This window comes from Dendrobates tinctorius, unplaced genomic scaffold (genome assembly GCF_039654945.1).
Source record: "Dendrobates tinctorius isolate UK_male_01 unplaced genomic scaffold, ASM3965494v1 ptg000116l, whole genome shotgun sequence".
Taxonomy (NCBI): domain Eukaryota; kingdom Metazoa; phylum Chordata; class Amphibia; order Anura; family Dendrobatidae; genus Dendrobates; species Dendrobates tinctorius.
In genome coordinates, this window is record NW_027361784.1 from 4272186 (window position 1) to 4411207 (window position 139022).

General features: G+C 44.3%; 1 protein-coding gene across 3 annotated transcripts; it reads right to left on the bottom strand.

The window, feature by feature from the left end:
- Positions 1–1885: 1885 nt before the first annotated feature.
- DPYS (dihydropyrimidinase) lies at positions 1886–106607 on the bottom strand. Of its 3 annotated transcripts, none has more exons than XM_073590167.1 (10): positions 106251–106607; positions 88259–88417; positions 87377–87556; positions 86823–87012; positions 48941–49097; positions 42869–43010; positions 40421–40563; positions 11476–11683; positions 8890–8955; positions 1886–4454 (listed from the first exon to the last, which is right to left on the bottom strand). In XM_073590167.1, exons 1-9 carry the CDS (start codon positions 106503–106505, stop codon positions 8893–8895), a joined length of 1497 nt encoding a protein of 498 aa, XP_073446268.1. In that variant the 5' UTR covers positions 106506–106607; the 3' UTR covers positions 1886–4454; positions 8890–8892. The 3 variants fall into 3 exon arrangements, with proteins under 3 accessions (XP_073446268.1, XP_073446269.1, XP_073446267.1); XM_073590166.1 differs by lacking the exon at positions 106251–106607 and adding an exon at positions 92395–92721 and having other exon boundaries at positions 1888–4454; XM_073590168.1 differs by lacking the exons at positions 88259–88417; positions 106251–106607 and adding an exon at positions 92395–92721 and having other exon boundaries at positions 1887–4454.
- Positions 106608–139022: the final 32415 nt, after the last annotated feature.

The following is a 139022-nucleotide window of genomic DNA, read 5'->3' on the forward strand; positions in this document are numbered from 1 at the left end:
AAAAAAGCAACGTCCATAGTATGTAATCAGACAAGACAGTGAGAAATGATATTGCGTAGCAAATATATATTTGTAGTATTTAATATGTACTGTGGCGTTGTAACATCATAGCTCATGCATATAAAGAACTGTTGTGAAACCTGAAACATTTGTACAGTGGGGCAAAAAAGTATTTAGTCAGTCAGCAATAGTGCAAGTTCCACCACTTAAAAAGATGAGAGGTGTCTGTAATTTACATCATAGGTAGACCTCAACTATGGGAGACAAACTGAGAAAAAAAAATCCAGAAAATCACATTGTCTGTTTTTTTTTCATTTTATTTGCATATTATGGGGGAAAATAAGTATTTGGTCAGAAACAAGCAATCAAGATTTCTGGCTCTCACAGACCTGTAACTTCTTCTTTAAGAGTCTCCTCTTTCCTCCACTCATTACCTGTAGTAATGGCACCTGTTTAAACTTGTTATCAGTATAAAAAGACACCTGTGCACACCCTCAAACAGTCTGACTCCAAACTCCACTATGGTGAAGACCAAAGAGCTGTCAAAGGACACCAGAAACAAAATTGTAGCCCTGCACCAGGCTGGGAAGACTGAATCTGCAATAGCCAACCAGCTTGGAGTGAAGAAATCAACTGTGGGAGCAATAATTAGAAAATGGAAGACATACAAGACCACTGATAATCTCCCTCGATCTGGTGCTCCACGCAAAATCCCACCCCGTGGGGTCAGAATGATCACAAGAACGGTGAGCAAAAATCCCAGAACCACGCGGGGGGACCTAGTGAATGAACTGCAGAGAGCTGGGACCAATGTAACAAGGCCTACCATAAGTAACACACTACGCCACCATGGACTCAGATCCTGCAGTGCCAGACGTGTCCCACTGCTTAAGCCTGTACATGTCCGGGCCCGTCTGAAGTTTGCTAGAGAGCATTTGGATGATCCAGAGGAGTTTTGGGAGAATGTCCTATGGTCTGATGAAACCAAACTGGAACTGTTTGGTAGAAACACAACTTGTCGTGTTTGGAGGAAAAAGAATACTGAGTTGCATCCATCAAACACCATACCTACTGTAAAGCATGGTGGTGGAAACATCATGCTTTGGGGCTGTTTCTCTGCAAAGGGGCCAGGACAACTGATCCGGGTACATGAAAGAATGAATGGGGCCATGTATCGTGAGATTTTGAGTGCAAACCTCCTTCCATCAGCAAGGGCATTGAATATGAAACGTGGCTGGGTCTTTCAACATGACAATGATCCAAAGCACACCGCCAGGGCAACAAAGGAGTGGCTTCGTAAGAAGCATTTCAAGGTCCTGGAGTGGCCTAGCCAGTCTCCAGATCTCAACCCTATAGAAAACCTTTGGAGGGAGTTGAAAGTCCGTGTTGCCAAGCGAAAAGCCAAAAACATCACTGCTCTAGAGGAGATCTGCATGGAGGAATGGGCCAACATACCAACAACAGTGTGTGGCAACCTTGTGAAGACTTACAGAAAACGTTTGACCTCTGTCATTGCCAACAAAGGATATATCACAAAGTATTGAGATGAAATTTTGTTTCTGACCAAATACTTATTTTCCACCATAATATGCAAATAAAATGAAAAAAAAACAGACAATGTGATTTTCTGGATTTTTTTTTCTCAGTTTGTCTCCCATAGTTGAGGTCTACCTATGATGTAAATTACAGACGCCTCTCATCTTTTTAAGTGGTGGAACTTGCACTATTGCTGACTGACTAAATACTTTTTTGCCCCACTGTATATACAGGTGTTTCTCACAAAGTTAGAATATCATCAAAAAGTTAATTTATTTCAGTTCTTCAATACAAAAAGTGAAACTCATATATTATATAGAGTCATTACACACAGAGTGATCTATTTCACATGTTTATTTCTGTTAATGTTGATGATTATGACTTACAGCCAATGAAAACCCAAAAGTCATTATCTCAGTAAATTAGAATACTTTACAACACCAGCTTGAAAAATTATTTTAAAATCCGAAATGTTGGCCTACTGAAATGTATGTTCTTTAAATGCACTCAACACTTGGTCAGGGCTCCTTTGGCATCAATTACTGCATCAATGCGGCGTGGCATGGAGGCGATCAGCCTATGGCACTGCTGAGGGGTTATGGAAGCCCAGGTTGCTTTGATAGCAGCCTTCAGCTCATCTGCATTGCTGTGTCTGGTGTCTCTCCTCTTCCTCTTGACAATACCCCATACATTCTCTATGGGGTTAATGTCAGGCGACTTTGCTGGCCAATCAAGCACAGTGATACTGCTGTTTTTAAATCAGGTCTTGGTACTTTTGGCAGTGTGGACAGGTGCCAAGTCCTGCTGGAGAATGAAATTTCCATCTCCAAAAAGCTTGTCGGCAGAGGGAAGCATGAAGTGCTCTAAAATGTCCTGGTATACAGCTGCGCTGACTGTGGTCTTGATAAAACACAGTGGACATACACCAGCATATGACATGGCTCCCCATCACTGATTGTGGAGACTTCACACTAGACCTACATCAGCTTGGATTGTGGCCTCTTCACTCTTCCTCCAGACTCTGGGACCTAGATTTCCAAATGAAATGTAAAATTTACTTTTATCTGAAAACAACGCCTTGGACCACTGAGCAACAGTCCAGTTCTTTTTCTCCTTGGCCCAGGTAAGACGCTTCTGACGTTGTCTATTGGTCATTAGTGGCTTGACACAAGGAATGCAACACTTGTAGCACATGTCCTGGATACGTCTGTGTGTGATGGCTCTTGAAGCAATGACTCCAGCAGCAATCCACTCCTTGTGAAGCTCCCCTAAATTTTTGAATGGCCATTTCTTAATCCTTTCAAGGCTGCGGTTCTCCCGGTTGCTTGTGCACCTTTTTCTATCACACTTTTTCCTTCCACTCAAGTTTCCATTAATATGCTTGGATACAGCATTCTGTGAACAGCCAGCTTCTCTAGCAATGACCTTTTGTAGCTTACCCTCCTTGTGGAGTGTGTCAGTGACTGCCTTCTGGACATCTGTCAAGTCAGCAGTCTTCCCCATGATTGTGGAGCCTACTAAAACAGACTAAGGGACATTTTTAAATGCTTAAGAAGCCTTTACGGGTGTTTTTTGTTAATTATTCTAATTTACTGAGATAATGACTTCTGGGTCTTCATTGGCTGTAAGCCGTAATCCTCAACATTAACATAAATAAACACGTGAAATAGATCACTCTGTGTGTAATGACTAATGTATATATAATATATGAGTTTCACTTTTTATATTTAAGAACTGAAATAAATTCACTTTTTGATGATATTCTAACTTAGTGAGAAGCACTTGTAAGTCATACACATTATATTAATGCTCACTGCACCTGTTGATTTTGACAGGAACTGCAGACCATCTAAAGTGTAGGCCTCCTGAATCTGCTCCGACAAAAGATGGTGGTTTGGAGAAAGGAATCAGAGATGTTGCATTCTCTTTTCCCCCAATGTGGGCATACCCCTCTCCTCATTTGGAGAACATGCACATTTGGCCAAGTCATGTGTATGGAGGGTGAGGAGAGAGAGCTCTTGACAGAATAAGAGTTTGGCCGACAGTTGTGTAACAGGTATATTATTATTATTATTTAATGGCCTTCAGCTCAATCTTGAGCCATGACGACTTGATGGATGACTGCCCTGTAGGAAAATTGATCTTGTGCAAGTCAAGATAGGTCCACCAGAGTCTTATCTTGATTTGATAAAGCCATCAGGTTGCTGGTCTTCCTCTTCGCCTTGTTCCTTCTATTCTTCCAACCATGATGTCCTTCTCCAGTAATTGCTCCCTTCATATGATGCGTCCAAAGTAGACCAGTCTTAGCTTGGTGATCCTTTCTTCGAGTGGCATGTCTGGCTTGATTTGTTCCAAAATTGATTTGCTTGTTCTTCTTGCCATCCATGTTATTGATAGCATCCTTCTCCGGCACCACATTTCGAAGGCGTCAATTCTTCTGTCTTGTTTCTTTAACAGGTGCAACCGGTATAACCAGCTTTTTAAAAAGCCACAAATAATAAGTTGCTGCAAATGATAACATTTAAGCTTTTCTACCCAGCTCTATGGAAATTAGGAAATAAAGAAAAAAAAAACCTAGTTTATGTGGCTGATATATTCATACTTATGATATATTTCATACATATCTGGTTGGTTATTATAGCAGATAAAAGCTTCAAACTGCATACAATATGGTATAATGCTCAGTGTCTGGATGACAAATTGCTCATAGGTTTCAAACTAGCCGAATAGGGTTGCTCTAGTTAAAAGAGCAAGAACCACAACTGATGGGTAACGGGGAAATGTTTAAGTAGTTGCTCTGAGAAGAATAAGAAATGCAGAGTCAAGGAATGAATGACGGCCGGTGCTGTATAGTGCACCACTTTTGCTTAGTATTTTTTTTTCTTTCCAGCTTTGATTGTTGTCATGGAGGCATCGTCCTTAGGAAGAAAAAAAAAGAAGAGAAGTAGAAGCTTTAAATAGGCAAAACAAGATAAACTAAAGACAATAAGTAATGACATCTTCTTAACTCTGTGTGTTGTATCTGAGAGATGTTTTTAACCACTCTATTCAAAGGTATCCAGAAAGCAGAGAGTTGGGTCATAATGAGGTTATTGGGCCAAATAGTGGCGGTAAATGTCACAGAATCATAGAATGTCAGAGTTGGAAGGGACCTCCTGAGTCATCGTGTCCAACCCCCAGCTCAATACTGGAGTCACTAAACCATCTCAGACAGATGTCTGTCCAGCCTCTGTTTGAAGACTTCCATTGAAGGAGAACTCACCACCTGTCGTGGAAGCCTGTTCCACCCATTGATCACCCTCACAGTCATGTCTGCAGGGTATGGAATTATTCACTCAATCCTTAGGAGGAACAGTGATGATTGTATAAAATTAAAAGGTTAGTCATAGCTCAGTCTTTTACGGTTGAGATAGGAGTAACTCCAATTCAGGATTCGACCACTGAAGGTAGGGAGAGGCCAAGAGGGAGTGACCTACCGTAATCTGTTTCTGTAACTTTTACTCTCGCTGTGCTACGTACAGTAGCTTCTCTAACTCCAACCGCTCTGGGATGTTTCCATCTCCCCCACCTCCAGTGATCGGAATCTGAATGAATTTGTTCCTGTCTCTACCATGAAAGACTGAAATAAGAACACCCCTTTAAAGAGTAAATTCTCATTTACGTGTTTGATTCTCCACATACGACAAAAATGGAACAATTATTCTGATCAGTCATTGATCAGAGTTTGAGGACAGTGTGGTCTGGGCATCATCTGTTTTTGTTTTTTTTTGGTAAGTGGAGAAATAATAAAAAAAAAAATAAAATTCTCCACCTTCACCATTCTGATAATTCATGACAATCGGACAGCACTCAATGTCACCTGACTCTGGTCCAATTTTTTCACAGACTCATTGACTTGTGTTGCCAAATTTTATCCGACCCTCAGATCTATATTGAACACATCTCTGCAATTTTCCACCGACCCTCAATCCACAAAAAGTCATGGACATGTGACTGGCCCCACAGACAAGCACAGGTAGTGATGAAGTCGGACATGTGAATGAGCCCTAACTAAAACTTTATCATGAAAAGAAAAGGGGGAGACAGGGCGCTTCCAATGCGTAGGTCTGTATGGAAAGTAGATGAGTGCACAGCAAGTGTTAGGCTCACCTGATAGGGTTGTGAGAGTCACAACACCTATAATCGCATAAAACAGCTGCAGCAGTCTGCACGAGGTCCAAGGACTTGGTACAAAGAGAAGGCTGGTAGTGCAATAAGAGACTGCGCTGCTGTGGTAGAATTCAAGGTATCTTTATTGCCATTGCGTTTCTTGAGCCAGTCCCAGCTCACTTCATCAGGGCATGTTACAGAAGTTCATTGCAGGGGTATATATGCACAAAAAAAAAAAGGGAAGGCGCCAAGAATAGTGAGGTGACACGTCAGCATGGATACATATACATGAATCATACAAAACAATAAAACTTTATTACAACCATATTAAAAAGATGTTTAAAATGCCATAAAAAGAGTGTTGGTATAAAAAACGTGATTAAAAAATAAAAAGACACGGGGGGGATCACGAGGTAAAAGATTAAAAAATGGCTCTCAAGTCCTGGGGTGGATTAGAACTTGCCTCAGAGGATATAACTCATGGTATTAGTCCACTATGCTACATGTGAAACTGGAAAGTAAGGAGAAAATGGTTAAAATCATGTGTAAATAGCTAAAACTAGTCTCAAATATCTTTTTTCTGGGTGGAGAAAAGAGAAGAAGAACAAGAAGAAACTCTCTGGAATAGGTGATATAAAAATGGTTAAAAACTGAGTGTAAAGACATAATAAAAATAAAAAAAAAAAAAAAATTCCTGGGTGGAAAAAAAAAATGCATAAAATTTTTTTCTTTAAAAAACGAAGATGATGATATAAAGGAATTGAAAGGATAATATATTAAAACACAGGGTCAAAATAAAATCAATAAAAAACATCATTGATGATATTAAGACCATTGGGCTCAATAGATTTGAGTTTGTACATCCAAAAAACTTCCTTTCTGCATAGTGATTGAAACCTATTGGGGATGTGGTCTGGTATGTGATCAATGGGATAAATGGTGGCTTTACTGAAATCTCTGGAATGTGTGGTGTCAAAGTGTCGTGAAAGTCCATGTTTTTGGAAGCCTATTTTGATATTGTGACGGTGTGAATTCATGAATTCATGCGACAATGTAGTGCTTGTGTAGTGCGACCTACATACAATCTGGGACAAGGACAGGAAATGGCATATATAACATGAGAGGAATGACAAGTGAGGTGGAATTTGAGGGGAAATTTTTCAAGTGTAATGGGGTGGACAAACACAGACGTGCAGTGTGAAATGGTATGACAGCAAGCACAATTAGGACGGTGACACCTGGTGATGAAATGGTATGGGTAGTAGGCTTCTGGGGTAGAAGTCTACTTGGAGTCAGAATATTCTTTAATGACCTGGCCTTTCGGAAGGTGATAGCAGGTTTGTCTGGAAGGACCCCATTAAGTATCGGGTCCTTCTTTTAACACACAATCCGAGGTCCTGAGGGAAAGGTTCCTTGCTCAGAGGTATCCCAAAAAACTCATTAGTTCTACATGTGATAATGTTTTTAAAAATTTTAACCAGAATATTCTCCTCAGCAAATCTCTGGCTAAACAAAAGAAAGATGATGCTGAACTCTTTAGAACAAATTTTATTACTACATTCAGTTCACAACAGAACAGGATAAGAGATGTTTTAAATAATTTATGGCCCATCATTAAGAAGGACCCGATACTTAATGGGGTCCTTCCAGACAAACCTGCTGTCACCTTCCGAAAGGCCAGGTCATTAAAGAATATTCTGGCTCCAAGTAGACTTCTACCCCAGAAGCCTACTACCCATACCATTTCATCACCAGGGATTTATAAGTGTCACCGTCCTAATTGTGTTTGCTGTCATACCATTTCACACTGCACGTCTGTGTTTGTCCACCCCATTACACTTGAAAAATTTCCCCTCAAATTCCACCTCACTTGTCATTCCTCTCATGTTATATATGTCATTTCCTGTCCTTGTCCCAGATTGTATGTAGGTGGCACTACACAAGCACTACATTGTCGCATGAATTCACACCGTCACAATATCAAAATAGGCTTCCAAAAACATGGACTTTCACGACACTTTGACACCACACATACCAGAGATTTCAGTAAAGCCACCATTTATCCCATTGATCACATACCAGACCACATCCCCAATAGGTTTCAATCACTATGCAGAAAGGAGGTTTTTTGGATGTACAATCTCAAATCTATTGAGCCCAATGGTCTTAATATCATCAATGATGTTTCTTATTGATTTTATTTTGACCCTGTGTTTTAATATCTTATCCTTTCAATTCCTTTATATCATCATCTTCGTTTTTTAAAGAAAAAAATTTTATGCATTTTTTTTTTCTTTTCCACCAAGGAATTTTTTTATTTTTTTTTATTTTTATTATGTCTTTACACTCAGTTTTTAACCATTTTTATATCACCTATTCCAGAGAGTTTCTTCTTGTTCTTGTTCTCTTTTCTCCACCCAGAAAAAAGATATTTGAGACTAGTTTTAGCTATTTACACATGATTTTAACCATTTTCTCCTTACTTTCCAGTTTCACATGTAGCATAGTGGACTAATACCATGAGTTATATCCTCTGAGGCAAGTTCTAATCCACCCCAGGACTCGAGAGCCATTTTTTAATCTTTTACCTCGTGATCCCCCCCGTGTCTTTTTATTTTTTAATCACGTTTTTTATACCAACACTCTTTTTATGGCATTTTAAACATCTTTTTAATATGGTTGTAATAAAGTTTTATTGTTTTGTATGATTCATGTATATGTATCCATGCTGACGTGTCACCTCACTATTCTTGGCGCCTTCCCCCCCTTTTTTTTTTTTTGTGTATATATACCCCTGCAATGAACTTCTGTAACATGCCCTGATGAAGTGAGCTGGGACTGGCTCAGGAAACGCGTTGGCAATAAAGATACCTTGAATTCTACCACAGCAGCGCAGTCTCTTATTGCACTACCAGCCTTCTCTTTAAAACTTTATCATGACAGGTTTCTGGATGGCAAGTGGCAGGTCCTCATTGAATGGAGCTAAATTACAAAATCAGCTCTGCTGCGACTCTTGTTTGGAAAGGGGAAACCAAGAAACTCAAGTGTCATATCACGATCTTCTAATGTTAGGTATTTTTATGCTAGCTCAGTCAGAATTTATGAAGTTTGAGAAAACTTGTGTAATTTGGGGGTACATTTAGCTTTCCTGGTCATACTGGAAGTCATAGGTACATCATAGATTGTCATAATACAATGACGAACCATTTATTTGATCTGGATGACTTCTCCTGTATACGGCTCTCTCTGCACTGGTTCTGGTTGACACACCTGAAAAAGGAGACCTAGGTAAAATACATTGATAGACAAAGTGCTGGAGTACAAAGGAATGGTGATCAGGGCTCAGATTGGAGACGATTGTGAAGTACAGATGTTCATCATTATGCCAGAGCCGTTGCTGTATTAGCTTCACAATACAGCTGTTTTCTTGTAAACTGTATTTATAGGGCATCTGTCAGCAGGTTTTTCCTATTTAATATTAGAGCAGCATAATTTAGAGTAAGAGATCCTGACTCCAATGATGTGTCACTTATTAATCTGTTGAGTTGTAGTTTCAATACAATCAGTGTTTTATCAGCAGGAGTTTATCACTGCCTGACTAGGTCTCATATGCACGCCAGTCCAGCTAATCTGTGTAGCCCCGCCCCCACCACTGATTGGCAGTTTGCTGACAGTGTATACAGGAAGCAGCCAATCAGTGGTGTTATACACAGCTCAGCATTGTTACATTTAAAACAGAGAAAACAGGGATTCTATCAAAACTGCACCAGTAAGTCACACATCACTGGAACTAGGGTCTCAGCCCCTACATTATGCTCTCAGATTACATAGCAAAAACCTATGTCATAAACTTCTCCAAAATTGCCTCACAAAATTTTGTTTTTGTTGATATATTTTTTATATTATGATGAATAAAAAGGGGATAGTTGTTACTTTGTGACTTTTAAGGAAGCAGCTGTATTTCTACTGATGCTAGTATAATCATGATGAAACAAGCAGAGTTATTTTGGAGCCTTTTAGTAATATAAATACCGTATATCAAATACATTTTGCAATTGTTTGACTGCAAAAAAAAGTTGCATTTTTCATAAAATGACTCAAAATTTGCATCAAAATATCAGGCATACAGAACATCTGTTCACGAGGGACCTGGAATAGATTTGCGCCAATTTTTTAAAAACTTTTTTAAAAGTTGAAATTAATAAATCATCCGAAAACATCTAGCAACCACCAAACTCGGATCACAATTTCGAACACAAGAAAAAAAGAGGTGACCACATATAAAACAGATTTTGAAAAAGATGCAAATTAAAAGGAGAATTAAGTGCAACTTAAAAACAAGCGTAAGACACCAAAAAAAGACGCAAATGCAATAAGGAAGTGGTGTACATTCTGACTTTTTTTGTTTAGGATTTAACCGTGATTTTGGCCCAAAAAAACAGAAAGCAATAAATAATGTTCCAAACTGCACTGTGTGAATACGGCCTTCTCAGTTGATTAATAGAATGGGTAGATATGTAGTTCATTGGTGACATCAGTGATTGAAGAAGTAGCTGACATCTCCTTCTACTTGGATTTCAATATTAATGAATATATGGCCAAAAATGCATAAAAAAGGATAACAAAGAAACATAGGTCATACCCATACTTTCCAAAAGTCCTGAAAATTTTATAAACCGGACTGCAAAATGGGGCAGAGTTGCTCAAAAGTGGAGGTTTTGGGAGCATTTTCATGGAAGGGGCATTCAGGTCATAAGTCTCAGGGATGTGACAGAGGGTGCAGACTGTTGCACTGCATCTGTCTGTAGAAGGTCTCAGTAGTTTGCTTTGCAGACTAGTGGCCACCTCCCCCAGTGCTAATGGCCAAACCTGGATCTGGGTGTTTATAACTCCCAATTTCCTGTTGGGAGTTGCGGGTGATATTTTCTGTTTGCACTTTCCTATTGAGACTTGGAGCTGTAGCAGTTGGCTAGCATCCTCTTTGGAGTTTGGAGTGTGTCGGAATTTCTGTCTGAGTCTACTCAAGCTAAGTTTCCTCCTTGTTTCATTTATCCTTGCTGTCTTTAGTGTTAGTGGGATTGACTAGTGCTTATCCTGTCCTTCTCGATGCAAGGCTTATCGCCAGGGTCAGGCAGGGATTAGGTATCTTACTTGGTGATAGGTGCGGAACCTATATGGGGACAATAGGGCAGACAGGGTGACACTAGATCTCTCTAGGGTTCTCCACTCCTCCCTTCCCCAGTGTTTGGTTCCCTTTTCATTATCCCTTTGTGTTGCTCTTAGCCTTTCCTACACTGTGCGTAATAATAAATTAGGTGTAGTAAAAGTTGGTAAGTATGCCTTTAAGAAGCTAGGTACATAATGAGAGGGAGGCAAGGGGAGTTGCCCCATTTAGACCCTCGGAAGATCCTGTGGGGGCCCAGACTCTGGTATAAATGCAGACTTTAGAGTTTCGGCATAAGACGACTCCCTTTGGAACCATTCACGACAAGGAATATAATCCAATAAAAATGGTAGATGGAGAGCGCTCCCAGAATTACCTCCTTTGGGCCCCATGAACTTTCGACTGACACTGAAATAATCCCTAACCAGTGGCGGATCTCGCTCTAGTGGACTTGAGCCGTCCATGTGTTAACTGCTGAATAGCTGCTCGGCAATACTAGTTGTCGAAGCATCAGCTACTTGCCCTGCAGAAATAACTGTGTATCCAAAGTGTCTGTAATGAGATAAGCCCTTTAAGCCTCCCTCCTGACATTTATCCCCTCTCTTAATCACCCTCCATAGGCTTACCTCATCTCTTTTTAAAACCCTGCTGTAAACATAGTCAGCAAATGGTTTTCTTGGGATAAATTTGCCGTGGCCGGGTACAGTGTGCAGGGCTCCATTTTCATATACAACTCTTCCACCAGCAATGGTGACGAGAGGGACTCCGTGGCAAACCATCCCCTCAAATATATTGAAATTTACAGCTTGATGATGAGTTTTCACCGAAATAGTCCTGTATAAGAGAAGACCATATACATAAAACATTCTACATATCATGTTTCAATATTGCTAGGGATGAGCGGAACCGTGGAACTTTGGGCTCTAGTACCCTACCTGAACTTTGTTCCAAAGATCAGCTCTAGCACCAGAACTATGCCGAACTTGAGCCCAATGAAAACAATGGAGAACTTTGGGTGTGAGTAAGGAAATAAATCTCTCTTTCTCTCTGTCCCCAATGGACTTCACCCGAAGCTCTGAACATTGCAACAGATAGTTAAAAAAAGACCATTTAAGCAATGATTAATGCTCCTTTAGGAACGCCTTTTAACTGCTGCTCAACTAAAATCAGTACACTTTGTTCAAACAGTCTGTGTACAGGAATTTCTCTGTGTGAGTACAGAAGTGGGGAGCAGAATGGCTCAGACAGCAAATGTCCTGTACACAGATTGTTTGAATATAGTGTATGGATCTTTACTGAGCTGCAGTTAAAAGCAGTTTCTAAATTAGCATGAACTGGGCAGTAGAAAAAAGCTGAAGCACAGTGTTTGGGAGAGAAGGAAGCAAAATAAGGAAATTGTCACGCCTGACAGATGCCACAGATTCAAAAAAGCTACTTCAAACAGACTTAGAACAAGCCAATCCATCTGGCAGATTCCAGAATGAACCCTGACCTTCACCCTTTCATCCTTGTACAGGGATCTGTTGTTACAACGGGATTCACTGGATTGCTTCCATGGAAGGGCTGCCTGCTGGAGGAGTGAACCAGAGTCAAGAAGGGTTGCTACGCATGGCCAATAGAAAGTGGTCACATCAATTACTAAATCGAAAATCAAACAGATGATCAGTATGCAAGTCAAGGCCAGAAAACGGGAGAAATCAGGAAGAAAACACAGCAGCAAGGACAAGAGCTTCAAACCAGGTAAGCAGAACTCACTGACTGGCAGTAGAAGTCAGATACCTAGGGGTTTAAATAGCAGAATGGGGTAATCAAAACCAAACAATGAACTCCATAGCTGCCTGATCTAGTTTCACCAACATTCCCAGGAGTAAAACAGGAACGACACAGTCACATGTCACCCGAAGCAGAAACAGAAGGAACAGGCACACATTACAGCAATGAAGTATAGTGCAAAAATTCATAACTTAGAACAGATGTTCATGGAAGCATGTCTACACGTACAGAAGAAGCGAACGTCAGTGAACTCAAGTTTTCTTATTACCATTAATTTGATGTATTCTTTGAATTGTGGTTTCAAATAGAGAATCAGTAAAGTTTGTGCTCGGTGACTAATATTAACTATGCCCTATTGTTACTTATTCCCCATAGCCAACTTCTCTGACCAAACTACTTTCCAGACACTCTGATAAATGGCCAGAATACAGCCAGATGAGAATGAACACATTTTGTCCAGGCTTGATAAATCTAGGTCAGTGAGCTTTTTCTGCTTACCTGCTTCTTTGAAATGTTCTTATTTTGCCTTTAACCTTTTCAGATTGCACAAACAGTTTGATGGGGATTATTGTCACTTCAGACACATTTAATAATGTTAAACTATCTAATTTATAAGCCATGGTCACGAGCAGGATAAAGATGCCAGCGGGATGTTCCTGTGTGCACTTTGTCACTTCAGAAGAAAGCCTGCTGATGAAACGAGGCAGGAAACGCAGCGAGCGGCTTTATGAGGTTCAAGTCATGTTTTCCGTAACAGTCTACCGAGCAAACTCAACAGCGTCCAATTGTCTGCGCACCTCGAAACATTTCATGGGCAGTGATCGAATAGTTCTGACAAGTCCTGTTAGTCTGAATACACTTAGTACGGTTGAAAAAAGACAAAAGTTTGTCAAGTCCAAAATTCACCTCCATCCGAGGGCCACCACGTACCATCATTAAGCCCTCAGTCAGGTGTCTGTGATTTTCATCGTACGGATGTTCATCGGAGTTTTGGATCCAGTTTTTATCAGTGTTTGGTCAGTGTTTCAGTTTTTACCATCAGTGATTTCTCACAAAAGGAAAAAAAAACTCGCAAAACTTTTCCTATCCATGGCAATGATGGCACATCGATGTCATCCGTGTGCTGTCCGTCATTTTTATAGACCCTTTGAGTTGTATTGGGAATTTTGATCCAAGTCTCAGATCAAAACTGTACATGTCTCTGTGATGTTTTTTTTTTTTGCAAACACATAGTCCACAAAAAATACGGACGTGAATAGAGCCATGTAGGACGCTCTATCTGTGAAAATGACAGATGCAACATGTATGTGAAAAACAGATGTCTGAATGAGGCTTTAGTCTGCAGTACATTCAGTGTACAAATCAGTCTACACTAAAGGCTGTGTCTTATTTTCTGGGCAAAAGTGGGAAAAATTGGACAATCCAGAACAAGGGTCATTAATGGCAATGGTAGGCCTGGCACAGGGCCGGACTGGGACAAAAAGACAGCCCTGCCACACAAACCCCACCAGCCCACAAACTATAACACTCCTCACCCCGATCAGTGAATTTTTCCTATACTTTTTTGTCTCCTCATCACTCTCTTTAAGGAGTTATTTGAAGAGCCACATGTGAATGGCACCACAGTGCGTATGACTGACCACAGCTCCATTTACATGGTGCTCTTCAAAGCTACGTTTCCCAGGATCATGGGGGTCCCAGCGGTCAGATCCACAAACAAAGAGAATGTCATCCCCTATCCCCACATAATGCTCCATACAGTATAATGGGCCCCATATATTACTGCATACAGTATAATGGGCCCAATATATTACTTCACACAGCATAATAGGCACCATATATTACTTCACACAGTATAATGGACACCATATATTACCTCATACAGCATAATGGGCCCCATATATGACTTCATACAGTATAATGGGCCCCATATATTACTGCATACAGTATAATGGGCCCAATATATTACTTCATACAGTATAATGGGCCCCATATATTACTTCACACAGTGTAATGGACACCATATATTACTTCACACAGTATAATGGACACCATATATTACTTCACACAGTATAATGGACCCAATATATTACTTCACACAGTATAATGGACCCCATATATTACCTCATACAGCATAATGGGCCCCATATATTACTTCATACAGTATAATGGACCCCATATATTACCTCATACAGTATAATGGGCCCCATATATTACCTCATACAGTATAATGGGCCCCATATATTACTTCATACAGTATAATGGACACCATATATTACCTCATACAGTATTATGTGCCCCATATATTACTGCATACAGTATAATGGGCCCCATATATTACTTCATACAGTATAATGGGCACCATATATTACTTCACACAGTATAATGGACACCATATATTACCTCATACAGTATTGTGTGCCCCATATATTACTTCATACAGTATAATGGGCAGTGGCACCATATATTACTTCATACAGCATAATGGGCCCCATATGTTACTTCATACAGTATTATGTGCCCCATATATTACTGCATACAGCATAATGGGCCCCATATATTACTTCATACAGTATAATGGGCACCATATATTACTTCACACAGTATAATGGACACCATATATTACTTCATACAGTATAATGGGCACCATATATTACTTCATACAGTATAATGGGCACCATATATTACTTCATACAGCATAATGGGCACCATATATTACATCATACAGCACAATGGGCACCATATATTACTGCATACAGTATAATGTGCATCATATATTACTTCATACAGTATAATGGGCCCCATATATTACTTCATACAGCATAATGGGCACCATATATTACTGCATACAGTATAATGGGCCCCATATAATTCTCCCCATACCCCGCTGTTCTGGTCTCCTCAGTGTATTCTGTTCCTCTGCAGTGCTTGGCACAGGGACATCATTAACTTTACGTATATAATTGTCCACTTGGACTGATAGTAATAGTGATTTCTTTGTACCCTGTTGTCTGGGGCTGGCCCACTTTATGGGCATATGATTATACACCAGTAAAAAGTATGAGAGGCTCAATGTGACCAGTGCCACCTAGTTTCCTACCCCTCTTATTCGACTGGTACTGTGGGCACACTGGTACTGAGGAAAAGAAAGAAAGAACAGAGAGAAATAAGAAAACAGAGAGAGAAAGAAAGAAAAAAAAGATGGGAAAGAAAGAAAGAAGAGAGAAAGAAAGAGGGGAAAGAAAGAACAAAGAAAGAAAGAAGAAAGAAGGAAAGAAACAAAGAGAGAAAGAAAGAACAGAGAGAGAGAGAAAGAAAAAAGAAAGATTAGAGAGATAAAGAAACAGAGAGCGAAAGAAAGATTTTATAAAGATACTATAACAGCCCGGCTCCCACTGTAGTGCCCACCTGAGCCTCCCGATGCAGGACATATCATGATCCGCTCACATGGCCGGCATCCCCGAGTCCAAGGCGATCCTGCTGTCCGCGCTGTTGGAGGAGGACATGGTGATGGATCTGAAGCATTCCCTGAAGTGCCTCCATGGTTCCGTCACAATCTCCTCCCGAAATTACCTAATTTCTGGTCAGCTTCTAGCACGTCACTTCCGGTGGAATGTCACGTGGGAATTTTAAAGTGCTCCTCGGGGCTCCGCCGTGTACTCCTGTGTCCGCGGGAAAAGTAAGCTCCCAGCCGGCGCATTGGGGCAGAATCTCTCTCAAAATCGGGACTGTTCCGCTGGGAGGTATGAATGCTCCCCACCATACACCTTGTATATGTGGTGCCCCTGAGGCTTCAGTCGCCACAGAGGTACTGCACCTTCTCCTAAGGTGTAGTGCCCCACCATCCAGGTAAGGTGGGAACTCCTGACCACGCTCCACACCTGCATTCCACACACAGGATAGTTCAGTGGGGGCCCCCTAACAGCTTCAGGCGGGGGGTTAGCAGAGCACCCCTCGTGGAACCCTGCTTCGTAACACGAGATGTGCTGGGAGGCGGGTGGAGTGAGATGATACAAAAGAGTGGGAAGAGTGAGAGTTAGTTGGTTAGTTGGAGAGAGAGAGAGAAGAGTGAAGATGGGTGTCTGAAGGACGTGCTGCAGCAGGTCCCAGTGATCTGGGCTGCTGGCACGAGAAAGACCAGAGAAAGAGACAGATAAGATTGATAACCTAACCTTCCATAAGAGAGATAGAACAGATCGGAACGAAGGAGAATAGAAGGACGGTGGGAAGCTGGTTGAAGAAAGGTATAGAACCCTTCCAGTCCCGAGCGCAAAGACCGGGGCCCGGTCCCCGAGGTTGATTGGATCTTTATGTCCGGCAACAGACACCGGAGGAGTAGTGAGCCACTAACGCCTTGCTCCCATCATAGACTTGGGGCACAACAGCAACTGAATAGAGATCCGGGACGCAGTGAGGAGTCCCCAAAGCAGGCTGCAGCTGTCTGTCATACAAGTAGAGACTAGGAACACCTAGAGAGAGGCATTCCAGGGTAACTAAGTACTGGAGTGCTTCGCACCTAAAGGCGCATTGGAGGAGTCGTTCAGTGAAGGTACATATTGGCTGAGTGTGGAAGGGAGAACCCTATCTGGCCTGGAGGTTGGCTGGAGCCCTGACCTGGAGAACACAGTACGGAGGCAGGCGTGTGTGTGAACTGCAAACAATGAGTAAAGCCTTGGAACCGCACACCCTGGGGTCCTCCAGTTATTCCAGCACCGCTACACCTGGGTAACAACATCTATACCATTCTGCGCCTCTCCTCATCCATTGCACCTACACTGCCCTGGGACTACAGCTCCACCTGTGGGGAGCTACACCATCTTTGCTGCACCACACCATCAGTCCCAGTGGATCTGTATGCAGCATTGGCTTACCATCTTACTTGCCAAACACCACGGGTGGCGTCACAAACTATTCTAATAAACTTTAACACCATTAACATCACCGCCATTGATATTGGGCACCCAGGACCACGGACCGGGTCACTGCTGCTGTGACATATTCCCACCTTGACACCGGCCCGGTACCGAGTACCCCGCTGCCCTGGGTGTGAGAGGGCGACCCATATAAGTATGGCTCCGCACACATCATACACACATAGTTCCGCTTTTTATGCCTCACACACACACGGCTCCACTCAGTACACACATGGCTCTGCTCTGTGCACCTCGTACACATGCGGCTCCGCTCCGTGCACCTCGTACACGTGCGGCTCCGCTCCGTGCACCTCGTACACACACGCGGCTCCGCTCTGTACACCTCGTACACACACGCGGCTCCGCTCCGTACACCTCGTACACACGCGGCTCCACTCCTTACACCTCTCGCACACACAGCTCCGCTCCGTACACCTCGCACACTTATGGCTCCGCTCCGTACACCTCGTACACACACACGGCTCCGCTCCGTACACCCTGTATACCCCCCCTGACCCCACACATAAACTTCCCTCATCCAGCACGATGACAACCAGCACAGACAGCAGAGTCCTGCATAAACCAAGGGCTGATGCGCACAGGACCTGTGAGGAGATCACAGGAGGGGAGGAGTCAGGGGTCACATGATCAGGGGGCCCTAACTCCTTCCCTCCTGTGACCTCATCAATTACAAGTCTCTTACACGACCGCATCACCACCGTGCAGAGGCTAAATTGTAGGTGCTGCGGGTAGAGGAGCGCATAATGCCTCCCCCTGCTGCCTGCCGCTTGAGCAGCTGGCTCAACTCACCTCATTATAGCTGCGCCCCTGGTGCCATAGTGAATCTGAAGAACTCTACTACATTTCAATTTGGAGGTATTTGCTAATATTGTTATTATTACACCTACTGCATATTGGGATAGGATTTGGAGATTGGAATTCCCCTTTAAGGACATTGAATGTCATGTGAATGGTGCTGTCAATCAGCGATCGTTAATTGGCTGCACCCTTACAGCATCTCATCAGAGCGGATGTCTGTTTTGATGCAATAGTAAAGGCTGCAATCGATCGGTGGCCACCTATTGGCTGCAGTGGTCAAGTAAGATAATAATGTCACAAGTCCGCTGGAAGACACAGCTAAATCACTGGAACAGCGCTGGTCCGGGAGATGAGTAGGTCTTCTCTTTAATAATAATTTTTAATAATAATTTTTATTTATATAGCGCCAACATATTCCGCAGCACTTTACAATTAAAATTCTCTTTAATGCTATTGAGGGCATTTTAGCAGTTAAAAATGGGTTATCCAGTAGCGGATTACTATTTTAAAATTGGAAAAAACAATCCCCCAATTTTTTTTTTGAGAACCAAGTAAAATCTTTGAAAACCTTGAAAAAATTATTATTTTTTACACCCAGTTACTGTAAATAGCATTTTATACATTGTATTATTATTATAATTATTATTTTATGGAGTAATAAAGAAAAGGGAATCAAGAAGCAGCAATAATGAAAACAAGGGATGAAGCACAAAGTTGTGGTGGGAGGTGTCAGAGAGGAGAGGATAGAGAATGTTAAAATACAGTTTTTGTAAGGAGGTGGAATGATACTATTGCCTTGCTCTTCCTCCTTTATGATTCTTAATGTTTTTATAATAATCCGGTGGTACTGCTGCATGTCGTCATGTATTACCACACAGAATCAATGGTATTGCCACATTGTTATATGTGTTACCATTGCTGTAAATATGTTGTGTTTCATTGTATAATGCTATGTTTTAAATAGGGAAAGTGTAGTGCACCCTTTGGACACTAGAGGGAGACACTTTAGTATATAGAGCTCTTAGTAGGATAGGGTTAAATGTAGGAGGGGCTGCTGGGAGTTAAGGCTAGGATAGAAGGTAGTTAGTTCAGACGGGGCCAGGGTGCCCAAAGTGTCCACATGGGCTATAGGCCCAGGACGGCTCAGCAGCCACGCAACAGTAAGCAGCGACATTCTAAGTTATCCACGGCTATTGGACATCAGTACAGTGAGACAGAACAGTAGAGAAGATGTGGCAACTCATAGCCTGGGTGGATGCACTTAGGGCAGGAGTCAAACGGAGTGAGGAACAGAAGGATGCTGTAGCTTCGCAGGGCTCGGTACAGAGGGGTCGGATGCTTTTCCAGAGGCAACTAAACCAGGTGGTGGATGATTTCAAGTCTGGGGCGAAACAGGCAGAAGGAATTGTCATCATGGCAAGGTTAGGCCAGGAAGAAGCTGGGAAGCAGTCTAAGACGGTCCGGTCAGGGTACGTGCCGTACAGAAGTGTCAACAAAATAGGAAAAGCTGAGGAAACAAGTAAAGACGAATGTGTAATCTATGATGTGCCAACTGTGGATATATTGTGTGAAGTTATCAGTAAAGAAACCGTTCAAGTTACCATGGACTGTTTCTCAGTTACTGGAAGTCGCCACAGAGAGGGGTCATCGCTGCTTGGGAAGTGCCCAGGGGGACCCGAACCTGGACATGCAGGTATGCTGAACAGTGAATCACAATTTTCTGTGAGAGAAGGCCGGGACACTGATGCTTTAGTGTCTCTGGCCACGACTATAGTTACATTTTTACCAAAGCGTTTTGCCAAAATCATTTTTTTTCTTTTTGTTTGCCCTGGTGGTCCTTTAGCCTCCTTTGCTCAGGTTTTCGCATTTTCCCCTCTCATCATTGATCCTCTGAAGCAGGGTGGACGCGTTGCGGCTTCAGAGAGGTGCACTGCGCACGTTCGGAATTCTCTGTACTTTCTCTTTGAAGCAGTAATGTGTCCACCCAGCTTGACAAGATCAATGATGAGAGAGGAAGAAGACGTGTGCATAAATTGATACCTTTGTTGAAGGAGAATCCGATCAGTGGCCCTCTTTTAATCATGGTTTTCAATTTTCTTCTAATGACATCTTCTGTGCATCGGGGCGGGCCTTGGATGTGGTGGTTGGGTCTTCTTTTGCTCAAGCCTCTCCACCTGCCTCCTGTGTTTCTACAGGTCGCTGATCATTCAGAGACCTGCCTCCGTTTTGAAATTCTGAAGTGTGAGATTCCACGTCTGGTATTCGGGTCTTCAGTAAAATGGCAGCCAGAATCAGCACATGTAAGATTGAGATCGGATTCCTTCAAGAAAGGAAACTGCTGACAGGTTCCCTTTAAGCATGCATACAATTGAATGCAGGGACGGTACACCGGGTGAGATGGGAGGCTTTCGAAGCACAAGAGACAATCGCTTCTAGACATTCCTTGATGGTTGCATATGAAGCCTTAAAGCACCACTCCGGCGCTTGATTTTTTAGCGCTGGGGTGGTGCTTCTAATTTAAGGTCCCTGTCTGTAATCTTTTACTTATCTGCTGGCAACTTCACTTTTTATCGGCGCTGCTCCAGTCCCATGGCACCATATTGTGATCGTAAGTTCTGACTTGCCCAAAGTAATAGTCAAAAGCTCTCAATGCAAGTCTATGAGAGCCAGAATGGAACGAACACTGGAGTGACCCGGCAGGTCACAAACTGCTGGAGACCGACGGGAGGGGTGGCGATAGAAGGTGAAGTCGGTGGCAGGTAAGAATGAGACTAAGGGCAGTGAACTTAGATTAGAAGCACCACTCCAGCAGTAAAGTAAATAAATGCTGGAGTGGTGCTTTAAAACCCATTTAGATTGGCCAAAATTTAAGTAATGAACGAACCTAAGAATGCTTGTACCTGATTATTGGCCCATCTAAACAGGCCAGTGATCACCTGACTAATGAGAACACACTTGTTCGTAGGGTGCGATGATTTTTAAGCAGGCTTGAAAATCACGATTATTGTCAGCATATTGTTGTGTTTGGAAAGAGGAAATGCGCTGCCAAAAGCGATTGCATGCTTTGTACACAGAATGATCGCCCCATGCACATAAAAATATAGAAATGTGGCTTGCATTTAACCGATGGGCAGGCCTTTAACGGCCTGGATCGTTATTTGTAAACCTGTCAATATCCATGTGTATACACCCTCTCCATATACTTTCTAAGGCCACGGTCACACGTTCAGTATTTGGTCAGTAATTGACATCAGTATTTGTAAGCCAAAACCAGGAGAGGAACAATCAGAGGACAAGTGTAAGCTGAGTGCAGACGGAGTTTTGAGCCCTGCGGATTTTTCCGTGCAGAATGGAAGAAAACCCCAGGTCAAATGACCTGCATTTTTCCTGCGGATTTCTTCCATTTTTCACGTGGTTTTCATGCGGTTTTTGTGCGGTTTTCCATTGCGGTCTTCCCCCTGCGGATTTGGTAACAGGGGAGATAGAAAACCGCACAAAAGAAGTAACATGCTGCGGATTTTGTACCGCAGGAAAACCGCGCGGAAAAATCCGCAGCGTCTGCACAGCGTTTTTTTTTCATTCATTTTAAAGGTACTGTACATCACAATGCGGATATGCAACGTTTCTGCGCGGTAAAATCCGCTGCGGAAACGCTGCAAATCTGCATCGTGTGCACATGGCCTAATAGAAACGCGTCACCACGTCTGAATTTATCACCCACTCCTGGTTTTGGCTTACAAATACTGATGTAAGATAATGACCAAACACTGAACGTGAGAATGTGACCTAAGTACATGAAGGTACTGTCACACTTAGCGATGTACCAGCGATCCCGACCAGCGATATGACGCGGTCAGGATCGCTGGTACATCGCTAAGTGGTCGCTAGTGACCTGCCACACAGGCAGATCTCACCAGCGACATCGCTGGGGACGGGGGTCGCTACTTACCTCTCACACCAGGCGATCCTGTGTCCTCCCGCCCGGCTCCACGCTCGTCTCGCCGCAGGAAGCTGACGACGAGAAACAGTCCAGGACGTTCTCGCGCGATCAGCGATATCCAGCGGGGGAGCGGGTCGTAGGTAAGTATCAGACACAGTGATGTCGCTAGCAATATCGCTATAACGTCACAAGTTATAGCGATATTGCTAGCGATATCGCTTAGTGTGACAGGCCCTTTAGACATCTCCTACTGTGATCTTAGCTGAGCTGCAGGGCGTGATCCCGATAAACTCTAGTACTAAGGAGATGCTCTTAAATCCCTTGCTCTTTAATGATAATAATAAAGATGACTCTGTTAACTCTGTCTCAGCCTATACAGCAAAGCAGAAACAAGAACAGCAGAAAACTGCAAAGTTGCAGGATTTTTTTTTAGGTGAATACTCACATGAAGAAAAATTACACTACTAAAAATTCAAAAGAGAAAATGTTTAAGCAAAAAAAAAAAAAACAATTAATTTTCAGGTACATGAACTTTAAAGCAAAGAAAAAAACACAATAAAAAGTCAACAGAAAAAGTGCAAAGGAAGATAACTGGTCACACTGAGCGCTGATGTCCAAACAGATAGATTCGCTGTGCGTGACAAAACAGACTATTAGACGTGCACAACATCCCTCGTACCTGCACCGCACAACTGTAAAGCTCAAAAATAACCTCCCCACCATCTGTCAAAACCAATAAGTTTCTGCTGGTCTAGCAGTCATGCCGAATCCATCACAACCAGCTCGTAAGAAGCTCACAACAACCTTGGTCCATTTAATATGCAGACCGTGTGTCATCGCCCTCGGTGCAGCCACATACAAGGCTTAAGCTTCTGTAGAAATATCTTATTGCGCTACATATCGAGAATCTTGGGCTAATAATACATCTACTGACGTTAATGTGACACTAAATATCTCTGGCAGTGTCGGTAATTGTTTGAATTAGCGGAGATGTCTCTACATGACAATAACGCTCATTATATCTCACTGTCAGTCCTTTAAATATCTAACCATGTGAAGTGAATGACAGCTTTGTAACCACCGCAACGCTATTCTCAGGCAATACGTCGCAAGAACAAAATATTCTAGCAAGAAACAGTCAAGAAAAAGCTGCATTTCAAGTGCCATTTGTATAGGATTGGAAAAAATGGCTCCTTTGTTCCAAAATAGCGCCACACCTATCTGCAGGCTGTTTATGGTATTGCAGCTTAGCCCATGATATTTCAATAGAGTTGAGTTGCAATACCAGATAAAACCTATAGAGAAGTGTGGTGGGTTAAAAAAAAACAGCCAAGTTTTTCTAATCTTCTAAAACCCCTAATGAGCTCAGAAAGGAAAATATGGTAAACCGGTGCTTCCATTGGATAGAGGTAAGTAAATATTAGTCATTTTTGAAGAAAATTTTTTAAAAACAATGTTAGTATAAAGATTACTGATTTTAGAACCTGAAAGATTTTGCACAGACGTCACTCTGCTGATCTCCTCCTACTGAAGCCGTGTGTTGCAGATCACTGCTGCAGGTAGTTAAAGGGGTGAACTGAAATGCTAAAGAATTTTAATCCTAAATCCTAGTATGTTTAATGTCATAATCTAATCTATTTTATAATATACTTTGATTGAAAATTCCCTATCCTTCCTAACTACACTATTTAACTGCTTTTTTTTTACAACTTCCTTTTTGATGATGCCTGATTTGAGAATTCCAGTGGGATACTTAAAGTATAATCACGTGGCAGTGGCTGAAGTCACTGTCGCAGCCCTGCCTCCTCCCTGAAACGAAGCATCATTGGTGACGCTCATTTCAGGTGTTGGGCTTGTGCCTGCTCTGTCACTGTGCAATGTGCAAAGTGACAGTGCGCTCTCTTGCTGGTTCAGATCAGTAATAACTTGTCGGCAACAGAGCGCACTGTAAGATTGCGTTTTAGGACAAATGCCTGACTTGCACAGACCAGCGTCGTGGGGTGGGGCTGGTCTCTGCATGTCAGGTATTCATCTTACAGCGCGCACTGACAGTGCGCTCAGTTGCTGACTGTTCTGACATTGCACTAGGATTCTCAAACAAAGTGACATGAAAAAGGAAGCTGTACAAAAAAGAAAAAAAAAGCAGTTAGTGTATAATTAGGGAAGGATAGAGAATGTTTAATTAAAGTATATTAGAAAATAGATTAGATTATGGCATTAAATAGGGAGATTTAGAAGGAAAATTAATTTGTATTTCGGACCACCCAGCAATAAGATGGATGTGCTGCTGTTCTTGTCAGTGGAAAACATTACCTCTATCAATTCAGGTATAGAGGGATGTGACATATGATTTTCAAAATTGACAATCATTATGATATAATAGATATATACTGTAAATAATAAGAATTACCTATTTCACTGCCTTAGTTTTCTTAAACCCACAGGATAAATGATGAATGTCACATTTCTGGAGAGATCATTGAGTTCCTAAATCTACTTATGTGGTTATGCTCTATGTTATGTTGTATATGTCTATTACAGAACAAAAAATATAACGGAGCAGCGAAAAACAGGATACATGGAAAATGCTGGAAACAATACATCAGCAATATATTAAAACATTACAAACATTAGCACAAGCAAGATCTTTTAAAAGCTGCCAGACAATGCATAGATATCAGTACTATACTATGTAGCATCCAAATCCCACCAAGGACAACATCTGCTAGGAGTTTGTATGTTCTCCCCATGTTTGCGTGGGTTTCCTCCGGGTACTCCGGTTTCCTCCGACACTCCAAAGACATACTGATAGGGAATTTAGATTGTGAGCCCCATCGGGGACAGTGCCAATAATGTCTGTAAAGCGCTGCGGAATTAACAGCTCTATATAAATGAGTAAACTAAATAAATAATACCGCCATATACACAACAGTACTGTAGACTGACCCAAAATACTACTATACAGTGCTCAAGTAAAAAAAAAAAAATACTGGCAACTAGAGTTGAGCGAAACGGGTCGAACAATTTCAAAAGTCGCCGACTTTTGGCAAAGTCGGGTTTCATGAAACGAAACCCGACCCTAGGATGAGATCGGCCACGAGGTCGGCGACTTACGCGCCAAAGTCGCGTTTCAAAAGTTTGTTTTGCGCTCTTTTTCAGCCAATCAGGATCCACGGACACTGTGGGCCACATGATGACATAGGCAGGGGTCACCACCATCTTTCAGAAGGGCATGCAAGTGATTGGCTTGCTTTAGTGGGCGTCACAGGGGGTATAAAAGGGCGTGCACGCCGACCGCCATCTTACTTCTGCCGATCTCAGTATAGGGAGAGGTTGCTGATTCTGTAGGGAGAGCGTTAGGCAGGGAAGAAGACAAAAAAACTGCTTCTGCTGCTAGCGATTTGGCCTGCACAACACACCAGTCACTGTGTGTGCAGTGCAAGGGGAGGCTATATAGTGGTGTATCAGTGGTGTTGGTTGTTGGGCTGCCTTCTAAGGCTTCCTGACATTCCTGCATTGCTGTTTACCCACTGCTCCGCAAACTGCTTTTTTAAAAGCAATCCAATCTCCCTTATCCTCTAGTCACTTTTGTCACAGCTGTGCCATCGAGCCTGTGACATAGCGCTCAGATATCAGTGGGCCTCACACAATCCAAAAGTGTCCAGTGTCCAAAAGTGTGTGCAGAGATTCAAAATCTCCCTTATCCTCTAGTCACTTTGGTCACAGCTGTGCCATCGAGCCTGTCACATAGCGCTCAGATATTCATTGGGCCTCACACAATCCAAAAGTGTCCAGTGTCCAAAAGTGTGTGCAGAGATTCAAAATCTCCCTTATCCTCTAGTCACTTTGGTCACAGCTGTGCCATCGAGCCTGTCACATAGCGCTCAGATATTCATTGGGCCTCACACAATCCAAAAGTGTCCAGTGTCCAAAAGTGTGTGCAGAGATTCAAAATCTCCCTTATCCTCTAGTCACTTTGGTCACAGCTGTGCCATCAAGCCTGTGACATAGCGCTCAGATATTCATTGGGCCTCACACAATCCAAAAGTGTCCAGTGTCCAAAAGTGTGTGCAGAGATTCAAAATCTCCCTTATCCTCTAGTCACTTTGGTCACAGCTGTGCCATCGAGCCTGTGACATAGCGCTCAGATATCAGTGGGCCTCACACAATCCAAAAGTGTCCAGTGTCCAAAAGTGTGTGCAGAGATTCAAAATCTCCCTTATCCTCTAGTCACTTTGGTCACAGCTGTGCCATCGAGCCTGTGACATAGCGCTCAGATATCAGTGGGCCTCACACAATCCAAAAGTGTCCAGTGTCCAAAAGTGTGTGCAGAGATTCAAAATCTCCCTTATCCTCTAGTCACTTTGGTCACAGCTGTGCCATCGAGCCTGTCACATAGCGCTCAGATATTCATTGGGCCTCACACAATCCAAAAGTGTCCAGTGTCCAAAAGTGTGTGCAGAGATTCAAAATCTCCCTTATCCTCTAGTCACTTTGGTCACAGCTGTGCCATCGAGCCTGTCACATAGCGCTCAGATATTCATTGGGCCTCACACAATCCAAAAGTGTCCAGTGTCCAAAAGTGTGTGCAGAGATTCAAAATCTCCCTTATCCTCTAGTCACTTTGGTCACAGCTGTGCCATCGAGCCTGTGACATAGCGCTCAGATATCAGTGGGCCTCACACAATCCAAAAGTGTCCAGTGTCCAAAAGTGTGTGCAGAGATTCAAAATCTCCCTTATCCTCTAGTCACTTTGGTCACAGCTGTGCCATCGAGCCTGTGACATAGCGCTCAGATATCAGTGGGCCTCACACAATCCAAAAGTGTCCAGTGTCCAAAAGTGTGTGCAGAGATTCAAAATCTCCCTTATCCTCTAGTCACTTTGGTCACAGCTGTGCCATCGAGCCTGTCACATAGCGCTCAGATATCAGTGGGCCTCACACAATCCAAAAGTGTCCAGTGTCCAAAAGTGTGTGCAGAGATTCAAAATCTCCCTTATCTTCTAGTCACTTTGGTCACAGCTGTGCCATCGAGCCTGTGACATAGCGCTCAGATATTATCAGTGGGCCTCACACAATCCAAAAGTGTCCAGTGTCCAAAAGTGTGTGCAGAGATTCAAAATCTCCCTTATCCTCTAGTCACTTTGGTCACAGCTGTGCCATCGAGCCTGTCACATAGCGCTCAGATATCAGTGGGCCTCACACAATCCAAAAGTGTCCAGTGTCCACAAGTGTCTGCAGAAATTCAAAATCTCCCCTGTCCTATAGACACCTTGTACCTTGTTTTACATTACTATATAGTTTGTTGGATTTTGTCTACATTTCTACCAAAAATGAGGAAGGCTGGTGGAAGAGGCCGTGGAATTGGGCGGGGGTTGGCAGCTGGTAATGATGGTGTTGGTGGTGGATCTGATGGTAGTGGCAAGAGCAAAATAGGACCGAATGCAGGAGGTGTTGAGCCTGCGTCATCGTCTGGCTACATAAGGCCTCGAACGCTTAGTTTTCTAGGAGTTGGCAAACCGCTTTTAAAGCCAGAGCATCAGGAAAAAGTTTTGTCTTACATTGCTGACTCAGCCTCCAGCTCTATCGCCTCCTCTTCTTCAGTTGTAAAAAGTAAAAGCACTGAGTCGTCATTGGAGGCTCATGTTCATGAACCACACCTTTCCTTGTGTCCTTCACCCCAACCAAGATTGAAGGATGACGCAGGCCATACTACTGATTACTCCATGGAGCTGTTTTCACATACCATGCCTGGATTATCAAGTCAAATGGTGAATTACCCAGGCCAAGATGAATCTGACATGGAGTGCACTGATGCACAGCCGCTGATGGATGATTCTGCTGGTACATTCACTCAGAGCACTACATTGTCCTCGCAGTGTACAGAGCCAGATTCTGACCCTGATGAGACTCAGGTGCCCCTTCCCGCACACTATACCACCATACACGGTGACACAGAGGAAGGTGCACATGACATAGAAGAGGAGGTGATGGATGACCCAGTTGTTGACCCAGATTGGCATCCATTGGGGGAAGAGGGTGCTGCTTCCAATAGCTCAGATGAGGAGCATCCACAGTAGACATCGACATCGCAACAGCTGTTATCTGGCAGGCCCGGAGCACTCCAAAGACAGGTTCCAAACATCAAAAGAGTTGCTGGACAGCTTGTCCAGAGGGTCAAAAGATCACAGCGTGCTAGGCCGCAAAATGTCTGCCAAAGTAGGAAGAGTGCAGTGTGGCACTTTTTTGAACAAAATCCTCATGATCAGGCCAAGGTTATCTGTAAGAAGTGCGCAAAGACCTTTAGCCGAGGGAAAAATCAGAAAAATTTGAATACCAGTTGCATGCTTAGACATTTAACCAGCATGCACTTGCAAGCGTGGACACAACACCAAACCTCAAGTGCCACATGTGCAACTGATCACAACGAAGGTAGTCAGCAATGCTACATTGTTTCCCCCACTGTAAGCCCACCGGTTAGCACAGCAGCAAATGTTGAGGTGTCGTTGCAAGGCCACAGCAGTCAGGGAATCCCACTGTTATATCAACGAAAGACTGATTCTAGGCCATCAGAAAGAACACCAACTCCATCACCATCATCAACCCTCTCTCAGTCCGCCCTGTCCACCGCTACTTCCACCATATGCAGCTCTCAAGTCCAGCTCACCCTCCCAGACACTATGAGTAGGTCAAGAAAGTACTCAGTCTCTCATCCGCGTACACTGGGTTTGAACGCCCACATTGCCAAACTAATCTCGTTTGAGATGATGCCCTTTCGGTTGGTGGAAAGCACAGCTTTCCGCGAACTCATGGCCTATGCAGTACCACGCTATGACCTACCCAGTCGCCACTTCTTCTCTCGCAAAGCCATCCCAGCCCTCCACCATCATGTGAAAGACCGCATTGTCCATGCACTCAAGCAATCAGTGAGCGGAAAGGTGCACCTCACAACTGATGCATGGTCCAGTCGGCATGGCCAGGGCCGTTACGTGTCCATCACTGCGCACTGGGTTAATGTGGTGGATGCAGGGTCCACAGGGGACAGCGGTGGTGGGACAGTGCTGCCTAGCCCACGGTATAGGAAACAGTTGGCTGTAGGCGTTCGACCCTCCTCCTCCTCCTCCTCCTCCAGAAGCGAAAGCTCGTCCACAAAGCGCAGTCGTACGAGCACTCCATCTGCAGCTGCCACTGTTGCACACGATGTGTCCCCCTATCGAGCAGCTAGTGGAAAGCGTCAGCAGGCTGTGTTGCAGATGATGTGTTTGGGCAACAGACACACCGCCAAGGTGCTGGCCGAGTACTTGAAGCGACAAACTGAGTCATGGCTGGGCAGTGTACATCTTGAGGCAGGCAAGGTAGTTAGTGATAACGGCCGTAATTTTGTGGCAGCCATAGCCCTTTCAAAACTCAGCCACATACCTTGCTTGGCTCACACCTTGAACCTGGTGGTGCAGTGCTTCCTCAAAAATTATCCGGAGTTAACAGCCCTGCTCCAGAAGGTGCGAAGACTGTGCGCGCACATCCGCCGGTCGCCTGTACACTCCGTTCGTATGCAGAAGCTGCAGCGATTGCTCCACCTTCCCAACCACCGCCTCATTATCGACATTGCAACAAGGTGGAACTCCACCCTGCACATGGTGGAGCGGCTGTGCGAGCAGAGGCAGGCCATAATGCATATGTGGGAGGATACATGGCCAGGCACTTTGAGAGCAGACATGGAGTTGACAGGTGTGCAGTGGTCTAAGCTGAAAGACCTCTGTAAAGTCCTTCAGTGTTTTGAGGAATGCACACGGCTGGTAAGCGCAGACGACGCCATCCTAAGCATGAGCATCCCACTTATGCGTCTGCTCATGCAAACTTTGACGCACCTTAAGGAGCAGGCGTCTGCAGCCAATGTTGATGAGGAGGAAGAGGAGGAGGGAATCCTTGATGACATTCAGCCATTGTCTGCTCAGGGACCTCTCCTGGACGAGGTGGAGGAAGAAGAGGAGGAGGAGGATGATTATGGGGATGATTACTTAGGGGAGGAGGATGCATCTCGTGGGGCAAGTGAAAATGTTGGCGTGGCAAGGTCTGGTACAGGGTTTGTGCGTGACTGGAGGGATGTGGATTTGCCAGAAAGTGCTCCTCCACCCAGCACTCGCAGTGCATCATTGACACCGGGAACATTGGCCCACATGTCAGATTATGCCTTGCAGATCCTAAAAAGGGACCCCCGCATTGCCAAAATGATGAACGATGACGACTACTGGTTGGCCAGCATCCTGGATCCACGCTATAAAGGCAAATTACAAAACATCATGCCACAGGAGAACCTTGACCTAATATTGGCTAATAAACAAGCAACTCTGGTAAATCGGTTGCTTGAGGCATTCCCAGCACACAGCAGCGGTGATGGTTCTCACACGAGCCGTACGGGCCGGGGGCAGCTTGGCAGAGGTGTTCGTGGTGCACACAGCAGAAGTGGCGTTGGAGACAGGGGTTTCATGACAATGTTGTGGACTGATTTTTCAAATACCGCTCACACAACTGGTAATACTGCATCGATGGAAAGTGACAGGAGACAGAAGTTGTCAACTATGGTTACAAACTACTTTTCCTCCCATATCGATGTTCTCCCACACAGGTCATTCCCCTTTGACTATTGGGCCGCTAAACTGGACACCTGGCCTGAATTGGCCCAATATGCCTTACTGGTGCTCGCTTGCCCAGCTGCAAGTGTGCTATCGGAAAAAGTCTTCAGTGCAGCTGGATCAATCCTGACAGAAAAAAGGACCCGTTTGTCAACCCAAAATGTGGATGATCTAACCTTCATTAAAATGAACCATGCATGGGTTTCCAAGGATTTTGTCCCACCTTCCCCTGATGACACATAGGGTGACAGAAAAATGGCTTGCTTTGGTCTACACCTCTTCCTGGGACTTCACCTATTTCGCCTTTTGCATCAGCTGAATGTCCAACATCAACATATGCCACTTTCTAAAACTCCCTAACTGTGCTGCCTCCCCCCCCATGGCCGGGGTCACCACCTAGTGCACGACACCGTGCGAGTGCCGTTGCCCTGGACAGGCGGGTAGGCCGACTCTTGAGCGCGGGCACTGGCACAGGGTCCCTCATAGTGCAATCAAGTGTCTCTGACGGTGGTGGTGCACACCCGCCGTCAGACACACCGCTGTACTATGAGGGGCCCAGTGCCAGTACCGACGCCCACGAGTGGGCCCCCCTTGCTTGGGCAGGGCCCCAGCATTTGCAATCTTTACCTCTCCCTGCTCCTCCGCTGTGTAATCTGGGCCGTCAAATCCATACTGTGCCTGACACCGTCTGAGCCTGCCTCCTGATGTATAGACATATATTTTGAATGTGTACGCTATCCATACATGTTATCTGGGGATACGGTACCCTTTCTAACCTTTGTGCAATCACGTGCAATCCATACTGGGCCTAACACCCACTGAGCCTGCCTCCTGAGACATATATTTTGAATGTGTACGCTATCCATACATGTTATCCGGGGATACGGTACCCTTTCTAACCTTTGTGCAATCACGTGCAATCCATACTGGGCCTAACACCGTCTGAGCCTGCCTCCTGAGACATATATTTTGAATGTGTACGCTATCCATACATGTTATCCGGGGAAACGGTACCCTTTCTAACCTTTGTGCAATCACGTGCAATCCACACTGGGCCTAACACCGTCTGAGCCTGCCTCCTGAGACATATATTTTGAATGTATACGCTATCCATACATGTTATCCGGGGATACGGTACCCTTTCTAACCTTTGTGCAATCACGTGCAATCCATACTGGGCCTAACACCGTCTGAGCCTGCCTCCTGATGTATAGACATATATTTTGAATGTGTACGCTATCCATACATGTTATCCGGGGATACGGTACCCTTTCTAACCTTTGTGCAATCACGTGCAATCCATACTGGGCCTAACACCGTCTGAGCCTGCCTCCTGAGACATATATTTTGAATGTGTACGCTATCCATACATGTTATCTGGGGATACGGTACACTTTCTAACCTTTGTGCAATCACGTGCAATCCATACTGGGCCTAACACCGTCTGAGCCTGCCTCCTGAGACATATATTTTGAATGTGTACGCTATCCATACATGTTATCCGGGGATACGGTACCCTTTCTAACCTTTGTGCAATCACGTGCAATCCATACTGGGCCTAACACCGTCTGAGCCTGCCTCCTGAGACATATATTTTGAATGTGTACGCTATCCATACATGTTATCCGGGGATACGGTACCCTTTCTAACCTTTGTGCAATCACGTGCAATCCATACTGGGCCTAACACCGTCTGAGCCTGCCTCCTGAGACATATATTTTGAATGTGTACGCTATCCATACATGTTATCCGGGGAAACGGTACCCTTTCTAACCTTTGTGCAATCACGTGCAATCCATACTGGGCCTAACACCGTCTGAGCCTGCCTCCTGATGTATAGACATATATTTTGAATGTGTACGCTATCCATACATGTTATCTGGGGATACGGTATCCTTTCTAACCTTTGTGCAATCACGTGCAATCCATACTGGGCCTAACACCGTCTGAGCCTGCCTCCTGAGACATATATTTTGAATGTGTACGCTATCCATACATGTTATCCGGGGATACGGTACCCTTTCTCACCTTTGTGCAATCACGTGTAATCCATACTGGGCGTGAGAACGGCTGGCGAGCTGTTAAGCAAGCTACAGCACCTGTGGTTTGCACACGTAAGTTTTTCATTTTTTCAGGAATGACGGTTAGGCCTAATTCCGGAACTGCGGTTGACCTGCACTTACTGGGAAATCATTGTTCGCGGGTAATAATTGTAATCAGTGATCCCCATCACTAACGTTGTTCAGCGGGTTATCTGCACCTGTAAGCGACAAACGCTGGCCTTTTCAGTGTAGCGCACATGCAGCCACGGACATGTAAGGGCATGACACACCAGTTATTGGCCAATCTCATGTGCCAGAGCCTCACGTGTCCCTCTAGTAAGCCGGACTCGGACCGCGGGGCATGACGGAGTCTCGTTCGTTAACGGAATTAAGCTTGCAATGTGTGCATCTGTTCTGTAGCTGGCATGGTTGAGGTTTCCCAGGTGGAGTCGAATTTAACCGTAGGCTCCACTCCTGGTGGTGCCCTTCTGGACATTCCTTTAAGGTTCAGCTTTGCAACCATACTGCCCACGTAAAACAAACACTTTGCCTTCATGAACGCTGTTTGGAGGGTCATGACTCGTGGGAATAACGCCGCCCAATCAGTTAACCTGCTAGAGAGATCCTTCGTTGCTCCCAAGCATGACATCACACTCCCTAGGAAGAAGGTAATGCCACTGTGGCGACCGTACTCCTGGGGGCGACACAAGTGCACTGATGCCCAGCCACTGCTCGATGAATCTGCTGGTACATTGACCCAGACCACTACATTCCCCTCGCACGCTACCCAGCCTGAATCTGACCCTGATGAAACTCAGGTTACCCTTCCCATATACAGTTCCATCTTACACGGTGACAAAGAGGAAGCTGCAGATGAAAGTGCAGGTTCGGCCCACCCGCCATCAGACACACCACCGTACTATCAGGGGCCCTGTGCCAGTGCCGTCGCCAACGAGTGGGCCCCCCCTGCTTGCCCAGGATCACAGCACTTGCAAAGTTGAAATACTGTGCAGTGAGATGGAAGATGGGGACGACGAGGAGTCCAGACTAGTACAGGGATTCCCTAGCGAGGAGACTTATTTCATTGTTTTCAATGTTGGGACAGCAATTTTTGGGGAGCACTATACTCTGGAGAATGATAGATGGGGCCCACCATACACTGGAACATTCCAAAGGTGGACATCAGACACTGGAGCAGCATTTACAGGGCCCATTATACACTAGAGCATTAGAAATGGGGCCCATTATGTTTGGAGCATTATTTGGGCCCATAAGACAGTGGAGCTTCATCCATGGGGACCAACATATACTGTAGCATTATGTGGAGCTCATCATATACTGTTTCAAACATTATATGGGACCAATGATTCTGTATGGAGAAATAGATGGGCCTTGTCATGAGATGTAAAAAGTGAGGTATTTCTCATTGTACTATACCGCTATTTCTCTGGCGTATCGGAGCATGATGAGTTGTGGTATGTGTTAAAGGGGCGCTCTTTCGCCCAGGGCACATGAAAACCTGGAGCCAGCCCTACCCCCCCACAACTTTAGCCAAATAACCCCCATTTTTCAGTGCGTAACTTGTATTATGAAGTTAATTAAGGTTGACAAGCTTAAGTAAGAAGAATTGATGCTTTTGGCATTCAAATGGGCACTGTAGGTGTGTTTCTTGTCCCCTCTCACTGCCGACTTTTATTCCCCATTGACTTACATTGGGTTTCGTGTTTCGGGACGACCCCGACTTTTCCCTATAATCGGACGATCTTGCTCGACCCGACTTTTGGAAAAGTCGGGTTTCACAAAACGAAATGCGACCCTAAAAAACCAAAAGTCGCTCAACTCTACTGGCAACATATCATAGAAACATAGAATCATAGAATGGTAGAGTTGGAAGGGACCTGCTGGGCCATCTGGTCCAACCCCCTGCTCAAAGCAGGATTCACTAAATCATCCCAGACAGATGTCTGTCCAGCCTCTGTTTGAAGACTTCCATTGAAGGAGAACTCACCACTTCTCGTGGCAGCATGTTCCACTCATTGATCACTCTAACTGTCAAAAAGTTTTTTCTAATATTTAATCTGTGTCTCCTCCCATTCAGTTTCATCCCATTGCTTCTAGTCTTTCCTTGTGCAAATGAGAATAAAGATGATCCTTCTACAATGTGACAGCCCTTTAGATATTTGTAGACAGCTATTAAGTCTCCTCTCAATCTTCTCATTTGCAGCTAAACATTCCTAAATCCTGCAACCTTTCCTCATAAGACAGGGTTTGCAGACGGTCACCATTCTGGTCACTCTTTTCAGAACTTAATCCAGTTTGTTGATGTCTTTTTTAAAATGTGGCACCCAAAACTGGACACAGTATTCCAGATGAGGTCTGACCAAAGAGGAGTAGAGGGAAATAATGACTTCACGTGATCTAGACTGTATGCTTCTGTTAATTCATCCTAGAATTGCATTTACCTTTTTTGCTGCTGCATCACACTGTTGACTCATATTCAGTCTGTGATCTATTAGTATACCCAAGTCTTTTTCACATGTGCTGTTGCTTAGCCCTATTCCTCCCATTCTGTATATGTTTTTTTCATTTTTATTGCCCAGATGTAGTACTTTGCATTTTTACCTGTTAAAAACCATTCTGTTAGTTGCTGCCCACTTCTCCAGTTTATTTATATCTTTTTGAATCCTCTCTCTCTTCTCCAGTATTAGCTATCCCTCCTAGCTTTGTGTCATCAGCAAATTTAATCAGTTTACCCTCAATTCCTTCATCTAAATCATTGATAAAGATGTTGAACAATGCAGGGCCCAGGACAGAGCCCTGTGGTACCCCACTTGAGACATTCTTCCAACTGGATGTGCAGCCATTTACGACCACTCTTTGGGTCCGATCACTAAGCCAGTTATGAATCCACCTAACAGTTGCCTTGTCCATTCCATACTTAGTCATTTTTTCAATAAGGATGACATAAAAGGCACAAATAATGCTGTTATATACTGGACAATAGCAAAATACTATCACACGGTGGATAATTAACAGGAACATGAGGTGTCCAAATAATAACACCATACAGCACTAACTAAGAGTACCCTAGAGCGTTCACATAAAATCACTAAAAGTAAAAAATAACAGTGACAAACAGTAGACATAATACCGCTATACGTTGGTTAAGGATGTCGGAATATCGAAATACTGTTCATTATGTATTGTATGCTTGTAAGATGCAGTGTCTAAATAATACCTTCACATAACACTTAATAACAGTACTGTAAAATGCCCCAAACATTCACATATAGAAGTACAGTGTACTACTACGCCGCTATAGTAGTACGGTGTTCTACTACATCATCAATAACCATAAGATACAGCGCTCACTCAGATAATACTGCTATGCACTGTCTACATGAAAGCACTAGAGCGTGTTCATACCAAAAAAAACAGTGCCAAAAAGAAGAATCAAAAGAAATCTTGCAGCAGGTTTTCCGCCTGTAGGTATATGAGCGTTTTATCAGCCTCCTAATACCATTTTGAATGATCCCCCTATTATCAATAAGCACTGCTGTAGTATGAAGTTTAATGCAGGCGTGTGTGAACCTGGACCAATCTGGGACCGCTGTCCCTCATTACAACAGCATGCTGGTATCACGCCCACAAAGTCATGATTGATATCCCAATGTGTGCAGAGAGGAGGGGAGCAGGACTTCTTCCATCAGGGGAAACAATATTCATGAACTTTCCTAAGGATTGGGGTTAACTCTTTCACACCAGAGCCTGTTTTCACCTTCTTGACCAGGCCAATTTTTTCAGTTCTGACCACTGTCACTTTATCTGGTAGTAACTCTGGAACTCTTCAACAGATCCCAGTGATTCTGAGACATTTGTGACATATTGTACTTCATGACTGTGGTAAATTTAGGTCTATATTTTTTGTGTTAATTTGTGAAATATATATCACCTATAAAAGTGCTCAAAACTACTTTCAATAAGTTTATAACCCTTCAGGTGCTTCACAGGAATTAAATCAATGTGGAAGCAAAAAAATAAATTGTTTACTCTTTCTCATAAAAATGTTACTTTAGCCCCAAATTTTGCATTTTCACAACTGAAACAGGAAAAAATGGGCCACAAAATTTGCTGAGCAATTTCTTCAGAGTATGCAGATTCCCGATATGTAGGGGGAAAACTACTGTTTGGGCGCATGGCAGGGCTCGTAGTTGAAGGAGCGCCGTTTGACTTTTGGAAAGCAAATTTGGATATGTCATGGACCTAAACAGTGGAAACCCCCCACAAGTAACCTCACTTTGCAAACTACAGCCATCAAGGAATTCAACTAGCTGTGTGCTTTACAGAAATTTATAACGATGAGCTGTGAAAGTAAAAAAAAAAAATCACATTTTTTCCCCTTTGTATATAGGACAGTTTAAATCTTATTGTCCCGTGTGTTGCCTAATGCAGGTAGTTTTCCATCAAGCTTTAAATAAGATTTACTTTATGATTGGGCTGTTGGACTCGAGTTGCTGACACCAGGCGTCTGGCCTCAATTCTTTGCTGACTTCCACTTCTTTCAAATTGTCTAATTGATGCGCCAATAGTGGAGTGATTTCAACTCCAGAATATTCTTCAATTTAATCATGTTGAATTTATGCGTTGCTGACATTTTGTTGACTTAACACGGTACTTTGTTTAAGTGGATTAGATCCTGGCGTGAATCAGATTCCTGGGCTTTGCCGAGCAGAAGTGCGTAATGTTACAAATGCTGTTACACTCGCAATTTTATGGCCCACTTTACATTTTGGAAAAAGGTCATCTAGGCTTCTTCTCCGCTTTAATGCAGAAAACGTAACTATTAATGTACCACATAACAGTATTACCAACTAATGCAAAAATGGAATATTCTATATTTTATTTTTGGGGTTTTGTGTGAAATTAGCCTTTTTGGGGTGTTGTTCCAATATACACATAGGAAATAAACATGTGTATAACAAAAAATGTGAAATTGCGATAATTTTCTGGGAGAAGCATTTCATTTTCTGGAACAATTGCCAACACTTTTGGCCATGACTGTATCTATAAGGATATGCTTATATAATTTGAGTCTATTTATGACTTTTTTATTGCATATTTTGTTTATTATCTGCCTTGATTTTCACATGATTGTGGTTTTTGGTCACATAATTGTTTTGTGACATTTCCCTGGGTTTATTCTATCTAGACCATTTGGCTTGAATCGCAACAAGAATTATTAAGGGTACGTGCACACGCTGCGGATTGCAGTGCGGATTTGGCAGCGCAGATTTTGTAAAATCCGCAGGTAAATCTGCAGGTCAAAAGACCTGCAGTTTTACCTGCGGATTGCTCTGCGGTTTTGCCCTGCGGTTTTTCATCTCCTCAATGGAGGAGATGGCAAACCGCAGCGGAATCCACAGAAAGAATTGACATGTCAATTCTTTCTGCGGTTTCAAAACCGCAGAAAATCCGCACCGTCTGCATTGCGTTTTTTTATTCCCATAGGGAATAATGGTACTGTACACCGCAGCAAAAACTGCTGCGGACCCGCAGAGGCCAAAACCGCTGCGGAACCACTGCAGAATCCACAGCGTGTGCACACACCCTCGAAGAGCTACTACAGTGCCCTAGGGCCAGTCATTGTTGAGCAGTGGTGCCACTTGCGTATTTAGGGTGTCAACCTCCAAGGCCAGAAAGGGTTTTTTCTAGGAATACCATCAGGGATATTGAGGATTCCCTGAGCTGTGAATTCTTGGGATTGATCCCCATTATCGTGTAGGGAGCCCACTTACAGTATAGTTTTGATATATATATATATATATAAGGATACTAATATTTGTGGTTTTAACGGTTTAAATAAAATTTAGTTTTAATACTAAAATTTTCAGTGAACGTTTGGTTAGTATTTGTACTCCTTTTACGTTATTTCGGTTATCTTTTTTAATACCGTGTGCAGTTTGTATTTTGAAATCTGATGACAGATTTGCACGAGCATCTTAAAAGTAAAAGGCTTCTCCCGTAAGGCTCTAAGGCAGGTGATGCTGCATCATGTAGATAGCAATGTGAAGATCAGACACAGTCCATATCATACATAGGTGGACAAAAGGAAAGTCGAGGAGACATTAAACAAGTAGATCAGCTGTCAGTGTGCTAAGCTCGACGCCTTTCGCCTTTAGTATGTTCATCAGGAGTATAAGAACTGTACTCAGCTGCTGAGATATAGGCGTGCTGCATTGATAAGGCACCGCTTGGCACATGGAGTCAATATCTGTCAGAATCGCGTGCATAGACTGTGGAGTGTGCCCGCCCCAGCTAACATAACTACTTACCAGAAATGAGAAAAAGAACCGTGTGCGCTTCAATGTCCGTTCCAATGCAGGCGCACGCGCATATCGATTGTGCAGGACCAAGAAATGGCCATGCTCTTCAATCTACGTTCCACCATAGGCGCATGTGTGGATCAATTCGAAAGTCTAAGTCAGACACTGCTTGCATTCCACTAATGAGAGTCATCTTACCCCATTGTGTATTTAGGGTGCCAACCTCCACAGTCAGGAAGGTTTTTTTTCTAGGGATACTATCAGGGATATTGAGGACGCCCTGGGCTGTGAATTTTTGGGTTTGATCCCCATTATCATGTAGCGTGTCCACTTACAGTATACTTTCGATATATATATGTAGTCGAATATTTGTGGTTCCAATGCTTCATAGTCTAATTTTCGGTGAACTTTGCATATAGTACTAAATAGAGCTCTTAGACCTACCGAGGCTGGTGTTCTTACTATGAAAATCCTTGAATGGATGTAAAATTCTAAAATAAAAATAGGCTAGAGCCATAAAATGCTCATTTTAATATTAAGCAGGGAAACTTTAAGCCAGTAAGGCTGGCTTTACACTTGCCGTATTTTTGCTGGCCGTTTTTGCGGCCCCAATAGATTTCTATGGGGCCGCAAAATCGGCCGGCAAAAATTAGTAGGAAGGCCGTGCTCTGTATATTTGCGGCCGTGAAAAAAGCTCGATATTTTTCACGGCTTACAGACACGGCCGTTTGCTTGTTTTTGCGGTACACCGTATTTGTGGATTGCCGTTTTTTCCCCTGCTATTTGTTATAACTGGGAAAAACGGCGACCCGAGAAGGGAGACCACAAAAATTACGGCCTTACAGCCCTCAAAAACGGGCCGCAAAAAACATGGCAAGTGTAAAACCAGCCTTATTCTTACATGGATTTTCTAAGTAAGTATATCAGCTTCTTCAGGTCCATTTAATAAAGTATGTAATTTGTATTGTAAAATCTGGAGCCAGATGCCCTTTCAGTATTGACTTTTAGACTCTGCTGCGCATCCCTGACACCGTTCTAAGGGTCCTTGTTATCGGGCGATGGCGCTCATATACTGTATCAGTGATATCTTATATTTTAGTACAGAAAAACATTTTTTTAATGCTTTTACCTTGTAGCTTCTGGATCCCAGATAACAACATCTGCATCGGAGCCTTTCGCTATTTTCCCCTTCCTCGGATATATGTTGAAAATCCTCGCAGCATTGGAGCTCGTGACAGCTACAAATCTGTTCTCATCCATAACACCACTGTGCTGGAGGGAAAAGAAAAAGAATAAAACTCCAGGACGGTAACATTGTTACCAAATCCCTTGAACATAGTTATAGTGGATGAAGTGGCAGCAGTCTCACCCTGGCCCTGGTGTCCGAGGGGGTCCAAGACCCCTCTGCCACATAAGACACCAGTGTTATTATTATTATTTTTATAGCGCCATTTATTCCATGGCGCTTTACATGTGAGGAGGGGTGTACATAATAAAAACAAGTACAGTAATCTTAAACAATACAAGTCACGACTGGTACAGGAGGAGAGAGGACCCTGCCCGCGAGGGCCCACAATCTATAAATGGCTTATGGTCCCTTTTAGGTAGGTTTGGTCCCTTTTGCAAATTTTATATTGGAACTGCAGAGCTTTAAGTTATATTTCTGCCAAAATTGATCGATTACCTTCAAGATTTTGTCAATAAATTAAATATTCTTTCTTTTGCTAGCCCATTCATTGCTGTGTAAGTGAGGAGCTAGCCACCGCTTTCTATAGACCTCAACAGCAACAGTGACATCTACAGGATAGGGTTGGGTACTGCACCGTAGTAAAAGTTACATAATTGTGGAAGACGCACAAATAACTTATAAAAATGACATTATAAATATATGATTAATATATTCAAAAGCAGAAAAGCATTTAAAATATTATATATATATACACGTATATACTTATAGACTCACAAGCAAACGCTAGTAACGTCACGCAGACATATATTATTAGATACTGACTACTACTATTAACGAAGTCTTATACAATATATACACTCACTGGCCACTTTATTAGGTACACCATGCTAGTAACGGGTTGGACCCCCTTTTGCCTTCAGAACTGCCTCAATTCTTCGTGGCAGAGATTCAACAAGGTGCTGGAAGCATTCCTCAGAGATTTTGGACCATATTGACATGATGGCATCACACAGTTGGCGCAGATTTGTCGACTGCACATCCCTGATGCGAATCTCCCGTTCCACCACATCCCAAAGATGCTCTATTGGATTGAGATCTGGTGACTGAGGAGGCCATTTGAGTACAGTGAACTCATTGTCATGTTCAAGAAACCAATCTGAGATGATTCGAGCTTTATGACATGGCGCATTATCCTGCTGAAAGTAGCCATCAGATGCCTGTTCTTAGCTGAGAGGAGTGGTACCCAGTGTGGTCTTCTGCTGCTGTAGCCCATCTGCCTCAAAGTCCGACGCACTGTGCGTTCAGAGATGCTCTTCTGCCTACCTTGGTTGTAACGGGTGGCAATTTGAGTCACTGTTGCCTTTCTATCAGCTCGAACCAGTCTGCCCATTCTCCTCTGACCTCTGGCATCAACATGGCATTTCCGGCCACAGAACTGCCGCTCACTGGATTTTTTTTCTTTTTCGGACCATTCTCTGTAAACCCTAGAGATGGTTGTGCGTGAAAATCCCAGTAGATCAGCAGTTTCTGAAATACTCAGACCAGCCCTTCTGGCACCAACAATCATGCCACGTTCAAAGGCACTCAAATCACCTTTCTTCCCCATACTGATGCTCGGTTTGAACTGCAGGAGATTGTCTTGACCATGTCTACATGCCTAAATGCACTGAGTTGCCGCCATGTGATTGGCTGATTAGAAATTAAGTCTTAACACACAGTTGGACAGGTGTACCTAATAAAGTGGCCAGTGAGTGTATATATATACATATAATATAGAATCATAAAATATATATATATTACATATATATATACACAGTATAGTATATGTATATTATAAAATACTCATTTAATAATAGTATTCAGTATCTAACAATATATGTCTGTGTGATGTGTTAAATTACTATCGCTTGTCTTAAAATATAGCTTATTGCAAAGGTGCCCATGGTAAAAGGGAACCTTGAGATAAACTGCTTCCCTTGCTTGCAGTAATACTAAAAAATTGGCTACATGCAGCCTCCACTAGGGGGAGCTCACTGCATACAAGATGATGCAGCACCCAATGTAGTTGGCTCCCCCTAGTGGTGGACACATAATTTATCAAAGAGTTGCCCCATTTTATATGTTTAAAACTGAATGGGAGATATTAAATATAATAAAGGTGTGTGCATTTGCCGATCTCAGTATGAGCGGGGTTCAGTCCACATTTTGCTATGGTTCCCTATAGTTTCTCTGTATGTCACTATGCAGTGCAGCGTGGGAAACTATACTACTCTAGCTGTCAGAAATGGACAAAGTTTGCAAGGTTGAGGTTAATAAAAAGTAATATAAAAATCAAATAACAGTGACATGATGGAAACATTTCTCTATGTTTTTTTTTTTGTCTCTTACCACCCCTTTCTCCCAGATCACAGACATCCTGTCCTCCACGCCGTTCACTCCATTGGGGATCTTAGTGAAGTCATCTTTGCCAAGCGCCTTCTGACAAGTGTCAAATGTGCAGTTATCTGTGCCGGTAACACTCAGGTCATCACTGCAATATGAAGAAAGTGAGGAGGGGACAGCTCCAATCATAGAGGTATAGGCAGAACCGACAGGGGAACTTACCCTAAGTCATACAACTTATCCTAAGTCATAGAACAGGGAGAGATTAAAGATTGTAGTTAGGTGAGTTGTGACGACTGGAGAGAGAGACTGGAGGAGATGTGAGGGAATGGGGTCGGTAGTGCATGTAATTGGACCAGAAGAAGACAGGAGTCTGGAGACTTCTTCTGTGATGGGATCAAATGTGGAGAGTGAACCAGGGGAGATGCAGGTAGGGATGGGAGTCACAGCACTTGGTGGTGGGAGCGGATTTCCTGATGGATATTATCTATTTTCTCTATAAAATGGGAGGCCAGGTCATCTGCACAAATGTCTGAGATAGGAGCTTGTGCTTTTGGCCTGAGGAGGAAGTGAAAGGTGTCAAAAAGTTTCTTGGGGTTGTTGGCTAGTGAGATCAGGGTGGTGAAGTAGGTCTGTTTGGCGAGGTGAAGGGCAGCGTTATAGGTTCTTAACATAAATTTGAAGTGGATGAAATCTTCTGGTGTGCGGGTTTTTCTCCATAGGCATTCAGCACTCCTAGAGCATCGCTGGTGAAGTTGAGTTTGCGATGTGAGCCAGGGCTGTTTTACTCTGTGCTTGTAGGTTCTGAGGGTGAGGGGAGCTACTTGGTCAAGGGTGCTTCTAAGAGTGTCGTTGTAGTGATGAACAGGCAGATCAGGACAGGAAAAAGAGGAGATTGAATATACCCTAAATCATAGAACATGCCCTAAGCCATAAAACATATCCTAAGTCATAGAACATACCCTAAATGATAGAAGATATCCAACATATCCTAAATCATAGAACATATCCTAAGTCATAGGACATACCTTAAAGGGTTAAAATGTTCTGGCAAATAAAGGTCCTCAGTGGATTGAATAATTACACACCTTACCATACTTTTTTGTACTTTCAATAATTTCTTATTGTTTTCAAGATCTTTGCTTGCTGTCATGAACCCTTTTCTGCCACAACATTTTTTTCAGGTTTCAGATTATGCAATTTCATTTTTTGCATCCTTTTGTCGGAAAGCCATCAGTTTTTAATTTGCCTTGGACATAGCTATAAGAGGGCTTGTTTTTTTTAGCAGGACAAATTGTAGTTTCTTTATGACATTGTTCATAAACATAAAATGCACTGAAAAAAAATTCTATGTTGTAGGAAATTGTAAAAAAAACCCCATGCGGTTATATGCGGCTCCCACTAGGGGGAGCTCACTGCGTACAAGCTAGTGCAGTGGTGGGCATATAATCAAATCAGAAAAATAAGAGTTTCCCCACAGAATTTTGGATCTTAAAATTGAATGGGGGACATTAGCTATCATAAAGGTGTGTGCATTTGCAGATCTCTCAATGTTTTTTTGGGTTTCATTTTTATGGAGATCATTCTGCAGTAAAATAACCTGTAACATTATTCTCTTGGTCTGTATGATTGCAGCAATGCAAAATTATATCTTTTTTTTAACTTTATAGTATTTTTTTTTTAATTCACACATTTATTGATTTGTGTCCCTGTTTTCTAAGACCCATAATGGAACTGTATGAGGGCTTGATTTTTGCAAGGTGAACTGCCGCTTCTATTGATACCATTTTGGGTTACAGTATACACAACTTTTTGATCGCTTTTTATACTATATTTTTGAAGGGAGGAGGGGTGTCAACCCCCAAAAAATTATTTCTGGGCTTTTTTGTGTATGTGGATGATTTAAAATTTTATTTATTTTTTTTTTATTATTTCGTAAAAAAAAGTGTTTCCGTTTATTTTATCATAGGGGACTTCAACCTGTGATTACTTGCACAATATATTGCAAAACATTAGAATTGAAGAATTCTAAAATTAACATTCTCCTATGACATGGAGACAACAGCACTGATCAGAGCTGTGTAAGGCCGGTTTCACACGTCAGTGTCTCCGGTACGTGTAGTGACAGTTTTCTCACGTACCGAAGACACTGACACACGTAGACACATTCAAATGAATGGGTCTATGCAGATGTCAGCAGGTTTTCACGGGCCGTGTGTCCGTGTTAAAACGGACATGTCTCCGTGTTTTGCACACGGACACATGGCCCATGAAAACCCGCTGACATCTGCATAGACCCATTCATTTGAATGGGTCTACGTGTGTCAGTGTCAGCGAAGCCATCGATCTTCTGAAAAAAAGTTGAAAATAATAAAACAAATCTATACATTACCTGTCTGGCGCTCAGTCATGTCCCATGGCGTAAATCCATCTCTGGGATTAATATATTTACAGTCGGAGCGCTGCTAATACAGCCGCTCCTGACTGTAAATTACTGGGGAATGAATGGAGCAGAGCCAGACTCAGTGATGATCGGTGACGTCACTGTTAGTTACTGAGCATGCGCCGGCTGCTCTCACAGACCTGTTTTTCTTTAAGAAGTCCTCATTAACTTTATTAATTGTAACTGTCTGAACTGATCACCTGTATAATATACAACTGTCCACACAATCAATCACACTCCAAACTCTCCACCATGACCAAGACCAAAGAGCTGTCTAAGAACACCAGGGACAAAATTGTAGACCTGCACAAGGCTGGGATGGGCTTCAGGACGATAGGCAAACAGCTTGGTGAGAAGGCAACAAATCTTAGCACAATTATTAGAAAATGGAAGAAACACAAGATGACTGTCAATCTTCCTCGGTCTGAGGCTCCATGCAAAATCTTGCCTCATGGGGTAAGGATGATTCTGAGAAAGGTCAGGAATCAGCCTACAACTACACGGGAGGACCTGGTCAATGACTTGAAGAGAGTTGGGACCACAGACTCAAACATACCGTTAGTAACACTACGCCATCTTTTTTTAAAATCCTGCAGGCCACGTGATGCGCCCGAGGGGCCGTGGGATACTCGGTACCGAGCCAGTTAACTTCAATGGGAGATGTCACAGTGGCGGTGACCCGGTCCGTGGCCCCAGACGGTCATGTAAAAGGGGTAGAATTGGATGGGGATAAAGTTTATGTAGTGATTCGTGACGCCAGTTGGAGTGTTCGACTGCAGTATAGCCAGCACTGCAGATGATCCCTGGGGGAGTAGATGGTGTTGGCAGTGCAGATGTTAAACCCTCTCCAACCAGGGCAGACCCCCAGAGATTGTGATGCAAGTATAAGGCAAGGAGTAATAAAGCAGGAGACAAGGAAAGTCACTTTATCATTTACTGTAGTTCAGGTGCAGTTCAGAGGAGATATTACAACTCTCACCATGTTACAGTCTGCTCTGGAGAATGGGAGTTATCTTTCCCTGCTGTGACTCAGTGTAACTTCCTGCTCTTCTAATCCCCTCTGGGACCAAGGCTTCCCGGAGTTTAGAACTTCCTAGTATTGCCTCTACTCACTGTGTATTTCTCCTTCAGCAACTTGCAGCGTGAATCCTGTGTGAAGCAGCTCTAGTTCCCACTTACACTATCCTTCACTGATCCTAGGTTATTGCAGTATTTCTGAGGGAAAACACTTTTCTGCTGGTCGTATAATCCCACGCAGTCTCTCAGCTTACCACCCTGCTCTGAAAGCATGGATGGTCTAGGGGCTGGTCCCTGATGCTTCTTAGCTCTCACTCCTGGATCGAGCACATGTCTAAACATGGCCTCCAAGACGTTCTTCCTCCTTCTTCACACTGAAAACAACAACTCGGCCCCTCCCCCTCCCAGTTATGATATGTCTGCAAAGCTCTCAGCTTCAGAGAAGTGAAGGAGTGAGGCAAATTGTGTGTGTGTTGTGGTCTCTAGCAGAGAAAGCATAACTCCCATTGCTCACAAAACACATACAAAACAGTACATATTTAACCCTTTTGTGGCAATAAAGATGCAGGGCGCCACACACGCAAGGACCCCTGCTCATGCCAGCACATGTCCAGATCCATTTGAAGTTAGCCAATGAACATCTGGATGATCCAGAGGAGGCATAGGAGAAGGTCATGTGGTCAGATGAGACCAAAATAGAACTTTTTGGTATCAACAACACTTGCCGTGTTTGGAGGAAGAAGAAAGATGAGTACAAGCTCAAGCACACCATCCAAACCATAAAGCATGGTGGGAGAAACATCATACTTTGGGGGTGCTTTTCTGCAAAGAGGACAGGACGACTTTACTGTATTGAAGGGAGGATGGATGGTGTCATGTATACCGAAATTTTTGCCAAAAACCTTCCCTCTGTAAGAGCATTTTAGATGGGTTGTGTCTGGTTCTTCCAGCATGATAATGATCCAAAACAGACAGCTAGAGCAACTAAGGAGTGGCTCCGTAGGAAGTATTTCAGGGTCCTGGAGTGGCCTAGCCAGTCTCCAGATATGAACCCAATAGAAAATCTTTAGAGGGAGCTGAACCTCAATGTTGCCCAGCGACAGCCCCGAAACCTTAAAAACCTAGAGAAGATCTGTATGGAGGAGAGGGCTCCAGAATCCATGCTGTAGTGTATGCAAACTTAGTGAAGAACTACAGGAAACGTGTGACCTCTGTAATTGCAAACAAAGGTTTCTGTACCAAATATTAAGTTCTGCTTCTCTCTTGTGTCAAATACTTATTTAATGCAATAAAATGTCAACTAATTATGTACAAATCATACAATGTGATTTTCCGGATTTTTTTTTTAGATTCTGTCTCTCACAGTTGAAGTGTACCTACGATAAAAATTACAGATCTCTCCATTCTTTGTAGATGGGAAAACTTGCAAAATCAGCAGTGTATCAAATATTAATTTTCCCCTCTGTAGGAGACTCTGAGTGCTGTGTATACATCACATAGGATATACAGAGAATACTGCATATATGATATAGAATACAATGATACAGCTGTATATACATCACATAGGAGACAAAGAGGCTGCTGCATACATCACATAGGAGACACAAAAACTCTGCTGTATGTACTGTACACTACATAGGATAAATCAAGACTGCTGAGGTTTTCAAGTGGAAACTGCTTCAGGATATGCTTGGTTTTTTCTCTACTGCATCTCTTAGAGTGATTTACAGGCATGTTTAAAATCCATTATACAGTGAGTAAAATAGGAACATTCTTTTTTTTTAGGAGAAAATGCTCATAAAATTCTACAAAAGACACCCATGCATCTTCCTGCTGTCTTTTAAGCCTTCCCATTGAATAATTGTAAGTATGGAATGTCTTCCAAGCGGAAAACATCTGAAGAATGGTCTGCTTTTAGCTGCTTGGCATTTTTGGACACCTTAAACGATTAAAAAAGATGAAAAGCCTGAATATATACACAGCAAGTCGCTTTTACATAGAATTGTTCTTTCTTTTGAGCTTTACTCAAACACTTTTTCAGTTTTCAGAACAGACCCACTTCAAATCCGTCTTAAAAAAATTGTAATGACGCTGTCAATTGTGACAACAGCATTTATAAGGTTGGAAATTGGGAAAGGAGTACTTTACCATGCCCATGATACGTTCAAATCCCCTAGAGGGCTAAAAGAAAAAAGGAAAACATTTTTGAAAAGTAAAAAAAAATTTAAAACTTCAAATCACTTCCTTTTTCTCAAAATGAAAATAAAATACAAAAACAAAACATATTTGGTATCGTCACCTGCATAAGTGTCCAAACAAATACAATAGTATAATATTTATCCCTTACAATGAATGTCGAAATGAAAAAAAAAATAGACATGGTAGAATTGCTGTTTTTTGTTCACTTCTCCTTCCAAAAAGAGAATAAAAAGTGATCAGAAAGTCGTATGGACCCCAAAATAGTAATCAGTATCCAACAAGAAATAAAAATAAGTTTTAGCTATTGTAAGTTGTGGAGAATAATTAGTTATAATAACAGTTATTTAATAAATCCTTAGTACTACTTATGATGACATTGATGATAGGTATCAAATATTAGGTGTCATAGGTGTACTTACTTTGCAAGTAATTGCATTAGATATTTTGGGGTGCTCGGGTCAGGACGAAGTGGGGGTCCCATCACGTGTCCGGCAGCATGACTCCAGTCCTTGTGCCAATAATTAGTGCCATCAGTGCCAAGGCCGGCAGCTATGGGTTCCCCGTATACCACTTTACCTGTAGAAAACCATCGGAAACAGTTAACGAGCTGTGAATCGGGGGATCGGCCTCTGTCTCTTATCACCTTTTCTAATATTAAAATTAAATTTGAAAAGAAATGTCAGCAGTGACTCCTCCGGTGACAAAAAAACCCCCAAACTAATAACGTCAGCTCCTTAATGCTGAAAATGCAGCTTTGTTACCAGCTCACTATAAATCTTCATCTGACATGTTTCCCCGAAGAGTGAGCCTCCTACAGTTAATAAAGGCTCTCTAAACACGAGAGAGCGAGGCCGCGGCGCTGCGCGCTGTATAAAATAAGAAAAGTGTGAGCGGCTCATACACAGAGCGCATCTCGATAAAAAGATGATTACTGTGCAATAATGCTAATGCGGTTTCTACACACAGTCGTTGCCTTTTAAAGGTGGTGCTCCCCCCAATCACCCCGTGTACGCTCAGCGCGCAGTAATATCTGACGATACAAGCTTTGTAGGAAAAATGGCATTTATAATGAAAGTAGTTAATAATAATGTCTTTGGCTTAAACAAAGAGATTTCAGCAGGAGACTTCAGGTCTGAAAATACCGAAACAAAAACTACCAAGAACATGGACGTCTTTGAGTTGACCTCTCCTAATCTTAAGGGCATACTTCGAGTTCTATGGGCAGCGTGGAAACGTTTGGACCAGCCCGCTATCGGCCCACAACCACCAGGTTGTTTCTGTGATGCGTGGGTCCCTGTGGCAGTGCTAAGGCCTATAAAGATATATGTGTAACAGAGTGTCACCCCCAGCTTGTTTTCATGGACCATACTGTAATCAGGCCTACACTTGCTCTTTCTGTCCTGCATCTGGTGGGGGCATGTGTGCCTTTGTTACTCTCTGTGGGTGGCCTCCCTAATGCACAACCCTGCAGACAGGCTGGAGACCAGCCTTCTGGAAGAATCTTCATTCTTTGAGTTACCTTGCCTATAGCAAATGTTTAAAGAGATGGGGTGTGAGCATCTCTATCCAACCAAGGGCTGATCCCAAGAGAGGTAGAACAATAAGCCACAGGTTTGGTTTGTTAGTTGGTGCTGTGCCTTGTGAAAGGTGAAGATCTGCTGCTGCGGCTAGGTTCTGGTGTATGGAAGATTGGAGATCAGTTGACACAAGGGATTGTGATGTCTTTCTCACCCTGCTGGATGTGTGGGACTAGTCTAAGGACTGCTGTTGCACCTTCCTTGATGTCGGATTACGGTTAGCGTTCCCGGATTTGTTCTTATTGTTGCTGCCACATTGCAGACTCTAAGGAATCGTATCTATGTTTGGTGAAATATTCCCTCAGTCCCAATAAAGGTCTTTTAAATTATTTATCGTTCTGTTGTCCCTGTCTGCTCTGTCACGCACCCCGGTACAATATGTACCCCCGCCATAATAAATAAACATAAATATATTAACCACATAGCCTTAAAATGTGCAAATAATAAAGCCATACAAGTAAAAAATACGACCACACTGTCACTGAGTAAAATCCACTATACTAACTCTAATACTACCAAGAATACATTACATGAGGAATAAATAATACCATCTCACCATGACCTCTTAGGGTGCTTTCACATTGTGTTCTGTGTCCGCGTTGGGTCATACGTCTGAAATACCCCGCAAAACAGACCATTGATTGTAATGGTGATGGCAGAGCGAGCGTGAGCTTTTTTTCTGGAGTGTCCGCCTACAGGAGGCCGACACTTATACACATGTGGGAGGAGCGACCCCCCCGGTCAGGTGCCCGGGCCGGAACCAAGGGGGCTGTCATACAAGTTCCGGGGGAAACTGTCCCCGGGGGACAGTATTCAGCGACGCACCCTTGTGACAGACAAGAGGGCTAGGGGAGGGACCAGTACAGTCATATGTAAAAGTTTTGGCACCCCTATTAATGTTAACTTTTTTTCTTTATAACAATTTTGGTTTTTGAAACAGCTATTTCCGTTTCATATATCTAATAACTGATGGACTCAGTTATATTTCTGGATTCAAATGAGGTTTATTGTACTAACAGAAAATGTGCAATCTGCATTTAAACAAAATTTGACCGGTGCAAAAGTATGGGCACCCTTATCATTTTCTTGATTTGAACACTCCTAACTACTTTTTACTGACTTCCTGAAGCACTAAATTGGTTTTGTAACCTCATTGAGCTTTGAACTTCATAGCCAGGTGTATCAAATCATGAGAAAAGGTATTTAACCCCTTCCTGACATCCAACGTACTATCCCGTCCATGGGACCCGGGCCCCTATGCCCATGGACGGGATAGTACGTCTACCGCGAGAAGCGGCGCCCACGTGGTGAGCGCCGCTGATCGCGGCCGGGTGTCAGCTGATTATCATAGCTGACACCCGGCACAATGTGTCAGGGGCGGTCACGGACCGCCCCCGACACGTTAACCCCTTGCACACCGCGATCAAACACGATTGCGGTGTACCGGGGGTTAAAGGGAAGCATCGGCAGGGAGGGGGCTCCCTCCGTGCTTCACTGAGCCCCCCACGGCAGAGCAATGTGCAGCGCTGCTGCGGGGGGCTCCTTTCCTGCAGGCCCCCGAATCCAAGATGGCGACGGGGGCCTTCGGGGGCCTGCAGGAAGCTGGCTTCCTCAGTGCCTGCAAAGCGCAGGCAAGAGGAAGTCTTCTTCAATGCCTGTGACAGATTGCTGATCTGTCACAGTGATCTGTGATGTGACAGATCAGCGATCTGTCACAGGACAGTGATGTCCCACCTGGGACTATTTAATAAAGTTAAAAAAAAAAAAAAAGTGTTAAAATAATTAAAAAAAAATCGCCAAATAAATTAGAAAAAAAAAAAAAATATTCACCCAAATAAATCCATTTTTTGGAAATAAAAAACAAACAAACAATAAAAGTACACATATTAGGTATCGCCGCGTCCGTAACGACCCGCCCTATAAAACTGTCCTATTAGTTAACCCCTATAGTGAACCCCTTAAAAAATAAAAATAAAAAACGAAGCAAAAAATAATGATTTATTATCATACTGCCAAACAAAAAGTGTAATAACGCGCGATCAAAAAGACGCATATAAATATCCATGGTACCGCTGAAAACGTCATCTTGTCCTGCAAAAAACGAGCTGCCACACAGTGTCATCAGTGAAAAAATAAAAAAGTTATAGCTCGCAGAATAAAGCGATGCAAAAATAATTATTTTTTATATAAAATAGTTTTCATTGCATAAAACCAACAAAACATAAAAAAACGACCTAAATGAGGTATCGCTGTAACTGTACTGACCCGAAGAATAAAACTGCTTTATCAATTTTACCGCACGCGGAACGGTGTAAACGCACTCCCCCAAAAGAAATTCATGAAACGCTGGTTTTTGTTCATTCTGCGTCCCAAAAATCGGAATAAAAAGCGATCAAAAAATGTCACGTGCCCGAAAATAGTACCAATAAAAACGTCAACTCGTCCCGCAAAAAATAAGACCTACATGACTCGGTGGGTCAAAATACGGAAAAATTATAGCTCTCAATATGTGGTGATGCAAAAACTATTTTTACAATAAAAAGCGTCTTTTAGCGTGCGACAGCTGCCAAACATAAAAACCGCCATAAATAGTAAATCAAACCCCCCGTTATCACCCCCTTAGTTAGGGAAAAATAATAAAATAAAAAAAATGTATTTATTTCCATTTTTCCAATAGGGTTAGGGTTAGGGCTAGGGTTAGGGCTAGGGTTAGGGTTAGGGCTAGGGTTAGGGTTAGGGCTGAGATTAGGGTTAGGGGTGTGTTGGGGTTCGGGTTGGAGTTAGAATTGGGGGTTTCCACTGTTTGGGCACATCAGGGGCTCTCCAAATGCAACATTGCATCTGATCTCAATTCCAGCCAATTCTGAGTTGAAAAAGTCAAATGGTGCTCCTTCCCTTCCAAGCTCTGCCATGCGCCCAAACAGTGTTTTACCCCCACATGTAGGGTATCAGCCTACTCAGGACAAATTGCAAAACAACTTTTGGGGTCCAATTTCTCCTGTTACCCTTAGGAAAAAAAAAATTGGGAGCAAAAATATCATTTTTGTGGAAAAAAAAGATTTTTTTATTTTCACGTCTGAGCGTTATAAACTTCTGTGAAGCACTTGGGGGTTCAAAGTGCTCACCACACATCTAGATAAGTTCCGTGGGGGGTCTAGTGTCCAAAATGGGGTCACTTGTGGGGAGTTTCAATAGTTTAGGTACATCAGGGGCTCTCCAAACGCACATGACACCCGCAGACCATTCCATCAAAGTCTGCATTCCAAAACGTCACTGCTTCCCTTCCGAGCCCCGACGTGTGTCCATACAGTAGTTTTCTCCCACATATGGGGTGTCAGCGTACTCATGACAAATTGGACACCAACTTTTGGGGTCCAATTTCTCCTGCTAACATTGGGAAAATGAAAAAATTGGGGACTAATTTATCATGTTTGTGGAAAAAATACGATTTTTTTATTTTCATGCCCGGGCATTATAAACTTCTGTGAAGCCCTTGGGGGTTCAAAGTGCTCACCACACATCTAGATAAGTTCCTTAGGGGGTCTTGTTTTCAAAATGGGGACATTTGTGGGGGGTTTCCACTGTTTAGGTACATTAGGGGCTCTCCAAAGGCAACATGACACCCGCAGACCATTCCATCAATGTCTGCATTCCAAAACGTCACTACTTCCCTTCCGAGCCCTGACGTGTGTCCATACAGTAGTTTTCTCCCACATATGGGGTGTCAGCGTACTCAGGACAAATTGGACAACAACTTTTGGGGTCCAATTTCTCTTGTTACCCTTGGGAAAATAAAAAAATGGTGACTAAAAGATCATGTTTGTGGAAAAAATACTAATTTTTTATTTTCACGCCCGGGCGTTATAAACTTCTGTGAAGCACTGGGGGGTTCAAAGTGCTCACCACAAATCTAGATAAGTTCCTTGGGGGGTCTAGTTTACAAAATGGTGTCATTTGTGGGGGGTTTCCACTGTTTAGGTACATCAGGGGTTTTCCAATCGCGACATGGTGTCAGATCTCAATTCCAGCCAAAAACGTCAAATGGCGCTGCTTCCTGTTATGAATGAGTCACCGTAGGAGGCAAAAGCAGAATACAAGCTAAGTCCAGAAAACCAGAGAAGTTGGCAACTATCAGATTGCAGACCCCTGAACCTATCAACACAACTAGCAGTAGCCGTGGGGGGTTCCTACGATGCCCTAGACCCCTCGATCACAGCCGGAGAAAAAGAAAGAAAGGGGAAATCTAAACTGCCCCAGAGCAGACCCCAAAGCAATAGGCAGCCCCCAACATATAATGACGGTGAAGCAAGATGAAAATACTAACACAGACAGAAAGATAGACTGAGCAAAGACGGGGCCCCAAAACTACCTAGATAGGAAAGGACAGGAAGGCTGCTGTCTGCAATCTGCCAAAACCCTATCAAAGACATAAGCCAACCAGCTGATATGAAAAAGGCCCTGAAGCAGCTAGGCTTCAAAAACTGAATCAGCACTCAGGTATTTTCAGAAGACAGAGCTAAATGAATTTAGCACACCCCAGCAGGGAATGGCAGAAATCCAGAAAAACAAAGCAAAAACAAAGTCAAAGCACAAAAACAAAAGGCCGAGCAGCAAACTTAGCTTTGGAGGAGCAGGAATTCAGACTGGTCTCCAAGGATCCCACAGAGAAATCACCCGCAGGGCAGAAGGGCGTCGGCAGCATTATATCCAGTCCGTAACTCCACTCAGCCAGTCACAATCATCAGCCTCAGGTGTTTGACAATCAGGCTCACTACCTTTCTTTACCAGAAGAGGGAGTTCCTCGGGCCTCATTAATAAGGGCGGCACGGTGGCTCAGTGGTTAGCGCTGCAGCCTTGCAGCGCTGAGGTCCTGGGTTCGAATCCCACCAAGGACAACATCTGCAAAGGAGTTTGTGTGTTTGCGTGGGTTTCCTCTGGGTACTCCGGTTTCCTCCCACATTCTAAAGACATACTGATAGGGAATTTAGATTGTGAGCCCCATCGGGGACAGTGATGAAAATATGTGCAAAACTGTAAAGCGCTGCGGAATATGTTAGCGCTATATAAAAATAAATATTATTATTATTATTATGAAGGGGAAAATGAACTCACAACAGTACCTCCCCCTTGAGGAGGGGTCACCGAACCCTCAACTACGCCACCAGGGCGATTAGGGTGAGACCGATGAAAGGCACGCACCAATCGTTTGGCATGAGTATCAGAGGCGGAGACCCAGGAATTATCCTCCTGACCATAACCCTTCCACTTAACCAAATACTGGAGTCTCCGTCTAGCCAGACGGGAATTCAGTACTTTCTCTACCTCATACTCCATGTTACCTTCAACCAATACAGGGTCTGGAGGTGCCACCCCCGGAACAACAGGTTTAACAAACCTCTTCAACAAAGATTTATGGAACACATTATGGATTTTAAATGTGACAGGAAGAGCCAAACGAAAAGAGACCGGATTAATAATCTCCACAATCTTGTAAGGTCCATTAAATCTAGGCTTAAACTTAGGAGAAGCCACCTTCATAGCAATATTTTTTGATGATAACCACACCATATCACCAACCTTAAACTGGGGACCAATGGTCCTATGTCGGTTGGAAAACCGCTGGGCCTTCTCCTGGGAGAGAGATAACTTATCCACCACTTGGTCCCAGATCTGGTGCATTCTCTCCACCACAGTGTCAACACCTGGGCAGGCAGAGGGCTCCACCTGCCCTGAAGAAAATCGAGGATGAAACCCAAAGTTACAAAAAAAGGTGACATCAAAGTGGCAGAACTAGCTCTATTATTCAAAGCAAATTCGGCCAAGGGCAAAAATGAAACCCAATCATCCTGATCAGCAGAAATAAAACATTTCAAATATGACTCCAAGGTATGGTTTGTTCTCTCTGTCTGCCCATTGGTCTGAGGGTGAAAAGCAGAGGAGAAGGACAACTGAATTCCCAGCCTGGAACAGAAAGTTCTCCAAAATCTAGACACAAACTGCACTCCTCTGTCAGATACAATGTTCTCAGGAATCCCGTGCAAATGAACCACCTGTTGTAAAAACAGGGGCACCAACTCAGAGGAAGACGGCAACTTAGGGAGTGGTACAAGATGAACCATCTTAGAGAACCTATCACAAATAACCCAAATAACAGTCATCCTCTGAGAGACAGGCATATCAGAGATGAAATCCATTGAAATATGGGTCCATGGCCTCTTGGGGACAGGCAAAGGCATCAACAACCCACTAGAGCGAGAACACGATTTAGACCGGGAGCACGTCCCACAGGACTGCACAAAATTCCTGACATCACGAGACAAGGAGGGCCACCAAAAAAACCGACTCACCAGATCTCTAGTACCAAAAATACCTGGATGACCAGCCAAAGCAGAGCAATGAACTTCAGACATCACTCTCTTCTTCCACTGGTCAGGAACATACAACTTTCCACTGGGACAACGCTCAGGTTTGTCCTCCTGGAACTCTTCCACAGCACGTCTCAAATCGGGCGAGATGGCAGAAAGAACTACCCCTTCGCCTAAGATGGTAGCAGGCTTGGTCACCACAGGAGAATCAGCAAGGAAGCTCCTAGAGAGGGCGTCTGCCTTGACATTCTTTGTTCCAGGAAGAAAAGAAACCACAAAATCAAAACGTGTAAAAAACAAGGCCCACCTAGCCTGTCTAGGGTTCAAGCGCTTAGCCGACTCTAGGTAAATCAAATTCTTGTGGTCAGTGAGGACCACGACTTGATGCTTAGCTCCCTCCAACCAATGTCTCCACTCCTCAAATGCCCATTTCATGGCCAACAGTTCTCTATTCCCCACATCATAGTTACGTTCAGATGGAGAGAACTTTCGGGAAAAGAAAGCACAGGGATTCATTTTAGATGTTACAGGATCCTTTTGGGACAAAACAGCTCCTGCACCAATCTCAGAAGCATCCACCTCTACCTGGAATGGAAGTGAGACATCAGGTTGCTGCAAAACCGGGGCGGAGGTGAATCTTCGCTTCAACCCCTGAAAGGAAGAAACAGCCTCCGGAGACCAATTTAACACATCAGCACCCTTTTTAGTCAAATCAGTCAATGGCTTGGCAATACTAGAAAATTTTGCTATAAATTTCCGATAAAAATTAGCAAAACCCAAAAACTTCTGCAGGGCCTTCAAAGAAGTGGGCTGAACCCAATCGTGAATGGCCTGTACCTTGGCCGGGTCCATTTCAATAGTTGACGGGGACAAAATAAATCCCAAAAAAGAAATCCTCTGTACTCCAAAAAGGCATTTAGATCCCTTGACATACAGGGAATTCTCCCTCAAGATCCGGAACACAGTCCGAATATGTTCCACATGAGAATCCCAATCCTTGGAGAAGATCAAAATATCATCCAGATAGATAATCAAAAATTTATCGACAAAATCTCGGAAAATATCGTTCATGAAGCACTGGAAGACAGAAGGGGCATTAGTGAGCCCAAAAGGCATCACCAGGTATTCAAAATGTCCCTCCGGAGTATTAAACGCCGTCTTCCATTCATCCCCATGCTTAATGCGAATAAGATTATACGCCCCCCTGAGGTCAAGCTTGGTAAACCAGCAAGCACCTTTAACTCTGGAGAATAGATCAGAAATCAGGGGTAACGGATACTGATATTTAACAGTAATTTTGTTGAGGGCACGATAATCAATACAAGGTCTTAATGATCCATCCTTTTTGGCTACAAAAAAAAAACGGCACCCAAGGGTGACGAGGATAGTCTAATATGACCCTTCTCCAACACCTCCTTAATATAGGATCGCATAGCCTCGTGCTCGGGTACAGATAAATTGAAGAGCCGACCCTTGGGAAATTTACACCCCGGGCTCAGTTCAATTGCACAGTCATAACTCCTATGAGGAGGCAGAGACGCAGACTCATTCTCACTAAATACATCCTAAAAGTCCGCCAAATAATCAGGAACATCATGCGACTGAGGAGAGGTGGAAAACAGCGGAGCCTCACTAAAGGCACACCGACAACCCCAACTCACCACAGACACAGATTTCCAATCCAAAACTGGATTATGAATCTGTAACCAGGGAAACCCCAGAACAACAGTATAATGCAGATTATGCAACACCAGAAATCTGCAATTTTCTTGATGGTCTGGGGCAACCCGCATTACCACCTGGGTCCAAAACTGGGGTTTATTTTTAGCCAAAGGAGTAGCATCAATTCCCCTCAAAGGGATAGGCGTCTGCAGAGGTGTCATCGGAAATCCACAACATTTAGCAAAATCCAAGTCCATTAGGTTTAGGGCTGCTCCCGAATCCACAAACGCCTTGGCGGAAAATGTGGACAGGGCGCAGATCAGAGTAATAGCCAGAAGAAACTTAGGTTGAACACCCCCAACAGAAAACGTGTGTGCAAAGCGTTTTTCTCGTTTGGGACAGACAGAAATAATATGAGAGGCATCTCCACAGAAAAAACACAACTTATTACGCCTTCTGAACTCCTGACGCTGCTCTCTGGAAAAAACTCTATCACATTGCATAGGTTCAGACATTTGTTCAACAGGTGGCAACACCTCTCGTGCAGCTTTGCGTTCGCGAAAACGCCGATCAACCTGAATGGCTAATGACATAGAATCGTCAAGACCAGAGGGAACAGGAAATCCCACCATAGTATCTTTTACGGCTTCTGACAACCCCTTCCGAAAGAGAGCAGCCAAGGCATTATCATTCCAGGTAGTAAGTACTGCCCACTTTCGGAATTTTTGACAGTACAATTCTGCAGAATCACGACCCTGGCTCAATGCCAGCAGGGTCTTTTCAGCCTGATCTATGGCATTAGGTTCATCATACAACAACCCCAAAACTTGAAAGAATGCATTCACATTAGTCAGAATAGGATCATCTGGTTTCAAAGAAAACGCCCAATCCTGGGGATCGCCACGCAGCAAAGAGATGACAATTTTAACCTGCTGCGCGGAGCTCCCTGACGACTTAGGCTTCAAGGCAAAAAATAATTTACAATTATTTTTGAAATTCAAAAATTTAGACCGATCCCCAAAAAATACATCAGGTGTAGGAATCTTTGGTTCAGCAGCATGTGAATGAGCAAGGTAGGCGGAAATTCCCCGCACTTCCGCAGCGAGCTGCTCCACACGATCAGACAATTGCTTTATCTCCATTGAGAGAAAAAAAAATTCCCCCTACGGCCTCAGAGATATAGAGGAAAAAATATACACACTTTTTTTTTTTTTTACACAATTCTTTCCTGCTATTGAGTACCCTAGAATCTGCGGTATGGCGGGTGATTCTGTTATGAATGAGTCACCGTAGGAGGCAAAAGCAGAATACAAGCCAAGTCCAGAAAACCAGAGAAGTTGGCAACTATCAGATTGCAGACCCCTGAACCTATCAACACAATTAGCAGTAGCCATGGGGGGTTCCTACGATGCCCTAGACCCCTTGATCACAGCCGGAGAAAAAGAAAGAAAGGGGAAATCTAAACTGCCCCAGAGCAGACCCCAAAGCAATAGGCAGCCCCCAACATATAATGACGGTGAAGCAAGATGAAAATACTAACACAGACAGAAAGATAGACTGAGCAAAGACGGGGCCCCAAAACTACCTAGATAGGAAAGGACAGGAAGGCTGCTGCCTGCAATCTGCCAAAACCCTATCAAAGACATAAGCCAACCAGCTGATATGAAAAAGGCCCTGAAGCAGCTAGGCTTCAAAAACTGAATCAGCACTCAGGTATTTTCAGAAGACAGAGCTAAATGAATTTAGCACACCCCAGCAGGGAATGGCAGAAATCCAGAAAAACAAAGCAAAAACAAAGTCAAAGCACAAAAGCAAAAGGCCGAGCAGCAAACTTAGCTTTGGAGGAGCAGGAATTCAGACTGGTCTCCAAGGATCCCACAGAGAAATCACCCGTAGGGCAGAAGGGCGTCGGCAGCATTATATCCAGTCCGTAACTCCACTCAGCCAGTCACAATCATCAGCCTCAGGTGTTTGACAATCAGGCTCACTACTTTTCTTTACCAGAAGAGGGAGTTCCTCGGGCCTCAGTAATGAAGGGGAAAATGAACTCACAACAGCTTCCTTTCCGAGCTCTGCCATGTGCCCAAATAGTGGTTTACCCCCACATGTGGGGTATCAGCGTACTCAGGACAAATTGCACAATAACTTTTAGGGTGCTGTTACCCTTGGAAAAATAAGAATGGAGGGTGAAAAGATCATTTTTGTGGAAAAAATATGTTTTTTTAATTGTACGGCTTTATGTTATAAACTTCTGTGAAGCCCTTGGGGGTTCAAAGTTCTCACCACACATCTAGATAAGTTCCCTAGGGGGTCTAGTTTCCAAAATGGTGTCATTTGTGGGGGTTTCCACTGTTTTGGTACATCAGGGGTTTTCCAATCACGACATGGTGTCCGATCTCAATTCCAGCCAAAAACGTCAAATGGCGCTGCTTCCCTTTCGAGCTCTGCTATGCTCCCAAATAGTGGTTTACCCCCACATGTGGGGTATCAGTGTACTCAGGACAAATTGCACAATAACTTTTAGGGTCCTGTTACCCTTGGAAAAATAAGAATTGAGGGTGAAAAGATCATTTTTGTAGAAAAAATATGATTTTTTAATTGTACGGCTGTATGTTATAAACTTCTGTGAAGCCCTTGGGGGTTCAAAGCTCTCACCACACATCTAGATAAGTTCCTTGGGGGGTCTAGTTTCCAAAATGGGGTCACTTGTAGGGGGTTTCCTCTGTTTAGGTACATCAAGGACTCTCCAAACGTGACATGGCGTCCGATCTGAATTCCAGCCAATTTTGCATTGAAAAAGTCAAACGGCGCTCCTTCCATTCTGAGCTCTGCCATGCGCCGAAACAGTCGTTCCCCCCCACAAATCAGGTAGCAGCGTACTCAGGACAAATTGCACAATAACTTTTGCAGTCCAATTTCTCCTGTTACCCTTGGTAAAATAAAAAAAATTGAACCTGAAGTATTTTTTTTGTGAAAAAAAGTTAGATGTTCATTTTTTTTTAAATATTCAAAAAAATTCCTGTGATGCACCTAAAGGGTTAATAAACTTCTTGAATGTGGTTTTGAGCACCTTAAGGGGTGCAGTTTTTAGAATGGTGTCACTTTTGGGTATTTTCTATCATATAGACCCCTCAAAGTGGCTTCAAATATGATGTGGTCCTAAAAATAAAATGGTGTTGTAAAAATGAGAAATCGCTGGTCAACTTTTAACCCTTATAACTTCCTAACAAAAAAAAAATTTTGGTTCCAAAATTGTGCTGATGTAAAGTAAACATGTGGGAAATGTTAGTTATCAAGTTTTTTGTGTGCCGTATCTCTGTGATTTAAGGGCATAAAAATTCAAAGTTGGAAAATTGCGAAATTTTCCAAATTTTTGCCAAATTTCCGTTTTTTTCACAAATAAACGCAAGTTATTTGATGGAAATTTTACCACTAACAGGAAGGACAATATGTCACGAGAAAACAATGTCAGAATCACCGGGATCCATGGAAGCGTTCCAGAGTTATGACCTCATAAAAGTACAGTGGTCAGAATTGTAAAAATTGGCCCGGTCATGAACGTGCAAACCACCCTTGGGGGTGAAGGGGTTAAGGTGGCCACTTGCAAGTAGTTCTCCTATTTGATTCTCCTATGAAGAGTGGCATCATGGGCTCCTCAAAACAACTCTCAAATGATCTGAAAACAAAGATTATTCAACATAGCTTTTCAGGGGAAGGATACAAAAAGTTGTCTCAGAGATTTAACCTGTCAGTTTCCACTGTGAGGAACATAGTAAGGAAATGGAAGAACACAGGTACAGTTCTTGTTAAGCTCAGAAGTGGCAGGCCAAGAAAAATATCAGAAAGGCAGAGAAGAAGATTGGTGAGAACAGTCAAGGACAATCCACAGACCATCTCCAAAGACCTGCAGCATCATCTTGCTGCAGATGGTGTCACTGTGCATCGGTCAACAATACAGCGCACTTTGCACAAGGAGAAGCTGTATGGGAGAGTGATGCGAAAGAAGCCGTTTCTGCAAGCACGCCACAAACAGAGTCGCCTGAGGTCTGCAAAAGCACATTTGGACAAGCCAGTTACATTTTGGAAGAAGGTCCTGTGGACTGATGAAACAAAGATTGAGTTGTTTGGTCATACAAAAAGGCGTTATGCATGGAGGCTAAAAAACACAGCATTCCAAGAAAAACACTTGCTACCCAAAGTAAAATTTGGTGGAGGTTCCATCATGCTTTGGGGCTGTGTGGCCAATGCCGGGAATCTTGTTAAAGTTGAGGGTCGCATGGATTCAACTCAGTATCAGCAGATACTTGACAATAATGTGCAAGAATCAGTGACGAAGTTGAAGTTACGCAGGGGATGGATATTTCAGCAAGACAATGATTCAAAACACCGCTCCAAATCTACTCAGGCATTCATGCAGAGGAACAATTACAATGTTCTGGAATGGCCATCCCAGTCCCCAGACCTGAATATCATTGAACATCTGTGGGATGATTTGAAGAGGGCTGTCCATGCTCGGCGACCATCAAACTTAACTGAACTGGAATTGTTTTGTAAACAGGAATGGTCGCAAATACCTTCATCCAGGATCCAGGAACTCATTAATAGCTACAGGAAGCGACTAGAGGCTGTTATTTTTGCAAAAGGAGGAGCTACGGAATATTAATGTCACTTTTATGTTGAGGTGCCCATACTTTTGCACCGGTCAAATTTTGTTTAAATGCAGATTGCACATTTTCTGTTAGTACAATAAACCTCATTTGAATCCAGAAATATAACTGAGTTCATCAGTTATTAGATACTGTATATGAAACTGAAATAGCTGTTGCAAAAACCAAAATTGTTATAAAGAAAAAAGGTTAACATTAATAGGGGTGCCCAAACTTTAACATATGACTGTATAAAAGGGGCGGGGAATTCCCCAGATGATGAGTCAGCAGACCGGGACAGAGAGAATAGGAGAGCGTGGGAGCGACTGCCAACCAGAGTGACTGACCAGTAGGGTGACCGCAAAAAATCGATGTCGCAATTTTGTCCGTCTGGACCCCACAAAACGATTCCCCTTTCCAGATATTGAGATAGCCAAAATTTCAGCTCGATCAAACGACGTTAACCCGTGCCGCTCGTCGCTCAAAGTTTGAAAAAATCCAAATTGAGGTATTTTAAGATTTAGGTATTTTGCATAGTCTGTTAGACTATAAAGAATGTGACAACAACATTGCAGAAATAGCCCTGACCAAATTTTCGAACCATTTGTGGTATTTGAATGCAGAGTTGGTGGGATTATCGTTTTTTGATCCCACCATTACAGACAATGAAAAGTTGTTAATGGCTAATAAATTGCTCAGTAGCACAGATGAACCATCAGAGCACGCTAGGGTTGTAAATCCAAAAGTTAGGAAAGAAAAATTAAAAGAGGTAGGAAGTAACCGACTTTAACGACCTTCTGATAAAAGATGAAGAACAAAAGCAATATGTCCTGCAAGTTGTAAGCAAATGCCGAGCATTATATTCTGACGTTTCAAAAACTACTTTAACAAAAGCTCTAGAATAGATAAGATAACTATGTAAAATTATCAACTCATGTAGGTTAGCGTGCTCTGATGGTTCATCTGTGATACTGAGCAATTTATTAGCCATTAACAACTTTTCATTGTCTGTAATGGTGGGATCAAAAAACGATAATCCCACCAACTCTGCATTCAAATACCACAAATGGTTCGAAAATTTGGTCAGGGCTATTTCTGCAATGTTGTTGTCACATTCTTTATAGTCTAACAGACTATGCAAAATACCTAAATCTTAAAATACCTCAATTTGGATTTTTTCAAACTTTGAGCAACGAGCGGCACGGGTTAACGTCGTTTGATCGAGCTGAAATTTTGGCTATCTCAATATCTGGAAAGGGGAATCGTTTTGTGGGGTCCGGATGAACAAGATTCCGACATTTTTTCCCCCCCATATGAGATCCGGTCACCCTACTGACCAGCGCCATGGAGGACTCCAACTGAGGACTCCAGGGGGACGATATCCAGCAAATCGTCCCAGTCTTGCTGCCTCTCCACAGCCCGCGGCCACTGCGGCCCCAGCACAGCTCGCGGCCGCTGTTATCTCCCCTCTGCCCGCGGCTGAGCCGGCAGCTTCCCCTGAGCTCAGATCCGCAGCCCGTGCCCAGTCACCTGCAGCCACCCTGCGCACACCAGTGGCCGTGACCAGCACCTCGCCGTCGGCGGCCACCACTGTCCCGCTCCGGGCTGCATCAGGGGCTGGGCCACTACTGACCGCGGACTCCCCGTTGCAGCCGTTAGCTGCGCAGGAGGCCTGTCACTCGCCACCGTACACTCCTGCCGCCTGCCTGGCTCCGGGGGATGCGGCCTACTAGTCCCAGTACTCCGCGGGCCCGTGGGGTTCCAAAGGCCTCAGCGCACCAGCGAGCGCGAAGACTCCATCAGCGCCTCAACAACTGGGAAAAAGTAACTCTTCCGTCGAAAGGCCAGCAGCCAGAACGGCGAGGGACGTCGGGACAGCTAAGTAGACTCTAGACTTAAGGACCCATAGTCAGCCACACCACAGCCCTATAGTGACCGGCCGTTGCCGGGATTAGTTGTGTTCTACATTACCGTGTTTGCTTGTTTAGAGCCCCTGCGTGGGCAACCTGTGTTACCCCTGTTTCGGTGATCAGGCCGTGACTGAGGGAAGTCCCCTCAAGTCCCATAAACGAATCTTTAAAAGCACCGTAGTTGTCTCGTGACTTGACGCTGCATCCTGCGTACCTGCAAACACCACATTTGGCGTAGTCGGCAGGATGGCCAGGAGAAAGTGATCGTCTACGGTAGCCGATCGCTGCATGATTCAGAACGCAACCTGGACAACTACAGCTCCTTTAAGCTCGAGCTCCTCGCGGTGGTGTGGGCCATGACGGAGCGATTTGCAGAGTACCTGGCGGGCTCCGAGGAAGTGGTGCGGACCGATAACAACCCATTAGCCCATCTAGAGAATGCCAAACTGGGGGCCCTCGAGCAGCGGTGGGTGGCTCGGATGGCCAAGTTCAATTATAAGATCATCTACAAACGGGAAGCTGAGAATGTGCACGCCGATGCGCTCTCTAGAATCCGACACACCACCCCAGGACGAAGTCGAGACGACGAATTGGAAGCAGACGAGACGCCGTTCGCCCTGACCACCGCCGCGCTTGCGGTCCGCGCGCAAGAAGCGCCTCGTTCGGAACTCCTAGGGGGGGATACTGGAACAGTCCTGCGACAACTGGATCCAGCAGCAAGAAGACCAGGAAATTGGGCTCTTGCGCCGTTGGGTGGCTACCGGTAAATTGCCCATGGGCTCACAAAGGCAATCTTTGACCCAAGATGTGTTACTGATGTTGCGGCAGTGGGAAAAATTAACCATCAAAAAGGGACTTTTATATCGAAAAACCCTGTCGTGAACTACGTCAGCTACAATATGGCAGGTGATCGTGCCCAGAACCCATCTCGACCAACTAGCCCGGGAGGCCCATGAAAAGGGGGTTCATTTTGGTGCTCAAAAGACGCTACAATGGTTGCAGCAGATAATGTACCACCCACGCTTGCACACGGCTGTAGAAGAAGTTTGTCGTACCTGTCGCTCGTGTGAGCTCACTAAGCCCCTCGCGCAACGAGCCCCAGTGCAAACTATTGTAACATCAGCCCCTTTGGAACTTCTTACGGTGGACTATCTAACCATAGGTCCTGCCTAACAGGGGTATGAACACTGTCTCGTGATGGCGGACCATTTCACCAAGTTCACCGAGGTCACCCCCACCCGAGACCAAACAGCAGAGTCGGCCGCCTATGCGATTTGTAAGAACTTTATTCAAGTGTATGGCTGTCCACAACGAATGCATTCGGACCAAGGGGCATGCTTCCTAGGAAAGGTCATGGAAGAGCTACACCATCTGTACGATAAATCACGGACTACACCATACATCCCGCAGGGAAACGGAGCCTGCGAATGATTCAATCGTACGCTGATCCAAATGTTGCGCACCCTGGAGAGCGACCGGAAGGCCCGCTGGCCTGAATATGTCCCTGAGCTAGTGTGGGTATATAACAATCGGTACACCGAGTAACTGGTTACACCCCCTACTCACTGCTGTTTGGACGGGAAGGCAAAGGAATTACGGAGGTGGAATTGAACCCGGAAGAACCCCAACCCTGGACCGGAGTATCCTCGTGGGTCCGCAGCCACCGGCACCGGCTGCAGACCCTCCATCGTATCGTTCATACAAAGCTCAAGGATCTAGAACACCAGGGGAGAGCACTGCCCCCACCCGTTGACTTTCAGACGGGGGGATCGAATACTCGTCCTTGATCAACGCCCCCAGAATAAGTTAGAACCTCGGTGGGAGGAAAACCCGTACCGAGTGTTGCGCCGAATAAGCCCTGATGGGCCTGTGTACGAGATACAATCGGAAAGAAGCAACGCACCTCTCACTCGGGTGGTGCACCGTAACATGGTACGACCGTGTACGTCTACCGATCCCCCGCGGCTCGAGCCGACCCCCCAGGTCCCCGACCCCCGGCCCCTGGTCAGGGACCTGGTCGACGAAGAGGACTTCCCCGTCGCATCTGCGGGTCGCCCTACTGAAAGCACTACAGTGGACCTGGACAGTCCACCAGGACCAACTAGTCGACCACTCTCCACCACCCCAGAAGACTCCACCACACCTGAGCTTCGACGCTCCGAGCAGTCAACAGCTGGCAAACCCCCTGAACGTTACGAACAGGACCAGTTCGTATGGTGACAAGAACTGGCGTCCCAAAAAGCTAAACTGAGTTTGCGAAAACCCTCGCCCGAGGACTGGCGAGTATACAGGGTGGGAGAGTGTGGGAGGAGCGGCCCCCCTGTCAGGTGCCCGGGCCGGAACCAAGGGGGCCGTCATCCAGGTTCCGGGGGAAACTGTCCCCGGGGGACAGTATTCAGCGACGCACCCTTGTGACAGACAGGAGAGCTAGGGGAGGGACCAGTATAAAGGGGGTGGGGAATTCCCCATATGATGAGTCAGCAGACCGGGACAGAGAGAATAGGAGAGTGTGGGACCGACTGCCAAACAGAGCGACTGACCAGCGCCAGGGAGGACTCCGACTGAGGACTCCAGGGGGACGGTATCCAGCAAATTGTCCCAGACTTGCTGCCTCTCCACAGCCCGCGGCCACTGCGGCCCCAGCACAGCTCGCGGCCGCTGTTATCTCCCCTCTGCCCGCGGCTGAGGCGGCCGCTTCCCCTGAGCTCGGATCCGCAGCCGTGCCCAGTCACCTGCAGCCACCCTGCACACACCAGTGGCCGCGACCAGCACCGCGCCGTCGGCGGCCACCACTGTCCCGCTCTGGGCTGCATCAGGGGCCGGGCCACTCCTGACCGCGGACTCCCCGTCGCAGCCGTTAGCTGCGCAGGAGGCCTGTCACTCGCCACCGTACACCCCTGCCGCCTGCCAGGCTCCGGGGGCTGCGGCCTACTCGTCCCAGGACTCCGCCGGGGCCCGTGGGGTTCCAAAGGCCTCAGTGCGCCAGCGAGGGCGAAGACTCTCCAACAGCGCCTCAACAACTGGGCCCAGCAACTCTTCCGTCGATCTACAGCCTTGCACATGCGCACGTCAGCGTTTAAAAATGCATGCGTTTTTAGAGTAAAATTGGCTAAGAGGCATGCGCAAAAAATAAGCAAACGCATACAAAACGCTTATGCATTTTTTGTATGCGTTTGCACTGCGCACACAGCGCAGCACAAAAAAACGCTAGTGTGAAAGTAACATTAGCCTGTGTTCATACATTGCAGAAATATTGTGTCTTTTGTTTTCTGCAGTTGTCCGCACCAAACTACACAATAACAATCTTCTCCCCCTTATTTGATGCATTTTTGGTGCAGATATCAAGCTGCGTTTTTAATGTTTTTTTTTATAGTACAGAAAAGCTTTGATTCTGCACTTAAGGCCGGGGTCACACTAAATGTATGGAAAATCGGTCCGAGTCTCCCTGCCGAGAGTGGCACAAGTGTTCTCCGTATGGTCATCCGCGTGTAATACGTTTGCAATGCGTTGATGCGATTTTCTCGCATCTACATACCTTGCCTGCCTCAAGATGTAGACTGCCCAGCCATGACTCAGTTTGTCGATGCAAGTAGTCGGCCAGTACCTCCGCGGTGTCTCTGTCGCCCAAACACATCATCTTCAACACAGCCTGCTGACGCTTACCACTAGCTGTTCGATAGTGGGACACCGAGTGTGCAATACTGGCAGCTGTGGATGGAGTGCTCATGCGACTGCGCTCTGTGGATGAGCTTTCGCTTCTGGAGGAGGAGGAGGGTCGAAGGCCTACAGACAATTGTTTCCTATACCGTGGGCTAGGCAGCACTGTGCCATCACAGCTGTCCCCTGTGGACCCTGCATCGACCACATTAACCCAGTGCGCAGTGATGGACACGTCACGGCCCTGGCCATGCCTACTGGACCATGCATCTGTTGTGAGGTGCACCTTTCCACTCACTGATTGCTTGAGTGCATGGACAATGCGGTCTTTCACATGAAGGTGGAGGGCTGGGATGGCTTTGCGAGAAAAGAAGTGCCGACTGGGTAGGTCATAGCGTGGTACTGCGTAGGCCATGAGTTAGCGGAAAGCTTCGCTTTCAACCAACCGGTAGGGCATCATCTCTAACGACATTAGTTTGGCAATGTGGGCGTTCAAACCCAGTGCACACAGATGAGAGGATGAGTACTTTCTTGTCCTACTCATAGTCTCTGGTAGGGCGAGCTGGACTTGAGAGCTGCATATGGTGGAACTAGCGGTGGACATGGCGGACTGAGAGAAGGTTGATGATGGTGATGGAGTTGGTGTTCTTTCTGATGGCCTAGATTCAGTCTTTCGTAGCAATAACATTGTGATTCCCTGACTGCTTTGGCCTTGCGACGACACCTCAACATTTGCTGCTGGTGGTGTGCTAACCGGCGGGCTTACAGTGGGGGAAACGATGTAGCGTTGTTGACTACCTTCATTGGGAGCAGTTGCACATGTAGTACGTGAGGTTTGGTAGTCCGTCCACGCTTGCAAGTGCATGGTGGTTAAATGTCTAAGCATGCAACTGGTATTCAAATTTCTCAGATTTTTCCCTCGGCTAAAGGTCTTTGCGCACTTCTTACAGATAACCTTGGCCTGATCATTAGGATTTTGTTCAAAAAAGTGCCACACTGCACTCTTCCTACTATGGAAGACATTTTGAGGCCTTGCACGCTGTACTAATTTGACCGTCTGGCCTAGCTGTCCTGCAACCCTTTTGGTTTTTGTAACCCGTTTTTGGACTGCTCCGGGCCTGCCAGATAACAGCTGTTGCGATGTCGATGCCTGCTGCGGATGCTCCTCCTCCTCTTCTGAGCTATTGGCAGCAGCACCCTCTTCCCCCAATGGATGCCAATCTAGGTCAACAAATGGGTCATCCATCACCACCTCTTCAATGTCATGTGCACCTTCCTCTGTGTCACCATGTAAGGTGGTATAGTATGTGGGAAGGAGCACCTGAGTTTCATCAGGGTCAGATTCTGGCTCAGTACACTGCGAGGACAATGTAGTGCTCCGAGTGAATGTACCAGCAGATAAATCTAGCAGTGGCTGTGCATCAGTGCACTCCATGTCAGATTCTTCTTGGACTGGGTAATTCACGATTTCACTTGATAACCCAGGCATGGTATGTGAAAAGAGCTCCATGGAGTAATCTGTAGTGTGGCCTGCCGCATCCTTTACTTTTGGTAGGGGTGAAGGACACAAGGAAAGGTGCCTCCAATGACAACTCAGTGCTTTTATTTTTTGAAAGTTCAGAAGAGGAGGCGATAGAGCTGGAGGCTGTGTCAGCAATGTAAGCCAAAACGTGTTCCTGAAGCTCCGGCTTTAAAAGAGGCTTACCTACTCCCAGAAAAGGGAGCCTTCGAGGTCTTGTGGAGCTTCCGGTAACCATCAGTGAGTTTCTTACAATGCTCTGCTGGAATTTTAGACCATTCTTCTTCGGCAAACTGCTCCCGGTCCCTGATATTTGAAGGGTGCCGTCTCCAAACTGCCATTTTTAGATCTCTCCACAGGTGTTCTATGGGATTCAGGTCTGGACTCATTGCTGGCCACCTTAGAAGTCTCCAGTGCTTTCTCTCAAACCATTTTCTAGTGCTTTTTGAAGTGTGTTTTGGGTCATTGTCCTGATGGAAGACCCATGACCTCTGAGGGAGACCCAGCATTCTCACACTGGGCCCTACATTATGCTGCAAAATTTGTTGGTAGTCTTCAGACTTCATAATGCCATGCACACGGTCAAGCAGTCCAGTGCCAGAGGCAGCAAAGCAACCCCAAAACATCAGGGAACCTCCGCCATGTTTGACTGTAGGGACCGTGTTCTTTTCTTTGAATGCAACTTTTTTTCTCCTGTAAACTCTATGTTGATGCCTTTGCCCTAAAAGCTCTACTTTTGTCTCTTCTGACCAGAGAACATTCTTCCAAAACGTTTTAGGCTTTTTCAGGTAAGTTTTGGCAAACTCCAGCCTGGCTTTTTATAACTCGGGGTAAGAAGTGGGGTCTTCCTGGGTCTCCTACCATACAGTCCCTTTTCATTCAGACGTTGAAGGATAGTATGGGTTGACACTGTTGTACCCTCGGACTGCAGGGCAGCTTGAACTTGTTTGGATGTTAGTCAAGGTTCTTCATCCAACATCCGCACAATCTTGCGTTGAAATCTCTTGTCAATTTTTCTTTTCTGTCCACATCTAGGGAGGTTAGCCACAGTGCCATGGGCTTTAAACTTCTTGATGACACTGCGCACGGTAGACACAGGAACATTCAGATCTTTGGAGATGGACTTGTAGCCTTGAGATTGCTCATGCTTCCTCACAATTTGGTTTCTCAAGTCCTCAGACAGTTCTTTGGTCTTCTTTCTTTTCTCCATGCTCAATGTGGTACACACAAGGACACAGGACAGAGGTTGAGTCAACTTTAATCCATGTCAACTGGCTGCAAGTGTGATTTAGTTATTGCCAACACCTGTTAGGTGCCACAGGTAAGTTACAGGTGCTGTTAATTACACAAATTAGAGAAGCATCACATGATTTTTCGAACAGTGCCAATACTTTTGTCCACCCTCTTTTTTATGTTTGGTGTGGAATTATATCCAATTTGGCTTTAGGACAATTCTTTTTGTGTTTTTTCATTTAAAGACAAATTAAATGAAGATAATAATACCAAAGAATTAGTGTTTGCAATCATTTTCAGGAAGAAACTGAGTATTATCTGACAGAATTGCAGGAGTGTCAATACTTTTGGCCACAACTGTATGTATCCATAGGACATCCGTATGACATGCGTATGGCTTTACATTTCTCACTGATTTTCCCCATTGAATTTAATGGCTCAATGGGCTGAAATGAGGAAAATGTGTGCGTATTTGTCGCAAGTTACATGGATGGTCCGTTTTTCTTGCATCCATAGGCATTGGCGAGTCTCGGATGATATACGCATACAATCGCAGCATGTTGCAATTTTACATACACGTAGAATATGCCTGAGGCCAGGTTCACACTTGCAACTGCAATGTGAGAAACTCGCGCGAGTCTCTCGTCTCAATATCCGGCACTGCCGCCGGCACTCGAGACCGGAGGTTTCAGCTGCATAGAAATACATGCAACCGCACTCTCCGGTCCCGAGTGCTGGCGGCAGTGCTGGGTATTGAGACCATAGACTCGCTCTAGTTTCTCGCATTGCAGTTGCAAGTGTGACCCCGGCCTGAGAAAGAATACGGTGATCTGAGCTGAGCTGCCCCTTAGATTAACACTGGTCTGAGTGTGCTGTGCGATGTTTTCTCGCATAGTACTTGGCCGTATTCTACGGTAGTGTGACCCCTGACCTAATAAAGTTACTGCATCTTTTTACATGCATTTTTTTAGGCTCCCCATAAAAGCATCTAGAGAAAAAAAAAAGCACCAAAACGGGAAAGTTCAGCAGCATCCTTGGGCGCACAGCAGGTGCCTTTTTTGTTTAAGTAGTTTTTATTAAGGATTTTTTTTACATAAAGGGAGTAAAGGAAAATGGGGGAGATATATTATAAATACACAGCATTATAGAAGCAAACGAACAAAATTAAAGAAAAAACTCAAAATTTAAAGGTATGAAAGATAAAGGTAAAAAATTTAAAGGTATGAAAGATATTTACAGGATGAAAATGATGAAATGGTAAGACAGGATGTTGAGAAGGCCGAACTTTTAAATTCCTATTTTGCTTCTGTTTTCTCTCAGAAAGAAAATGTAACATCAACTGTTCTTCACTGTCCTATTAAAGGGAATCTGTCACCCTTTTTTTTTGCCTTGCAGCTGCAGGCATAGACATAGGGGGCTTATCTACAGCATTCTGTAATGCTGTAGATAAGCCTCCGATGTAACCTGAAAGATAAGAAAAACACGTTATATTATACTCACCGGGGTGGGCGGTCCGGTCCGGTGGGCGTTGCGATCCGGTCCGATGTCTCCCTTCTTCATGCGATGACGTCCTTTTCTCCCAGCCTGTAATGGCTGCGGCGCAAGCGCACTGCTCTGCCCTGTTGAGGGAAGAGCAGAGTCCTGCAGTACGCAGGTGTCGGGAGAGGTCCGGCGCCTGTGCACTGCAGAATTCTGCTCTGCCCTCAACAGGGCAGAGCAGTGTGTTTGAGCAGCAGACGTTAAAGGATGGGAGAAGAGGACGTCATCGCATGAAGAAGGGAGGTGTCGGACCGGACCGCAATGCCCACCGGACCGGACTGCCCACCCCGGTGAGTATAATATAACGTGTTTTTCTTATCTTTCAGGTTAGATCGGAGGCTTATCTACAGCATTACAGAATGCTGTAGATAAGCCCCCGATTTTTATGCCGGCAGCTGCAGACAAAAAAAGGTGACAGATTTTCTTTAAGGGAATAGAAGAATCCAGGATATCTATAAACAGAAAGATAGTGAGGAAACACTTAGCTAACCTAAGTGAATTCAAGTCTCCAGGTCCAGATGAATTACACCCCAGAGTACTGAAGGAGATAGCAGAAGAAATTTTTGAACCCTTCTCCATAATCTTTGGAAATTCTTGGAGAACAGGAGAAGTCCCAGAAGACTGGAGAAGAGCAAATGTTGTTCCTATCTTCAAAAAGGGGAAGAAGGTGGACCCAGGCAACTATACACTCACTGGCCACTTTATTAGGTACACCATGCTAGTAAGGGGTTGGACCCCCTTTTGCCTTCAGAACTGCCTCAATTCTTCGTGGCAGAGATTCAACAAGGTGCTGGAAGCATTCCTCAGAGATTTTGGACCATATTGACATGATGGCATCACACAGTTGGCGCAGATTTGTCGGCTGCACATCCCTGATGCGAATCTCCCGTTCCACCACATCCCAAAGATGCTCTATTGGATTGAGATCTGGTGACTGAGGAGGCCATTTGAGTACAGTGAACTCATTGTCATGTTCAAGAAACCAATCTGAGATGATTCGAGCTTTATGACATGGCGCATTATCCTGCTGAAAGTAGCCATCAGATGTTGGGTACATTGTGGTCATAAAGGGATGGACATGGTCAGCAACAATACTCAGGTAGGCTGTGGCGTTGCAACGATGCTCAATTGGTACCAAGGGGCCCAAAGAGTGCCCAGAAAAAATTCCCCACACCATGACACCACCACCACCAGCCTGAACCGTTGATACATGGCAGGATGGATCCATGCTTTCATGTTGTTTACGCCAAATTCTGACCCTACCATCCGAATGTCGCAGCAGAAATCGAGACTCATCAGACCAGGCAACGTTTTTCCAATCTTCTACTGTCCAATTTCGATGAGCTTGTGCAAATTGTAGCCTGTTTCCTGTTCTTAGCTGAGAGGAGTGGTACCCAGTGTGGTCTTCTGCTGCTGTAGCCCATCTGCCTCAAAGTTCGACGCACTGTGCGTTCAGAGATGCTCTTCTGCCTACCTTGGTTGTAATGGGTGGCAATTTGAGTCACTGTTGCCTTTCTATCAGCTCGAACCAGTCTGCCCATTCTCCTCTGACCTCTGGCATCAACATGGCATTTCCGGCCACAGAACTGCCGCTCACTGGATTTTTTTTCTTTTTCGGACCATTCTCTGTAAACCCTAGAGATGGTTGTGCGTGAAAATCCCAGTAGATCAGCAGTTTCTGAAATTCTCAGACCAGCCCTTCTGGCACCAACAATCATGCCACGTTCAAAGGCACTCAAATCACCTTTCTTCCCCATACTGATGCTCGGTTTGAACTGCAGGAGATTGTCTTGACCATGTCTACATGCCTAAATGCACTGAGTTGCCGCCATGTGATTGGCTGATTAGAAATTAAGTCTTAACACACAGTTGGACAGGTGTACCTAATAAAGTGGCCAGTGAGTGTAGGTCGGTGAGTCTGACTTCTATACCAGGAAAGATCTTTGAGCAAATTATTAAACAACATGTATGTCAGTACCTGGATAAGAATGAAGTGATTAAACAGAGTCAGCATGGGTTTGTAACTAATAAGTCATGTCAGACTAACTTAATTTCCTTCTTCCTTTCCTTCTATTACAGAATTACTGATTGGGTGGATCAGGGAAATGCTGTAGATATAGTATATCTTGACTTCAGCAAAGCATTTGACAAAGTATCTCACATAATCCTTATTGAAAAAAAGGCTAAGTATGGAATGGACAAGACAACTGTTAGGTGGATTCATAACTGGCTTAGTGATCGGACCCAAAGAGTGCTCGTAAATGGCTGCACATCCAGTTGGAAGTGGGGTACCACAGGGCTCTGTCCTGGGCCCTGTATTGTTCAACATCTTTATCAAAGATTTAGATGAAGACATTGAGGGTAAACTGATTAAATTTGCTGATGACACAAAGCTAGGAGGGATAGCTAATACTAGAGAAGAGAGAGAGAGAGAATTCAAAAAGATATAAATAAATAGGAGCAGTGGGCAGCAACTAACAGAATGGTTTTTAACAGGGAAAAATGCAAAATACTACATCTGGGCATTAAAAATGAAAAAAGCATATACAGAATGGGAGGAATAGGGTTAAGCAAAAGCACATGTGAAAAAGACTTGGGTATGCGAATAGATCACAGACTGAATATGAGTCAACAGTGTGATGCAGCAGCAAAAAAGACAAATGCAATTATAGGATGTATTAACAGAAGCATACAGTCTAGATCACATGAAGTCATTATTGCCTTCTACTCCTCTTTGGTCAGACCTCATCTGGAATACTGTGTCCAGTTTTGGGCGCCACATTTTAAAAAAGACATCAACAAACTGGAGCAAGTTCAGAAAAGAGGGACCAGAATGGTGACGGATCTGCAAACCCTGTCTTATGAGGAAAGGTTGCAGGATTTGGGAATGTTTAGCTTGCAAAAGAGAAGACTGAGAGGAGACTTAATAGCTGTCTACAAATATCTAAAGGGCTGTCACATTGTAGAAGGATCATCTTTATTCTCATTTGCACAAGGAAAGACTAAAAGCAATGGGATGAAACTGAATGGGAGGAGACACAGATTAGATATTAGAAAAAACTTTTTGACAGTTAGAGTGATCAATGAGTGGAACAGGCTGCCTACGAGAGGTGGTGAGTTCTCCTTCAATAGACGTCTTCTAACAGAGGCTGGACAGACATCTGTCTGGGATGATTTATCGAATCCTGCTTTGAGCAGGGGGTTGGACCAGATGGCCCAGGAGGTCCCTTCCAACTCTACGATTCTATGATTCTATGATATAGGCAAAATAAAAGGTGAAAAGGGTTAAGGATGAGAAGGGGGAAAGAAAATATAGTTTGTTAAGAAAAATGGGGAAAAAAGGAAATATAACAAATGAGGGCTCATTCCCACTTTTGATGAAATCGGACGAATTCAATTCGATAAAAAATCGGATTGAATTCGGACCAATATTATTCTATGATGGTGTGTTCATCTGCGTTTTTTTCCAGCTCGGATTGGATCATGATCGGACTGGAAAAAAAAAATCACAGCATGCTGTGATTGTAATCAAAAATCGGATAGCATCCCGCAATAGAAGTCAATGGGTGCGAGAAAAAAAAAATCACACAGCACTCACACCATGCGAAAGCTGTGCGATTTTTTGCACCGATGTCCTTTGAAAAGCCAGCAATTCACATGTGGCTACTGTAAAATCACACTGACAGGTTATAATAGAAAAGAATAGAATAGATATATACATATAGAATACATATATATACACATGTCAGTGACACACATACATATATATGTATTTATATTACATAGATAGATATCAGAAAAGGATAGGAGAGATGATTTACATACATTTACATACAGTAAATACATACAGAACATGTAGATATATAGATGTGTGTGACAAATACAATTAGTATAGTATGTGTGCAGCTTAATGTTAATGTATTGAATTAATAAAACATTATTTTTTTTTAAAAATGGCATGGACTCTTACACAATTTTCCAAACCAGAGAGGGAAAGCCAGTGACTGGGGGCAGATTTTTACAGCCTGGGAAGCGGGAAATACCCATGGAACTTCCCAGGCTATTAATATCAGCTCACAGTTGTATACTTAGCCTTTACTGGCTGTTAAAATGCGGGGACCCCCCCAAAAAATGATGTGGGGTCCCCCTATAATTAATAACCAGAAAAGGCAAAGCAGACAGCTGCGGGCTGATATTCATAGCTTCTAAGATGCACCAAACTGGGCACTTAGCCTCTCTCTTCCCACTTGCCATGTAGCTGTGGCAAGTGGGTTAATAGTTGTGTGGGTTGATGTCACCTTTGTATTGTAAGGTCACATCAAGCCCACGGCATAGTAATGGAGAGGCGTCAATAAGATCCATTACTAATCCTATAGTTGTTATAGGTTAAATAAAAACATGGCCAGAATAAAGTATTTTAATGAAATAAAACACTAAACACAGTTTCCCATCTTTATTATACAGCTAATCCAAGCGACGCCCTCATTCTCCTGTAGTAAAAAAACAAAAAACAAACCAACAATAAACCATACCTGTCCGTCTTTGTGTCCTACGCCGTAATCCATATCTGGGGGATATACATTTTTCAACCTGGACGGTGTAAGATGTGACTGTCCAGGCTGAAAAACAATGGTGAATGAGGAGATTCTGGGAGTGGAGCTTCAGTGACTAGCGGTGATGTCACTGAGTCTGCGCTTCCTCACAGCCTGAACTGCGATGACCTCTGCACCGTGGGAAAATGCCAGTAAAGAGATCGCTGCAGTTCATGCTAGCATCAGTGTATTCACAGCTGATCACCGTGAGAATTTCTCACGGTGATCTGCTATGAAGACACTGAGCATGAATTGCGATACCCTCTTCACTGGCATTTTCCCACGGTACATGTGTAAATGACAGAGAATTGTTGTATGCAAAAGCTCATGTTAAAATCACATAGCAATTGCACTGCATTCTGATGTAAATTGGATACTAGGTATAAAAAAATCGGATTGTGCTCGCAGAGAAAAACGCATGACACTCGCATTACATTCGGACTGATTTTAAAATCGCTAGTGTGTCTCCAGCCTTAAAGGTATAGAAGGACAATTTAAAAGATTGGTATGTACAGGATATGCGAAGTAAAGGGTTATGATACACATATACAGTTGTGGCCAAAAGTATTGACACCCCTGCAATTCTGCCAGATAATACTCAGTTTCTTCCTGAAAATGATTGCAAACACAAATTCTTTGGTATTATTATCTTCATTTAATTTGTCTTAAATGAAAAAACACAAAAAGAATTGTCCTAAAGCCAAATTGGATATAATTCCACACCAAACATAAAAAAGAGGGTGGACAAAAGTATTGGCACTGTTCGAAAAATCATGTGATGCTTCTCTAATTTGTGTAATTAACAGCACCTGTAACTTACCTGTGGCACCTAACAGGTGCTGGCAATAACTAAATCACACTTGCAGCCAGTTGACATGGATTAAAGTTGACTCAACCTCTGTCCTGTGTCCTTGTGTGTACCACATTGAGCATGGAGAAAAGAAAGAAGACCAAAGAACTGTCTGAGGACTTGAGAAACCAAATTGTGAGGAAGCATGAGCAATCTCAAGGCTACAAGTCCATCTCCAAAGACCTGAATGTTCCTGTGTCTACCGTGCGCAGTGTCATCAAGAAGTTTAAAGCCCATGGCACTGTGGCTAACCTCCCTAGATGTGGATGGAAAAGAAAAATTGACAAGAGATTTCAACGCAAGACTGTGCGGATGTTGGATAAAGAACCTCAACTAACATCCAAACAAGTTCAAGCTGCCCTGCAGTCCGAGGGTACAACAGTGTCAACCCGTACTATCTGTCGGCGTCTGAATGAAAAGGGACTGTATGGTAGGAGAGCCAGGAAGACCCCACTTCTTACCCCGAGACATAAAAAAGCCAGGCTGGAGTTTGCCAAAACTTACCTGAAAAAGCCTAAAACGTTTTGGAAGAATGTTCTCTGGTCAGATGAGACAAAAGTGGAGCTTTTTGGGCAAAGGCATCAGCATAGAGTTTACAGGAGAAAAAAAGAGGCATTCAAAGAAAAGAACATGGTCCCTACAGTCAAACATGGCGGAGGTTCCCTGATGTTTTGGGGTTGCTTTGCTGCCTCTGGCCCTGGACTGCTTGACCGTGTGCATGGCATTATGAAGTCAGAAGACTACCAACAAATTTTGCAGCATAATGTAGGGCCCAGTGTGAGAAAGCTGGGTCTCCCTCAGAGGTCATGGGTCTTCCAGCAGGACAATGACCCAAAACACACTTCAAAAAGCACTAGAAAATGGTTTGAGAGAAAGCACTGGAGACTTCTAAGGTGGCCAGCAATGAGTCCAGACCTGAATCCCATAGAACACCTGTGGAGAGATCTAAAAATGGCAGTTTGGAGAAGGCACCCTTCAAGTATCAGGGACCTGGAGCAGTTTGCCAAAGAAGAATGGTCTAAAATTCCAGCAGAGCATTGTAAGAAACTCATTGATGGTTACCGGAAGTGGTTGGTCGCAGTTATTTTGGCTAAAGGTTGTGCAACCAAGTATTAGGCTGAGGGTGCCAATACTTTTGTCTGGCCCATTTTTGGAGTTTTGTGTGAAATGATCAATGTTTTGCTTTTTGCTTCATTCTCTTTTGTGTTTTTTCATTTAAGACAAATTAAATGAAGATAATAATACCAAAGAATTTGTGTTTGCAATCATTTTCAGGAAGAAACTGAGTATTATCTGACAGAATTGCAGGGGTGTCAATACTTTTGGCCACAACTGTAAGATACCTTATATAGTACACATTGAAGAGGTACAGTATGAGGGTAAGAAAAGGAATGGGAAAGTCAAGGAAAGAAAAGGGAAAGGAAGAACAGCTGTAAACACAGATGGAGAGACGACATATAGAGAAATACTAACTGTTACATAAAGTAAAATACTGTTTGTTGAATTCTAACTGCGGCGCAGTTTTCATGAAATCACATCCACTTTGCTTGGACAGTTAAACACAGCACAATTTTTGTGCAAAAAAAGCAGCAGAAAATACGCAGCATTTACGCTACATGTGAACACAGTCTAAATTTCAAAGTAAAGTGGATGTGATTCAATGAAATCTCCGCTCTCTGTGGTCTGGAGATGCTGATGAATTCTGCAGATTTGGTGAATTTTTTCTCTATAGGCTTCTTCTGAAAAAACGCATAAAAAAACCACCGCTGTCGTATTTTTAAGAGCGGAATCAAAGCTTTTCTGTACTATTAAAAAAAAGCGTTGAAAACTCGGCTTCATATCTGCCATTTTACACTATGGATTTCTATGGATATTTATAACCTGCTTCTGGATTCATTGCCTGCAATAGAGATCAAAATAACCAAAATCTACATCATTGTGGGCTGTAGCTCAGTGGTAGATCAACAGCGTGCGACCACAGACATGTGAGAGTCCCTGGGAGACCCGATCACAGGAGAAAGAAGAGGTAATACAATTTAATGTATGCACTGGGCAGAGAGAAGCCCCGCCCCCGAGGAGTAGGAACAATAAAGACCTCAGAGAGGTGAGTATAAAAGTTGGGAGAAGTGTACTCCTACAAGAGAATTCTTATAAAATATTAACCAGATGGCATTTAACTCCAGCTAAATTATTCCAGTTGGGCCTCGCGGATAATGATGATTGTTGGCGATGCCTCAATTCTAGAGGACACCATTCACATATATTCTGGGACTGCCCTAGACTGAGGGTTTTTTGGGATGGAGTTGAACTAGTTCTCAAAAAATTAAGACTAATAAAGGTTAATCTTAGAGCCACGGAGGCTCTTTTTTCATGTCCGTCGAAGGACTTTTTACCAAAAAAACATGGTCTTCTCCCACTGATGTTGAGTGCGGCGAGACAGTTAATAGTTGCTCATTGGAAAGATGTAGCTCCTCCCACTTTGAGAGAATGGTATGCTAAAATAAATCAGATTTCTCGCTTAGAGGAGCTGTCTAGCTGGGAAATTTATAATCATAGATCTTATGTGTTGACTTGGGCCCCGTGGAATAGGTATTTAGAAGACAACCCTCCTTAAGGGCATTTTAGAGTCTCATGGGTTTACCTGGATTCGACGGCTTCTGCACTGGGGTTCCTAGCCTCTCTGCTCCAATTGGATAGCCCTAATGTAATGTGCTATGTTATTTTCTGAAGTGCACCCATTCAGTGTTTGTACTCATGCCGTCAACCACATTATGTTAATGTTAATGTTGTTGATATTGTTTATGATTATGTAGCCTTTTCCCCCTTTCCTTTCTTTTTCCCTTTTCTCCCCTACCTACCTTCCCCTTATTTTTTCCTTCCTCTTCGCCCTAAACCAACCCTTAAGTAATATTTCGCCAAATGCATCTGAGAACTGGTGTTGTGTTTAACGGTGATGTTTAAAATTCGAAAATAAAGAATTTACAAATAAAAGTTGGGAGAAAAGCTTTGACGGGACAGTCCCGCCGAATCCAGGATGGTTGGGAGCTATGGCGGAGAGTTTGGACCTCTTTTCCTCGGGGCCCATTTTCATTCCCTGCATCAGTGATTGTTATGCTCCTGTCTTTAGCTGTTTCTGGGAAAAGCTAGGTGACAACCATTATAGCCATTATTGCAGCTCCTCTATTTGTCCAAAAACTTCCCTGAATCATATTTATACACCCATGATAATCTTTCTTACATAGGAGTGGGGGTGGCTGAGGAATGTTCAAGAAACATGTGGCCCTGATATAAAAAAAAATCACCAATTTTGAATATATCTCTAAAAATTGAGCAAATATCGTAAGGACTCCTATATACATTAGATTAAAGTTGTTGTTAGTCTTTAAGCCAATGTAAGTATATAAAGGCACTGTTAACGATTCAATTGCAGGCTAATATATGGAAGGAGTTGTCAGTGTATCTGGAATGGGTTATTTCCTTACTGAATGGAGTTCGCACTTTAGTTTGGCGAAGCTATCACTTTTTCTGGATGGAGTGGACATTATATGGAAGGAGTGGTCATTATCTGGATGGAGTGGTTATTATCTCGGCGAAGTGGTTAACCTCCCTAGATGTGGACAGAAAAGAAAAATTGACAAGAGATTTCAGCGCAAGATTGTGCGGATGTTGGATAAAGAACCTCGACTAACATCCAAACAAGTTCAAGCTGCCCTGCAGTCCGAGGGTACAACAGTGTCAACCCGTACTATCCGTCGGCATCTGAATGAAAAGGGACTGTATGGTAGGAGACCCAGGAAGACCCCACTTCTTACCCCGAGACATAAAAAAGCCAGGCTGGAGTTTGCCAAAACTTACCTGAAAAAGCCTAAAACGTTTTGGAAGCATGTTCTCTGGTCAGACGAGAGAAAAGTAGAGCTTTTAGGGCAAAAGCATCAACATAGAGTTTACAGGAGAAAAAATGAGGCATTCAAAGAAAAGAACGCGGTCCCTACAGTCAAACATGGTGGAGATTCCCTGATGTTTTAGGGTTGCTTTGCTGCCTCTGGCACTGGACTGCTTGACTGTGTGCATGGCATTATGAAGTCAGAAGACTACCAACAAATTTTGCAGCATAATGTAGGGCCCAGTGTGAGAAAGCTGGGTCTCCCTCAGAGGTCATGGGTCTTCCAGCAGGACAATGACCCAAAACACACTTCAAAAAGCACTAGAAAATGGTTTGAGAGAAAGCACTGGAGACTTCTAAGGTGGCCAGCAATGAGTCCAGACCTGAATCCCATAGAACACCTGTGGAGAGATCTAAAAATGGCAGTTTGGAGAAGGCACCCTTCAAATATCAGGGACCTGGAGCAGTTTGCCAAAGAAGAATGGTCTAAAATTCCAGCAGAGCATTGTAAGAAACTCATTGATGGTTACCGGAAGCAGTTGGTCGCAGTTATTTTGGCTAAAGGTTGTGCAACCAAGTATTAGGCTGAGGGTGCCAATACTTTTGTCTGGCCCATTTTTGGAGTTTTGTGTGAAATGATCAATGTTTTGCTTTTTGCTTCATTCTCTTTTGTGTTTTTTCATTTTAGACAAATTAAATGAAGATAATAATACCAAAGAATTTGTGTTTGCAATCATGTTCAGGAAGAAACTGAGTATTATCTGACAGAATTGCAGGGGTGTTAATACTTTTGGCCACAACTGTAAGATACCTTATATAGTACACATTGAAGAGGTACAGTATGAGGGTAAGAAAAGGAATGGGAAAGTCAAGGAAAGAAAAGGGAAAGGAAGAACAGCTGTAAACACAGATGGAGAGACGACATATAGAGAAATACTAAAGCTATGTGCCCACGTTGCGTGTTAAAACGCACACTGAAAACCGCACTCCTTCCCAGAAATCGCACGTTTTTTTCCACACGATTTCACAGCGATTTTACCGTGATTCTGTTCGCGATTTTGCCGCGATTTTCTCAAGCACTTTCCAAGCGATTTGAAGCATCGCTTGGAAAGTGATTGACAGGTTGGTCACACTCGTCAAACATAGTTTTTGACAAGTGTGAGCAGCTTTTTACTATTGAGGCCGCCTATGCGGCATCAATAGTAAAAGATAGAATGATAAAAAAATTAAAAATCGGGGTATATTTACCCTCCGGCGTCCCGCGCTGCCATCCCAGGCCTCAGCGTTCCCAGCGATGCCTTGCGAGACCTCTGATGACGAGACCGCTAGAGTCACGCGTGACTACGTCATCACAGGGCCTTGCCGCAAGGCATTACTGGGAACGCTTAGGCTGGGAATGCAGTGCGGGACGCCGGAAGGTAAATATACCCCGATTTTTTATTTTTTATTCTTTTTTTTACAGGGGTATGGTACCCAGGGCCTGGAGGACAGTCTCCTCTCCTCCACACCGTGGGTACCAACGGCACATGAGACGCTTAACTTCCCGCATGGTGGGCATAGCCACATGCGGGAAGTAAGCGGTTCTCATGCATTCCTATGGGTGCGGAATCGCGGCAATTCTTTGCGATTCCGCACAAAAGAATGATCATGCTGCGATTTTTTCCGCGATGCGATTCCGCTGCGGAAAAAAGCGCAGCATTAGCACAGCATGTGCGGAATGCCATAGGAATGCATGGGGGGTGTTCTGTACACGATTTTTAAACATTTTCGCAGCGTTTTCGCACCAAAAATCGCGGCAAAAACGCTGAAAAATCGCATCGTGGGCACACAGCCTTACTGTTACATAAAGTAAAATACTGTTTGTTGAATTCTAATTGCGGCGCAGCTTTCATGAAATCACATCCACTTTGCTTGGACAGTTAAACACAGCACAATTTTTGTGCAAAAAAAGCGGTAGAAAATACGCAGCATTTACCCTACATGTGAACACGGTCTAAATTTCTAAGTAAAGTGGATGTGATTCAATGAAATCTCCGCTCTCGTAAAAAAATGCATAAAAAATGCATTAAAAAAATCACCGCTGTCGTATTTTAAAGAACGGAATCAAAGCTTTTCTGTACTATTAAAAATAGCGTTGAAAACTTGGCTTCATATCTGCCATTTTACACTATGGATTTCTATGGATATTTATAACCTGCTTCTGGATTCATTGCCTGCAATAGAGATCAAAATAACCAAAATCTACATCATTGTGGGCTGTAGCTCAGTGGTAGATCAACAGCGTGCGACCAAAGACATGTGAGAGTCCCTGGGAGACCCGATCACAGGAGAAAGAAGAGGTAATACAATTTAATGTATGCACTGGGCAGAGAGAAGCCCCGCCCCCGAGGAGTAGGAACAATAAAGACCTCAGAGAGGTGAGTATAAAAGTTGGGAGAAAAGCTGTGACGGGACAGTCCCGCCGAATCCAGGATGGTTGGGAGCTATGGTGGAGAGTTTGGACCTCTTTTCCTCGGGGCCCATTTTCATTCCCTGCATCAGTGATTGTTATGCTCCTGTCTTTAGCTGTTTCTGGGAAAAGCTAGGTGACAACCATTATAGCCATTATTGCATCTCCTCTATTTGTCCAAAAACTTCCCTGAATCATATTTATACACCCATGATAATCTTTCTTACATAGGAGTGGGGGTGGCTGAGGAATGTTCAAGAAACATGTGGCCCTGATATAAAAAAAAAATCACCAATTTTGAATATATCTCTAAAAATTGAGCAAATATCGTAAGGACTCCTATATACATTAGATTAAAGTTGTTGTTAGTCTTTAAGCCAATGTAAGTATATAAAGGCACTGTTAACGATTCAATTGCAGGCTAATATATGGAAGGAGTTGTCAGTGTATCTGGAATGGGTTATTTCCTTACTGAATGGAGTTCGCACTTTAGTTTGGCAAAGCTATCACTGTATTTGGATGGAGTGGACATTATATGGAAGGAGTGGTCATTATCTGGATGGAGTGGTTATTATCTGGGCGGAGTGGTCATTATCTTTTGTGGAGTGGTAATTATCTGGGTGGAGTGGTTATTATCTGGAATGATTGGTCATTATCTGGATGGAGTGGTTATTTTCTAGGTGAAGTGGTCATTATATGGAAGGAGTGGTCATTATCTGGATGGAGTGGTCATTATCTTGATGGAGTGGTAATTATCTGGGTGGAGTGGTCATTATCTGGAAGGAGTGGTAATTATTTGGGTGGAGTGGTCTTTATCTGGAATGGGTGGTCATTACCTGGGTGGAGTGGTCATTATCTGGAATGAGTGGTCATTATCGGAGTGGAGTGGTTATTTTCTGGGTGGAGTGGTCATTATAAGGAAGGAGAGGTCATTATCTGGAATGGGTGGTCATTACCTGGGTGGAGTGGTTATTTTCTGGGTGGAGTGGTCATTATCTGGAAGGAGTGGTCATTATCTGGAAGGAGTGGTCATTTTTTCAGGAGAGAGTTGTCACTTTCTTAAATCGGGGCTGACACTTTAGTACACTGTTTCCTAGACATAAGTCAATATCTGGCCATACACATTAACTGATGTCTGATCACTCATACTGCAGACCTCGCCATAGACACACATCGATCTTGTAGTATGATTTTAATGGCTTCTTCAATACATCTGGAGGTGTCGGCAGTGCTCTGGATGGAAGTCTGAGTATAGAATGGTAAATAGTTGGTGTCTATTGTATGCTGGTATTCTATCCTGCTGATATTCTTAAAGGGACATGTCAATGATTGCAATGTGAGCAAAAAGCTGCCAGGTAGCACTAGCTGTAGTTGAAGGGAACTCACTGCAGCTTTAGTGCCATACTAATTAATCAAAATGCCCCCCTCCTATTATGTTGCCAGCTTTTACTACCCAGGTCAGCAGGGATTTATATTCTTTTTCAGGACACTTGTAAGTGCAAGTACTTTAGAGAAGGCAGAATTGTATAGATCTCCCACCTTATAGTAAAAGTTAGAGGAACAACCATGGGTAGGGCGGTTTATATTAAATAATACCTGTCATTTCAGTTACCCTTTAAAAATAAGCTGTCATGTGTGTGCACATGACGAATTACACAATTTCTGGCCATTATATGACTTGTATCCAGCAGGGCAGCAGTTTTCCACTCTGAAGGCTTTTATCTCCAATTTTCAGTTTTCTCTGATCAAGTCGGTGGAGTTTAGGTGCTATGATGTCTGCTGTACAGAGAAGCAGGGGGGATTCCCGCTTTTTATTTATTTACAACATGTTCAAAAGTAGCATCAACAGTATAAGGCTGGGATTACACATGCGAGAAACACGGCCAAGTCTCACATGTTAATACCTGGCACTGCCACCGGTACTCGGATTGGAGCGTGCGGCCGCATAGCAATACATGCAGTCGCACGTTCCGCTCCCGAGTGCCGGCGGCAGTGCCGGGTATTAACATGTGAGACTCGGCCGTGTTTCTCGCATGTGTGATCCCGGCTTAAAGCACATAATATGCAATACTGAGCAGTGTGGCTGTGAATCCGGCTCTGAGATAAGCTAAGTCACTCACTAATTGCAGAGTGATCTGCCTGTCTCTGCTTCTTTTTTAATAACTAGTCATAGTGCCTCTTCACTGTTCTGCCAGTCCAGCTTGCTTTGACCAAGAAGGAATTAAACTGCTTTTGTAGAATGGATAATCAGTTGGCATGGGAAGAACTGGCTCATAAGTGGAGACAGAAGCAGATTTCTATAATGAGTTATATTACAAAGTTTCTTATATTCTATTGTATTATTGATTTATGCAAACTTTGTTAAAATGACAGTGACCATTTAACTATGCAATTAGGATTGTAACTATTCGGACATTACCGTCTCTCCTTGCATTGGCAATGACCTTGGCGGCAGATTTACTCATCACATGAACCACGTATAGAGGACAGTTGACAGAATTGGCGATAGTGATGGCTCTCTGCGTGGCTTCTGCTTCCACTTCCTCTGGTCGGCACAGCTCATGGCCTTCCGGTCCTGTGATTCCCAGGGACAACATCTTCTTAGCACCCTTTAAAATATCAATTAAACAGACAATACATCTGCAGCCAATGTAACTGAACAGACACTTTAATTGTACATATTAGTAAGATATGTAACACTTCAGCCAATGGATGCCAAAATGCTTAGATTATGAGCTCCTACATTGATAACCATTGTGTGGATGAATATAAGCAGCATATGGCATTAATGAAAATATGGTGTTATGAGTGCAACTGGAAATACCTTAAAAAAATTAAATATATATAAATATATATATTTTTTTACCCGAATTTCCAAATTTAGATGCAGTATCATAAATTGCCACTAGATGTCACCATTGTACAGGTGATGCATTAAACATTTCCACCTGCCAGGAGAGGGATGATACTGACCTCTGCAATGAGATCTCCATTCTCTGCATGGACCTGAGCGATGGCTCCAATCTCCTTACAGCAGGAAAAGGCTTGGAACAGCTCCATGTCATTAACCATGTACAGATCTTTGTAGGCCATGAACATCTTGAAAGAATTGACTCCTTTATCTCTTGCAAGGACTGCCATTTCCTCTTTTACCTGTAGACAGTTATTTCAGGTAATACAGTGCCACTTTGAGGGATTTATAAAATGAATTGTGTAAAATCCCCAATATTACATGCCTTTTTTGGAATGACAAAACATTGCAGTACCTCTAAATCCACTTTAGGCCATTTCATTTTATCAAAAGTTATGTATATATATATTTTTTTCATCTCCAGTTAATTTCATGGGTTTGTATGATTTTTTATTCTAGTCTTAATTTAAAAAATAAATAAAAATAAATAAATCTGCCGTTTTGTGTACACAGCTCCTATGCAGAATTATGTGACTCCATAGTTAGAGAATCAAAGTAAACCTGTGCGGTCTGATCCTGTTCTATTCCCCTACATCTGTTCCTACTTCCTGCAAACTCACCCAATATATACTACTAAGAAGTAGGCCGGAGTCACACATGCGAGAAACTCGCCCGAATCTCGCATCTCAATACCTGGCACTCGGACCGGAGTGTGCATCTGCATGTATTTCTATGCAGCCGAATGCTCCACTCCCGAGTGCCGATGGCAGTGCTGGGTATTGAGATGCGAGATTCGGGCGAGTTTCTCGCATGTATGACCCCGGCTGTAGGGGGATGATGGAAGGGATCTGATACTACAGGGTCCGGCCAAATCCCATAGTCTCCATTTGACTTGTAGGCAAAATATGATGATTTACACTGTAGATACTAAATATAATAATTACCTTTTTACTCCACCAAGTTACAGCCACGTGGAGAGAGTAATCGCAGCACACTTTAGGGTCGGCCCAGCTCCGCCACATGTCAAAGGCTTCAATCAGTGAGCAACCTTTCTTTGGAATGGCAAAGTCAATGATCATGGTGGTACCTCCGGCCACCGCAGCCTAAAACAATGAGAAGGGAATAGCCATCAGGTGACGATCACACACTGAGGATCCAGTGCATCAGGTTTACATACAGACCTGTGAAGATCGTACATAGAAATCATAGGGCCCCATAGTAAAAGTGATAATCGCCCTTCCCCTCATAAAAAAAAAGATAAGAATATTCATCATTGGGGGCACAGAAGATCATATACTACAATTTTTCATCCATTACAAAGTAATTTTGCCCCTATTGAAGCCCCTTAGTGTTCCCACACACTCCAATGTCCCCTACAAACAGTATAATGGCCTCCACTAAAGGCCCCGTCACATAGCGACACTACAGCGATCCCGACAACGATACGACCTGATAAGGATCGTGGCTGCATCGCTATGTGGTCACTGGTGAGATGCCAAACAGTCAGATCTTCCCAACGACGCAGCAACGATACGGCGACCCGTAGCGACCTTTGTAACGATTCAGACCAAATCCACGCCTATGTGTCTCGCTTCTGAGTCACTAACGAGGTGTCAAACATACCGATGCATGCTACCCAGCGGGACCTCAATGATCAAAAAAATGTCCAGGACATGCCGACACGACCAGCGATATCACAGCAGGGGCCAGGTCGCTGCTATCTGTCAAACGTAGCGAGATCGCTGCTGAGGTCGTTGTTGCGTCTTGTGACTCAGCAGCGATCTCGATAGCGATCTTGCTTAGTGTGACGGGGGCTTAACCCTCCACACAATATAATGGCCCCTGCACAACCTTTCACACAGTATAATGGCCCCCATAGCACTCCAATTAGTATGATGTCCTCCACATGGCACTCCAGATAGTATACTGGCCTCCCAAAAGCCCTCCAGATTGTACTCTTGCACTTACAAATAGTCCTTCACATTGTATCATGGCCCCACAAATAGTCTCCACATAGTATCATGGCCCCACAAATAGTCTCCACACAGTATGATGGCCCCACAAATAGTCTCCACATAGTATGATGGCCCCACAAATAGTCTCCACACAGTATCATGGCCCCACAAATAGTCTCCACATAGTATGATGGCCCCACAAATAGTCTCCACACAGTATCATGGCCCCACAAATAGTCTCCACATAGTATCATGGCCCCACAAATAGTCTCCACACAGTATGATGGCCCCACAAATAGTCTCCACGCAGTATGATGGCCCCACAAATAGTCTCCACACAGTATCATGGCCCCACAAATAGTCTCCACACAGTATGATGGCCCCACAAATAGTCTCCACATAGTATGATGGCCCCACAAATAGTCTCCACACAGTATGATGGCCCCACAAATAGTCTCCACATAGTATGATGGCCCCACAAATAGTCTCCACACAGTATGATGGCCCCACAAATAGTCCACATAGTATGATGGCCCCACAAATAGTCTCCACACAGTATGATGGCCCCACAAATAGTCTCCACATAGTATGATGGCCCCACAAATAGTCTCCACACAGTATGATGGCCCCACAAATAGTCTCCACACAGTATGATGGCCCACACAGTACTCATTCATTAAAAAATAAGATACTCACCTCTCCCTTCTCCCCTTTGTTACCGCAGTCACCATGTAATTACGCAATCATGCTCGCTGAGCTGAGACGTCAGATGCACAGGGAGAGTGAAGGAGGACGGAGCTTCAGGTGACTCTGCCTCCTCCATCATTGCTTTCAGCTGTATCGGCATCCAGGATCAACCTGACCCTTCTCCATTACTAACCCCAGAGCTTGATGGCAGCTGTGATTTTTTGACAAATCAAAGCTATCAACCCAAAAATCCCTTTATACCGATTGCCACAACATCAGTGCGGTCGGGAAGAGCGGAGCCAGAATTTGTGCATCTCGGGGGGCTGAGGGCTAGCATTTTTAGGCTGGGAAGGGGTCACTAACCATGGATCTTACCAGCCTGATAATATCAGCTCACAGCTGTCTGCTTTGCCATAGCTAGTTATTAAAAATAGGGGGACAGCACTCCATTTCTTAAAAACTATCTTTAAATATGCCAGGGAAATACCAGGATAAGTGGATTTATTTTTTTTTCTTCTCATTTTTATTTTGCCTTATTTAAAAGCTATTTTCCTGGATAGAAATGCTTCCCAACATTTTTTTTCCTGTAAAACCATTTTGCCTTCGGTTTGGTATGTTTTATTGTCAGTCCATAAAGGTGGTGTTATTTTCTGTCAACATTGTTCCCAGCAGTGATCTGGGATCAGAGACACATCCAGAAGTCCTTCCCCATGCTGTTCCCATTCCATTTCAGTGGTGTTTCCATCCATTTCAGCAATTTTTTGGCCCCCAGACCTCTAGGTAGGGTATGGCGGAAAAATGCTCTAGTCTCCTATTGATTTCCAAGACTTTACACGTGCCGCGCCAATTCTTTGGAATGCACTTCCCAGGTCAATACGATTAGTCCCCAATCCCCACAATTTTAAGCGTGCCCTGAAAACTCATTTATTCAGACTGGCCTATCACCTCAACATATTAACCTAATCTATCCCTGTGTGGCACAGCCAAAAGTTTTACCATAACCAGGTTCCCCGCATCATGTTCCCACATGCTTTATGCATCCATTAGCCCTCTGTGTCTGTACTGTTACACACTTAACATTATGGCTGGTCCATACAATCAGGGCAATTGTTACCACCCACCTTTCGTGTCTCCCTCTTTCCTCATAGACTGTAAGCTTGCGAGCAGGGCCCTCATTCCTCTTGGTATCTGTTATGATCTATGTGATTATTGTTATGCTGTAATGTCTATTGTCTGTACAAGTCCCCTCTGAAATGTAAAGTGCTGCGGAATATGTCGGCGCTATAGAAATAAAATTTATTATTATTATTATTTCTATTACACTCCTTACTCTGGTCAAGCACCTGAGCATTACTGTTTGCTTGATTTGAGTTGCGAACATCCGAGCATTTTAGTGCTTGCCCATCACTAATAATTAATTGTATCTTTCATCGCTGCAATTCTATTATTCTGGCATGCAATATGTGAATTTTCCACTAGATGGCAGAATTACCTGTACAGTATTTGAGCAATTGAATGGAATTCTCATTGTATTTTTTAGGAAATCACATTTCTGTTTGTACATTCTGTTTGTCTGTTCCATTTTCATGTGTAAAGTGGATCCGTTGCATACCTGATGCAAACTGAACGAGAGGGCATCGTTGATAAGTATGGGGTACGACTGGGTTCCATTATGTGTCAGTGTTTAGAATTGAAGAAAAAGTGCGTCTTTTAGGACCGACAATAGAACCCCCATAATAACCAATAAGGTATCTCTGCTTCCATCTGGATCAGTTATGCAATCGTTTTGCGCATGAGTTCCATTGTTTTGATCCTCTAGGTTAGACCAATGAAATGTGCAAGCAGAGATGAGAACTCGGCCTTACAAAATTCAAACATTTTTCTTTTTAGCTTGAAAAGTCTGATTTCATAATATACTGTATCTTTATGCTTTGCCTTCAGTTGACTGTATGGAGTACTTAGAAACTTGCTACATATATATTTATTCTGATAATCATTTACATTTTGTGACTATAAAATATATGATTTTTTAAATACAACATTGTGTAATAGTTATGTTATAAAAAAAATATATACAAAAATAAAATATATGGTATATGGCATATGGCACAGCACTTGCATATCCCAGAAAATTGTAATCATTACAGCCTGTTTGGCATGTACTAAAAATATCTGAAAGATGTGGGTCCTATTCTGGCACCTGCACCTATTCTGAGATCGGAGTCCCATCTTACGCTGCTGTGAATGGAGAGGTGGACGGTCATGCTCACCCGTCTCCATTCACTACAATAAGAGTTCCAAAAAATTGCTGACTAAGTAATTCTGTCTCATTATAGGCTCAAATTACCGGCATTTCTTAATTACCCCGTCCTCTATATTGCAACTTCTATTAGAAAGAATGTATCTAAAAGAGAGAGAAGATTTTTCTGAGATCTTACCCTGGTTCCTTGGTAGAAGTCATCAATAGACTGCGATCCCATGAATGGAAATTGGAAGTGTGTGTGTGGATCGATGCCTCCAGGAAATACCAGTTTCCCTGTGGCATCTATGATTTTTAACCCATCAGGTCTGGAAGGGCGTAGATTTAGTCCAATATCTTTTATCAGCCCATCTTCAATGTAGATGTCCCCAAAAAAGGAGCAATCATCGTTAACTATTTTGCCCCCTCTGAGTAGGATCCTATTAGGTGATGCCATTTTTTTCAATGATCAGCTGAGGCTCTTACAAACAGGCTTCTGAATTTACCTCTACCCAGGCTACTGCAACTCCTGACTTTTATAAGGGGTGGACTGTAAAAGCTCAGAAGAGGCAGGGAGTGGCTATCATTTTTTGGCACTGCAATGGGCACCATAGCAGTCCCAGAAGGAGGAATGTCACGAGGCCAACGAACACAGCTTTATTGAGAACAGTAGACCATTTTACTATTACATAAGCTGCCTTTATATATTAGTAACAGATTTGGTTATTTTGAGGGCAGATTTTTAGATACAAAATATTTGCTTCCACCAAGACATTAAAGCAAAATTAAAGACAGAAATGCAAAATTCACAGTGTATTAAAATGAAAATATTTAATTACGGGTAAATAGATGACATTTTTTATGAAGTTTTAATAGTTTTTTTCCCTGAAAATAATATTATTTAGGCTGGAGTTCTAGACTGTAGTAAAAGTCAGTATATTACGTGTTAGGTTAAAAGTTATCATGGTAATATTTTATCTTGCCCCAAACGTAATAGGGGCTCTTTTACATTGCGCTCTTTGCCATGTTCAGTGGTCCCATTGAGGCTTACGTCTGACACCCTGCCAAACGGGATTTGGCCGATGAAGTGATTGATTATAATGGTGACGACAGAGTCAAAATGTGCTTTGTCGTGAATCATTTTCAGGCATATACGCCTAATGGAGGTGGACACCCAGATGTAGTAGACTGTGACCGAACGTCAGCTTCCAGTAGGCATATATACCAAAAACAGAGCACAACAGAGCGCATGTTGACTCCATCGGCACCTTCACAATCAATAGCCCTGTCGGCACATATGCACTAATCCTATTTTGCGGGGAGTTTGAACCAAACCCCCGATGGGACCAACAAACATACAACAAAGTGCAATGTGAAAGTATCCTCACTATAAACACAGTGGCGAAAACAGAAAAAGGGGACCTCTTAGCAAAGATCAAACTGGACCCACCATTATAGTGCAAGGTTTAGCCTCCCAGGAGAAAAGGGTCTGGAGTGTGGTTTACCACCCACATCCTTTTAGGTCAATTCCTGACCTAGTTGGCTGCAAACAATAAAGTCCCTCCAGGTAAGTTCCCGTACAGGCTCTCACACCTGATGGCAAAGAGAAGAGGAACATTCAAGACTTTTTCTTCATCTCTCCATACACAGTGGGTATGGAAAGTATTCAGACCCCTTTAAAGTTTTAACTATTTCATTGCAGCTATTTGGTAAATTCAAAAAGTCCATTTTTTTTCTCATTAATGTACACTCTGCACCCCATCTTGACTGAAAAAAAAACAAAAAACAGAAATGTAGATATTTTTGCAAATTTCTTAAAAAAGAAAAAACAATATATCACATGGTCATAAGTATATATAGGAAGGAGAGAAATCCGGCTTTCAGGATCGCGCTGTTCCAGTCCAAAGTTCACAAGGAGTTAATCCAAGGACCAAGCAGTGATTATAACTTCCTTTTTATTCCATAAACTCTACGCGTTTCGTGTACACACTGTACACTTCCTCAGTAGCAAAATTTACACTGGCATCACATTCCATTCTCCTTAGGCCTCTTTCACACTTCCGTTTTTTACAGTCACAATCCACCAGGTTTTGAAAAAAAACGGATCCTCAATTTTTTTTTGAGGATCCGTTTTTTTCCCATTGACTTGCATTAATGGCGGATTGTGACGGATTGCTGTCCGTTGCATCAGTTTTTTGTGAGGATCCGCCAAAAGTTGCTGTCCGTCACCATCCTCAAAGATTTCAGAACGGAGCTTGTAACGTTTTTTCCTCTGGCGGATCCTCCAGACACTCATTTAACCCGAAATTCTTTCTGGGTGCCGGACAAAAATAAAAAAATATTCTCTCTCTCTCTCTCTCTCTCTCTCTCTCTCTCTCTCTCTCTCTCTCTCCTTCCCAGCCAGCGATTCCTTTAAATTTCTTCGTTTTCAGGATCCGTCTGAAAACGGATCCTGTGCCATCCGTTCACATCAGTTTAGATCGGATCCGCTTATTGGCCTTTTTGGCGGATTATAACTGATGCAAAAAACTGAAGTGTGAAAGAGGCCTTATATACTAGCTTCCCCAGGAAGTGAGGTAGGTGCTCATTACACTTAAAAAAATTCACACATAACTATCAACATAATATAAAATCACAAAAATCACTAAAATTCATCTATAAAACACACTTCTATAGAAACACACAAATATAAAACTTCACACTAGAAAAAATATAAAACATTATAATAAAATTATGATTATATTCAATAAAAATCTACATTTCTTGGTACATCATATCAATTGGCAGAACACCATTCTCAAATCTCTTATATAACCGCACTTATATTTTCAGTATTAACCCTTCATTCAACATATTATACTTTTACTTTCCTTATATTTCAGGCAGATGATCATATACTAATTAATTTATGTACTCCTATGCGGATTAGATCCTGCACAGCGGACCCATGCTCTGCACTCAAGAAATTTTTCTGTTCTCTCAGCCAAAGGCTCCACATCTCCAGAGTCCTTTTTTTTTTTTTTTTTTTTTTTTTTTGGGGGATGAACAATGCAAAAAACCAGGAGTCTTTAAATGTAATACCGCTCGGTGTCTGTGTTGTGGCATGATTATGCATAATATGACCACATTCAGTTCAATTCAGAATAATAAGGTGTTTGATATAAAGTTTTCCCTGAATTGTAAAAGTAGTTTTGTGATATATTTGATAGAATGCGAATGTGGTTTACAGTATGTGGGTAAAACCACACAAGAACTGCATAACCGCATGAATTCGCACAGACACAATATAATTGAAGGTTTTATGTTCCATGGAGTATCAAAACATTGCACTATAAAACATGGGAAGAAACCATGTATTAAAGTGGCCCCAATTGATTATGTTTCAGAAGACACTGTGAACAGGAGTGTCATTTTGAGAAGAAAGGAAATTTACTGGATTCATAGGTTGCAGACTCTGCAACCATACGGTTTAAATGAAATATCTGACATCTTTAAATAATTTTGGTGCTCTGCATATTTGTCTGCTAAGGATTGGAGTAGTATTGGCATCTGATAATTGTGTGATGTCCATGCTATAACATTACAGCAAGGGAATGATTATATCGCTAATATATAAGGAGATACAATCGGCGGTATTTTACTATGATTGGAATAGTTGGCTGGTGCCTTGAAAAGGTACTGACAGCTCTGGAGATGTGGAGACTTTGGCTGAGAGAACAGAAACGTTTCTTGAGTGCAGAGCATGGGTCTGCTGTGCAGGATCTAATCCGCATAGGAGTACATACATTAATTAGTATATGATCATCTGCCTGAAATATAAGGAAAGTAAAAGTATAATATGTTGAATAAAGGGTTAATACTGAAAAGAAAATATAAGTGCAGTTATATAAGAGATTTGTGAATGGTTTTCTGCCAATTCATATGATGTACCAAGAAATTTAGATTTTTATTGAATATAATCATAATTTTATTATAATGTTTTATATTTTTTCTAGTGTGAAGTTTTATATTTGTGTGTTTCTATAGAAGTGTGTTTTATAGATGAATTTTAGTGATTTTTGTGATTTTATATTATGTTGATAGTTATGTGTGAATTTTTTTAAGTGCAATGAGCACCTACCTCACTTCCTGGGGGAGGTAGTATATAAGGAGAATGGAATGTGATGCCAGTGTAACTTTTGCTCCTGAGGAAGTGTACAGTGTGTACACGAAACGCGTAGAGTTTATGGAATAAAAAGGAAGTTATAATCACTGCTTGGTCCTTTGATTAACTCCTTGTGAACTTTGGACTGGAACAGCGCGATCCTGAAAGCCGGATTTCTCTCCTTCCTATATATGCAATTCTAGTGACCGGCTGATTGCTGCAGTTCATCGGATCCTACCCATTTGTGCTTATGGTTGTTGTGTTTCACTCAACTGAACCAGGTGAGTGGATCCATATCTGTGAAACGTTTATATCACTGGATAAGACCCTATTGTGCGCTTCTGTCTCCTCCTTTTTTATGGTCATAAGTAGTCAGACCCTTTGCTCAGACACTCATATTTAAGTCACATACTGTCCATTTCCTTGTGATCCTCCTTGAGGTGGATCTACTCCTTCATTGGAGTCCAGCTGTGTTTAATTAAACTGATAGGACTTGATTTGTAAAGGTACACACCTGTCTATATAAGACCTCACAGCTCACAGTGCATGTCAGACCAAATGAGAATCGTGAGGTCAAAGGAACTGGCCAAAGAGCAGAGACAGAATTGTGGCAAGGCACAGATCTGGCCAAGGTTACAAAATAATTTCTCCAGTACTCAAGGTTCCTATGAGCACAGTGGCCTCCATAATCCTTAAATGGAAGAAGTTTGGGACCACCAGACGTCTACCTAGAACTGTCCGTCAAGCCAAACTGAGCAATCGTGGGAGAAGAGCCTTGGTGAGAGAGGTAAATTAGAACCCCAAGATCACTGTGGCTGAGCTCCACAGATGCAGTAGGGAGATGGGAGAACGTTCCACAAAGTCAACTATCACTGCAGTCCTCCACCAGTCAGGCCTTTATGGCAGAGTGGCCTGATGGAAGCCTCTCCTCAGTGCCAGACATATGAAATCCCGCATAGAGTTTGCTTAAAAAACTAATGAAGGACTCCCAGATTATGAGAAATAAGATTCTCTGGTCCGATGAGACGAAGATAGACCTTTTTGGTAATAATTCTAAGCGGTATGTATGGAGAAAACCAGGCACTGCTCATCACCTGCCCAATACAATCCCAACAGTGAAAGATGGTGGTGGCAGTATCATGCTATGGGGTGTTTTTCAGCTGCAGGGACAGGACAACTGGTTTCCATTGAAGGAAACATGAATGCGGCCAAGTACAGAGATATCCTAGATGAAAACCTCTTCCAGAGTGTTCTGGACCTCAGACTTGGCCAAAGGTTCACCTTCCAACAAGACAATGACCCTAAGCACACAGCTAAAATAACAAAGGAGTGGCTGCAGAACAACTCGGTGACCATTCTTGACTGGCCCAGCCAGAGCCCTGACCTAAACCCAATTGAGCATCTCTGAAGAGACCTAAAAATGGCTGTCCACCAACGTTCACCATCCAACCTGCTGGAACTGGAGAGGATCTGCAAGGAAGAATGGCAGAGGATCCCCAAATCAAGGTGTGAAAAACTTGTTGCATCATTCCCAAGAAGACTCATGGCTGTACTAGCTCAAAAGGTGCTTCTCCTCAATACTGAGCAAAGGGTCTGAATACTTATGACCATGTGATATTTCAGTTTTTCTTTTTTAATAAATTTGCCAAGATTTCTACATTTCTGTTTTTTTCAGTCAAGATGGGGTGCAGAGTGTACATTAATGAGGAAAAAAATGAACTTTCTTAAATTTACCAAATGGCTGCAATGAAACAAAGAGTGAAAAATTTAAAGGGGTCTGAATACTTTCCATACCCACTGTACATTAATGTATGCCATTGTCCCTGAGGGGATTGTCATCCACTTTTCTCATTGTACCAAAAGACACCTCTAGTTTAGATAGCTCTGATAAGGCAGGAAGAATGATATATAATTACAAAAACTAGGAAGACTTGCATTAGCCTGGGAAAACTGGGTGCCAAAACCCTGACCACATTACAGGATAAGTGATAATTGTATGATTGCTGTGGCTTCGACTACTGGAAACTTCATCAATCCTACCTAAGAACCAGGGTCCCAGAGTCTCTTGTTTAAATGGAGCAATAGTGCTCCTGTGTGACTGCTGCATTAATCACCATCTATGGGAGCAGTGGTAACGCATGAGCAATATACTCATGTCCGACGACTTGAGAATCATACAGTATTGTACTGTATTGTATGTTGCTGTTATGTCACTACGTAATAAGGTTTGCCTTTGGAAGTTTGTCCTCACTAACTCCCTGTCTGGCTCCGTAGCTCTTATGTCAGTAACCCTTCCCTTCTTCTACATCACTCTGAGTATGTTAGCCATGTTATGAAGCTCATGTCTTTGTATCTCTGGCTTAGAATAGTCTTTTTTTTACCTATTGTAATTGTGTGTAACTACAAGAATTCAGCTTGAAAATAGAACCTCTTCAGCCTCTGCAGTCGAGTCAATCTATCTGATGAAATCTATTCTTGTGAGTACTGGTACATAGAGACATCCATAGAAACAACGTCTCAAGCGCCCCACACACGCAGCCTAGTTATGGAGTCAGAATAAATACAATTCCCATAAACCCAGAGAAATGAATGGAGCGATGGTAGTCATGCATACACAGTACCGCTCCATTCAAAGGACTCACAAAAACACTCACCCCACTCACAAAAACACTGCCACAAGTGAGAACCTCAGAGAGAATACAATTATTACTTATCCTGCTGATAGGTGGCAAGTTAATTTTTGGTCCAAATTTCTTTAAAGGTAAACAGTCCCAGACAGACATACTATTAGTGCAATCTGTTCAGCCGCAAAGGGGCCCAAGAAGTAAAGCAGCCCACTACCACCTTCAAAGCAATGATGAGCTATTGGGTTGCAAAGAACCCAAATATTGTTCTCGCACAGGAGCCCTCTACTGACTGTGTCAGCCCATATGAATAGTGGTTATCATCTTCCATAAAATAATTGTAATAATTAACCTTGCATCTTATGACATCTATGTACTTTTTGACAATGTGAACATTTGACTTGGCTTTTAATATAAGTGGAGAATGGAGAAATTCATACTCATGCCCCAGGACTGGTAAAATGATTTATGTCATGCCAAGTTCTGGGGATGATAGATCTGCACATTGCCATGGTTGTTATAACAAGTTCCATATTTGTCTTTTCAGATAAATATTTAAAAGGATCAGGCTGGAAAAATAGGTCAGAACATGTCTTCAAAATATGGAAAAAGTATCAGTGCAACCTGCAGTAGAGGACATAATTTACTGACAGTGGTTCCGATACAGGTTCGTGGGCGATTGTTAGATGGTGCATAGAAAGTTGGAACGGTAAGTTGGGAGACGTGATCCTGTGTAGTGTTAGTGTTAAGCAGAAGGCAGAACAGAAACGAGTCAGGTACAATATCCCCAAAGGTAAAAAGAGCAGCCACTGTGTACCAAGACGAGTCACAGACAGAGGAAGAGCAGAACTGCCCACCTTGCCCACCAACTGTACTCCCCCAGTACGGTGATAAAGTCATATTACATCCAGACCTGTGAATTTCTTATTGCGGGTCTGTCAGCAAGAGTTAACAAAGGCCTTACAGCCTTTTGATTTTATATGACAAATGTTTAGTCACTAATGAGTGTAAAAAATTAAGCTGCCTACAGTCAGGACTAGTGGGAGCTCAGTGCATTTGGATGCATAAATTTTTGAGAGAATGCCATACTCGGTGTATCGATCAAAGCTTCTTAGTGGTGACTAGAGTTCCTAGTAGAGAAGCAGAGCTTTTTTAACCATGTAACAAAAAAAAAGTTGATAACATTATTTTCTACACCTTTCTTGCCTTGAGAATCAATGAATTGTGGTGCAAAGTACAAGAGATTGCTGTAAGTTTCTGAATCTAAGCAGGATATTTGTAAGTCAACCCACAGGAAACAGAACCCTAGGTATAAGTGAGTAACTATCTCTATAGTCACCCCCAAATTAGGTTGTCTTCTCCTGGGCCTTCGGAGCATTATTTTTCATACTGACCCTGGCTGGACCCAATGAAGCCGTATTACTAAAGAGAAATGATTTCTTGTGACCAAGCTGCAGCCTGAGTATATTCTGTCAAGAAGTGTCATGGGTACAGTTTCAGATAAAAAAGATTTTTTTGCTCATTCATTCTGCATAGGAGCCACAACTAAGGGCCATTAATATTGGAATAAATCAGCAACTAGAGAGATGAGAAAAGTTATATAATTTTGCAGTTACGTTTTTACCGACGATGTGGATATTCTATGGCTTGGAGTCTAAGCCATAATCGGTTTCGTGCTGACCTACTGGGGAGCAGAATGTAAGGAATCTCCCTGTTTTTAACCTATACAAAAAGTTATAGTTGAGGTCCACTGCATGGCCACTGATTAGTTGCGGTAGTGTTGATGCAAAATAGATGCATAGTCAGAATCAGAAACAAAGGTGAACACCAAGAGTTTGGTCAGGATGTGTGGTTAGTAAGTAATAGTAGGTGTAGTAGGGGGCCGGATTGGGGGGTGGACCACTGCTTACCAGATGAGGCAAAGATGAGACGGAGACAGCTTCCACTTGTAACAGTTCCGGATTTATTTGCCGTCCTCCTGACGACCACCAAACACGCACCGCAGCTTCTTTACACCACTGTATCGCCAGGCCCGGGTACCTATTCTTCAGCTCCAGTCGCAGTAACGCACCTCGCGGATCTTTCACTGGGGGGCTGTCCTAGACCAATCTACCCCCAGCGCTTCACCTGCCCGAGGTCGTCTTCCAATCGGTACCCCCGGGACCTCGTCTGTCTTGCGGTACGTCGAGTCAGGGTCTCCCCCCTGGTTGCCTCTTTTCCTTGCCTGTCCTGCAGTCCGTCGGGTCAGGGCCACCCCCCTGACTGTCTCTCCTTTGTCCGTCCCCCTGGCCGAGCTCTTCTCACTTTCTCCGTCTTCTTCTGAGCTCCTCCGGGGACTAGACTAGACTCCCTGGAGCCCCGCCTTCTTCTATTTATCCCGTCTCTCACAGGGGAATTTCCCACCCGGGCTCCTATCTCCCCGCCCCCCATGACTAAGCGGATTCCTAAGCCCTAAGCTGATGTTAAGTCCTGTACTACTTTCCCCTACCATCTTGTGGTCATTTCACGGTACAGCACTCCCTTTTCTGTCTTTCCCTGCTGTTACCTTTCTAACCTGTCAATCTCTGTCCCTAGTGCACAAACCGTCCCCTCCTTCTACCAGTCACATCTGTCCGTCAAGTCACCTTCCCCACATAGGGTCAGCACCAGGAGGAGATAAAAATGATATCCAGAAACATAGAGTAAAATAGAGTTAAAAACAGAGTCACAACACTCAGGAAGAGGAGCCTTGCTGTGACACCGAGTCACTTCTCAGGGCCAAGCTTTGAGTCTGGGATATCAAGGAGTCCAACGAAAGATCTATAAACAGAATGCAAGGCACAGAGGAACAAACCACACAGTAGCTGAATGTATGTCTGGCAGAGGTCTGGGATAAACAGCTCAGTGAAGTAGCCTGGGAATCACCTGAGTCAGTAAACACCTGGAGACAACCAGCGCCTCCCGGTCTCAGACTGGATGGCCGAGCTGTCATTCAACACACTGACAGCTCAGCACACGCCATCGGTCATCGCCAAAATAGACAACAAAACTATTAAAGTACTGACAGCATCAGCACACACCTGTACCACATTGGACGGCTGAGCTGTCAGTAACTGCATCCCAGATACACTGAGGGGTGGAACTGCGACACTTGCAATCGTTAATACCGTATTTGCAGGCACAGAATGGCAGGCCAATAGCCAGATGTCACCAGCAGGTTGGTGAATAGGAGAGCTATAACAGGATTTTAGCTGAAGACAGGATCCGAAGAGCAAGCAGCAAAGCCATGGCCAGCTTATTGGGACATGTCATTGGAGCAGGATGATAACATTTATTTGCTTTTTGTACCATTTTCTTGCAGTTTTCAAAACTCTTCACATGTTGCCCATCAATAGGTACACACATTGCTTATTTATTATTTCCACAGGACACAAAATCTGCGTTGCTCATGTATGATGGTCACACAGGTGCTAAACTCATCACAGTATCAGTGCTCTGACTTCTAATGAGTTCCCGTGTGGTCACCACATGGCCAGAACAGATGGTTGGGAGATATGGATTACTGTACATGCCATAAACGTAGAGTTGTTCCATAAGAATCATTACATTTGCTCCTGTTGTATTTTATTATTTTACTTCTGCAGACTGACAAGATCGTCTTGTTTAAAGAAACAGCTTCATGGAGAGGCTCAAACTGCAGAAACACTTTCATTGTCAATCACCATATAACGTACATTCCGTCTGCTGTCAGAGGCCGGTGGCCTTATATTATCTTGGTGGAATAATGTTTTTTCTTTTTTTGCTCACACTCCTCTGATTTAACTTATTCTCTAACTCCCTAATTTAACCCCTTCCTCCAATGGTCATTTAATCATATGTCATTTTAGAGAAATTATTAAATCTTGCCAAGATGTTGCACACAAGGTGGTTGCTCAGTATAGAAAATTAATTTTCCCTAATATGGAATTCTGAATTAATAGAACCGGGAAAGGGTCCTCTGTTCAGGATATTCCTCTTTTGGACAGAGAGAAGAGCAACTGTATAGAGTGCCTCTAAGTCTGTGGAACCTCTACTATCCTTCATTATACAGACATCGTAATAAATTATATGGCTACTGTGTAATACTTAATTTACCCTCTGGGGGAGCTGCAGGAAAAAGGAACACTTGAAAAAACAGTCAGAATTACCCCCACATTACAGCTGGGGGTTCCAGCAGAGGGAAACTTTGTAATAATAATAATATAATTATAATCCGCTTATTCTAAAAGGACCATTGTAACAAGTAGGGCTTATCGAAAACAGAGAACACATTTGAAATAAAATTGTGCTTGAAAAAAGTTTTACATTTTAATTAATTTAATTACCGACAAATGATGAGCATATGTGACAAAACATATACAGAGACGCGCCATAGAAACATCATAATTAAAATCAATACCAACTAAATAAATTGTGCTAAATAGTCTCATAAAACATCCATTTTATTAAAGATTAAAAAAAAACAAAAAAAACAATGGTAACGATCACACATACGTACAGAGTATCTCCAATGTTGGACTACAACTACACTAATGTATACAGGTAATACAAAAGGTGCACAAGAGCAACCAGATCAACATGAATCTGTAAATATAACTAGACAGATAGAGTAAAGATAGAAATAGAAAGTGTGACGCACCCCCTGATGAAGCTTGGGTGAAACGTGCGTAGGGGCCTGGTAACCACACTACACATTTTAGCCATCTGAGGACATCACTTGATGTACTGTAAGTATGTGGCTTTGTATTTTTATCTTTACACCATCTGTCTAGTTATATTTACAGATTCATTTTGATCTGTTTGCTCTTGTGCACCTTTTGTAACACTTGTATATATTAGTATAGTTGTTGTCCAACTTTGGAGATACTCTGTACGGATGTGTGATTGTTATCATTGTTTTAAAAAAATAATAATAAAATGGATGTTTTATGAGACTATTTAGCACAGTGTATTTAGTTGGTATTGATTGATCTGCTATTAGCTAAGATCATGTCATTGTGGGAGCTCTGATTATTTACACAGCAATGGCTCCGTTACATAGAAGAGCGGTGTGCACGGAGCCTGTACAGCAGCACAGGATTCCTCTAGGCACTGCACTGTGTGCAGCCATACAGTGCCTTGCTGTGGCATCACATCACAGAGATGTTCTTTTCAAAAAGCATTGCTCTTATTTTGCTACTGATGCAGCAGTCCTTAAAAAAGCAATGAAATGTTTGTTTGGTATGGCTGTCATTTGCATGCAATGTCTGTAATGTTGCATCTCCCATGCAAAGTCAGTGAGCACATGTGCAATGCAAATTGCAAAAGAGGCGGAACATAAAAGGGAGGGTCTAAGTAGGAATGTAGTAGAAGGCAGGAGGAGAATGGGTGAGACTTCAGAAGAAAGGGGAGTGGTGGATAGGAGGTGTCGAAAGCACCAACAATCTACCCTGGGCTTGGCTAGTTTGGGAGAACTTTGGAGTTGGGTGAGTTAGAACGGAGGCTGAGGTTTGGAATTTGCGATGGTCAACAGTTGGATATAGAAATTATTTTCATTCCAGCTAAAGGTTGTGGCAATTGAGGGAGCTTTTCGAAGTTGGATATTGATTTTAATCATGGATGGTTTTAGATAGCCATCAAAGTTCTGGACCCACTAGGTGGCTTCAGGTTTGTTTTGGTGTGTATGGGGTCTCCAATATGTAAGGCTAAGGGAAATGCAGGTGTTTGCTCATGGTAAAACCGCTATGCAGGATGTGCCAAGTGACTCTGAGCTTTTGGCGAAGTGGCTAGAGGTAATATCACCTGTGCTGCAGTAGATTGCCAGTAAGAAGCACAAACTTAAAAGGCCTCACCTTCTCTTTAATGGTTCCATAGTAAAAGTTGTGATTGGTTTCAGGGTGGATGACTTAAGCAGGGGGACAAGTCGTGGGCATGTAAGTTTTGGGGTGGATGATTTCAGCAAGGGGTGAAGTCATACATAGTAACATAGTAACATAGTTTTGAAGGCTGAAGGAAGACCTTATGTCCATCTAGTTCAGCCTATTTTTAGTGCAGCTGTTCTGCATTGTTGATCCTGGGGAAGCCAAAAACCCACAGAGTAGAAGCCAATTTTCTCCATAGGGAAAAAAATTCCTTCCCCTAAGCTGGGTCAACCATCTACCTATAATATTATGCTATTCGTAACCTTCTATACTGTTACTCACAAGAAAAGCATCCATTCCTTTCTTAAATTCATTCAGTGAGTTGGCCATCACCACTTCCTCAGGAAGAGAATTCCAGAGCCTCACTGCTCTTACCGTGAAGAACCCTCTTCTATGCTGGTGCAGAAATGGTCTTTCCTCCAAACGAAGAGAATTCCCCCTTGTTCTTGTCACAGTCCTTGGTACAAACAGTTCATTGGAGAGATCTCTGTATTGCCCTCTGATATACTTGTACATATATATTCGGTCTCCCCTAAGTCTTCTCTTTTCTAGAGTAAATAGACCTAATTTTGATAACCTTTCTGGGTATTGTAGTGAACCAACTCCATTTATCATTTTAGTAGCCCGCCTTTGAACCCTTTCAAGTTCAGTAATGTCTTTCTTGAGCACCGGCGTCCAAAATAGCACACAATACTCCAAGTGTCCCCTGACCTCTTCTAATGCATCCCATGACATGACATGATATTTAAGTCAGGGCTTTGTAAGTTTTAACCCCTAAATAGAAATGTTCAAGACTCGCAGAATTGAGAGCAGCTACAATAAACTTACTTTCCCTCTGAAACCTTGAGCATTGATTCGTTAATGAAGAGACCACTGATATTTAATGAACACTTTGTAATGCTTCATTTCACCTGCGGTGGCGCTGTAGAAGAACTGAATGTTTATTGACAGTTTGCTTGCACATTACATTTGGCATTCCTATATGTGATGGGGCACTTTTTTAACAAAAAGACATCATCCAAAGTCGACAAGTCATGTACACATGATCAATACTGGTTCATATCTTCAGGATTTGAAAAAAAAAATAATGTGATCGATGAACCGACGATGCCCTAACGACAAATCTGTTGTAGGCTAAAGACAGCGTCAGATCGGACTTGGTATTGCTTTCTGACCATAAATATAAAAGTATTGAAAATTATGCTAAATGAAAATATGAAGTCCTGTCTAACAAGACGCAGGTGATACATAAATATGGAGTTCAGCCCAAATTGTTAAATCTGATAGGAGGTTTAGCAGAAATCTGCAGAATTTTTAATTCTAAAATGAATATTATTTGTTTAAAGTCAATTACAAACCAAGTCATTACCTTTGTTCCGATGTAGAAATCATCCACAGAAGATGTATTCATGAATGTGAACTCCAAGTGTGTGTGGCTATCGATGCCCCCGGGTATCACCAGTTTACCGCTGGCATCTATGATCTTCAAATCAGCAATGTTATCAGGTCGTAGGTTCTCTCCGATGTCTTGGATTATTCCATTGTTTATGTAAACATCAGATATCTGGGAAAAGTCGCTGTTCACTATTTTCCCACCTTTGATCAAAATTCTCTTTGAAGCCATGGGCCTGGTTGACTTGACCAGAAAAATACTAGAAAGTTCCCACTTGTATAATCCTATAAGAGATGTGCCCGGAATCTCTGCTGCTCGTCACAGCTCAGGTTTTTAGCTGGACTCTGTCCCTGCTTCGGTCTAGTATGTTATGTGATATAGTACATACCAGAGACAGCTTTAAATATTACGGACAGGTTTCACAAACCACTCCTCCGCCTTTTACGGGACACTCATTCAGCACAACTATGTATGATTAACCATTCCTCCCATTCATATTCTAAAGTTTATGATTTACAGCAGAATTCGTAATGTTAACCTTTATACAGTGGAGCACGAAAAATAGTGGTTTTGCGCCGTTAATATACTGTATTACAAAAATTATGCTTCTCATTTTTTTGTAGCCCTTCTAGTCTTAATTGTTAAATAAAAATGGATCTTTTGAATAAATGCATTAGCAGTAGCGGTGGCACAGCAATAGGAAGTTGTAACTTGAACCAGAGAAAGGCGGACTAGCGCAACTAACAGACTAGACCGGGACTGATTGGATGCGCTTGCTCGTAGTCTGTAAAGAGAAAGTCTTAGTTACTCACCGGTTAACGGTATTTTTCGGAGTCCATGACAGCACCACCTGAGAGAGGGGATCCGCCCTTCAGGAACAGGAAACCTACAGATACAAAAGGGCGGCACCTCTCCCACGCATCAGTTGGATTACAGAGGACAAGAGGACCACAATGGTTAATAGCAAAATTTATATACAGTGTTTTTTATACAACTATTCCTTACTAGTGTACATATAAGAGAAAGAAGTGCATAATCAAATTTAACTACAAAAGGGGGGGGAATATACGGGTGCTGTCATGGACTCCGAAAAATACCGTTAACCGGTGAGTAACTAAGACTTTATTCGGTCGTCCATGACAGCACCACCTGAGAGATTTACAGAGAGTAATAACTATTTTAGGGAGGGACTACAGCCTGCAGCACCCTTATACCAAAAGAGAGGTCTGTGGAAGCACCCAAGTCTAGCCTATAATGATTATAAAAGGTGCTCGGAGAGGACCAAGTAGCCGCCTTACATATCTGGTCAATGGAGACTTCTGATCTCTCGGCCCACGAGGACGCCATGGCTCTGGTGGAATGCGCCCTCAGTTTTGCAGGTGCCGGTCTGCCCTTTGAGGTGTATGCAATTGAAATAGCCTCTCTAATCCACCTAGCTAGTGTATTTTTTGACACTCTACAGCCTTTCCTGGGACCTTGATGGGAGATAAATAGGGCATTCTCCTTTTTCCAGGGGTCAGTAACCGCCAGATATTCTTTAAGGCATTCTCTAACATCTAAGGTGTGTAATTTCTCTTCCTTCTCATTAGCTGGATTAGGGAGGAAGGATGGAAGGACTATTTCCTGTGTTCTATGAAAGCTAGAAACTACCTTTGGTAAGTACGCCGGGTCAGGTCTGAGTATTACCCTATCGTCCTTAAACTGTAAATAAGGAGGACGCCTAGATAATGCCTGGATGTCGCTTACTCTTCTAGCTGAGGTTAGAGCTACCAGGAAGGCTACCTTGAGGGACAGGTTTTTTATAGAGGCTGATGAGATGGGTTCGAATGGAGCTTCTGTCATGGCTGTGAGGACTAGGTTCAAGTCCCATGGCATGAATCTATCCTTCACCACTGGCCTGGATCTACCTGCTGCCTTGATGAATCTACTGACCCAGTAATTACCCGTGATGTTGCAGTTAAAGAGGGCCCCCAAGGCTGAAGCTTGTACTTTGAGGGTACTAGTGGAGAGCCCCATTTCTAGACCTTTCTGAAGAAATTCTAAGATCTGATTTATAGGAGCCGAACCCCCAGCGACTACTCTAGAGTTCTTTAGGAATCTTTTCCAAATTCTGACATAGATCTTGGTAGTAGTGATCTTTCTACTTTTAAGTAGAGTGTCAACCAGGTCTGGGGAGAAACCTTTATCTTTCAGTAGTGTCCGTTCAAACTCCACGCCGTCAGATGTAGGCCAGCCACCTGAGGATGAAAGACTGGGCCCTGGGATAGGAGATCCGGGATCTCCGGCAGGACCCAAGGATCGGACACTGACATGGTCCTGAGGCATGAGAACCAAGCCCTCCTGGGCCAAAACGGAGCGATCACTATAACTTTCGCTCTGTCTCTCCTGATTTTCCTCACCACTAGAGGTAATAGCGATAGGGGAGGGAAGGCATAGGATAGCCCGAAATCCCACTTTATCAGCAAGGAGTCTACCGCCAGGGGGTCTTCTCTGGGATTTAGTGAGCAAAACTGCCTTACTTTCCTGTTTTCCTTGGTGGCGAAGAGATCTATCTCTGGCAGTCCCCACTTCTGTACAATCAGGTCGAAGATAGAGTTTTTTAGGGACCATTCTCCTTGCCTTAAGAGATTGCGGCTCAGGAAATCTGCCGTGATGTTTTCTTTCCCCTTTATATGTAGAGCTGTTAATGATAGAAAATGCTGCTCTGCTAGCTGGAACAGCCGTTCTGCTACATTCATCAGGGATTTGGAACGGGTTCCGCCTTGGTGGTTGATATACGCTACGGTGACCAGATTGTCGGAGAACACACGCACATGATGGCCCTGTAGATACACAAGCAGTTCTTTAGCCGCCAGCTCTACTGCTGTCAATTCTTTCAAGTTGGATGACATCTCTATCTGATGATGCTCCCATAGGCCCTGGACCAGAATTTCCCCCATAGGAGCCCCCCAACCGGAAGGGCTAGCATCCGTGGTGATTATGCGGGATATGTCATATTCCCAGGGAACCCCTCTGGATAAATTATTTTCGTCTAGCCACCATTCTAGGGACTCCCTTGTGTTTCGGGACAAGGTTAGCTGGCCCTCTAAGTAACCCCCAAGCATTTTTTGATGCCTTAAGACCTCGCCCTGTAGAGTTCTTGAATGAAACTGGGCCCACTGGACCGCCGGGATACAGGAGGAAAGTGAACCTAGAAGGGACATGGCTTTCCTGAGGGACATGGTCGGGTTATTGGAAGCGTTCAGGACCTGATAGTGCAGGCGAACCAGCTTCTCCGGGGGTAGACGGCATTCCTGTTTTACGGAATCTAGGATGAGGCCCAAGAATTGTTGGATTCTCATCGGCTGTAACCGAGATTTTTTAATGTTAAGCAGCCATCCTAACCGTTCTAGGGCAGACCTTGCCCTTTGTAGCTGTTGCAAACAATGGTTAGCCGTTTTCCCTACAATCAAGAAGTCATCTAAGTAGGGAATTACTAAAATGTCTGATTCACGTAGATGGGCCATAACTTCCGCTACTACTTTAGTAAACACACAGGGAGCGACTGCCACCCCAAAGGGGAGGGCCGCATACTGGAAATGTTGAACTGACCCATCTAACTGCACTGCCACTCTGAGAAAACTCTGATGATCTGCATGAATGGGTATATGGTAGTAGGCATCTTTCAAATCTAACACCACCATGAAGCAGTTTTGAAACAGTAATTTTATTGTTGAATTAATTGTTTCCATCTTAAATGGGCGTGTGACCAGGAATTCATTGAGGGATTTAAGATTTATTATGGTCCTACAGGAACTGTCTGGCTTGCGGACCAGGAACAAAGGGGAGTAGAAACCTTTCCCCCTTTCTTCCTCTGGAACTTTAGTTAGGACCTTTTTATGGCAAAGATCCCGAACTTCAGCTTCCAGGGCAGACTGTTCTGATGAGGATGACCTAAGAGGAGTGACCTTAAAACGATCTTGGGGAACCCAGGAGAATTCTAGTCGTAGGCCCGCAGCTACCACCCCCAGTATCCAGTTGCTGTTAGAGATTAATGCCCAGGCCGGGTAGAAGGCAGCTAGTCTCCCCCCTACCGGAGCAACTAGTCATTGGGGCGGCTTTTTAGTGTCCCGTGCTGGACCTTCCTGGCGCCCCCCTCCTCCGAACATGAATCCAGTACCTCTCCTTTTGTCGTCCCATCTGCCCTGATCCCTGGACGGCCTCCTACGGAAATATCCTTTCCTGGTAAAGGGGCGTCTAAAAGAGGGGTTCGGCAGACTGGGGAACTTCTTTTTATCGTCCCCGGCCTTCTCTAAAAGTTCATCCAGGACGGGCCCAAACAGGTATTCACCCTCACAAGGAATGGAACAGAGCCGAGATCTGGCCTGGATGTCTCCTGGCCAGCATTTTAACCAGAGAGCCCTTCGAGCTGCGTTGGATAAACCTGCGGTTCTAGCCGCCATCCTCGCAGAATCTGCTGACGCATCAGCCAGAAAAGCAGCAGCACTTTGGATAACTGGTAAAGCTTTTCGAATGTATGCTCTTGAGGTTCCATCCTTCAATTGGGAATCCAGCTGATCCAGCCAGACCATCAAGGATCTGGCCGTACATGTGGCCGCTACCGCTGGTCTCAAGGCACCCGCTGACATCTCCCATGTTCCTTTCAGAAAAGAATCCGCTTTTTTATCTAGCGGGTCTTTTAAGGAGGCCATGTCATCGAAAGGTATGGAGGACTTTTTGGAGGCTTTGGCCACTGCCGCGTCCAGCTTAGGGGCCTTGTCCCATTTGGTTACCACTGGGTCATCAAACGGGTACCTTCGTTTGAAGGCAGGTGGCAAAGAACCTCTTTTTTCTGGCTTTTTCCATTCTCTATCTATTAGGTTCTGGACTTTATCATTCAATGGGAAGGATCTGCGCTTTCTGGGATCTAGGCCTCCGAACATCACGTCCTGTGCCAAAAGTTCCGGTTTTGTGTCTGCTACCCCCATGGTGGACCTTACTGCTTTAACTAACTTATCCATCTGGTCTAAGGGAAAGCAGAAACGGCTCGAGTCTTCCTCTGAAGATGATGAAGTGGAGGTCGGGGAATCTGAGGAGATATCGATTCCAGGTGCGGCCGAGGACTCTGAACCCGAGAGGTTAACATCTCTTCCCTTAGAGGAGTCTTTTTTAGATAGGGCCTTCATTTCTGTCCTGATTATCTCCCTCAGGCTTGTGGTGAAGTCTGGTGTTTCTTCCGCCACCTGTATGGACGGGGAAGAGTGTAAGCTGTCAATCTACCCCTAGGGTACCATCCCCATCCAACCCCTACTGTTTGTCGCACGCATGGCTGACACAACTTTTTAGGGTGGCCGTCTGGCAAAGGGCAATTACAGAGGGCACATTCCCTGTGCTTCTGCTTCCCCGTAGCTTTCCTTGCCTGCGAAAGAACGAAATAAAACACTGCATCAGGGTACATTCACGGAGATCTCTTACCCATGCAGATGAGGCAGGTACCGGGTCACGGAGGGAGGCAGGAGGGTCCTTTAGCCTGGAGGAACTTCTGTGGCTTTGTTCGCCCGTCCGTTTCTTCTTCTGCTGGCCACTCGCATGTAAATTCGCTGTGGCCTGCTTCTCTGGGCGCTCCTGCGCCTCGTCCTGCTGCTCTGTGGGGGCTTCTGTCGAATCCATTGCTGGGCCTTCAGAAGCACCCCAGCAGTGTCACCTCCTGTGCTTTTAAAGCCTCCCACAGTGTCCGGGTTAGCAGGGCTCTGGCGCGGCACCTCCCCCCCGGGTCCTCCCCCCCCCCCGCGACCCCCCCTCCACATGCTCCGTCTCCCCCCCCCTCCCCGGGGCCGCGGGCCGCCCCAGACCGCCGAGCACCGGCGGCGCATCCCGGAAAGCCGGCCGGCACCCGACTTCCGGTTTCGGCGTTCCCGGCCCTGCCCCTTCCGCCGCGTCACTTCCGCCGCGCGATCAAGACCGCGGGAGCGCGCGGAAAGGAGCCGGCACGGCGCCCCCGGCTCCGGAATGCCCGCCGCCCCCACATGCGCCGACCTGCACCCGCCGAACAGGCGCGACCGCCAGCCCCCGGCGAGAGAGGGAGAGAGAGAGAGGAGCAAGCGGAGACCGGGTGAATGCAACAGGAGGGGTTCCAGGGGTCATACATACCTTGTGCCGGCCCTATGGCGACGGCTGTCCACCGGACCCTCTGCTCCGCCTGCTCCAACCACTGTCGTGGTGACCTACCCGGCCCCACCGTGGCGCATCCAGGGACCCGAGCTTGACCGAGGTAGGAGACCCCCCCCGCTACCTGGGTCGGTCAGCCGGCCTGGGAATCCCTCGACGACTCCATGATGGACCATCTGTAGGAAGTCCCGTCCTATAGGAACAGGAAACCAACTGATGCGTGGGAGAGGTGCCGCCCTTTTGTATCTGTAGGTTTCCTGTTCCTGAAGGGCGGATCCCCTCTCTCAGGTGGTGCTGTCATGGACGACCGAATAAAAAGGTTATATGTAAATGTAATGTTAAAAACCATTCATGATGGCGTTCACTTGAGCGAAACCTGCTGACCATGTTATCAGTTATGGTTTCATTTTTCTGTCCATACATTATGTGTAATAATACAGTAGTGTGCAAAAGTTTTAGGCAAGTGTGGAAAGAATGCTATAGTGAACATATATTTCCCTTAAAAACAGTTATTTTATTTTCTCTTTCATAAAAACCACCTAACCCAATGTGAAGGGTAAAAACCCCCCAAAATAAACAAAATCAATAATCCTGCCTGCCAAGACCCTACAATATACCTAAACTGACTCCTTTGCCGTGGAGGTTGGCACCCTAAGAAACGATTATTTGTCTCCCCCACTCAACGTGGACTATCCCTCTCTCCCCTAATATAACCCTATAAATATAGGTGGGAAAACAATATAACAAAGAAATGAAAGGAATAGATCCTTATATAATATAACACATTTCATAAGGTAGGCTTGCTACCTAGGACTGGCAGACAAGAATAAAAAAACACTAACCAAAACACATACACAAAAAAGCCACCAAATGCATCAATGGCAAATGTCTAGTAAAATAATTCTAGAGACACAGCAACATAATCATATCAGTGAGAAACAATATACCCCAATAATCGATAGACCTTCATCACATTTGAGGGTATCAAAAAAAGTAACTCCTCAGCCATAAAAACACCAAAGCTTTAGATAAAGCAATACACATAGATATAGCAGAGTAAATAATTGGAACTTAGCATGTGTTGAGGCCACCCCGACGCGTTTCCCCGTTAGCACGGTTCATCAGGAGGAATAGATGATAAGGATGCCCCCTGATGAAGGAGTAACCCTCCGAAACAATCGTTGGGGTGGATTGCTGACTGCTGGAACCTCTGCCCGCCATTTCATTAGGTAATTTATGCTTCCTCTCTTACTACTATGCTTCTTAGGCGTCATATACCTGTCTAACCATGGTGAATGATCACCTGCTATCTGATAATGACCTGTGAATTTAGCTGTCTACTGTCATGATCCAGGCTGGATCTGACAAGTTAAATGGACAAAGTGAACTTTTTTTCGTTTGGCTTTGTGCCAAAGTGGGTTGATTGCCTCCCGGTGGCCATTAGAAATATTACACGTGGTGTCGTTTGTTCTAAGTTGCCCGGTGGTGGTGAGCGGTAGTGCACTTTAGTTTCTTTGGTTTAATGTGCACGTAATTATAAAACAGGTGTTAGGCTCTATAAAAGAGTGCCAGGTGTGTTTGATCACTGTTGGTGATATTGTGTGTTAGTCATTCACAAGGAAGCCTGGGTGAAAGAAGGAGCTGAACATGAGTCCTGCGCAGCCCAGCCAGAGGGGACGAGTGGCAGCTATGTGGTCTGCAAGAAGGGCTGGCATGGCATGGTGGAGTCACAGTTTATGGTGTCGGCAGGAAGTGCTTGCATGGCTTGGTGGAGTGGCGACTATGGAGAGAGTTGCACTCAGCATGCTGGACTTGGTTGCTGAGAGCTGGACTCAAGCATGCTTGACTTTTTGGGCAGGAGCTGAACTCATCTTTGGGACTCTGTTACTGGACTTCTGCAATTGGTGGTGGACTCTGCTCCAAGGCTGCACTATGGTGAAGGATCCTGTTATGGTGTTGGATCCGGGTGGAGGAGAAGATGCATGCAGGTGGTGGGCTCTGTTGCTAGGAGCGTACGCAACAGAGCAAAGCTAAGTGGTGTTTCCCCTGTTTTGTCATCTTTCCTCATGTGTGTTTAGTGCAGTGGTGGGATTAGTTTCCGCACCGTCCAATTCCCTAGTGAGGGTTTAGGTCAGGGCGAGTCAGGGTTTGAGGTACGCGTGCGTCGCCCGGTGCGGAACCGGCATAGGGAACGTTAGGAGTGCAGGGACACTGGCTCAGGGGAGCACAGGAGGTCTCCACGTCCCTATTCCCTATCGCAGGGCCCACCATTGTTAATGTTACCCAGGTTCCCCCTTATTTAAATTTGCCTTACTGGAGGTGGGGTTTCCAGACTATTGTACATAACGTGTATTACCTAAATTTACCAGTTGCAGGCGGCATATCCAGCTGCACGTTTTAATATTTAAATTCGCCCCACTGGAGGCGGTGTATCCAGGGTCACGTGTGTTATGGGTTCGCCTTGCGGTAGTCGCTGCGTCCAGACACACGCGTGACCATGACATCTACTTGATGGATGGCGCTCGTATAAGATGTATATATACTTTTTGGCGGTGCATTCTTAATTGCCATACATTGCCATGCACTATATGTACTTTGCGATAATTTAGTAACTTTATGTATGTTTTTCTTGTTACTGCATAGGTTCTGATTGTACAGCAACCCCTTTTTATCCATGCGGTGTGCGGTTTTCGCACTTTATTGTCCACTTCCCCCCATTTGTATCTGGATTTGCTTAATAAAAATAATAAAAATTATTGACTTTACTTTGGACTTATAGTCGCTTTTTTGGAGCTTTGCTCAGTTTGTTGTCTTGGCAGATTGCGATTGTCCTTATTGTCCATCTATTTGTGTCTGCTATTGAATTATTATGCTGATTTCTTGATATTTAAAATGCAGATACTTGTCAAAGGTATTTTTATTTTTATTCAGGGAGTAGAGCATGCCTAGTTTTATTCCAAAAGATATCCATAGAAAACCATAAATTATTTATATAAAAAATCCCACAACCGAGAGCATGTTAGAGAATATCATAATACATGCGTAGTATGTAGCTTCACGGCATAGACCTATCAAAAATAAGAGGGTAATAGCCAAAACAGGAATTCAAAAAACCAGCACAGCCAGATAATTAAATAAAACAAGCAAAACACTCATTCAAACCCCTCGGAGTAAGGGACTGCAGTCTGAAAATCCATTCAGCGTCTCGTCTTTGTATGATCTTATCCAAATCCCCCCCTCTTGTTTTTGGTTTGACCAATTCTATCATACTGAATGTAATTTCATTCAAGCATCCACCATGTACTTCATTCATGTGACGGGCCACCGATGTATCACGTTTATTCTTGATGTCACATATATGTTCACCTACCCTAACCCTCAATTCCCTTATAGTCCGTAGATCTACAATTACCAAAATCCCTGACAGTGAAAACTCTACCATTTGCTGAGCTACTAAAGGTTTTCCCTTGACGCATCTTGTCACTTTTTGAACAATTCCCACATCTAAAAAAACCCAAAGGTTTTCTATCTAACCAGGTCCCTGTTTTTTTGGGTCTCTGATACAAGCTATGAACCAGCTGATCTCCAATTGACCTTCCCCTCCTATAGGACACATTTGGTTTTGGGGACACAAACTTTCTAAGGTTCGGATCTGCCAAGAGAACCCCCCAGTGCTTCTTGAGGACTTGATATACTCTCTCAGATTGACCAACATATGTTCCAATCAACCTTACTGGATTGGATCCCTGATCCCTAGTATCTCTTTTCCTCAAAAGAGATTGCCTATCAGCAAAGAGGGCTTCATTATAAGGGCCATCCAAAACTTCACAAGGATAGTCTCGAGCTCTAAATCTGTCGTATAGGTCATCCGCCTGTCTTCTAAAAGTACTGAGATCCGTGCAGTTCCTCCTTATATGCATAAATTGCCCCTTTGGTATTCCCCTTTTAAGGGGAACAGGGTGGTGGCTTTTCCATCTCAGAAGATTATTAGTAGATGTACTTATCGCAAGCCCACAAGTCCTGATGCTCCCATCAGGCTCTTTAGAAATTGTCAAGTCAAGGAAATTTATACTTCTGTCATGATGCTCAGAAATAAATCTGAGTCCAATCTGATTAACGTTGATGGTCTCCACAAAGCGGCGGAACTCCACTTCTGGGCCAGACCATAAGACCAAAATATCGTCGATATATCTGGCCCAGAGGCTGATATATTGGTTCCACCACTCATCTCCCTCTCCAAAAATATGGGTTTCCTCCCACCAGCCCAGGAAGATATTTGCATACGTAGGGGCACAAGGGCTCCCCTTCGCAGTACCCCTGAGCTGGTGGAAGAACTCCCCTTCAAAGAGAAAATAGTTGTGCGTTAGACAAAAAAACAGAAGTTTTTCAATGAAAGAATTATGTCTCCGGCAGTCAATCGCTCTAGTTTGCAGAAAGTGATTGATGGCTCTCAACCCACATGCGTGGGGTATGCTACTGTACAATGCTTCCACGTCAATGGAAGCCACCCACGCGTCAGCACCCACAGTTATCCCCTCTAGCAAACTTAGGAGGTGTAAGGTATCACGAACATATGAGGGAAGTGATGTCACGAACGATCTAAGTACTTTGTCAAGGTAGATGCCACTGTTTTGTGTTAATGAATCAATCCCGGCTACAATCGGGCGTCCCTTCAATGGCACCAGACCTTTGTGAACCTTAGGGAGGGCATAGAAGGTTGTTATAATGGAATTGCCTAGTTGCAAAAAGTCGTAGTTACTCACCGGTTAACGGTATTTTTCGGAGTCCATGACAGCACCACCTGAGAGAGGGGATCCGCCCTCCAGGAACAGGAAATCCTACAGATACATAAGGGCGGCACCTCTCCCACGCATCAGTTGGTTTACAGAGCACAAGAGGACCGCAATGGTTAATAGCATAATTTATATACAATACTCTACACGACTATCAATTACCCGTGTACATATAAGAGGAAGAAGTGCACACCCAAATTAAACTAAAGGGAGGGAATGTACGGGTGCTGTCATTGACTCCGAAAAACACCGTTAACCGGTGAGTAACTACGACTTTATTTGGTCTTCCATGACAGCACCACCTGAGAGAATTACAGAGTAATAATTACTTTAGGGAGGGACAACAGCCTGCAGAACCCTGACACCAAAGGAGAGGTCTGAGGAAGCACCCAGGTCTAGTCTATAATGGTTATAAAAGGTGCTCGGAGAGGACCAAGTAGCTGCCTTACATATTTGGTCGATTGAGACCTCCGATCTCTCGGCCCACAAAGTTGCCATGGCCCTAGTGGAATGCGCCCTCAGCATGCCAGGGGTTGGTTTGCCTTTTGAGGTGTATGCTAAAGAAATGGCCTCCCTAATCCATCTCGCTAGCGAACTTTTTGAAGCCCTGAGGCCCTTCCTAGTGCCCTGATAGGAAATAAATAAGGCATTATCTTTTTTCCAGGGGTCGGTAACTGTCAGGTACTCTAGGAGACATCTCCTAACGTCTAGCATGTGTAATTTCCTTTCCTTATCGTTCGTGGGATTGAAGAATGGAAGAACTATCTCCTGAGTTCTATGGAAACTGGAGGCTAGTTTAGGCAGGTATGCCGGATCGGGCGTAAGAATTACCCTATCATCCCTGAATTGTATGTAAGGAGGGAGTCTAGATAGTGCCTGGATGTCACTCACTCTACGGGCAGAAGTCAACGCCACCACGAGGGCCACTTTAAGGGATAGGTTTTTCGTGGAAGCTGATGATATAAGTTCAAACGGGGCCTCTGTCATGGCTGTAAGAACTAGGTTTAGGTCCCATGGCATAAATTTATTTTTTACTAACGGTCTGGACCTGCCTGTTGCTTTAATAAATTGATCCAATGGTTGCTGGCGATGTTGCAGTTGAACAGTACCCCAAGAGCCGACACCTGTACCTTGAGGGTGCTGGTGGAGAGTCCCATATCCAGACCTTTCTGCAAGAAGTCTAAGATCTGCCCTATGGGAGTGGGCTGTCCAGCTACTACCCCAGAGCTCTGAAGGAATTTCTTCCAGATCCTGATGTAGATTTTTGTTGTAACCGGCTTTCTGCTTTTAAGCAGGGTGTTAATTAGGGCCGGGGAGAAACCTCTCTCTCTTAGCAGTGCCCGTTCAAAATCCACGCCGTCAGATGTAGGCCAGCTACCTGAGGATGGTAAACTGGGCCCTGGGACAGGAGGTCTGGGATGTTTGGTAGGACCCAAGGGTCGGATACCGACATGGTCCTCAGGCATGAGAACCATGTCCTCCTGGGCCAAAATGGGGTGATCACTATAATCCTCGCTTTGTCCTTCCTGACTTTCCTCATCACCAGGGGTAGTAGAGTCAAGGGAGGAAAGGCGTATGCTAGCCTGAAGTCCTATTTGATTAAAACAGCATCTACTGCCAGAGGGTTCTCCCTGGGATTCAGGGAGCAGAACTGAGGCACCTTCCTGTTCTCTCTGGTGGCGAAGAGGTCCACTTCTGGCTGTCCCCATTTTGTACTATCTGGTTGAAGATGGACACTTTTAAGGACCATTCTCCTTGCTTTAGGAGGTTGCGGCTGAGGAAGTCTGCCGTGGTGTTTTCCTTTCCTTTTATGTGCAGAGCTGTTAAAGACAGGAGATGTTGCTCTGCCCACTGAAACAGCCGTTCTGCTACCTCCATCAGGGGCTTGGACCGAGTGCCGCCTTGGTGGTTGATGTAAGCCACGGTGACCTGGTTGTCGGAGAATATACGAACGTGGTGCCCCTGTAGATACACAAGAAGGTTTTTAACTGCCTGTTCTATGGCTGTTAGCTCTTTCAGGTTGGAGGACATTTCCAACTGGTGACTATCCCACAGGTCCTGAATTAAGGTTTCCACCATGTGGGCCCCCCAACCCGTAGGGCTTGCGTTCGTGGTGACTACCCGGGTTATGTTATATTCCCAGGGTACCCCTCTGGCTAGATTGTTCTTGTCTAGCCACCACTCAAGTGATCTCAAAGTGTGTTGGGACAGAGTCAACTGACCTTCTAGATACCCGCCCAGGATTTTTTGGTGGCGTAAAACCTCGCTCTGTAGCACCCTTGTATGGAACTGGGCCCACCGGTCCGCGGGGATGCAGGATGAGAGAGAGCCCAGGAGGGACAATGCCTTCCTGAGAGACATGGAAGGGCTATTGGAGGCGTTCAAGACCTGCTGACGTAGGCGGACCAATTTGTTGGGAGGAAGACGACATTCCTGATTCTGCGAATCAAGGATTAAGCCCAAGAACTGCTGGACCTTCATGGGCTGTAGACGGGACTTCTTGATATTTAATAGCCACCCTAACCTTTCCAAAGCCAATTTTGCTTTCTGCAATTGATCCAGACAATGGACTGCTGTTTTTCCTACAATAAGGAAGTCATCCAGGTAGGGGATTACTAGGATGTCTGCCTCCCGTAGATGGGCCATAACCTCCGCTATAACTTTAGTGAACACCCAGGGGGCAACTGCTATACCAAAGGGAAGGGCGACATATTGGAAATGTTGCAACAACCCCTCCAAATGAACTGCCACTCTAAGGAAACGCTGATGAGACGCATAGATGGGTATATGGTAATAAGCGTCCTTTAAATCCAATACCTCCATAAAACAATTTTCAAACAGCAACTTTATTGTGGAGCTGATCGTTTCCATTTTGAAAGGTCGAATGACTAGGTATCTGTTAAGTGCCTTCAGATTAATTATGGTCCTGTAGGAATTATCCGGTTTACGGACCAAAAATAGGGGGGAGTAGAAGCCTTCGCCCTTCTCTGCCTCTGGTACCTTTATCAGTACCCCTTCTGGCATAGTTCAATAACTTCGGTTTCTAGGGCAGTCTGTTCCGCCAAGGAAGACCTAAGCGGAGTGGCTCTAAAGCTGCTCTGGGGGATACAGGCAAATTCGAGCTTTAGGCCTGCGGCCACCAACCCCAGGATCCAGTTACTGTTCGAGATCCACGACCAGGCTGGGTAGAAGGCCGATAGTCTACCTCCAACCGGGGCCTCTAGTCATTGGGGAGGTTTCTTGGACTCACAGGATGCTTCTTGGCGTCCCCCTCCAAACATAAAACCGGTACCTTTTCTTTTCTTATCTTCCCATCTGCCCCTGTCCCTGGACGACTTCCTCCGAAAAAATCTCTTCCTAGCAAAGGGACGCCTATAGGAAGTGGTGGGTAGGGAAGGGAATTTCTTTTTATCATCGCCAGCCTTCTCCAGGAGTTCATCTAGGACTGGTCCGAATAGATATTCTGCCTCACATGGGATGGAGCAAAGCCGGGATCTGGCCTGGATATCCCCGGGCCAGCATTTCAGCCATATAGCCCGTCGGGCTGCATTCGATATCCCTGCGGCCTTGGCCGCCATTCTCGCAGAGTCTGCTGAAGCGTCGGCTAAAAAGGCTGCCGCATCCTGGATGGTAGGCAGGGTTTTTAAGATAGATTCCCTCGAGGCTCTGTCCACTAACTGTGTTTCTAATTGGTCCAGCCAGACCATCATAGATCTGGCCGTGCAGGTCGCTGCGACCGCCGGTCTCAGGGTGCCAGCTGACATTTCCCATGTGCCTTTCATGTAGGAGTCCGCCTTTTTATCCAGCGGATCCTTCAAAGAGACCATGTCATCAAAGGGAATAGTGGATTTTTTGGACGCCTTAGCCACTGCTGCATCCAATTTCGGGGTTTTGTCCCATTTATTTACCACAGGGTCCTCAAAGGGATATCGCCATTTAAAGGCTGGTGGTAAGGAGCCCTTTCTTTCTGGTTTCCTCCATTCTTTATTAATCAAATTTTGGACCTTGTCGTTTAACGGGAACGACTTATATTTCCTGGGGTCTAAACCCCCGAACATTAGGTCCTGTGCTGACCGTTCAGGTCTGGCATCTGTTAACCCCATGGTAGCCCTGACTGCCTTGACTAGTTTGTCCACTTGGTCAAGACCTTGGCAGAAACGGCTGGCGTCTTCCTCTGAAGAGGATGCGGAGGTGGAGGGTTCTGAGGAGTCTTTGTTCCCTCTAGGGTCTGCTGAAGAGCCTGACTCTATGAAGCTCGCCCTCCTTTTCTTCCTAAACGACTCCCCTTGGGGTACGGATTTTAGGGCTTTAACCTCCGCTCTGATTATTTCCCTTAGACTTGTAGCGAAGTCAGGGGTCTCTTCTGCCACCTACAGGAGGGGGGACAGAGCAAGGGAGTATTCTTGTAACTTTTTGGGGACTATGCCCCCCCTTCCCCCCCCCCTTTTTTTTTTTTTTTTACCGTCTGCCGTATGCATGACTGGCACAGCCTCTTAGGGTAGGCATCCTGCAAGGGGCATTTACAAAGGGCGCGTTCCCTGTTTTTTGCCTTGTCAGTACATTTCTTTCCCTATAGGAGGAAAAACAAACAGGGGGATACTGCGTCAGGGCACATTCACGAAGATCTCTTACCCTGAGCAGAAGGCGTAGGTACCGGATCACGGGGGGGCAGCTGGATCCTTCGGCCTGGAGGAACTTCTATGGCAGGATTGTCCAGTTCGTTTCTTCTTTTGCTGGGAGCTGGTTTGGGACCTCTCTGAGGTACGTTCCTGCTCTTTGTCCAGCTGTGGCACGGGAGCTTCCGGCTCGTCCATCCTGCCTCTGAGTTTGAAGCCGCTCGGCAGTGCATCTGTGCCCTTTTTCTCCCCCCGGAAATCCGGGTTTGCAGGTGACGTGGCCAGGGGCGGATTTTCGCCCCCCCATTTTCCCCCGATGTCCACCCCCCCGCATGCCGCGCCCCCCGCCCCCACAGCGACGCACGGGGAGAGAGAGAGCCGGTACCCGACTTCCGGTCCAGCGCCACCAGCCCCACCCCCCGCCGTGCTACTTCCGGTCCGGGCGCGCGCGGTGACACGCAGGCCGTCAACGCCACCGGCGATCCAGGCGAGGGGAGCCGCACCAGCCGGGACAAGGACCGGGATCCTGGAGGGGAAGCCCTACTTACCCGCCGGCGCCGGCCCAGGAGACGGGCATCCACCGGACCCCGCTCCCACCTGCCCCGCACACTGCCGTGAAACCCTGCACGGGTCACCGTGGCGCTTCCAGGGGACTCCGCACTACCCGAGGTAGGAGACCCCCCCCCGCTACCTGAGTCGGACAGCCGGCCTGGGGATTCCTTCGTCCATGATGGCATGATCTGTAGGGAATCCTGCCCTCCAGGAACAGGAAACCAACTGATGCATGGGAGAGGTGCCGCCCTTATGTATCTGTAGGATTTCCTGTTCCTGGAGGGCGGATCCCCTCTCTCAGGTGGTGCTGTCATGGACGACCGAATAAATTTCCATTCATTTTCTGATAATAAGCCCTCCTCCCTAGCTTCTGCCAAAATGCTCACAAGGTCCTCCTGATATATTGAGGTTGGGTCTCCTTTTAGTTTTTCGTATGTACCTGGTTCATATAGTAGTAATTTACACATCCCCAGATATACATGATGATCCATAACTACCAGTTTACCGCCCTTATCGGAGGGCATTATTATGATATCATTGTTCCTTTCTAATCTTTGTAATGCCTCCCTCTCTCTCCCCGATAGATTTGATATACTCATTGGCGGCATCCTGGTACTCCTATTTTTTAAATCAATATAGGGGCCCTTCCCTCTTTCAATCTCGTTCTCCCTCAATAGTCCTGTTAGAGCATGTAAACCAACCATATCCTCCTCCGATAGGCCAAGTTTTTTACATTGTTCTAAATCATTTTTCTGAAAGAATAATTTCCATTTCAGATTTCGTCCAAAAAGATTTAAATCCTTGACCCACCGGAAACAATTAAACGAACCCGTCGGCACAAAATTGAAACCTTTCTGGAGAACAGCAAAATCGTCATTAGGGTACCGTTACACTTAGCGATGCACCAGCGATCCCGACAACGATATGGATCGCTGGTGCATCGCTAAGTGGTCGTTAGTGAGCTGCCACACAGGTAGATCTCACCAGTGACATAGCAGCGGTCAGGGGGTCGCTACTTACCTGTCAGACGAGGCGATCCTGACGTCCTCCCGCCCGTGTCCACACGTCGCTCGTCAGCGCCACAGGAAGCCCAGCAGGAAGTGCCCGACGAGAAACGGTCCAGGAGCTTCTCGCGCGATCAGCGATAACCAGCGGGGGAGCGGTCGGAGGTAAGTATCAGAAGTAGCGATATCGCTAGCAATATCGCTGCTACGTCACAGCTGCCGCTTTCAGTGCTGTGAGCTGTGACTGGAAATGCTCCGTGCACGCCTGTATGGCTGAAAGCAGGCGGCTTCAGGGAGAAATCAAGTTCATTTTCTCCCAGGTGCTGCAGTTTCAGTTCTCCAAATGGGCACCAACGTAACGCTATTGACCTGCAAAATAGCCCGATATCTTCAGTTTAATTGCGTTATTGGTCATGACTCATGACAGTTTACTTATAACTTCCTAATTTGGTCTGAGTCCAAGTGAAAGCAGGGAAAAAGACCACAGCTTGTCATGGTTAGGCGACACATAGCTGACTTTTTTAGCGTGGATTTTGGACTTCACGCCAATGTTTTGTAAAAAAGGAGAAATCCACTGTGAAAACTTCACACCTTCACCACAGAGAGAAGAAGGCTGATGGTTATGTTTTGATTTCTACACAGTATTTTTGCACCAAGAGTATATGGGTTTTTGAAATCCTGGTTCGCTTGTATTATCCTGGAAGTATCTGAACATGTGCTTACTATGTAGAAATTTCAGAATATGTGGGTATGCGGCCTGCTTCTCTGTGTCGCTCATGTAGACTTTAGCTGTTACAGATACTTTAAGCAGCATGCATTTATAAGGTGCCAGAAGACGGAAGTCATGGGCGAGCTGCCGCTCCACATTCCCCTTGCACTTTACAGAAAAATTGTGCCCCATTTCAAATGTGCTGTTGTGTGTAGGGTAGATTACACTCACTTGTAGGCCGCAGGCCTCAGCTGTGTCCAGGTCTTCAACTTCAAGACGCACATACAGTTAGGTCCATATATATTTGGACAGAGACAACATTTTTCTAATTTTGTTTCTAGACATTACCACAATGAATTTTAAACAAAACAATTCAGATGCAGTTGAAGTTCAGACTTTCAGCTTTCATTTAAGGGTATCCACATTAAAATTGGTTGAAGGATTTAGGAGTTTCAGCTCCTTAACATGTGCCACCCTGTTTTTAACCCCTTCACGACCCATGACGCCTACATAGGCGTCATGAAAAGTGGTGCCCAAACGACCTTTGACGCCTACATAGGTGTCATGCTATAAATAGCCCCCCTGCAGGTCGGGTGACCGGGGTCACTGAAAGGTCACCCGACCCGCACACAAAGGACCCTTCAGAGTTAACACCTGGGGGTGTGGCTTAGCCCCCACATGCCTACGATCGCTCTGATTGGCAGTTTCACTTTTAACAGCCAATCAGAGCGATTGTAATATTTCACCAATGAAAATTGGTGAAATATTACAATCCAGCCATGGCCGATGCTGAAATAGCATCGGACATGGCTGGACACCGAGACCCGACCCCCCCCACACCGACTGACGGCACCGATCGGCTGCCGCCGTCATAGTTTGCCCCCCCGCCTTCCCTCCTCCCCCCCAGCCCTCTGATCACCCCCTCTCACCCTCCTTTGTACCTCCGACCTCCCGCTATCCGTCCCGATGCCCCGCCGTAAAGGTGTCAAGGGCGCCGCCATCTTGGAAGATGGCGGGCGCATGCGCAGTGCGCCGAATCGAATCTGCAACGCTGCAGATTCATTCATTTATTTTGATCACTATGATAAACTTTCATAGTGATCAAAATAAGAAAAAAGTAAATCTCCGCCCCCCTTATCACCCCCATAGGTAGGCACAAATAATAAAATAAAAAAATATATTTTCTTTAATTTTTCCATTAGGGCTAGGGTTAGGGCTAGGGCTAGGGCTAGGGTTAGGGCTAGGGTTAGGGTTGAACTAAGGGTTAGGGTTGGAATTAGGGTTAGGGTTGGGTTGGGGTTGGGATTACGGTTAGGCTTGTGGTTAGGGTTAGAGTTGGGATTTTGTTAGGGGTGTGTTGGGATTAGGGTTGTGGTTAGGGTTATGATTAGGGTTGGGATTAGGGTTAGGGGTGTGTTGGGGATAGGGTTGGAGATAGAATTGAGGGGTTTCCACTGTTTAGGCACATCACGGGGTCTCCAAATGCAACATGGAGCCACCATTTATTCCAGCCAATTTTGCGTTCAAAAAGTCAAATGGTTCTCCCTCCATTTCGAGCCCCGACGTGTGCCCAAACAGTGGTGTACCCCCACTTATGGGGTATCAGGGTACTTAGGAAAAATTGCACAACAACTTTGGGGGTCTAATTTCTCCTGTTACCCTTGGGAAAATTAAAAAATGGGGGCTAAAAGAATTATTTTTGTGGAAAAAAAAGATTTTTTATTTTCACGGTTCTGCGTTATAAACATCTGTGAAGCACTTGGGGGTTCAACGTGCTCACCACACATCTAGATAAGTTCCTTGGGGGGGGTCTAGTTTCCAAAATGGGGTCACTTGTGGGGGGTTTCCACTGTTTAGGTACATCAGGGGCTCTGCAAACGTAACATGACGCCCACAGACCATTCCATCAAGTCGGCATTTCAAAACGTCACTACTTCCATTCCGAGCCCCAATGTGTCCCCGAACAGTGGTCCCCCCCCACATATGGGGTACCAGCGTACTCAGGACAAACTGGACAACAACTTTTGGGGTCCAATTTATCCTGTTACCCTTGTGAAAATAAAAAATAGTGGACTAAAAATCATTTTTTGAGGAAAAAAAATATTTTTCCTCTTCGCCACGACAGCACCCACTGAGAGGGGATCCGCCCCAGGAACAGGAAACCGAAAGAGAGATAAATGGGGCGGTCCCCCTCGCTCCCTCAGTTTGGTTTCCTGTTCCTAGGAAGGAACCCGCAGAAGAGGATACCTGGTCTGGTAGCCGCCTGCCTGCATAATATGAGCAGCAGGGGCCCCAGGACTGGAGGCAGCGTCGGGCGGAGTGGTGATGGTTCCCCCCCCAGAGCTGGTAATGCAGGTGAGGCCGGAGGTAAGAAGGTGCCAAAGCTCACTGAGGGGACAGGGGCGTATATCCCACCCCCCCCCAGGAAGGGGACGAACGCATTACACAAATTCCGTTAGGCATATCATGGATGGTGGCCGCGCGCCCCCCCCTCCCTCCCCCGAGAGAAACAGAAGAGCCTGAGCGTTTGTGCCAGGCAATGCTACCGGAGGTCATACCTGCAGGGGTTAACGTGTGGGCCGTGTGCGTGGTGTCACTGTCGGGGCCGCGGCATCAGCGCTTCCAGCGGCGCTCCCAGGCAGGCAACCCGGAAGTGAGGGCATGGAAGACTTCCGGGATCAGCGCAGGAGGCGGCGCTCGCAAGAGAACGCCCGCGCATGCGCAGAAGTGGCAAAAAAAAAAAAAGGAAAAAATGGAGAGAGAAAAAAAAAAAAAAGTGGTAAGGTTATAAAAAGGAAGCCACGGAGGCAGCGCCAGTGCGCAGTCATGTCATCCATAGATGACCCAGCTTCGCTCCCGCTAAGTCAGCCAGTGGAATCCCCACATGGCAGCAGACAAAGCGGTGCTACTAGGAGAAGCAGCAGCACCAGAAGAAGTGGCAGCTCCAGGAAGGAATCTAGCGGACCTTCCAGGCAAATTGAGCCCCTTGAGAAAAAACGGAAGGAGAAGAAATCATCCCACGCCTCGCCTCAGCTTGAGGCGCGGACCCCGCAGCCGGTAGTTTGCTGACGAGACTCACGGGTGAGTGTGTTTAGTCATATTAAATAACTGATGGCCCTCTTTTTTCTGGTCCATACCCCTCTTTTAGGCCAAAAGAACAGAGAAGGCGAAAAATAGAGATTGTGCCTTATGTTCTCAGCCCCTCCCAGACGGCCACCCTAAAAGATTATGCCAAGCGTGTATTGAGGAATCCTCACGGAAGAAAGAGGATATCCGAGCGATAATTAGGGAAGAGTTACGGGCCTTGGGCAGCACCAGTAGTCTGGGGGGTCACTCCTCCGTGAGACAGATAAGTTCACCAAGAGGAGGAGCTTCGCCGGCGTCAAGGTCGCCATCAGAATCCGGGGAGCTAGACTCTGATAGATCCCAGGAATACCCTTCCTCAGAGGACGAGGAGCAGGCGTGTTTCCCTACGGACAGCGTCAGTAACTTAGTTAAGTCTGTCCGAAATACCATGGGGCTACCTGAGAGTAAGGACCCCAAGACTCCACAAGACAATGTTTGCAGGCATTTCCCGTAGGAAGGTCCGAGCATTCCCAGTGGTCCCAGCTATAAAAGAGCTGGTGAAAAGGGAGTGGGAAAAACAGGGGCAGAAGACCTTCCTGCACTTAACGTCAAAGCGTAAATAACCGTTTGACGATGAGGAATTGACAGCTTGGTCGAGAGCCCCCAAAGTGGATGCGGCGGTTGCCTCTACCTCTCGTAGATCCTCCCTGCCGGTAGAGGATTCAGGAACTTTGGCTGACTCATCAGATCGTAAGACCGATACACTCCTTAAACGATCCTGGGAAGCATGTGCGGCAGCTTTTAAGCCCGCAATAGCAGCCACGTGCACAGCAAGATCAATGTTGGTATGGCTAAATGACCTAGAGGACAATATTAAAAACGGAGTGGCCAGGAATAAACTCCTGTCCTCTATGCCCCTCATAAAAGGAGCAGCGGCCTTCCTCTCCGATTCCTCGGCGGACTCTCTCCATTTATCGGCTAGAGCAGCGGGGCTAACCAATGCAGGCCGGCGGGCCTTATGGTTGAAGGGGTGGAAAGGGGACACGCAGACAAAAACTAAACTGTGTGCTATACCCTGCCAGGGTAAGTACCTATTTGGCACGGAACTGGACGAGATTTTAACAAAAGCGGGAGAGAGAAAAAAAGGTTTTCCTAACCCGTATATGCCCTTCAATAGGAGGTCCTATAGAAAGCCGCCGTTTGGCAAAAAGAAGGACTTTAAACCCCAGGATCGCTGGGGAAATAAGGACCCCAAACAGAGGGGCAATCTATTCGGGAAGCGTCCCTTCAGAGGAGACAGGTTCCGCTAATACCAGTACACCGGTAGGTGGCAGACTACTGAAATTCAGCCACCAATGGGGGAAGGTAACATCAAACCCATGGGCCATTGACATCGTCTCATCAGGCCTAAAACTAGAATTTGTTCGGCATCCACCGAACTTCTTCCTATTGACTTCCATGAAGTCCCAGATACAGCAGGAAGCACTGGAGATGGAGATTGCAGTTTTACTAACTAAACAGGTCCTAATAGAGGTCCCAGGGGACGAAGAAGGAATGGGCTTTTATTCTCCTCTATTTTTAGTCCCAAAACCAGATGGCTCTTTTAGGACCATAATAAATTTAAAGAAGCTTAATACCTTCTTAAGGCTGAGGCCATTTAAGATGGAGTCAATAAATTCTGCAATAAAACTTTTGTTTCCCAGGTGTTACATGGCAGTTTTGGACCTAAAGGATGCCTATTACCATCTACCCATATACCAAAAGCACCAGAAGTTCCTGCGGGTAGCGGTCTGGTTCAAGGGTCGGATTCAGCATTTCCAGTTTGTGGCAATGCCATTCGGGCTATCCATGGCTCCTCGGGTATTTACCAAATTGATGCTGGAAGTGATGTCGTATGTAAGGCTGAATGACACACTAGTGGTCCCTTACTTGGACGACCTGCTCGTAGTGGGGAATTCTGTTTCTCAGTGCAAAACAAGAATGACCAAGATTATCTCATCCCTACAAACGCTAGGATGGCTAATCAACTGGGAGAAGTCCAGACTAGAACCAGTTACCTGTCAGAGGTTCCTAGGCCTGCAAGTAGATTCTGTAAGTCAGAAGTGCTTTCTGCCAGACGCTAAAGCAGTGGCCATAATCAATAAGATACGGAATACTACAGAAAGACCCGTAATATCATTGAGACAGGGTATGTCTTTGCTGGGGTCCCTGATATCGTGCATCCCAGCGGTGCAATGGGCCCAGTTCCACTCTAGAACACTACAGTGGGCTATTCTGCAGGAAACAGAGAGACTGCAGGGGCGGTTGGAAGGGAAGATGTCCCTATCACCAGAAGTTGTTAAATCCCTAAAGTGGTGGTTAAATCCTACCAATTTGTCTAAGGGAGTGCAATGGTGGGTAACTCCCTCCAAGGTGCTCACCACGGATGCTAGCCCCTGGGGCTGGGGGGCCCACCTGGAGGAGCACATGATACAAGGCCGGTGGGGTAAACATGAGATAGAAACCTCCATTAATGTAAAGGAGCTAAAAGCAATTTACTATGCGATATCTCAATTTCTCCCGCAGTTAAGAGGAACCCACGTGAGAATCCAGACAGACAATACTACCGCAGTGGCCTATATAAACCGACAGGGAGGTACGCGGTCGGGACCGTTGTTGTCTATCGCGGAAGAGATCCTAGAGATAGCCGAGGTACATCTTCACTCCTTGTCGGCACTCCACATAAGAGGAGTAGACAACTTTCAAGCAGACTATCTCAGTCGCCAGGTCCTATATCAGGGCGAGTGGGTCCTCAGCAGGCACGTCTTCGAGACGATAGCGACAGAATGGGGCAGACCGGAAATAGACCTGTTTGCTACCAGAGCCAACAGACGCGTAAAGAGGTTCACTTCGCTCTACAGGTCAGACAACCCAGATATTCTAGATGCCCTCCAAGCACCCTGGGCATTCCGGCTAGCCTATGCCTTCCCTCCAATAGTTCTACTTCCATCGGTAATCAGGAAAATAAGACAAGAGAGGGCGAGGGTCATCTTGTTAGCCCCGTTTTGGCCCAAAAGGCCGTGGTTTTCATGGCTAAGAGCCATGTCAATAACCGACCCGTGGATCCTGCCGCTGCACCAGGATCTTCTCTCGCAGGGACCCTGCTACCATCCACAAGCCAAAGCCCTACACCTAGCGGCCTGGAATTTGAAAGGGAACTATTGAAGCATAAGGGCTTTTCGGAAAACCTAATTAATACCCTGCTACAAAGTAGGAAAGAGTCTACTACAAGAATATACGCTAAGGTGTGGAGGAAATTCCTGGCCTTTCACCCAGCAGAGCTAGCCGGTGAAGTACCCATTACGCCCATCTTAGAGTTTCTTCAAAGAGGCCGAGAATTGGGCCTCTCAGTTAATACTCTAAAGGTCCATATATCGGCCCTAGGAGCCCTATTTAACTATAACGTGGCAGCAAATAGATGGGTAAACCGTTTTGTTTCAGCTTGTCAACGGTCAGAACCGGTGCATATTCCTCAGCTTCCGGCATGGAACCTTACTCTGGTTTTGGATGCCTTTACTCAGGCCCCGTTTGAGCCCATAAGCTCGGCATCAGTGAAGTGCCTCTCATTAAAAACTGCTACATTAGTAGCTTTAGTATCAGCTAGAAGAGTAAGTGATATTCATGCTCTATCAGTAGACCCTCCGTTCCTGTCAATAACTCGAGACAGACTGATTTTGAAGACAGACCCGTCCTACCTTCCCAAACGGGCAACTAAGTTTCATAGGTCTCAGGAGATATGCCTACCCTCCTTCTATGAGAACCCGTCAAACCAGGACGAGGTGAAATATCACACCTTAGATGTAAGAAGAGCGGTACTAGCCTACCTTGATAGGACCAGTCCCTGGAGGCAGAGTAGGTCTCTTTTTGTCTCCTTCCAGGACAGCAGAAAGGGGTCTGGAGTCACAACAGGCACATTATCCAGGTGGATCAGAGATGCGATCACAATGGCATATTTGGCTAAAGGAGAAGAACCTCCGCTGGGGATTAAGGCGCACTCTACTAGAGCCATATCATCCTCCTGGGCCGAGAGGGCAAACGTCCCAATTGAACAAATATGTAAGGCTGCAACCTGGTCTTCTCCATCTACCTTCTATAGTCACTATAGACTAGATTTGTCCTCTACAGAGGATTTGACCTTTGGTAGATCGGTCCTTAACACGGTGTGCCCTCCCAAGTGATTATCTCTGGAAATCTCTCAGTGGGTGCTGTCGTGGCGAAGAGGAAAAACTGGATTACTTACCGGTAATACTCTTTTGTAGAGTCCACGACAGCACCCGCTCACTTCCCCCCCGTAAAAATTTTTCACACATGGGTCTCCTTGGTGGTGGAGATTGTAATTAGAATTTAATATATGATTAAACTTAGCGAATCTAAAGGCTATATGGGTAAGATATATGAATCGCCCAAACAAAATGACTAAAACATGTATGGCGGTTCCTCCGTTGTTCTCGGTAATACAAACTGAGGGAGCGAGGGGGACCGCCCCATTTATCTCTCTGTAGGTTTCCTGTTCCTGGGGCGGATCCCCTCTCAGTGGGTGCTGTCGTGGACTCTACAAAAGAGTATTACCGGTAAGTAATCCGTTTTTTTATTTTCACGGCTCTGCATTATAAACTTCTGTGAAGCACTTGGGGGTTCAAAGTGCTCACTATGCATCTAGATAAGTTCCTTAGGGGGTCTAGTTTCCAAAATGGGGTCATTTGTAGGGGAGCTCCAAAGTTTACGCACACAGGGGCTCTGCAAACACGACATGGTATCCGCTAACAATTGGAGCTAATTTTCCATTCAAAAAGTCAAATGACGCTCCTTCCCTTCTGAGCCATGCCATGCGCTCAAACAGTGGTTTTCTCCCACATATGGGGTACCAGTGTACTCAGGACAAACTGGACAACAACTTTTGGGGTCCAATTTATCCTGTTACCCTTGGGGAAAATAAAAAATAGCAGGCTAAAAAAATCATTTTTGAGGAAAAAAAATATTTTTTTATTTTCATGGCTCTGCATTTATAAACTTCTGTGAAGCACTTGGGGATTCAAAGTGCTCATTACACATCTAGATAAGCTCTTTGGGGGTTCTAGTTTCCAAAATGGGGTCACTTGTGGGGGTTTCTACTGTTTAGACACACAGGGGCTCTGCAAACGCAACATGACGCCCGCAGAACATTCCATCAAAGTCTGCATTCCAAAATGGCGCTCCTTCCCTTCTGAGCTCTCCCGTGCTCCCAAACAGTGGTTCCCCCACACATATGGGGCATCAGTGTACTCAGGACAAATTGCACAACAACTTTTGTGGTTCAATTTCTCCTGTTAGCCTTGTGAAAATAAAAAATAGCGGGCTAAAAAATCATTTTTGAGCAAAAAAAATTATTTTTTATTTTCACTGCTCTGCGTTATAAACTTCTGTTAAGCACTTGGGGGTTCAAAGTGCTCACCACACATCTAGATAAGATCCTTCGGGGGTCTAGTTTCCAAAATGGGGTCACTTGTGGGGGAGCTCCAATGTTTAGGCACACAGGGGCTCTCCAAATGCGACATGGTGTCCGCTAACGATTGAAGCTAATTGTCCAATCAAAAAGTCACATGGCGCTCCTTCCCTTCCGGGCCCAGCCGTGCGCCCAAACAGTGGTTTATGACCACATATGAGATATTGATGTACTCAGGAGAAATTGCCCAACAAATTTTAGGATCCATTTTATCCTGTTGCCCATGTGAAAATGAAAAAACTGAGGCTAAATAAAATTTTTGTGAAAAAAAAGTACTTTTTTTTTTTTACGGATCAATTTGTGAAGCACCTGGGGGTTCAAAGTGCTCACTATGCATCTAGATAAGTTCCTAGGAGGGTCTAGTTTCCAAAATGGGGTCACTTGTGGGGGAGCTCCAATGTTTAGGCACACAGGTGCTCTCCAAACGCGACATGGCAACCGCTAAATATTCAAGCATATTTTCCATTCAAAAAGTAAAATGGCGCTCCTTGCCTTCTGAGCCCTGCCGTGCGCCCAAACAGTGGTTTATGACCACATATGAGGTATCAGTGTACTCAGGAGAAATTGCCCAACAAATTTTAGGATACATTTTATCCTGTTACCCATGTGAAAATGAAAAACTGATGCTAAAAGAAAATTTTGGTTGGAAAAATTAAAATGTCCATTTTTTCATTCCATGTTGCTTTAGTTCCTGTGAAGCACCTGAAGGGTTAATAATCTTCTTGAATGTAGTTTTGAGTAGCTTGAGGGGTGCAGTTTTTAGAATGGTGTCACTTTTGGGTATTTTCTGCCATATAGACCCCTCAAAGTGACTTCAAATGTGAGGTGGTCCCTAAAAAAAAATGGTTTTGTAAATTTTGTTGTAAAAATGAGAAATTGCTGGTCAACTTTTAACCCTTATAACTTCCTAACGAAAAAAAAATGTTGTTTCCAAAATTGTGCTGATGTAAAGTAGACATGTGGGAAATGTTATTTATTAACTATTTTGTGTCACATAACTCTCTGGTTTAACGGAATAAAAATTCAAAATGTGAAAATTGCAAAATTTTCAAAATTTTCGCCAAATTTCCATTTTTTTCACAAATAAACGCAAAAAATATCGACTTAAATTTACCACTAACATGAAGCCCAATATGTCATGAAAAAAAAATCTCGGAATCGCTAGGATGCGTTGAAGCGTTCCTGAGTTATTACCTCATAAAGGGACATTGGTCAGAATTGCAAAAAATGGCCAGGTCATTAAGGTCAAAATAGGCTGGGTCATGAAGGGGTTAAAGGGACCAAAAGTAATTGGACAATTGACTCCAAGGCTATTTCATGGACAGGTGTGGGCAATCCCTTCGTTATGCCATTCTCAATTAAGCAGATAAAAGGCCTGGAGTTGATTTGAGGTGTGGTGCTTGCATTTGGAAGGTTTTGCTGTGAAGGAAACATGCAGTCAAAGGAGCTCTCCATGCAGGTGAAACAAGCCATCCTTAAGCTGCAAAAACAGAAAAAACCCATCCGAGAAATTGCTACAACATTAGGAGTGGCAAAATCTACAGTTTGGTACATCCTGAGAAAGAAAGAAAGCACTGGTGAACTCATCAATGCAAAAAGACCTGGGCGCCCACAAAAGACAACAGTGGTGGATGATCGCAGAATAGTCTCCATGGTGAAGAGAAACCCCTTCACAACAGCCATCCAAGTGAACAACACTCTCCAGGAGGTAGGCGTATCAATATCCAAATCTACCATAAAGAGAAGACTGCATGAAAGTAAATACAGAGGGTTCACTGCACGGTGCAAGCCACTCATAAGCATCAAGAATCAAAAGGCTAGACTGGACTTTGCTAAAAAAAAAAATCTAAAAAAGCCAGCACAGTTCTGGAAGAACATTCTTTGGACAGATGAAACCAAGATCAACCTCTACCAGAATGATGGAAAGAGAAAAGTATGGTGAAGGTGTGGTACAGCTCATGATCCAAAGCATACCACATCATCTGTAAAACACGGCGGAGGCAGTGTGATGGCTTGGGCATGCATGGCTGCCAGTGGCACTGGGTCACTAGTGTTTATTGATGATGTGACACAGGACAGAAGCAGCCGAATGAATTCTGAGGTATTCAGAGCCATACTGTGTGCTCAGATTCAGCCAAATGCAGCCAAACTGGTCGTCGTTTCATACTACAGATGAACAATGACCCAAAACATAAAGCCAAAGCAACCCAGGAGTTTATTAAAGCAAAGAAGTGGAATATTCTTGAATGGCCAAGTCAGTCACCTGATCTCAACCCAATTGAGCTTGCATTTCACTTGTTAAAGACTAAACTTCAGACAGAAAGGCCCACAAACAAGCAGCAACTGAAAACCACCGCAGTGAAGGCCTGGCAGAGCATCAAAAAAGAGAAAACACAGCGTCTGGCGATGTCCATGACTTCAAGACTTCAGGCAGTCATTGCCAACAAAGGGTTTTCAACCAAGTACTAGAAAAAAAACATTTTATTTACAATTATTTAATCTGTCCAAATACTTTTGGTCCGTCCCTTTAAAAACAGGGTGGCACATGTTAAGGAGCTGAAACTCCTAAACCCTTCATCCAATTTTAATGTGGATACCCTCAAATGAAAGCTGAAAGTCTGATCTTTAACTGCATCTGAATTGTTTTGTTGAAAATTCATTGTGGTAATGTCTAGAACCAAAATTAGAAAAATGTTGTCTCTGTCCGAATATATATGGACCTAACTGTAGATCAGGGGGCACCCAGTTCATTTCAACACACAAAAGTTTACTCAACAGTTCAAGTGCATCAGATTGTAACACGCAGTATCGGGCACAACACTCTCCATTTCTTATTTCCATAGTACAGTACATTTCCTGCATTTCTTTCCATTCTAACTGGACTATGTGATCCTGTCAGCCCTAAAGATTCCAGTTCCACAGTACACATGATATCCATTACTTTTCCCACATGCTGTTCCACGCCCATCTTCCACTGTAAGGAAGGGGTTGAGATGCTCACCACAGCACCTAAATCAAGCCTTGAGCTCTGGATTTTGCAGAAATGTCCACAGGGAATTTTTGAAAGACCTCGTACCAGCCAGAAGAAAATGTACTCACTCTTGCTATCAGCCCTAACTGCCCTTGAACTTGATCTTATCTCACTCATGAACGAACTCTCTTCAAAGAGGAAGCAGTCTCATTTTACTACCATTTGACCCTCTAACTATGGACTAGGCTCAAATATTAACATATTCTTACTCTATTATCATCTAACTACAGTCAACTACTTTATCCTGCCTATGCTGTGTCCTATGCCCTAAATTATGTCTCATCCTGTGCTATTTTATACTGTATATTACCAACATTATGCATTACTTATATACTATACTTAATCATATCACACTGTATTGCAATTCACATTATATCACGTAACTACACAATCTACAGAAAAAAGACACAAAACAGATGTGGAAACATGGGGGGTTTCCGGGCGCACCGGTCTGCTAGCCGAAACTGCATGGACCAGGGATCGTCCCACTGCACGCCCGCTCTCCCTTTAATGTGTACATAATGCTACTCAGACAACACAGGGTGAAGGTAAAACAGTGTGGCAATATTTTATTGAACCACAAAACAGGCAGATAACATGTAGAACAGTCCCAGCAAAGTACACTAAGATGATGGACATTACAGAGTATCACCCTTCCGCTGACTCGCCGGGATAACGGCAGCTGTTACTTCAGAGCTCTCAGGGTCGATTACCCCACCTGTGGCACGCACACAGAGAGGAGATAACGACAAGCTTAGGAAGGTGACAGTTTATTGAGGTACGAGGCCAGTTAACCTGAGGGTCACAACCTGGCTTCTCCAAACATATCTATGGAGTCAGGCGACCGGCGGGTCCCAATCCTGTCATTCTCCAAACATCTCCATGGATCAGCGATGGCCAATGGAGCAGATCTGTATTCTTCCAACCGAGGCCGAGGTCCCCTAGGTTGTTTCCTGTAGAATGATAGATCCGTGTCCCTCATGATGGAGCCATAATATATTGGCAGCAGTCCTGTTGGTTCTCCTGGATGTTTGGATGTCTTGGCAGAATCTCTGGCTGTTTCTCTCTCTCTGTGGTCTGACAGACTATACAGAGGCATGTAACCTATTTTTCTACTTAACAAGTGTCCTTTATTCAGTATTAACATAAAGGGCAAGAATGGAGATGAGATCAAGTAGCATTACTTGATTATTTAATCTATTTGCATAGTTTTTCCTCCTCTGTTTTCGAAGTCAACAACTATCTGGCCTACACAATGCATAATTAGCATATCAGTATACATCACTAGTCCTCAAGGATAAGAGCACACTATGTTACATCAAATATCATCTTATAAGTCAATATTCCAGGCTTACACAAACAAAAGTCTGTTTTCTTGACCAGTCAACAAGAAATGCTTAAATTCAATAGTCAACATATAGATAATAGCGTATTCATTGTAAATTGCTAAAAATAGTCATCTGGTTAATGAATATACAGTGCTGTGTCTCCACAACAGCTTTCATATTACTGTTATACTGTACTGTATACTGTACGGAGGACTACTGTCTGTGTGGCCCATGTTACTGTGTGTAGGACGTTGTGGGGCCCCTTACACTGTATGGAGGACTCTGTGGGGCCCATTTTACTGTGTGGAGGATGTTGTTGGGCCAATTTTACTGTATGGAGGACTGTGTGGGACCATTATACTATATGGAGGACTGTGTGGGGCCCGTTTTACTGTATGGAGGACTATGTGGGGCCCATTATACTGTACAGTAGTACAGCGATCAATTGCAATGTCAGGTCAGCCCCATATACAATTGTATCGCATTAATCTACAACTCCCGGTATGTCTTTAGCATGTAAGGAAACACTGGTAGCTGTTAACAGTCATCATTAGACTGGACCATACAGGAACCACAGCACTGATGAGATGCAGGCAGTATCACATTTCCACCTAGGCACCTTATAGGTGACATCTTTTCTGATTTAAGTTGCTCCCATCCCTTTTGTCCCCATGTAGCACAGAAGCCATGATGAGATTTCATGCCAGAGCTAGTCTTTCCAGACTTCCCACTTCTCAGTCATCAACAGCACTTCCCAACATGGTTCCCTTAAAAATAAAAGTATTATACTGCCCCATAAATAGAAATCTCCCATGCTGTGCTTCTGAATAAAAAATTACTAGTGCTTAGTGCACAAAATACCCCCCACACACTTCCACTCTCCAAAATATTCCCCCCACACTTCCCCTCTCCAAAATATTTCCCCTACAGTGCCTCTCTGCAAAATATCCCCCCTCACTGTCCCTCTGTATAAAGTACCCCACCGCCACCACTTCCTCTTCCAGAACTGTGCCCTCTTTCACAATTGTTACCTTCATTATATGACCTCACAGTAGCATTAGCCCCCTCCCACCTCATCCACAATAAGGCATTTGATCTTTGACTCTTTCATGTAGCACTTACGGTTGCCCATGCCGCCTCTTTTCTTCTATGGGGCTTCGAGGCTAAGGTGCTGGCAGCAGTGGGATGACAGTAGCATGCTGACCTCATAATGCCCCTGCAAGGGCTAAGACTGTTGTGTGCTCCTCTGCCCTAGTCCCGAAACCTCAGTGTTCAAATGTATTTGCGTCTGATGCAAATACATTTGAATACAAGAAGTGAGCAGCATCTCCAGGACAGCTCTGCGATCCACAAAATCCTTCTACGGGGCGCATGTAGCTTCGGTCAATATGTTGTGCAGGCCCGGGAAAAAACAGTCATACATATCCTTGCCATGATTGATAAAAAAAAATAAAAATAAAATAAAAGAGTAAAGGTACTCCTTATGGAGACCACCATCTGGCAATGAGAGTCTTACAGTTCTTGCCAATGTTCCATGGGAAAATGCAACGCTCATCCAGAAGAAAATCGTAGTTACTTACCGATAACGGTATTTCTCCGATCCCATGACGGCACCACAGAGAGAGAGAGGGATCCGCCCTCAGGGACAGGAAACCTACAGATGAAAAAGGCGGTACCTCTCTCCCACATCAGTTGGTTTACAGAGCATTACACAGAACTCTCAGCTGCAACTCAAACTGTTATAAAAAAAATCCGACATTAATCAAATTAAGCTTAACAAAGGCACCGCGTGGCTAAGTACTAACGCTAACTAACTCACTCTTATGTGCAATGTGTGTGTGTGAAAGGGAGGGGATGTACGGGTGCCGTCATGGGATCAGAGAAATACAGTTATCGGTAAGTAACTACGATTTTCTCTTTCCCCCATGACGGCACCACGTAGAGAATTACAAAGATTGTACATCTAGGGAGGGACCACCGC

Coding starts and splice junctions, on each gene's coding strand:
- DPYS (XM_073590166.1), bottom strand. CDS start 92,652: ATGGCATCACCTAATAGGATCCTACTCAGAGGGGGCAAAATAGTTAAC. Junction 88,418..92,394: donor ACTTCTACCAAGGAACCAGG/GTAAGATCTCAG, acceptor TCATTGTTTTAG/GCTGCGGTGGCCGGAGGTAC. Junction 8,956..11,475: donor GGGTTTTAAAAAGAGATGAG/GTAAGCCTATGG, acceptor CTCCTTTTTCAG/GTGTGTCAACCAGAACCAGT.